This window comes from Bos mutus, chromosome 20 (genome assembly GCF_027580195.1).
Source record: "Bos mutus isolate GX-2022 chromosome 20, NWIPB_WYAK_1.1, whole genome shotgun sequence".
NCBI lineage: Eukaryota > Metazoa > Chordata > Mammalia > Artiodactyla > Bovidae > Bos > Bos mutus.
This window is the reverse complement of record NC_091636.1, coordinates 9,467,608-9,611,786: the sequence shown is the minus strand read 5'-3', so window position 1 is coordinate 9,611,786 and position 144,179 is coordinate 9,467,608. Positions and strand designations below refer to the sequence as shown.

At 38.7% G+C, this 144,179-nt stretch overlaps 1 protein-coding gene and 1 long non-coding RNA gene across 6 annotated transcripts; one reads left to right on the top strand and one right to left on the bottom strand.

Annotated features, from left to right (window-relative positions):
* Positions 1 to 11,708: 11,708 nt before the first annotated feature.
* LOC138984227 (uncharacterized) lies at positions 11,709 to 15,963 on the bottom strand. The gene is made up of 3 exons (XR_011461494.1): positions 15,579 to 15,963; positions 12,783 to 12,844; positions 11,709 to 12,178 (listed from the first exon to the last, which is right to left on the bottom strand). It is a non-coding gene; the product is annotated as an uncharacterized lncRNA (long non-coding RNA).
* A 13,667-nt stretch (positions 15,964 to 29,630) lies between these two features.
* Positions 29,631 to 96,713, top strand: EMB (embigin). Of its 5 annotated transcripts, none has more exons than XM_070357469.1 (12): positions 29,631 to 29,963; positions 44,036 to 44,125; positions 47,682 to 47,771; positions 50,876 to 50,965; positions 70,236 to 70,316; positions 70,428 to 70,614; positions 70,844 to 70,932; positions 81,178 to 81,305; positions 86,543 to 86,822; positions 87,808 to 87,841; positions 89,938 to 89,992; positions 90,554 to 96,713. In XM_070357469.1, the coding sequence occupies exons 1-12, from the start codon at positions 29,855 to 29,857 to the stop codon at positions 90,569 to 90,571; spliced, it is 1,251 nt and encodes a 416-aa protein (XP_070213570.1). In that variant the 5' UTR covers positions 29,631 to 29,854; the 3' UTR covers positions 90,572 to 96,713. The 5 variants fall into 5 exon arrangements, with proteins under 5 accessions (XP_070213570.1, XP_070213571.1, XP_070213569.1 ...); XM_070357470.1 differs by having other exon boundaries at positions 70,425 to 70,614; positions 93,503 to 96,713; XM_070357468.1 differs by having other exon boundaries at positions 70,425 to 70,614.
* Positions 96,714 to 144,179: the final 47,466 nt, after the last annotated feature.

The window sequence follows — 144,179 nt, the reverse complement described above, 5'->3', positions numbered from 1 at the left end:
AAACTTCTTTCATTTTTTTCTATTGTGTTTTAAAATCTGATATCGTTTTTCTTTTCTAAATGTTCATTTGCACTTGTTCATTTTTTTCATAGATGTAATATTGTCTCAATATGAGGGGTTTGATGATATTTTTCTATTAAAATTTCTCTCTCTCTCTCTATATATATATAGCTTATAAACCATGCTTTTTCTATTCTGGCTTCTCTTCCATATTAAATATTTCCCTGAGTGTTTGGCAACCTGGTAGTTGTTTATTTTTGTTTAAAATTGTGGGAATATAAATTTATTTTAATCCCTGTGAGTGTATGGGACTTCTTTGACTTTATTTATTTATTTTTTGCAGGACAAACAGGATAATTTATTCTCATTTTTCCTTAAAAGAAGGATACAGTAGAAGTTTTATAATTCAGTATGATTAGACGTGATTTATAATTTTAACATAAAAAAAATGACAACAGAAACAAATAACTAGTACAAATTATAAAACTAACAGAGCAAAGAGAAACTACCTTTCTGATCGGAACATGTACCACAGCTATACTCCCTTAGAAAACTTTCTAAGATTTCTAAGCTAAAACTTCTCAGAAAGGGATCGGAGGAAAGCCTTTAATCTCAAGTATTTAAACTATTCCTGTACCCACTAAATGTTTTCAACAACTTGTTAATCAAGTGCTTCCTAAATTTAGGAACCAGTGACCAAGTGGCCTGAAATAAGTCTTGATCTTATCTTTCCAGCTATAAATTATTACTATTTCAAGAAAACAAAATATTTTCTAAGCAACGTTAAGTTTTCTAAAAACTTCAATTACCTTTTCTGGCTCAGTACCTGACTGAAATGTTCAAATGTTCATATTGCACACAAAAAAATTTGAGCAGCATACTATATGAGTGTGAGAAGCTGATGAATATTAAGACTGAGGCAACTCCCTAATGAGTCACATTTACATGATTTAAATATATACTTTCTATATCTTTAATTAATATAAGTAAAAAGGTAATCTTTAGAACAGCACAGAAATACAAATGCATTAGTTTTATAAAATATATTCAACCCCTTATACGTGCAACAATCTTTTAATTTTGGAGCTGCCACATAAGGGAGCTAGTTTCTTCTCCTTCATATGAAAGCAGGAAGTCATGTGTACAAAGTTATTTATGTGAGAAGAATAAAGAAACACATTCCTTTTCTTTGTCCTTGACAAATATTTATGGAATGTTGGGAATTATGAAAAAACAATTCCAATGTTACGAAGCCCAAAGACTTGGAATGGAACTTTACTTGACGATGGTTTTAAATAATATGTTTTGAGGGATCCTTGGGCTGGTCAAATATACTTGAAAATATTCTTTCCATCTCCTATCTGTAAAGTAAATGTAACAGCTCCTTAGTTAATGGTTTTCAGTGTTCAATATTCAGTATGTGTGTAGACATTGACCCTTTTATTTTCAGTAAAATACTATGTGACCAACTCTATGGAGGCAAAATCAAATTGTATAGTCACACTGAGCCCCGAGAAGAGACCTGTACTTGATTTCATCATCTACTATAATCATCTTGAAATTGTAAGTTTTGAATCATAGACCCCCTAAGTTATGTATCCAGTCCTGGGTATCTATATCCTCAAGTCTGCAGATTCAAGGCCAAAGACCCTCAGTTTTATCCTCTCCAATTCTCTTTGAGGGTAGAAGAAGGGCATTTGCCTAACAACATATAATACAAGTGGGCATCTAGGGATCTGTTTCTAAGTTGGACTTCACAGAATTCACTAGCCCTGCCTTTTAGCCTCCATCCCCCTTCCTCATAAAGTAGCTGTGCCTAAATATAGCTTTCCACTGGCACCAAGGCCACAGCCTACTGGAAGCTGATTTTTGTCTGCCACTCCTATATGTGGCCAGCAATCCAAATTCAGAATGTCTGTTGATAAGCACTCTTTATCAATAGTGAGGTAGGGTCTTCCCTCTGACTGCCAATCCTATATTGTGTGACCAGTGGAGAACCCTGGCCCTAGAATAGCTCTCTGTGTGATAAGGAGAGGTATTGGAGGACCTGTGCCTGTCTTTCTGCTCATCACATACTTTGTGCTTTGTCAATAAAATCTGTTTCTTAACCCACTAGACTGACTTGGTAGCAGCTTCAATAAGGCACAGCCCCAAATGGATGCATTCGATACTATGAGGGAACAAAATTTGCCACCTCAAAATGTGGCTCTTTGGAATAAGGATTGATTTAGGCTGTTTTCTTTTTTTAAATTCTTATTTCCTACTATTGACCATTACCTGCTTTTAAATTTTATTTATTTATTTGACCATACATCATGTGGGATCTTAGTTCCCTGATCAGGGATGAAACCCACACTCCCTGCAGTAGAAGCCTGGAATCTTAACCACTAGACAGCCAGGGAAGACCATAGGCTAGCTATTTTCAAGAAACAGAAGACTTAAAAAGTTGTTCCTTTTACCTCCCCCTTAACTACCTAACAGACTTTATATAGAGGGTCTGTTCCCGGAATAGAGCTATCATTAGCTCTATCTGCAAAGAATCTGGGCTAGGTGTGTTGCAGACTCAGCAAGGCCCGGAGAAAAGAGTCCTCTTTGTTTACTATTGTGTCTGGTCCAGACAATATTTATTTACCAAATATTTGCTTTCCCATTTCCATGTCAGTTGCCTTCTTCCCCTTTGCAGTCCCAAAGCAAGGGTTTTGGCCATTTTGGATAGTTATTTAGCTTTCCTGGGTCTCTCCCATGTATACATGTTATTAAGCTTTTGATTTTCTCCTGTTAATCTAGCTCAAATTAATTTAATTCTTAGACCAGCCAGAAAATCCTAGGAAGGCAGAAAAAAAATTTTTTTCCTCCCTAATAGCACAAAACTAGAAAAAAAAACTTTTTTGAAACCTATAATAATAGTCATAGCAACAAACATTCACATATTTTGTTTTGTCATTTGCAGTGCTGCCAAGACTGTTATTTTCACCTTTACAACACTGGCAGACATGTATTATCTCCCTATTTTATAGGAAAAGAAACTGAAGTTTGGAGCAGTTAAGTGATGTACCCAAATTTACAAAAAGTTTAAGTGGTAATGCTCGGTCTCAAAACCGCTGCCTCCAAACATCCTCTTAACCAGTATGAACATGCAAGACTGTCTCCACAGGCTGAGTTTGCTCTTTTTTAATATTTTAAAAATATTAAATCCATTTTTTCTAAGTTATTCATTGAGGAAAGCTAATCCTCCTGTCTTTCCCTCTATGTCAAGAGCGCCTTAAATAATACCTAAGTTTATTAACTACACATTTTCCTTAGCAACCATTAATCTTCCAGAATGACTACAAAGCTGCTTTGTATCAGAACGAAAATCAGGGTAATGATTTATTTATTTATTTCTCATACCATGTCATCAAAAACACATTTATAGAGCACCTAGGAGGTTGTAAACACTAAGACATGGTATGCTTTTTTGGCGACAGTTTAATGAAAAAGTGAGGGCAATACTAAAGTTAAAACGTACATGGGTGCTCAGTCATATCTGACTCTGTGACCCCATGAACTGTAGCTTCTCTGTGACCCCATGAACACGCCAGGCTTCTCTGTCCAGGGGATTTTTTTCAGGCAAGAATACTGACTGGAGTGGGTTGTCATTTCCTTCTCCAAGAGATCTTCCCAACCTGTGTCCTGCACTGCAGGCCAATTCTTTACCACTGAGCCATAGAGGTAACCTGAGGACAGCAGCACAAATGGCCAAATATCTAATTGTTGAGATCAAGCAGCTTTATTTAACTTGTCAATCTTATTCTTTTTTTAATTTATCAAAACTGTTAAAATATCATGGGAAATAATATATTGGCTCTATTTTGAAATAAAAGTCTCTGAATAAAATCAAATGTTTGGATAAAAATTGAGACATTTAAATCATTTATAGTGGAAAATGTCCTCTCTCACCATCCCCTCCTTCACCTCTCACTTCTATTACAAAGGCTGAAATGAAATTTTCTGCATCAGGCTTTGACATCTTTGATTTTGCCTTCTGTAAATTGCTTTATCTCTAAAATGTGAACTTGAACTAGATCTCTTTGAGAATCAGTCCAGCTGTGAAATCTTTACTTCCATTAGGCTAAATAATCAGATTATTGGGTATATTCAGGTTATTTAATTTTCCTTTCTCATTCATGTGTGTGGTTAGCCCTCTTCCCAATAGTTTTAATTAAACAGTGTCACTTGTTTGAGCTTGCTTGAAATATGAGAAACAGGAATATTAAACAGATAATAAATGAATAATTCATTTAAATGAGTGGATAACTTTATTGCCCCAAACACAGAGGCAAAATGAAATTCTAAAATAAAAGATGATTGGATATGACAGGAAGATGAGTCATAACTGTTCAGTTTATAAATGCATCAAAAATTCAAGATAAAGAGAGAAAGCAAAACAATACTAGAATAAATCACACTTTTATATTTTTCTTAAAATAAGGAAGGCTTTTCTATATGTGACAGAAGCAAAAGCCATTTTTTGAAAGATTAATTAATCTGAATGCATAATACATAATTGTTGGTGATAAAGTCATAAGACAAAAAAGGTATACTGAGAAAAGTTACCACCAAAACAAAGTTGACAGTGACAAGTGACCCGAGCAGGTTTGGTTTCTCCTGAGGCTTCCTTCCTTGACCCTGTAGATGGCCATCTTTGCTCTGTGTCCTCACATGGCCTTTTCTCTCTCTGTACATCCTTTTTTGTCTCTTCCATAATCTTGGATTATGTCCAAGATTAGACATATTAGATTCTGAGCCTGCCCATATGACCTCATTTGACCTTGCTATTCAGTCGCTAAGCCATGCCCGACTCATTGCAATCTCATGGACTGTAGCACACCAGACTTCTCTGTCCTCCACTAACTCCCGGAGTTTGCTCAGATTCATGTCCAGTAAGTCAGTAATCATCTCCAAATACACTCACACTCAAGGATGCTGGCAGGTTAGAACTTCAGTATACAAATTTTGGGGGAACACAGTTCAGTCCATAACACTTTGATCTGGCAAAGATATCCTTTTCCCTCTCAACTTACTTCTGGTGCCAAGTGATAATAGCGTATCAGGACTCAGTCTATCCCTCTTCACCTTTATGTTGGGATGTCCAGAGTTGCCTCAGTCAATACAGGGTGAGTCCCACAGTAAAAGCTCTGTATACCTTTAAGTCATTTCTAGACTGGGTGGCTAGCAATAACTTGTTTCTATGCTAAAGGGATCACAAAACACAAAATTCTATTCGAATAAATCTCAAGTTGCTGCGGCCAGCGCAGCAGGTAGGGATTGAAAGTGGTCAACGCGCAGTTTGGGAAACAGAAACTAGAGACAGAATTAAAGTTTTAAAGATGGGACCAGGGGACTCAAGACCTCTTGGATCAAGAGCCCCGTTCCTCAGAGCCACATCACTTTTATTTAGAGTCTGGGCAAGCAGAAAGTATTTGTTGTGCTATGATGAAGTCAGCCTCCTGTGTTCTCTGTCACGTCTCCCATTTTATTGATTACTTCAAATTATCTTTGTTGTGTTTTTGTACAAGGGGTATCACCTAGCTGGATGTCATAGACCTGCATATGCCTTGGGAAAATATCTTGGTGTGTGCACAGGCAGCATTCTGAACTTGCTCTGACCTGGCATTCCAAGGTCCACCCTATGTTTTTCCTTAGCTTAGCAGGGCATAACAACCCCAGCTGATCAACCCGATGTACTTTTATTTGGGTTATGCTGTATTGCTATATTTTGCTTTTATTTTTTTCCCATGGTGATTTTCTCACGGCTTAGTCAGAGCAACAGGAGGCTGACTATTAACCTCTGCCTATCCCCCTTTTCGCTTTTGTACCAGAAGATATGTTGATCTCGCAACTTCTTTCTTCATTAGTTCTTGGAGGGTTTTCACATGCATCTGAGGACTAAAGAAGATTATAGTGAAACAGCAGAACATAACTAGTGTTCCAGTGAAACCACCTCTGATGCTTTTGATCCACTTGAGAGGACTCAATGAATTAAGGCCCTCTGATATTCCCTGAAGTGTATCTGTACCTGGTAATAGTCTAAGAGAAGCATGCTGTATGCCAATGACTTTTGCTTGTAGCTTTTTAATATTTAGAGTAAAGTTGTCAGTTGTATGGTCCTGCAAGTGCCATTTAACTTTTTCCCAGGAGTGTTCAGATGGTTATACTCCTGGGGGGTCACACAAAAAGTAGTAATGTTCCAGTCACTCTTTAAATGTATTTGTAATTTAAGATTTTGCACTTCTTCTCCTACGAGTAGCACTGCATTTTCTGAATCCACCAACCTGTTGTTAATCTCCTCGTCTATATGAGTTTTGGCTCCCCAAGCAGAACTGGCATTTTTTTTTGTGCCACTCCTGCACAAAGGTGGTGGTTTGTACCGATTGATGGAGAGCTATTCCTGCCATTGCTGCTGTGGTGGTGATGGCAATAATGCCTATTATGGTGGCAATAAGGAGCCCAATAAAATGCTTGGAACTTTGCAAAATAGTATTTAATACTGTGAGCAAAGTATGCATGTCAGGGGAGAGTTCTCAAGGCCTATTTTGAGTTAATGGGAGCCAAACTCCTAAATGTCTATGCAAAATCACATAGGCATGAGTGAGTGATAGTTGCTCAGTCATGCCTGACTCTTTGCAACCCCATGGACTGTAGCCTGCCAGGATCCTCTGTCCATGGATTCTCCAGACAAGATTACTGGAGTGGGTTGCCATTTCCTTCTCCACACATAGGAATGATTAGAGTTCAATAAAGAACTGTTCAAGCAGGTATATAGTTTGCAATCCTGGCAGGTCAGGTTCCTTTCTGTCTGCTTAATAGTTATAGTGCCAATCACAATCACATATGGATCCCCAACACAGTTCAGTTCAGTTCAGTTGCTCATTTGTGTCCGACTCTTTGCAACCCCATGGACTGCAGCACTCCAGGCATCCCTGTCCATCACCAACTCCCGGAGTTTATGCAAACTCATGTCCATTGAGTTGGTGATGCCATCCAACCACCTCATCCTCTGTCATCCCCTTCTCCTCCCGCCTTCAATCTTTCCCAGCATCAGGGTCTTTTCAGATGAGTCAGTTCTTCACATCAGGTGGCCAAACTATTGGAGTTTCAGCTTCAGCATCAGTCCCTCCAATGAATATTCAGGACTGATTTCCTTTAGGATGGACTGGTTGGATGTCCTTACAGTCCAAGGGACTCTCAAGAGTCTTCTCCAATATCACAGTTCAAAAGCATCAGTTTTTTGGTGCTCAGCTTTCTTTATAGTCCAACTCTCACATTCATATATGACCACTGGAAAACCCATAGCTTTGACTAGACGGACCTTTGTTGGCAAAGTAATGTCTCTGCTTTTTAATATGCTGTATAGGTTGGTCATAACTTTTCTTCCAAGCAGCAAGCATCTTTTAATTTTATGGCTGCAGTCACCATCTGCAGTGATTTTGGAGGCCCCCAAAATAAAATCTGTCACTGTTTCCACTATTTCCCCATTTCTTTTGCCTTGAAGTGATAGGACCAGATGCCATGATCTTAGTTTTCTGAATGGTGAGTTTTAAGCCAACTTTTTCACTCTCTTCTTTCACTTTCATCAACACAAGCTTGAGTATAAAATGTCCAATTTGCTGATGTATTGAATGTCAAAGTTTAATTTGTGGAATGAGAATAATTTCCATAGCAAATTTGATATTTTTTCAGGCTTATGACCAATTTTCATATTTCTGTTGGAGCCCTACCTAATTTGAGCTGTGGAGAAGGCAACAGCAACCCACTCCGGTACTCTTGCCTGGAAAATCCCATGGATGGAAGAGCCTGGTAGGCTGCAGTCCATGGGGTTACCAAGAGTCGGACACAACTGAGCGACTTCACTTTCACTTTTCACTTTCATGCATTGGAGAAGGAAATGGCAACCCAGTCCAATGTTCTTGCCTGGAGAATCCCAGGGACAGGGGAGAGCCTGGCGGGCTGCCGTCTATGGGGTCGCACCGAGTCGGACACAACTGAAGTGACTTAGCAGCAGCAGCAGCAGCAATTCGAGCTGTGGCTGTGGCAGAGACATGCCACTGCCATGTCAGATAATGGGATATTCTGAATGTGCAGTAATATTAGTGTGCTTATATACAGACACATGCCAGTGCACCTCTTTATAAGGATTGCAGGATGAGTTATGGTTTGAGCAATTAGAGACTGCATACCCCTTAGGAGACTAGTCCCAGACAATTCCATGGGAACCACTAAGTAATATCACCCCTCAATTCCGTGACAATTATCCCAGTGTATTTGATCTTGTCAGTTGGCCCATATGTGTCTGTTCTCACATAAGGGTCTATCTGGCTTAGTTAGATTACTTTGATCAGTCTCTTGATATCCAAAGCTCAATCTAGTAAATACAGTTGAGCCTTAGTGTGAATTCTATTCAAAGAATTTACAGAAAGCAAAGCCTGCATTGATAGATTAAGACAGCCCTGGTAAGCACCCAGGCAAAGAGGCTAAGTGTCATAACCCAAAGTACTATTAAATGGAGTATTACGCAGCCATTGAAAAGGATACATTTGAATCAGTTCTAATGAGGTGGATGAAACTCGAGCCTATTATACACAGTGAAGTAAGCCAGAAAGAAAAACACAAATACAGTATACTAAAGCATATATATATGGAATTTAGAAAGATGGTAACGATAACCCTGTATGCGAGACCGCAAAAGAGACACAGATTAATAGAACAGTCTTTTGGACTCTGTGGGAGAGGGAGAGGGTGGGATGAATTGGGAGAATGGCATTGAAACATGTATAATATCATATATGAAACGAATCGCCAGTCCAGGTTCAATGCATGATACTGGATGCTTGGGGCTGGTGCACTGGGATGACCCAGAGGGATGGTACGGGGAGGGAGGAGGGAGGGGGGTTTAGGATGGGGAACACATATGCACCTGTAGCAGATTCATGTTGATATATGGCAAAACCAATACAATATTGTAAAGTAATTAACCTCCAGTTAAAATAAATAAATTTATATAAAAAAATAAAATAAAGGAGGTCCCCTCTTCCTTTTGATGAATGGGCAATGCTTGTCTTCTGGACCAGGAGGAGTCATTAACATAAACAGGGATAGATCCTTCACCTCAATTAACAGGTCTTAGTAACAGGGGATTAGGTACATATGCCCAATAGGTATAATTCTTTGCTTCTGCTGAAGCCAGGGGTATATTCACTGCGATGGTTATCAGGACAAGCATAACCATGATGAGGTTGCCTGGAGTCACTGGTTGTTTCTGCTCGGTTTTACTCTACAAGCTGGAATCCACACAGGTTCTAGACTTTCTCCTAGGGAGATACAAGCAAACCCTCTTCCCCATGTAATTAACTTCCCCAGTGACCAAGTATTTGTTAGTGGATCTTGCCACCAAATCACAGGCTTAGTTGTATTTGTGGATGTAGCCTGAAAATGTCACTCAGCTGAAGTTTCCATAATTTGTGTCAAAATATTCAAAAAATTAGGAGTAAATAAAGCTTTATTCAATATTGTTTATTGTCCCATGGCATATCCCCCTTTTTGTTTTTGTATCATATGTTTAAGTGATTGATTAGCTGTCTCCATTATGGCCTGTCCTTGTGGATTTTAGGGAAGGCCAGTAGAATGTTTTATAAACCAAATTTTAAGAAATTGTTGGAATGTTCTACTGGTATAAGCAGGGCCATTATCATTTTTATAGTTTTTGGTAGTTTTATAACAGCAAACAAGCATATAAATGTCTTTGTACAGATAAAAGCATATAAATGTACAGATAAAGCATATAAATGTCTTTGTACAGATAAAAAAGACATTTTTATGTCTTTTTTAGTCTCACTGGATTGAGTAGTGGTCCATATAAAATGAGAGAATGTATCAATTTTCATATATACATAAGAGGGCTAACCAAAGGAAAATATATGAGTTACATCCATTATAACTATGGATTTCATATGGAATTGTATACCATCATTATATCAATGGCTCAGTCACACATTTGATAATGTTCAGTTCAGTTCAGTCACTCAGTCGTGTCCAACTCTTTGTGACCTCATGAACCACAGCATGCCAGGCCTCCCTGTCCATCACCAACTCCCGGAGTTCACTCAGACTCACGTTCGTCGAGTCAGTGATGCCATCTAAGCATCTCATCCTCTGTCGTCCCCTTCTCCTCCTGCCTTCAAGCTTTCCCAACATCAGGGTCTTTTCAGATGAGTCAGTTCTTCACATCAGGTGGCCAAAATATTGGGGTTTCAGCTTTTTCAATGTTTTTACTGCTTTTTCAATGATCCAGTGAATGTTGGCAATTTGATCTCTGGTTCTTCTGCCTTTTCTAAAACTAGCTTGAACAACAATACATGGTTCATGTATTGTTGTAGCCTAGCTTGGAGAATTTTGAGCATTACTTTGCTAGTGTGTGAGATGAGTGCAATTGTGCAGTACTTTGAGCATTCTTTGCCATTGCCTTTCTTTGGGATTGGAATGAAACCTGACCTTTTCCAGTCCTCTGGCCACTGCTGAGCTTTCCAAATTTGCTGGCATATTGAGTGCAGTGCTTTCACAGCATTATCTTTCAGGATTTGAAATAGCTCAAGTGGAATTCCATCACCTCCACTAGCTTTGTTCAAGTGACACTTTCTAAGGCCCTCTTGACTTCACATTCCAGGATGTCTGGCTCTAGGTGAATGATCTCACCATCGTGATTATCTGGATCATGAAGATCTTTTTTGTACAGTTCTTCTGTGTATTCTTGCCACCTCTTCTTAATATCTTCTGCTTCTGTTAGGCCCATGCCATTTCTGTCCTTTATTGTGCCCATTTTTGCATGAAATGTTCCCTTGGGATCTCTAATTTTCTTGAAGAGATCTCTAGTCTTTCCCATTCTATTGTTTTCCTCTATTTCTTTGCATTGATCACTGAGGAAGGCTTTCTTATCTCTCCTTGCTATTCTTTGGAACTCTGCATTCAAATGAGTATATCTTTCCTTTTCTCCTTTGCTTTTTGCTTCTCTTCTTTTCACAGCTGTTTATAAGGCCTCTTCAGACAGCCATTTTGATTTTTGGTATTTCTTTTTGTTGAGGATGGTCTTGCTCCCTGTCTCCTGTACAATGTCATGAATCTCTGTCCATAGTTCATCAGGCACTCTGTCTATCAGATCTAGTCCATTAAATCTATTTCTCACTTCCACTGTATAATCATAAAGGATTTGATTTAGGTCATACCTGAATGGTCTAGTGGTTTTCCCCACTTTCTTCAATTTAAGTCTGAATTTGGCAATAAGAAGCTCATGATCTGAGCCTCAGTCAGCTCCCGGTCTTGTTTTTGCTGACTGTATAGAGCTTCTCCATCTTTGGCTGCAAAGAATATAATCAATCTGATTTCGGTGTTGACCATCTGGTGATATCCATGTGTAGAGTCTTCTCTCGTGTTGTTGGAAGAGGGTGTTAGCTATGATCAGTGCATTCTCTTGGTAAAACTCTATTAGTCTTTGCCCTGCTTCATTCCATATTCCAAGGTCAAATTTGCCTGTTACTCCAGGTGTTTTTTGACTTCCTACCTTTGCATTCCAGTCCCCTATAATGAAAAGGACATCTTTTTTGGGTGTTAGTTCTAATAGGTCTTGTAGGTCTTCATAGAACCGTTCAACTTCAGCTTCTTCAGGGTTACTGGTTGGGGCATAGACTTGGATTACCGTGATATTGAATGAATTGCCTTGGAAACCAACAGAGATCATTCTGTCGTTTTTGAGATTGTATCCAAGTACTGCATTTCAGACTCTTATTGATTATGATGGCTACTCCATTTCTTCTAAGGGGTTCCTGCCCACAGTAGTAGATACAATGGTCATCTGAGTTAAATTCACCCATTCCAGTCCATCTTAATTTGCTGATTCCTAGAATGTTAACGTTCACTCTTGCCATCTCCTGTTTGACCACTTCCAATTTGTCTTGATTCATGGACCTAACATTCCAGGTTCCTATGCAATATTGTTCTTTACAGCATCGGACCTTGCTTCTATCACCACATCCACAACTGGGTGTTGTTTCTGTCACATCCACAACTGGGTGTTATTGCTTTGGCTCTATCCTTTCATTCTTTCTGGAGTTACTTCTCCATTGATCTCTAGTAGCATATTGGGCACCTAATGTAACGGACAACAATTCTTGAAACAGGCAATACAGAAAACAACTTAGTTAGCAGTAATAGTAAAATCATAAGTAAGAACTTGAGTCAAGAACTTTTATTAGGTATAGCCCAGTGACATTTTTAAGTCATCTGACTTAGTTTATTAAATGACTATATCTAGTTGCTAATTTTCTGGTTGCAGAGCATCTGATCTTTATTCAAAGACTGGTACTGAGATAAGCTTTAGAAACAAACTTACAGTGTCTTTTTCAGTGAAGGATATTTTTAACTTAAATTAATGAATGTCCTTCTTAATTTAATTTAATGAAGCCTCTTAGCAATGTAACATAACCACAATTTAACAAGTGAGTCATATGGACATTAATTAACAAAACTAGAACTTAAGATTCAATGAAACATATTAGATGTCATAGACCTGACATCAGTTGGGTGGATTTTTTTTTTTTTTTTTTAGAGCTCCCCAGTATACTCTGAGGTTTTTGTATATGTCTGGAGACAATCTTTTTTGTACCATGATGAGGCTGTTCAGAACCCAAATGTCTCCAATTTCTGGAGGGATGAGGCAGAGAGGAAAAGAAAAATGTTTTAATTTTACTCACAGGTGTAAATCACTAAATTGTTTTAAACCATCAGTGACTTGAGGACAAGAGTTTCTTTATATCTGAAAACAAAGATTAGAAGCCAGTAACACGTCAGACAAAAAAATCATGAAGACTGCAGTCATATTTTGCAGCCTGTTCAATCTCATGAAACCAATCTTTTTGTTTGTGGTCCTTGCCTGACGACAAAGGACGTCAGTGAAAGTAATGGTCTCCAAGATGCTCATGAAGTTTTTGCAGTGTCTGTACTTGACTTGACCAGCAAAGTGGGTTCCCTGATCACTGGAGATTGCAGAAAATGTATTTTAACCATTTTTTTTCCATTGTGAGATATTAACCCTACAGCCAGGAAAGGCTTTATACTATCAAATAAAGTGAGGTTTGTCAGGGAGCCAGGAAAAGCCAAGTGGCCATCTTGGACCTCCCGTTGCCCTGACTGTTTGGTTTATAGCCATTATTTATCCATTTTAAATTTCCTGATGAGGCGTTAATTTTGTAGAGGCAGAATGAGCTTTGTCTATGTGTGCTATAGATCATTGGGAAATAACACTCATTTATTTTATCGAAGTAACAAAAGATTTTAAAAGCAAGTATGAATCACTTAAAGACTAAGACATTTACATAGTCTGTAATCAAAAGCTATACTCCAAGAAGACTTTGTTTTTTTAACAGGAAGAGAAAACCAAATTCCAGATTGGTACCAGCTTATATTCATTGTGAAACAATAGTCATTCACCTAGTCAAAGTGACAATGAAAGATTTCAAAGGCAGTGTAATGTCTTAATAAACTTGTATCACGCACAAAATTCTCTTCCACTTGCCACAGACCTTTTTTACACTTCTGGATTCATCACTTTATTTGCCCATTCAGAGAACAGCCACCTATAAGTTCAGATTTACTTCCTTTTTCCTTAATAGAAAGTAATTCCATCCTTATACCTTTTTATTGAACGTACATGTCCTACTTTCCTTCAGCAACCACAAACTGTACTTTATATCATCATTCTGTAGACTGCTAAATGTAAATCACCCATAGTTATATCATTTGCAAAATTATCTTCACAATGTCTATGTGAATTAGATCAGTAAACACACATTAATACCAGCTATCAATCCAGTAGTGAATATTTCCTAGTTCACACAAGCCTGAAATTCATTTTACTTTAATTTTTTGGAATTTAGAATTGTTTGATTCGTAAGTGTTTACTTCTCTTTAGGGCAATTAAATAGAGCTCATTGACCAATCGGCCTTTAGTAATTTTGTCCAAGGACAAATACACACCGTGAGTCACATATCAATTTAGACAGACGTATAGACAGAGATCTCATAGTTTTCTGCTTGATATTTAAAATGTCTTTGTGCCTTCTTTTTTTCTTGGTTTGAGTTCTACCAATTTGTTAATGGCTGGAGTCCCAGACAGAGTGGGCTGTTTATCCCAAGGACATGATGTGAGTTAACTTTAGGTTTTTTCCCAGACCTGTTTTTGTTTCTCAGGAATGGAGCTCCAACAAAGTATTTTAACAAGCCAACTTTTTTTCTAATTGCACATGCAAGGAGAACTGGTTTTGCAATTTCAAATAAAGATTTTATTTTAACCAGTGTTCTCTGGAGTCTAAATAATATCATGGCCATTCAGTGTCAAAAATGTCATCTCTCTCTTCTTGTAGTCATAGTTTCATAGTTAAAAATTAAACCAGAGAATGTTCAAAATCACTCTGATGACAGGGGTAGCCTGACTAATAAGATGTTGTCCCAGCAGGGATTGTCTTTCTGGGGAGGTAAAGTCTTCTCTCAAAGTAAGGAAAGCCTGTCCTTTAACCTCTATTTTCTCCCAGGCTCTTATGCAGTATCACCTCACCTGTTCTATAGCCTGATCTTCCGTAAGCACTTGATCTTGAGTCCTCCCCCAATTTCCACTGCCTGTCAATTGATCTAAAGAGATGGGGATCTATCTGGCTTGGTCATGAGACACCATAATCAAATGGGAACCCTCAGCTAGTCCCTGCACTATTTCCACAGTAAAAGGAGAATTTACTCCATAATTTTGAACAGTTTGCTTAAGTTCATTTAGTATTTTGAAGGGAATCTGCTTGTGTACAGTCTCATACACTCCATTAGGATTATTAGGATAATAATAATTATCCTAATTATTATTAGGAGCTACTCATTCATGTATTGTCATTGGAAATGTCATAGTCATAGCCTCCAAGTCAGCCCACCAAATACCTTTCTGGAGGGGTGACAGAACTGTTGCCCGTGGCAAAGAAGGAAAAGCTTAAGTCACTCCATTGGTTAAGACAGGAGGAGGAGGAAGTGGAGGTAGAGGAAATTCATCCTCTGCAAAAGCACAGAAGGAACTGTACTTTTAAGAGCCTCCTGTGTTTTTTGTTCTACCCTGCTGGCTTTGGACATTTAGGTCTTCCCTCTGATGGGGATTCACATTCATCCTTACTCCCTCTGAGTTTTCTGGAGTCTGAAGAGGTTCTAAAATAGATTTTCTCAGTGTCCAAATTGACCAGATAGATACAGGCAAGGGCACTCCCTTGCAAAGAAGTTTCTCTAATTCACTACCTACCTTCTTCCATGGCCCTAAATCTAAAATACTCAGAGAAGGGAACCATGAGCAGTGTTTCTCAATGGTTTGTAAAAGCTCCAGTAGCCGGCCCTCACTTATTTTTGTTCCTCCTGCTTTTAGAACCTGCTGCAAGAGGCATATATATGGCCAGTACTGTTCCAAGCTTTCTGAATTTCCCATGCTTAACTCCAGTTTAAATACCTGAGAGAGCATTACTTACCGCAAAGGGGGATTTTCTGAGGCCTCATCCCTCTTCTTCAGGACCGTGAGCCGATATTGATATTTCACCTGCAGTTTCGTTCTCCACAATCCTTCACTTTTTAGCCCCATGTTGGGTGCCACTTGCTGGAACCAGCTCAGCAGGCAGGGATCAAAAGTGGTCGATGCACAGTTTGGGGAAAACAAACTAGAGACAGAATTAAAGTTTTAAAGATGGGACTGGGGACTCAAGCCCTCTTGGATCAAGAGCCCCATTCCTTGGAGCCAAGTAACTTTTATTTAGTATCTTTGTAAGCAGAAAGTATCTGTTGTGGTATGATGAAGTCAGCCTCCTGTGTCCCCAGTCATGCCTCCCATTTTATTGATTACTTCAAACTCTCTTTGAATAGTTCAAAAAACATTCTTTGACTATTTCAAAATATCACAGTAATCCAAGTCTAAGCCCTGATCAGTAACGCTGAAGAAGCTGAAGTTGAACTGCTGAGTTTTCCAAATTTGCTGACATATTGAGTGCAGCACTTTCACAGCATCATCTTTTAGGATTTGAAATAGATCCTAGGAAACTGCAAAAATGAAAATGGAAATATGGCATGGCTTAGCTCCTTTTGAAAATAATATTTAGTTTTAAGATTGTATTGGAGAAAGGCATTATATCAGACATTAGTATGTAAAGTACTAAATATAAAGATGGAATTTGCTACTTCCCATTAATAGAAAACAAGCAAAAATACAAATACAAGTCATGAGAACTTGTTGGCAAAATTCTGTAAGGATAATATCCAATATCTAAGGACATTAAATAACTTTTTAATTTATTTTTCCACATCTTCCTCCACCCAAACTATGCTCATCCTAAAATGCTTATAATTCCCCTGAAGTTGATTATTTTATGTACCTAACTAAATTAATATCTGATTCTTTTTTTTTTTGTAAAGCTTGGAATAGCTTTGCTTATAGCTCTACTGCCTAATTCTCCCTTCAATTTCTATGTGCCTTTTACTCCAGAAAATTCCCTTTGTGCATTTCAAGAGCTTCTACTCTGGCTCCCACTGCATCCGTGTACACCCTAATCGCAGGCTGAGCACCAAAGAAATTATGCCCTTGAACTGAGGTGTTGGAGAAGACTTTTGAGAGTCCCTAGGAATGCAAGGAGATCAAACCAGTCAATCCTAAAGGAAATCAGTCCTGAATATTCATTGGAAGTGCTGATGCTGAAGCTGAAGTTCCAATACTTTGGCCATCTGATGCACAGAGCCAACTCATTGGAAAAGACAGTGATGCTGGCAAAAATTGAAGGCAGGAGAAGACGGGGCCAACTGAGGATGAGATGGTTCGATGGCATCCCTGACTCAATGGACATGAGTTTGAGCATGCTCCAGGATGTGGCGAAGGACAGGGAAACCTGGTGTGCTTCAGTCCATGGGGTCACAAAGAATCGGATACAACTGAATGAACAACAGCAATCACCTGTTTATGTTATTTAGCTCCCTAAATATGGAAACAGTGTGTGGTTTACCTTTGCGTCCCATGTACCACAATGTGCAATACACAGTTGTCACAGAGTTGAACTAAAGAAAAAAACCTCCTGGAGTGTCCCTGGGGGTCCAGTGACTAAGAGTCTGAGCTCCCAATGCAGGGGACCCAGGTTCAAGCCCTGATCGGGGAACTAGATCTCGCATGCCACAACTAAGACCTGGAGTAGCCAAATAAAATAAAATACTCAAAAGCGACACATAGTCTCCGAAAAGTAACCATTTCTTGGCATGTCCCTCAACCCAGATTCCCTCCCCAGAAATGATGGTTATTTGTGCTGCCTTCTTCAGGAATTTTCCAAATCTATGTAAAATATTTCTGAATGCCTATTTCTTTTCATATAGATGATGACATTCCATGCCCACTGTCGCACACCTAGCTTTTCTATTTTAACAGTATATCTGTTTCATTCTTATAGAGCTTTCTCCTTTAAACAGGTAAATGTTCTATTCTGTGAATCTTCAACTATGTATTTACTACATCTTGCTTGACTGCATCTATTTTGTCTTAATACTTCCATTTACAAGCAGCTTAAAAATCAATATCCTTGTACATTTCTTTAGTGGCTCATACAAGGGTGTATATGTAGAATATAATCATGGAAATAATATTTCTTCATCAAAAGATATTTGTGTTTTATACTTTGATAAATACTGTACCATTGTTTTTCTTCAAAATCATTCGTTTATATTCTCAGCAATGAAAGATCCTTGATCTTTGCCAATCTGACAATTGAAAAGCTATGCATTTACAATTGAATTTTTACTTCTTTATAAAAAGTGATAAGTCGAGTTCAACATCTTTATGCATAGCATTTTTATGTTATGCATAAACATTGCAAACAACAAAATCCAGTCTGGCTAGTTTAATCAGAAAAATAACCTCTTAAAGTTTAATAGGTACTACTGTGGATTGTTGAAGAAACAGACTCAAGGATACACTTTCAGGAACACCAAAGGGCATGCAGTACACTGGTCTGATATGAACCCCACTGATACCTCCTCCATCAAACATGAAGCACCAGAACCCAATGGCCCACATCCACCACTGCCTCCATCACTGATGCTGTCCATGCATCAGGAATTTGCTCTTGAAATTCCTGCTGCCACCTACACCAGCCAGATGGGAGCGCTGCCCTGCAAAAGCAGGAATGCCACCCTGTTTATCTCTGAATCAGTCTCGCTCACCTGGGTAGTTCAAATGCAAGGATACGTACCTGAGTGCTAGCTGCAGGAGAAGTTAGTATTTGAGTTCTGACCTCAATGAAGGGAGGCAAGCAAGATTCATAGCGTTAATTTTCCCAAATACAGAAGAGTTTGCAAAATACATTAAGTCCTAAAAATGTCAAATATTCACACCAGCCCTATCCAACAGGCAACTCTTCTTCATAATTATTGTTTGAAACAAAAGCAGATACTCCTTTGTGCTCAGTCATTCATTCATGTCTAACTTTTTGCATCCCCAGAGACTGTAACCTGCCAGACTCCTCTGTCTATGGAATTTTCCCGGCAAGAAAACTGGAGTGTGTTGCCATTTCCTACTCTAAGGGATCTTCCTGACTAAGGGGTCGAACCACATTTCTTGAGTGGCCTACATTGGTTCTTTACCACTGAGCCACCTGGGAAGCCCTAATATAACTTCTACTCATATCAAATACAGACACTTCCTCCAATCCCAGTAATAGGCAAGTCTGGTTAGAAGGGGAAGTCAGATCCGTGACTCATACAGATGCATTCTAAGGCTCTGGGACTGGGATATAGTATTATGTGCATTTTCTGTATGATTATTTTGTGAAATCTGCTAAAGTAAGGTTTATGACTGAAACTACTTAATAGGGCCATCTATTTCTACTCTAAATTCTCATGCATCATACTTTCTCACAGATCGAATGGCATGCTGTGACTGGTTTGGGGATCCTGCTAGAAGGGAGTTAAAGATACACTTGGTGCAGGGGTTAATAGTTAGCCGTCTGTTGCTCTGGCTAAGCCACGAGAAACTCACCATGAGAAAAAAATAAAAGCAAAATATAGCAATACAGCATAACCCAGATAAAAGTATGTCAGGTAGATCAGTTGCGGTTCTCACTGATAAACTAAGGAAGAACAGTGTGGACCTTGAAATGCCAGGTCAGCACAAGTTCAGAACGCTGCTTGTGCACAAACCAAAATGTTTTCCCAAGGCATATGTAGGTCTATGACCTTAAGCTAGGTGATACCCCTTGTACAAGAAAATAACAAATATCAGTTCAGTTCAGTCAGTTCAGTCTCTCAATAGTGTCTGACTCTTTGTGACCCAATGGACTGCAGCACGCCAGGCCACCCTGTCCGTCACCAACTCCCGGAGTTTATGCAAACTCATGTCCACTGAGTCGGTGATGCCATCCAACCATCTCATCCTCTATTGTCCCCTTCTCCTCCTGCCTTCAATCTTTCCCAGCATCAGGGTCTTTTCAAAAGAGTCAGTTCTTCGCATCAGGTAGCCAAAGTATTGGAGTTTCAGCTTCAACATCGGTCCTTCAAATGAACATTCAGGACTGATCTTTAGGATGCACTGGTTGGATCTCCTTGCAGTACAAGGGACTCTCAAGAGTCTTCTCCAACACCACACTTCAAAAGCATCAGTTCTTCAGTGATCAGCTTTCTTTATAGTCCAGCTCTTACATCCGCACATGACCATTGGAAAAATCAAGCCTTGACTAGATGGACCTTTGTTGGCAAAGTAATGTCTCTGCTTTTGAATATGCTATCTAGGTTGGTCATAACTTTCCTTCCAAGGAGTAAGCATCTTTTAATTTCATGGCTGTAGTCACCATATGCAGTGATTTTGGAGCCCCCCCAAATAAAGTCTGCCACTGTTTCCACTGTTTCCCCATCTATTTGTCATGAAGTGATGGGACTGGATGCCATGATCTTTGTTTCCTGATTGTTGAGCTTTAAGCCAACTTTTTCACTCTACTATTTCACTTTCATCAAGAGGCTCTTTAGTTCTTCTTCACTTCTGCCATAAGGGTGATGTCATCTGCATATCTGAGGTTATTGATATTTCTCCCGGCAATCTTGATTCCAGCTTGTGCTTCTTCCAGTCCAGCATTTCTCATGATGTACTCTGCATATAAGTTAAATAAGCAGGATGAGAATATACAGCCTTGATGTACTCCTTTTCCTATTTGGAACCAGTCTGTTGTTCCATGTCTGGTTCTAACTGTTGCTTCTTGACCTGCATACAGATTTCTCAAGAGGTAGGTCAGGTGGTATGGTATTCCCATATCTTTCAGAATTTCCCACAGCTTATTGTGATCCACACAGTCAAACGCTTTGGCATAGTCAATAAAGCAGAAATAGATGCTTTTCTGGAACTCTTTTGCTTTTCCAATGATCCAGCAGATGTTGGCAATTTGATCTCTGGTTCCTCTTTTTCTAAATCCAGCTTGAACATCTGGAAGTTCACAGTTCATGTATTGTTGAAGCCTGGCTTGGAGAATTTTGAGCATTACTTTGCTAGTGTGTGAGATGAGAGCAATTGTGTGGTAGTTTGAGCATTCTTTGGCATTGCCTCTCTTGGGATTGGAATGAAAACTGACCTTTTCCAGTCTTGTGGCCACTGCTGAGTTTTCCAAATTTGCTGGCATATTGAGTGCAGCGCTTTCACAGCATTATCTTTCAGGATTTGAAATAGCTCAAGTGGAATTCCATCACCTCCACTAGCTTTGTTCAAGTGACACTTTCTAAGGCCCTCTTGACTTCACATTCCAAGATATCTGGCTCTAGGTGAGTGATCACACCATCGTGGTTATCTGGGTCATGAAGATCTTTTTTTGTACAGTTCTTCTGTGTATTCTTGCCACCTCTTTTTAATATCTTCTGCTTCTGTTAGGTCCATGCCATTTCTGTCCTTTATTGAGCCCATCTTTGCATGAAATGTTCCCTTGGGATCTCTAATTTTCTTGAAGAGATCTCTAGTCTTTCCCATTCTATTGTTTTCCTCTATTTCTTTGCATTGATCACTGAGGAAGGCTTTCTTATCTCTCCTTGCTATTCTTTGGAACTCTGCATTCAAATGAGTATATCTTTCCTTTTCTCCTTTGCTTTTTGCTTCTCTTCTTTTCACAGCTGTTTGTAAGGCCTCTTCAGACAGCCATTTTGCTTTTTTGCATTTCTTTTCCATGGGATGGACTTGCTCCCTATCTCCTGTACAATGTCATGAACCTCTATCCATAGTTCATCAAGCATTCTGTCTATCAGATCTAGTCCCTTAAATCTATTTCTCACTTCCACTGTATATTCTTTAGGGATTTGATTTAGGTCATACCTGAATGGTCTATGACCAACCTAGATAGCATATTCAAAAGCAGAGACATTACTTTGCCAACAAAGGTCCGGCTAGTCAAGGCTATGGTTTTTCCTGTGGTCATGTATGGATGTGAGAGTTGGACTGTGAAGAAGGCTGAGCGCTGAAGAATTGATGCTTTTGAACTGTGGTGTTGAAGAAGACTTTTGAGAGTCCCTTGGACTGCAAGGGGATCCAACCAGTCCCTTATAAAGGAGATCAGCCCTGGGATTTCTTTGGAAGGAATGATGCTAAAGCTGAAACTCCAGTACTTTGGCCACCTCATGTGAAGAGTTGACTCATTGGAAAAGACTCTGATGCTGGGAGGGATTGGGGGCAAGAGGAGAAGGAGATGACAGAGGATGAGATGGCTGGATGGCATCACTGACTCGATGGATGTGAGTCTGAGTGAACTCTGGGATTGGTGATGGACAGGGAGGCCTGGCGTGCTGCGATTCATGGGGTCTCAAAGAGTCGGACACAACTGAGCAACTGATCTGATCTGATCTGATTTGAATGGTTTAGTGGTTTTCCCCACTTTCTTCAATTTAGGTCTGAATTTGGCAATAAGGAGCTCATGATCTGAGCAGAGCTTCTCCATCTTTGGCTGCAAAGAATATAATCAATCTGATTTCGGTGTTGACCATCTGGTGATGTCCAAATGTAGAGTCTTCTCTTGTGTTGTTGGTGGAGGGTGTTTGCTATGATCAGTGCATTCTCTTGGCAGAAGTCTATTAATCTTTGCCCTGCTTCATTCTGTACTCCAAGGCCAAATTTGCCTGTTACTCCAGGTGTTTCTTGACTTCCTACCTTTGCATTCCAGTCCACTATAATGAAAAAGACATCTTTTTTGGGTGTTAGTTCTGGAAAAAGTTTGTTTTAATTCCAATCCCACAGAAAAGCAATGCCAAAGAATGCTCAAAGTACCACACAATTGCACTCATCTCACACCCTAGCAAAGTAATGCTCAAAATTCTCCAAGCTAGGCTTCAACAGTACATGAATTGTGAACTTACAGATGTTCAAGCTGGATTTAGAAAAGGCAGAGGAACCAGAGATCAAATTGCCAACATCTGCTGGATCATCGAAAAAACAAGAGAATTCCAGAAAAACATCTACTTCTGTTTTATTGACTATGCCAAAGTCTTTGACTGTGTGGATCACAACAAATTGTGGAAAATTCTGAAAGAGATGGGAATACCAGACCACCTGACATGCCTCTTGAGAAATCTGTATGCAGGTCAGGAAGCAACTGTTAGAACCAGATATGGAACAACAGACTGGTTCCAAATCAGGAAAGGCGTACGTCAAAGCTGTATATTGTCACCCTGCTTATTTAACTTATACGCAGAGTACATCATGAGAAATGCTGGACTGGATGAAGCAGAAGCTGGAATCAAGATTGCTGGGAGAAATATCAATAACCTCAGATATGCAGATGACATCACCCTTATGGCAGAAAGTGAAGAAGAACTAAAGAGCCTTTTGATGACAGTGAAAGAGGAGAGTAAAAAAGTTGGCTTAAAACTCAGCATTTAGAAAACTAAGATCATGGCATCCAGTCCCATCACTTCATGGCAAATAGATGGGGAAACAATGGCAACAGTGAGAGACTTTATTTTCTTGGGCTCCAAAATCACTGCAGATGGTGACTGCAACCATGAAATTAAAAGATACTTGCTCCTTGGAAGAAAAGTTACGCTCACTTCATGGGAAATAGATGGGGAAACAGTGGAAACAGTGGTAGACTTTATTTTGGGGGGCTCCAAAATCACTGCAGATGGTGACTGCAACCATGAAATTAAAAGACGCTTACTCCTCGGAAGGAAAGTTATGACCAACCTAGATAGCATATTAAAAAGCAGAGACCTTACTTTGCCAACAAAGGTCCGTCTAGTGAAGGCTATGGTTTTTCTGGTGGTCAGGTATGGATGTGAAAATTGGACTGTGAAGAAAGCTGAGCGCCAAAGAATTGATGCTTTTGAAGTGTGGTATTGGAGAAGACTCTTGAGAGTCCCTTGGACTGCAAGGACATCCAACCAGTCCATCCTAAAGGAGATCAGTCCTGGGTATTCTTTGGAAGGACTGATGCTAAAGCTGAAACTCCAGTACTTTGGCCACCTCATGTGAAGAGTTGACTCATTGGAAAAGACTCTGATGCTGGGAGGGTTTGGGGGCAGGAGGAGAAAGGGATGACAGAGGATGAGATGGCTGGATGGCATCACTGACTTGATGGACAAGAGTTTGGGTGAACTCCGGGAGTTGGTGATGGAGGGAGGCCTGGCATGCTGCGATTCATGGGGTCGCAAAGAGTTGGACACGACTGAGCAACTGAACTGAATTGAACTGAGACAGCATATTAACAAGCAGAGACATTACTTTGTCAACAAAGGTCCATTTAATCAAAGTTATGGTTTTTCCAGTAGTCATGTATGAATGTGAGAGTTGGACTATAAAGAAAGCTGAGAGCTGAAGAATTGATGCTTTTGAACTATGATGTTGGAGAAGACTCTTGAGAGTTCCTTGGACTGCAAGGAGATCAAACCAGTCCATCCTAAAAGAAATCAGTCCTGAATATTTATTGGAAAGACTGTTGCTGAAGCTGAAACTCCAATACTTTTGCCATCTGATGCGAAGAACTGACTCATTTGAAAAGACCCTGATGCTGGCAAAGATTGAAGGTGGGAGGAAAAGGCAATGACAGAGGATGAGATGGTTGGATGGCATCATGTATCTATGGACATGAGTTTGAGTAAACTCCAAGAGATGGTGATGTACAGGGAAGCCTGGCATGCTGCAGTCCATGGGGTCGCAAAATGTCAGACACGACTGAGTGAACTGAGGATCTTGTCATACCCTTTCCACTCAATGATGGCTTAAGGGAAAAAAAAAACAAACCTAAGGATTTTATAGCATTATTTTACTACAAAAAAGAGAAAACACAGAAAACAATATATTTTGCCTATAGTGAGCCTTTAACAAGTAAACAAGTAAAAAACAGCACACTAAAAGTATTATTTTTTTTAAGACATGGCAGGACATAAAAAGAACTACTTCCAGGTACTGAAAAGAGTTGTAATATAGTTGGGAAAGAAGATATAATCACATAACAACTAAACGTGGTCCACTGGAGAAGGGAATGGCAAACAACTTCAGTGTTCTTGCCTTGAAAATCCCATGAACAGTATGAAAAGCAAAAATATATGACATTGGAAGATGAGCTTCTCCAGATCGGTAGGTGTCCAATATGCTACTGGGAAAAAGAGGATAAATAGCTCCAGGAGGAATGAAGAGTCTGGGCCAAAGAGGAAATGACACCCAGTAATGGATGTGTCTGGTGGTGAAAGTAAAGTCCAATGCTGTAAAGAACAATACTGCATAGGAACCTGGTATTTTAAGTCCATGAATCAAGGTACGATGGACGTGGTCAAACAGGAGATGGCAAGAGTGAACATTGACATTTCAGGACTCAGTGAACTAAAATGGATGAGAATGGGTGAATTTAATTCAGATGACTATTATAGCTACTACTGTGGGCAAGAATCCCTTAGCAGAAATGGAGTAGCCCTCAGAGTCAACAAAAGAGTTTGACATGAAGTACTTGTGTACAGTCTCAAAAATGACAGAACTATCTTGGTTCATTTCCAAGTCAAACCATTCAGTATCACAGTAATGCACATCTATGCCTCAACCTCTAATGCCAAAGCTGAAGGGTTCTACAAGACCTTCTAGAACTAACACCAAAAACAAACAAAAAAGTCCTTTTCATCATAAGGGACTGGAATGCAAAAGTAGTAAGTCAAGAGATACCTGGACTAACAGGCAAGCTTGGCCTTGCAATACAAAATGAAGCCGGGCAAAGTTAACAGAGTTTTGCCAAGAGAAGACACTGGTCATTGCAAACACCCACTTCCCACAACACAAGAGGTGACACTACACATGGACATTACCAGATGGTTGATACCAAAATCAGACTGACTGTATTATTTGCAGCCAAAGATGGAGAACCTCTATAAGGTCAGCAAAAACTAGACCTGAGGCTGACTGTGGCACAGATTATGAGCTCCTTATTGCAAAAATCAGACATAAAATAGACAAAGGAGGGAAAACCACTAACCATTCAGGCATGACCTAAATCAAATCCCTTATGATCATACAGTGGAAGTGACAAATAGATTCAAGGGATCAGATCTGGTAGACAGAGTGCCTCAAGAATTATGGACAGACGTTCATAATATTGTACAGGAGGCAGTGACCAAAACAATCCCCCCCCAAAAAAGAAATGCAAGAAGGCAAAGTGGTTGTCTGAGGAAGCCTTACAAATAGTTGAAGAAAGAAAAGCAGCAAAAGGCAAAGAAGAAAGGGAAAGCTATACCCAACTGAATACAGAATTCCAAAGAATAGCAAGGAGAAATGAGAAAGACTTCCTCAGTGAACAGTGGAATGAAATAGAAGAAAATAATAGAATGGGAAAGACTAGAGATCTCTTCTGGAGAAGGCAATGGCATCCTACTCCAGTACTCTTGCCTGGAAAATCCCATGGACAGAGGAGCCAGGTAGGCTGCAGTCCATGGGGTCACTAAGAGTCGGACACGACTAAGCGACTTGACTTTCACTTTTCACTTTCATGCATTGGAGAAGGAAATGGCAACCCACTCCAGTGTTCTTGCCTGGAGAACCCCAGGGATGGGGGAGCCTGGTTGGCTGCCGTCTATGGGATCGCACAGAGTAGGACACGACTGAAGCGACTTAGCAGCAGTAGCAATAGCAGCAGCAGATTTTATTTTCTGGTGCTTCTAAGTCACTGTGGATGGTGACTGCATCCATGAAATTAACAGACGCTGGCTCCTTGGAAGAAAAGGTATGACAAACCTAGATAGCATATTAAAAAGCAGAGACATTACTTTTCCAACAGAGGTCCGTGTAATCAAAGCTATGGTTTTTCCTGTTTGTCATGTACGGATGTGAGAGTGGGACCATAAAGAAGGCTGTGCACTGAAGAATTGACATCTTTGAATTGTGGTGCTGGAGAAGACTCTTGAGGGTCCCTTGGACTTCAAGGAGATCAAACCAGTCAATCCTAAAAAAATTAACCCTGAATATTCATTGGAAGGACTGGTGGACTGAAACTGAAGCTCCAATACTTTGGCTACCTGATACAATGAGCTGCCTCATTGGAAAAGATCCTGATGCTGGGAAAGATCGAATACAGGAGGAGAAGGGGGTAACAGAGGATGAGATGGTTGCATAGCTTCACCAATTCAGTGGACATGAGTTTGAGTGAGCTCCAGGAGATAGTGAAGGACAGGGAAGCCTGGTGTACCGAAGTCCATGGGGTCGCAAAGAGTTGGACATGACTTAACAACTGCTGCTGCTGCTAAGTCACTTCAGTCGTGTCCGACTCTGTGCGACCCCATAGACGGCAGCCCACCACGCTCCCCCGTCCCTGGGATTCTCCAGGCAAGAACACTGGAGTGGGTTGCCATTTCCTTCTCCAATGCATGAAAGGAAAAACTGAAAGTGAAGTCACTCAGTTGTGTCCAACTCTTAGCCACCCCATGGACTGCAGCCTACCAGGCTCCTCTGTCCATGGGATTTTCCAGGCAAGAGTACTGGAGTGGGATGCATTGCCTTCTCCCTTAACAACTGAATAACAACAAATATTTAAATGGAGATTGAATGCAACAATGAAGGCTACAGACAAGGATGTAAATTATTAATTGTCAAATTAACCCCAGGGACAGCATGAGTTTAGAGGAAAGCGTTTGGATAATTTATTGTGGAGAATAAGCTACCCTTAATTTAGTGGCTTAAAGCAATAGTGTTCTTGTATGTCACAATTGTGTGGGACAGGCATTCAGGCAGGGATCAGCAGAGCAATTATTCTGCTTCAAGGAGCATCAGTGGCACTCATTGGGTCTTGTTTTAAGCTTCAAGAAGGGTCCTGCAAAAATCTAGTACCTTACTGACCCTCACACCCTCTTTCTTTATGGCATCTCATCCTTCTGGTCCTCCATGTAGTTTGGGCTTCTCACAGCATGGTGATCTCAAGGTTGTCACACTTCTGGCGTGACAGCTGTCTTGTAAGAGAAGGGAGGAAGGAAATGGAGGCTCCTGTGGTCTAGATCCGGAAACTCACACAGTGTCACTTCAGCAACATTCAGTATTTCAACAGGAGTCACAGAGACCACTCAGCCCGAGGAGAGGAAGTACAGGACACTCAGCATACCTCGTGACAAGGACCATGTCAAAGCAGGTGTGGCTTTATTTAATTCACCATGGAGGGAAAGGTTAGTTTGGACCAGAAAGATCAGAAAAAGCTGTATATGGAAGGAGTATATAAACTGGTTTCAAAGGATATGGATCATTTGAAAAAAATGGAATGGGAATAAGGCTAAAAAATATTAAATATATAAATATAAGACAGGAGTAATGGGGAAAACTTTCAAAATACTTAGCAAAACAAGAATTATATTTCTTCATCAATTTATTTTGCTCGAACAACAAAAGGCAAGCGGGAATTAGCTTCAACGTGGCAAGTTACTTTTTCCTGGTCATAGACACATTGATTTGCCTGGGAAGATAATTTTTCTTTAAATGTGGTCAGCTTATTTGAAAAAAGGTGAATTTGAGCTTAAGGAGATAATAGGGTTAATTGGGGAAGGTAGGTCAGAGAACATTTTATTTTGAGAAGTGTTTACTGTTAGAACTCTCCAAAGGCCTAAGGAAACTTTTGCAGATAGTCCTGAGACAGGAGGCCGGGCAGCAAGACAAGGGTGTGATTGAGCACACAGTGATCTGGCAGTTTGGGTTTAGCAAGTCTGCTCAAAGGTCCTAAGAGGGTAATGGTGAAAAGTGTTTAGTTCTTCAGGGTCTCGCAAAAGGTTTCCTTCAGGAAGATTTAATCATTATAGCCATAATTTCCTGTCTGAGAAGAGGGCTTCCTTAGATTTGTAGATCACAGATAAATAGCTCTCTAGACTCATATGCATACAGTACATGCACCGAACACTGAGCCTGGTATTTGGTAGATATTTAATGCTGCTTAACAAATTGTATTACTCATATTCTCTGTCTTCAAATTTAGATAACCTACCTTTTCCCTCAAAGTTTTGTCTATGTAATAAATTGGAAACAGAGGAATATTTTTACAATACATACCAATTAAAAATTAGTCATTCCTGTAGGAGAGGAGCATAGCTCTTGTTTAGTGCTCCAATTTTCAAAATGTGGATCTAACATTTTCTTTCTTTTTTTGTTTTTGATACTGATAAATTCTCAATGCATGACTATCAAACGACATTGGAAAGACAAAGGAAGAGGGAACAAAGTTCATGAAAAAGAAAATGTATCTTTTAACGTATTATAACATCTTGGAGAATTATCACATCTTACTGCTCTTTTATGTTGTGAAAATTACTCTTTATATATTTAATAATTTTTAGCTTTATCCCCAGTCCTTTTTTTTTTTTTTTTCAATGATCCATAGCCTTCATCCTCCTCCTCAGATAAAGCAGTAGCTTTTAGTTGTTTTATTTCATTGGGAGCACTGAAAAATTCCAAGCTACAGTAAGCAAGGGATAACATTAGTGTCGGAGTTTGACAAAGGTCAACAGGCTTGTGCATTTTACACAATTGTCTACTTTCGATAGTTTTGTTTCTGGAGCTCTAGGTGGCTTCTCAGAAACTGCTAGGCTAAGCAAACGAAAGGAAAACATACACCGGGACACCCTGAGACTCTGAAAGCTTAATCTAGAGCGAACCGGTTAAGCCTTCAGAGACCAGAGCCGAGGCTGTGTACGATTGGTGGGCAGAGTAAAGACTGATTAGCCCAGATGCAGGGCGGAGGGACACTGCCTTCCACCAGCGCATGCATAAGCAAGCCTACTTAATAACACAGGATGGCGGGGAGGAAGAAGTGTTCTCCATCCTCAGTCCCACTAAAGTAAATAACTGAACCTTGGTGCATATGAGCTGCAGAGGTGTTTGCACCTCTGCACATAATAGTGTGCTGATGAATCTATAGATATTAAGGGTTTCACTCTCTCCCCCAGGAGATGGGCTAGGCGTCGCCTGCCAGCGTCTTTAGCAACCTCCCTCCCTGACCTGCCCGGGCGGAGAGGACGGAGGCGGGGGAGGCGCCGGCGCGGGTGTGACCACCGCACGTCCGGGCGCGCCTGCAGGCGGCAGCGCGCTGCATAATTGATGGCCAGCCGGACGGTGTTCTGGGTCGGCTGCGGGAGCGGTGCGAGTGTCTCGGCGTAGAGGGCAGGGCGGCCGGCCCCTCCCACTCCGCCTTTTCTCGAGTGTCCATACGCCGGCCTGGCAGCGGGCGCCGGGCTGGGGGCGAGTGTGTGCGGCGACCCCGGGCACCGAAGGCGGTGGGTGGACGAGGACCGCGGCTGACCTGCTGGCGTCATGCGCGCCCTCCAGGGTCTGCGGGGGCCTCGGGCGCCGTCCCTGCCGCTGCTCCTCCTGTGCTTCCTCGCCGCGCTGCGCCGGAGCTTGGAGCACGGCCTTTCCACAGGTGTGATGGTTGCAGGGCCAAGGAGCGGGCTGAGAGCGCGCCGGGATCGGGAGGCAGAAGTCCCGGGATGCTGGCGGCCGCGGGCGGGGGCGACGGCCGCCTCCGCCTATTGGCCACGCGTGGGTTATCGCAACCTGCCGGGAGACTCGGGCGCCCCGCGAGACGGGGACGTGGGTAGTAGCGGAGTGTTTATGTGTTTCTAGGAGAGGGCGTGAGGTTGCGGGTGGGAGCAAGGCAGCGACTTGGCCTGTCTAAAGTGGCAGGATTTCTGAAAGACACGTTTTCCAAGGCCACCTCCCTTCACTTGAATCGATGCGTGTGTGCTCAGTCGCGATAGTGAGGCTTAAATATCACCTCCTCCTTCCTAGCAGGCGGGTGGCTTTGAGGATGTTTAAATGTTTAAATAACAACACAACACAACCAACCAACCAACTAACCAAACAAAGCCCCACTACCGGAGGATAATGTGAGTGTGTATCTTCTTTTACACCTTGGTCTAAACGAAGACTGTAGGTTTTTCGTTTGTTTATTATTATTATTTTTTTGGTTGTGTAAGACACTTTTAAAGAGGGATTTTTGGTGCAAAGCAACACCGGATTTGCCATTTTAGCTTCACCTGTTTATAATTTTTGTGATGAAAGTATTCCATCTCACGTACTTTCTAATGCCAAGTTTCTGTATTATACATTATTACCTGCTAATTAGGATAGTAGATCGCCTCTAGCTTGGCAAATATTGCCCATCAGTAACTCAAGCAGGATCTTACTCTACACAAGGTTTTGAAGGTTTCATAGGCATTCATTTTTATGAACTTATTGCATGTAGACTTGTAACATATTTTAAAAATGGAAAGATAATCAAATAATAATATTATTCATTTTTAAATAAGTGTACTTTAACAGGTCTAGCTGTTAACTACTTGGACAAAACATTTTGGGTTGCCTCAGTTTCCAAATTTCGTTGCCCCACTTTCTCATTCATACCACTTATAAAGAATGGTCAAGGACATTTTTTTTTCCACCCTGGGGCTATCCCCCATTCACCTGTCATTCACCTGAGAGTATCGCACGTGTGAGGACCAGTTCATCTTAGGTGTGTCCTAGAACTTGGTTTCTCAACTTGACTGTATGTTCGAATTACTGCTGCTGCTGCTGCTAAGTCACTTCAGTCATGTCCGACTCTGTGTGACCCCATAGACGGCAGCCCACCACGCTCCCCCGTCCCTGGGATTCTCCAGGCAAGAACACTGGAGTGGGTTGCCATTTCCTTCTCCAATGCATGAAAGTGAAAAGTGAAAGTGAAGTCGCTCAGTTGTGTCCGACTCTTAGCGACCCCATGGATTGCAGCCTACTAGGCTCCTCCACCCATGGGATTTTCCAGGCAAGAGTACTGGAGTGGGGTGCCATTGCCTTCTCCGTTCGAATTACTAGTGAGCATTAAAAATACTGATATGGTGGATCCTGCCTTAAAAATTCTGATTCAGTTGTCCTGGGATTCAGTCTAGATGTCAGGAGGTTTAAAAGTCCCCATGTGAGTTTTATCATATGATCCTAAGCAGGTTGAAAACCACTGCTTTAAAATGATACGACCTAGAGAGTGCACTGTTAGATAGGTATTCCATTGGTATCAGGGAGTCAGGTTTAAATTGACACTTAGAGTAGACTTCTAAAGAGAAAAAAAGTAGGAAACAAATGAAGGTGGAATAAATTAACAAGTCTTAAATAGAATGATGTATACCATATATGTTTTGTTGAATGTCTGTTATATATGTAGTGTAAGTCCTGAACTTTTAACTGCCGCTTAAGCTAAAATTATGGAAGAATGTGACATATCAAAAACATGAGGTTAGCATCTCATTTCAAGAGAGAATTAAAAATTGTGAGGCAGCCTCATCTCACTTTATAGATTCTGTATCGAACTGGATGAGATTCAGTTTCCTCTTTGCTAAAGACCATTGTGAAGTTTACTGCTTTTTTTTTTTTTTTTTTTAACCTAGGTGCTTTTGAACTACTTGAAAAGAGATGTTCTATAAACCTAAGATTTGGGGCCATATTTAAATAATAAAAATGGTTATTGTGTTTTTTTAAATCATAAATATATCATATTTACTATGTAACAACTGCATGCCAGGCATTGCACTATGTAATTTATAACTCTGTGGGTTAGTTTTTATTATCTCTGACTTTCAGATGAGGAAATTGGAATTTTAAGGAGCTAAATAGTTGCCCAAGTACACATAATTAGTTAAGCAGTAGAGCAGGAAGTTTAGCATTGTTCAGTCCGACTCCAAATACTGTTTTCTTATACACAATACTCACTTGTCTCTCTGAAGTGGGTGTGTATGTGTGTGAAAGTTTGGAATCACTGACAGAGAGCAGAGTGTGTAGATGTAAATACTTTATTTGGACTGAAGGGCATGATGACAGTCTGAGTCCTAGAATAAAGTTTGGCACAAGGACTCACCTTAATTCTTTTAGGCTGTTTCTTAATTAAATAAATGTAAGATAGCTTTATCGAAGGAGAAATATTACATAAGTGGGAATATTTAAATGCCACTATTACTCTTTGGGGGAAACAAATTGAAGGAATGAGCCATGCTTTATCTACTGAAAAATGTTTGCAGGGGAGTCATTTGAAATGATCGTTTTTAACCTCTAGATGATGTTGCTTATATGTTTCCTTGATCAACGCTCCCTTCTTTTCAAGAGATACGCAGAGCACCTGCCCAGTAATAAGTATTCATTGCAATAAATATTATTCAAGCACCTGCATATGTCTGACATTGCTAGTCTGTATCTAAGAAGAAAACCTTAGCTGTTTTTACTTTTCATAGCATTTAAACTTTAAAGGAACAGATTGGCTGTAAACCTGTCTTTAGTAGGGTTGTATCTGATGGATCAAAATTTTGACCCTAAATTGTTACATTTACAATTACATTATATACACATTGTTCAACTGGCTCTTCCTCTTCCTGGTCTTTTGTCCCCACCTTCTTCCCTCCCTTCTGGGAGGCAGGTCTAATAGCCTTTAGGTGGGGAAAGGCAGGAATCATCCCCCTTGGTAAAGAGAACCTGAGGTTTCAGGTCAGGGCATTAGAAGCTGAGCCAGTCAGGATGGCCTCCAGGTAGAAGAGCAGCCCTGTGTGAAGTGTTATACCCTAGGCACAGGAGGTGGCTGTTCATGCAGAAAGGTAGCACCAGACCTCAGGCCTTATAAGCAAGGGCTTCTAAACAGCCATGACGTGGGGGTCTGATCCTGATCATGGGATGGAAGTCAAGTATGCAGGGGCAGACAGGGCAGGCCGCTGGAGCCTGAGTGGGTGAGGAAGACACTTCTTGGAGCTATGAGTGGCAGCGGCAGTGGGAGATTAGATTACTCTAAGTAAAGTTGGCAAGGATAGTAGAACCCTGGTTTTCCTCTAGAGAAGAAGGAAATAAACAGGGAAAACTAACGTGAGTCTTGAGGTGTTAGATTGCAACTGGCAGCATTAGTGTGAAGTTGTGACTTTAAATATCTATCTGTATCTCTTATGTCTCTCTCTATATAAATGGTTGCATGGATATGAACGTGTATGTATAAATATATGTATAATGCATATGCATGCATGCATGCTAAGTTGCTTCAGTTGTGTCCAACCCTTTGTGACCCTATGGACTGTAGCCCGCCAGGCTCCTCTGTCCCTGGGATTCTCCAGGCAAGAATACTGGAGTGGATTGCCATGCCCTCCTCCAGGGGATCTGCCCAACCCAGGGATCGAACCTGCATCTCCTGCATTGGCAGGCAGGTTCTTTACCACTAGCACCACCTGGGAAGCCCATATAATGCGTATATATGTCATATATATTTACAGGTGACCACTCTACAACACAGCTTAATCTGTGTATAATTTATAGTCAGCCTTCTGTATCAGTGTGGTTCCTTTGTATCCAAGAATTGAATCAACCATGGACCACATAGTAATGTATTATTTACTACTGAAAAAATATGTGTAGACTTGGATCCTTAAAGTTTGAATCCTCATTGTTCATGGCCAACTGTATATATATTATACCCATTACATACAGGTGTATATAAATATATGTTATGCATGTGTGTATATGAATATACACAATGATTTCTTAGCTCTGTCCACTGAAATGGAGCAACAATTTCCCCATAGTGATGAGCATACTTAGTACCCAAATCTTGATTCTAAATACATTTCTTCCTAATAATAACTAGAACTTTATATAGAAATGGCTGATTTTAGGACTGGAATGGGGAGGGGATGTGATGAGCTTGGACCCTTTTGTTCCAGAAAGCAATGAAGTGTTCAAAAAATGGTGAGTAATGTGAAAAGGATACAGAAGCCAGAGGGAAGGGGCTCCCACTTGATAAACAGAGCATCAAAGTAAATAATAATACTGATGGACTAGCATCCATAGCCACTGAAAAATGTCCATTGATTTATATAGGTATTCATGAGAACATACTTAACTAAATTAATTGAGTCAATTGAAAGTTTGATGAGGCACAAATTATATCGTTTCAAAGTGGGTGAGAGTGATAATTGTGTAGTCATGTCCGACTCTTTGTGATCCCATGGGCTGTAGCCTGCTAGGCTTCTCTGTCCATAGAATTCTCTAGGTGAGAATACTGGAGTGGGTTGTCATTTCCTTCTTCAGTTTCAAAGTAACTTCCCACAAAGTTTTGGGAAGTAGCTTGCCACAAAGTATTAATGAAAAGAGAAAAAGAATAATTTAAAGTGGAGAATCCTGGCTGACATCACTTGAGTCAAATGATCAAAGTGTAAATCAGTAAGGAAAGAAATAAAAATTATGTGTCCTCTGATAGGATGCTGTGAGAGGAAGGCATTGTCTCCTCTATGATATTCCTGCCAAAGATGTCTACTCTAAATCTAATTGTATTACAGCGTAACTATCCTGGAACTTGGGTAAGCATCAAGGTCATAAAAGTCAGGAGAGACCAAAGCTGTGAGAGTGAAGAGAATAGAGGGACACGGTGGCTCAAGGCAGCTCATGTGATCCTGAGCTGAAATCTTTGAATAAAAAGTACATTATAAAGACTTCTGTTGAAACTCCGTTAAAGTGTGGGATGAGATCAGAGGGCATAAAATCCTAATTTCCTGATTTTCACAGCAGTATTGGGGTGTTGTGAGGTGTGTCCTTTGTAGGAAATATACTGTCTTTTTTCCAAGGTCAAGTGAGTCTTTAGGTCAGCAACTTATTCTCCAGTGGGGGAAACATTCTTTATTCTGAACTTAAAACTTTTCTGTTAGTTTGAGATGGCTTGAAAAGAAGCAAAAAAAAAAAAAAAAGTTACCTCTGAGAACTCTTGACTTGACTGATGCACCACAAGAATAGTTGAGAAACAGTCATTGGTTTATATAATAGGTACTGTTTCTCAAAGGAGTATTTGTCCTCAAACAGAGACAGATTATAAGTGTTGAGACTGTTTGTCCTGGACTGTAATCGTTTCAAGTTACTTTTATATAGCTGGCTTCACATATTTCACAATATCAGATGAACCTTAGAAATAAACAACTTTGGACACACACATTGACATAGAGGGAAAAAACCTCACTGTGTTTTACTAAAAATAAACTCTCTACTCCCAATAAAACATCACTATTCAGGCACATCTCAATATATTTTAGTATAGAAATAATAGATATTATGTTTAAAAATGGTGTTTCTCTTTTATTTGGAAATAATATTTTCCTGTTATCTGTAAAGTTATTGTGGTTTTATCATTACTAATGTATCCCTACTCTCAAGATAGAATATTTTTTATGACAGCCTCATAATTACATTTCTGAGATCCTGCAAAGGAATTTGAGTGTCTCATCTGATTGATCTTGAAGCCTAGAGTGCTTTTGTGAGGTAGCCAAGAGCCTGGAGCTAGCTAATGACTGTAAATGGTTTCTTGGTTTCATTTTAAAACCACATACAGCTCTTGGTGCAAGTTCTCAAAATAGGCCCCAGCCACGAAGGTTGTAAGAAAAGTTCACTCTTTAAAATAGCTGCACTTAAACCTGTAAAATAGGAACTCAGAGCCACAGGGTCATATGAAGATTTTTAAATACTGCGTTGAGAAATCAGGGTTGAAGATGTACCTGTTTTGAAATCAGGGTTTCTCAACCTTGGCAGTATTGACCTTTGGGGCTGGAGAATTCTCTGCTGGGGCGGTGCAGGGGTTGGGGGGGGCATCCTTTCGAATGCTTGGCAGTATCACTGGTCTCTACCTGTGAGTGGGTGTGTTGTGTCCCCACCCCCTCAAGTGTTCAAGCCTTGACCATTGGTACCTATGAAAGTGAATTTGAGAGTAGGGTCTTTGTAGATGTAATTACGGTAAAATGAGGTCATAGTAGATTAGGGTGGACCCTTAACCCAGTGACTGGTTTTTATGAAAGAAGGGAAAGGAAGATTTGGATAAAGAGACACCGACACAAGGAGGAAAGATGGCCACATAAAGATGGAGCCAGAGATTGGAGTGATGCAGCTACAAGCCAGGGAATCCCAAGGAATGCTGGCAACCATCAGAAGCTGGCAGGGGCTCCCCAGGGTGCTCAGTGGTGGAGAATCTGCCTGTCCTTGCAGGAAATGCAGGAGGGTTTAATCCCTGGTTTGGGACGATTCCCTGGAGAAGGAAATGGCAACCTACTCCAGTATTCTTGCCTGGAAATCCCATGGGCAGAAGAGCCTGGTGAGCTATTGTCCATAGGGTGGCAAAAAGTAGGATACAACTTAGTGACTAAACCACCATACCCTATATAAATAAAGGGAGAAATGAAAAGAAGAGGGAAAGATTGTGAAGATATATAAATATAAACAAGACAATACAAGAAAGAAAACGTGGGTGGAAGTCAAGGCCCTTCTTTCTGTGGATGGTCACCAGGTCATTACTGCCATCTATGACCATGTGTCCTCAGCTAACATCTCTGCTAATTGGGTTTTACACTGTAAAACCTTTGAGGTTGCAAAGTTGGACACGACTTAGTGACTGAACACGCACACACTTTCTCTCGCTCTCTCTCGCTCTCTTTTACCCTCTGACCCACCCATCCCAGAAGCTAGGAGAGGCAAGGAAGAATCCTTACCTAGTACCTTTAGAAGGAACAGGCACCTTGATTTCAGGCTTCTAGCCTCTAGAACTATGAGAAAATAAACTTATCTTGTTTTATGGCACTGTATTTGTGGTAATTTGGTATAGCAACCCTATGAAACTAATGTAACCTACTAGATACAAGTAGTACCCTACAAATTGTGACAACTTGAATGTCTCCAGACGTTGCTAAGTATTCCCTGGGCATGGTGATGGTGGGGGGCAGAATCACCCCTAGTTGAAAACCATCGAACAATATCTCAGTCTCCAAAGAATAACCTAGTCAGTGAAACGTTTAAAAAACCCAGTCTCTAGAAAGAGCAGAAATGCTAGTTTTATTTGGCATAAGTTCACTGTTAAAATATCTTGATGACCCATGTAAAGGTAGTTTAAAATATGGGTTTCCACACTGCCCTTCAAAATATATTTTATTGCAACCATCATATTTAAAGAGAAGTTCAGTTTGCATTTCTGTGTGACCAAGTTTTAAAAGTAGTTTTATAAGGCTGTGTAAAAGTATACATTGCTTTTGTCATTAGGCTTTTTAATTGTTTTTTAATTTTTTAAAAGTGAATCTAAAAATCACCTTCTTGTCTAATAGTTCCCATACTATGTAAAAAAAATATGCATTCCCTATATAGACTATTATCTGTCCATGATGTAGAAAGTCTGACATAAATGTTCCCATCAGAAGCTTATTTTCTTACCAAACATCTTGACACACTCTCTCTGGGGTCTGTAGGAATCAAGGTAGCCTTATTCCTCTTCTTTTTTGTAATGAAGCTATAGATAGGGGATAGGAATATAGAAATACTATATTTCTAGAACCCAGAGGTAGAACTCTAAATGTACTGCTTACAAGCAGTATTGGTAATTAGATGTTTTAATGCTGTAGTTCAGCTGTATCATGACTTAAATGGCTTTTAGAATTTGGCCTGGGATCTCATGGTTATATATAGTATTACTTCCATGGGGAAATATATTCTGATGAAATATATTCTGATGAAGCCTTTGTTTCATAAATAGTATACATTATCTATTCCTAGGTTATTTTGTTTCTGTAACTGGGTTGCTCATTTATAATGCTATATGTGTGCTAAGTCGCTTTAGTCGTCTGACTCTTTGCAGCCCTATGGACTGTAGCCTGCCAGGTTCCTCTGTTCATGGGATTCTCCAGGCAAGAATACGAGAGTGGGATACCATGCCCTCCTCCAGGGGATCTTCCCAACCCAGGGATCGAACCCATGTCTGTTGCATCCACCTGCATTGGCAGGCAGGTTCTTCACCACTAGCACCAGCTGGGAAGCCCATAATGCTATATATCAGAATGCTAAAACTTCTTAAAATGTTAATTTTACAGTTGATAGCAACCAATACAGGCTTCCCTGGTGGCTCAGACAGTAAAGAATCCACCTGCAATGTGGGAGACCTGGGTTCCATCCCTGGGTTGGGAAGATCCCTTGGAGAGGGCATGGCAGTCCACTCCAGTATTCTTGCGTGGAGAATCCCTGTGGACAGAAGAGCCTGGTGGGCTACAGTTCATGGAGTCATGAAGAGTCAGACAAGACTGAATAACTAAGCACAGCACAGCAATCAATACATTGCTGTGTCCACAATGTGGATAAGAGAGAGGAGGACAAGGAATGGTGTTTATCCTACTAATAGCTTTTTCTTACACTTTTTTTCTAAATGGAGTTCAGATCCTTTTGAGATTATAAAATTTAAGAGATTTTCAGGAGGGGTTAGAGAAAATGCTTCTTCTTAAACAGAGATATAGTTGAACTTATTTTCTGACTTAAGTAAAAGCAAATCTTAAAGCCCAAAGCAGTTTTCTAGTGTTACTTATCACAAGCTGGAATGAAGATTGACCAGAGAAATATCAATAACCTCAGATATGCAGATGACACCACTGTTATGACAGAAAGTGAAGAAGAACTAAAGACCCTCTTGATGAAAGTGAAAGTGGAGAGTGAAAAAGTTGGCTTAAAGCTCAACATTCAGAAAACTAAGATCATGGCATCTGGTCCCATCACTTCATGGCAAATAGATGGGGAAACAGTGGAAACAGTGAAAGACTTTATTTTCTTGGGCTCCAAAATCACTGCAGATGGTGACTGCAGCCATAAAATTAAAAGACGCTTATTCCTTGGAAGAAAAGCTATGACCAACCTAGACAGCATATTAAAAAGCAGAGACATTACTTTGTAAACAAAGGTCCGTCTAGTCAAGGCTATGGTTTTTCCAGTGGTCATGTATGGATGTGAGAGTTGGACTATAAAGAAAGGTGAGCACAGAAGAATTGATGCTTTTGAACTGTGGTATTGGAGAAGACTCTTGAGAGTCCCTTGGACTGAAAGGAGATCCAACCAGTCCATCTTAAAGGAGATGAGTCCTGGGTGTTCATTGGAAGGACTGATGTTGAAGCTGAAACTCCAATACTCTGGCCACCTGTTGCAAAGAACTGGCTCATTGGAAAAGACCCTGATGCTGGGAGGGATTGGGGGCAGGAGGAGAAGGGGATGACAGAGGATGAGATGGCTGGATGGCATCACCAACTCAATGGACATGAGTTTGGGTAAACTCCGGGAGTTGGTGATGGACAGGGAAGGCTGGCTTGCTGCAGTCCATGGGGTCGCAAAGAGTTGGACACAACTGACTGACTAAACTGAACTGATCCTCTTTTTTTTTTTTTTCCGAATTTACTTCAATTGAGTAGGGCCCCATTTAAATATGTGATAATGTTTCTTTAATATTAAGTAGAAAGCATGGCATGCTTATTTCATTTAAAAAATGTTAATAGTGTAAATTATAAATCCTTCCAGCAATGCCTATTTTAAAAGGTAACATGTTAAAGATATCTAAATAGAGACCATTTTGCGATTTTCCATGAAACAGTAATAACTGGTGAAAATTAGATGTTACTCAATTCTTTGACGCAACACCCTCATGCTCCATTTGCCAAGTGCAGTGTGCATGCTCAGTCACTCAATCATGTGTGACTGTTACCCCCGGAATGTAGCCCTTAAGGCTCCTCTGTCCATGGGATTCTCCAGGCAAGAATACTGGAGTGGATTGCCATTTCCTTCTCCAGGGGATCTTCCCCACCCAGGGATCAAGCCCACGTTTCTTGCATCTTCTGCATTGGCTGGTGGATCCTTTACCATTGTGCTGCCTGGGAAACCCAGTTCCTTGAGGAGAGAAAGAAAATGTTTTAATCTCTAGCACAACTACTAGAGGCTAGCTATTCTCTTATGTTGGCATTTTGGCCACTACCTGTAAAAGAATACCGAGTGGAACGCCTCCAGTAATGACTAAGAAAGGAGTGAGCATGGTAACTTGAGGAATGTGTGTTCCGATCTCGGTGCCGTCACTCAATATTATGCAGCTTTTCTATCCTCCTTTCTTTCCTCTATGAAATGAAGCCCCAAGGAACACGTCGGTGGCAGTATTTGGATCAGGATACAAATTTTGCCTCTCCGTTTTGTGTACTTCTCTTTTGTGACTCAGCCAGTCCTTTCGGGGAAGTATTCAAACCACATCTGCCTGACTCTCCTGCCAGTTTCCCTCAAATACCATCGTTGGCTGAGTCAGTCTCCTGTCATCCTACTGAAAGCAGTAAGGTTTACCTTCTCACTTTTTTGATTAAAACATATCTTGGCTAAACAAAGAGCTTCTCACTTTGCTTTTCTGACACCTTGTGCAGACTGCCCTGCTCTTGTACTGAAGACTCTTAAAGGTCTTCCCAAGACAAAGTTCACAACAGTAGACATGCCCTTTTGCACTTGGGACTTCAGTGGAATCTGGAGCCTGATCATGAATGCTTTAAAGGCAATACGAAGTTAGGATACAGGTGATGGCTGGTTTGTGGATGTCTGGTTATATTTTTAAGATAGGAGCTGGCAATTGGAAGTAGTCACAACAGCTAGAATAACTGGAATTATTTCAGTTTTCCTACTCTTTAAGCTTGGTGTTTCCTTTTTCTCCTGTTCCTTCAACTTCTGTAAATTCAGATTTTTGCCCAAGCCAAGCCTAGATCCTTTTTTTCTTCTTGCTCTAATGTAGACCCTAGGTGGACCCATCCATCCATGTCCTGATGATGCAAAATGTGAAGATAACCCAGCCTCATCTCCCTGGTGTGTTCTCTCCAGTTCTCTTCCAACACCAGAGTCATTCAAAGATGTAGATCATGCTTCATATTCAGTAGGTCACATGCAAGCTTGTATACAACACACAGGCTAGTTATAGTCAACATTATGAATGGGTGCTACTCTGAAATTTTAATGACTGTCACAAATGGTGGGCCTCAGTCAATATCATTATGATCCATGTAGCTTTATATTCCATATTGACATCCTGCATGTATGCTCTCTATGTTCACTTATTTAAGTGAAATGAGAATGACAGTGTTTCTTCCAGCTTATGTCACTCATATTGTTGTTGATAGTGTGGGTAATAATAATGATAATAAGTGTCAGACCATCTCAAAAGGGTTATGAGCTTGTTTCAGGGATAGAGTGTGATGGAAGACCTTCATGATGGTATTCCACTGTACAGTAGGCTAGGCTAAGTGGAAAGACCTCCTGAGCAAAGGAAGTACTAATATCCAAGCTTGTGTCTGTAGGCTTCACAGAACAGATAACAGAGTGGAGCATCTGTCTTGATCTCCTTGAGATACTTTCTCTTTAATGCAACCTCTAAGTGAGCTATGCCCAATAACAACAAAAAAAGGAACTTTCATGTTGATAAACTTTTTGGCTATGTCTGTCTGTTTGAGAGAGAGTGACAGAGAATATGAATGAATGAATATTAGGTATGGATGAAGGAGAAGTTTGTATTCTTGACAGCCTAGTGAGAAACTCAGGGCATATTTTCCTAAATAATCACTGTCAGAGAGCAGTGTGATTTAGGTATGTTATTTGGTTAAAGGATATGAGAAACTGCATTCCACCTTCTAAGATTGTATTCAGTTCAGTTCAGTCGCTCAGTTGTGTCTGACTCTTTGCGACCCCATGAATCGCAGCACGCCAGGCCTCCCTGTCCGTCACCAACTCCTGGAGTTCACTCAAACTCACGTCCATCGAGTCAGTGATGCCATCCAGCCATCTCATCCTCTGTTGTCCCCTTTTCCTCCTGCCCCCAATCACTCCCAGCATCAGAGTCTTTTCCAATGAGTCAACTCTTTGCATGAGGTGGCCAAGTACTGGAGTTTCAGCTTTAGCATCATTCCTTCCAAAGAACACCCAGGGCTGATCTCCTTCAGAATGGACTGGTTGGATCTCTTGCAGTCCAAGGGACTCTCAAGAGTCTTCTCAAACACCACAGTGCAAAAGCATCAATTCTTCAGTGCTCAGCTTTTTTCACAGTCCAACTCTCACATCCATACATGACCACTGGAAAAACCATAGCCTTGACTAGACGGACATTTGTTGGCAAAGTAATGTCTCTGCTTTTCAATATGCTATCTAAGATTGTACTAGAAGTGATCAAATCTTTGGACCATGGGCTTATTTGAGAGTTAGGCTCCTCTGTCTTTGGGAATTCTCAAGGCAAGAATACTGGAGTGGGTTCTATGTCCTCCTCCAGGGGATCTTCCCAACCCAGGGATGGAACCCAGGTTTCCTGCATTGCAGGTGGATTCTTTACCATCCAAGCCACTGGGGAAGCCCAACATAAATATAAAGCGTACATATACTATACAGTCCATGGAATCCTCTAGGCCACAATACTGGAGTGGGTAGCTGTTCCCTTCTCCAGGGGATCTTCCCAGCCCAGGGATCGAACCCAGGTTTCCCTCATTGCAGGTGGGTTCTTTACCAGCTGAGCAACCAGGGAAGTCCTGGAGAGCAGTGTGATTTAGGTATGTTATTTGTTAAAGGATGATTTTATGAGAAACTGCATCCTACCTTCCAAGATTGTATTAGAAGTGACCAAATCTTTGTAACATGGTATATTGGAGAGTTAGGTTCTTCAAAATACTTTTTAAAAAAATTAGGCAATATTGTAAAGGCGGTGTGTAAGCTGAAGCAACAAAAATGATAACTTGCTTTGGTAACATTTTTCATACATGTTAGAAAAAGAAACAACTAGAAATCTAATCTTGCAAATGGAATAACTTTTTAAGCAGAGAATTTTAAAAAATGTGGTATGAAAGAGGCTCAAGTTTAATTTAAAGTAAATGGAAAGTTTTCAGAATGCAGTCAAGTTTACAGTAATGAGCCTTTCTCCTTCTCTGCCTTGTTTGGTAGAGTTGGGGTAGTCTTCCTGGGAGGTAATGTCTGTGTCCTAAAGTCAAACAGAGAATAGCTGGTGTTTAGGAAAAAAAAAAAAAAGGATTCTTTGAGGAGAATGCGACAGATGGAAACAGAAACCTTGCTTTTTTGATGAAAGTTTTTGAGAGAAGAGATGAGTGACATAGCAAGACTGGAAGTCAGTTTGGTGGAGGGCAGGCTGGGCTGTGACCATAGCGGAGAGCAGCGCAGACGCTCCTGTGGATCCGCTGTGTGCTCCCTGTTCTCTAGCAGCCGGCACACTCTCTCCTTCCTGTTAATGTTCTTTATTATGGTCTCTCTGTCCCCTTTTGTCCTCTCATCTTCTCTCTGCCTTTCTATGCCTTCCCCCTCCCCCCGCCCCATACTGTTTATCTAATTCCTCAATGTCGTCATTTATATTTTATAAAGAAATTACAAATCGTAGGATAAGAGAAGGATTGTTTTTTAAGCTGCTTGATGTAAAGCAATAGGGATTTTTGAGTAAAAAAATAGAAAGATGGGAAATTTTGGTACATTTAGTAGCTCAGTGTATTTCAGAATGTCTGTGGAACATAGAAGACCTAGTGAATGAGTTTCCTGAAAACATTATTTTTCATTAATAGTATACAGTACAGCATTTTAGCTGTTGTGTGAAGTAGCTTTTAGGCAGTCATTTAACTGTGATAATAATATGTAATCACGTGTTCTTTTTTCTTACAGCTGCACCTTTTAAAAGTCTACCTGTCCAGGAAGAAATGATGACAAAGTACTCTAATCTTTCTTTGGAGAGTCATAACATATCAGTGACTGGTAAATGCATCGTGTTTCTAATAATTTAATAACCAGATAATTTTTTATATTTAATTAAGCCACTGTATTTTCCTTATGGAGTACTGATCTCTACTCACAGTTTGGAGGAAGAAACACTGTATTAGGAAGTACCTAATACAGTTATAATATAGTGAGATGGGAGTCAAATGTGATGAGGGCAGTGTGCCCCAATGCAGGGAGGAGGCGGCCAGTCAGCTGGGAGGATTAAGGAAGGCTCTCTAGAAGGACAGCTGAGGAGAGGGGAGGGTTCATTTTAATTTGCCGATGCTCTTCTGCTGTCCTCAGACCTTGCTGGTACAGCTATTTATTTATTTATTTTATTTTATTTTATTTTTAAACTTTACATAATTGTATTAGTTTTGCCAAATATCAAAATGAATCCGCCACAGGTATACATGTGTTCCCCATCCTGAACTCTCCTCCCTCCTCCCTCCCAATACCATCCCTCTGGGTCATCCCAGTGCACTAGCCCCAAGCATCCAGTATCGTGCATCGAACCTGGACTGGCAACTCGTTTCTTACATGATATTTTACATGTTTCAATGCCATTCTCCCAAATCTTCCCACCCTCTCCCTCTCCCACAGAGTCCATAAGACTGTTCTATACATCAGTTTCTCTTTTGCTGTCTCGTACACAGGGTTATTGTTACCATCTTTCTAAATTCCATATATATGCGTTAGTATACTGTATTGGTGTTTTTCCTTCTGGCTTACTTCACTCTGTATAATAGGCTCCAGTTTCATCCACCTCATTAGAACTGATTCAAATGTATTCTTTTTAATGGCTGAGTAATACTCCATTGTGTATATGTACCACAGCTTTCTTATCCATTCATCTGCTGATGGACATCTAGGTTGCTTCCATGTCCTGGCTATTATAAACAGTGCTGCGATGAACATTGGGGTACACGTGTCTCTTTCCCTTCTGGTTTCCTCAGTGTGTATGCCCAGCAGTGGGATTGCTGGATCATAAGGCAGTTCTATTTCCAGTTTTTTAAGGAATCTTCACACTGTTCTCCATAGTGGCTGTACTAGTTTGCATTCCCACCAACAGTGTAAGAGGGTTCCCTTTTCTCCACACCCTCTCCAGCATTTATTATTTGTAGACTTTTGGATTGCAGCCATTCTGACTGGTGTGAAATGGTACCTCATAGTGGTTTTGATTTGCATTTCTCTGATAATGAGTGATGTTGAGCATCTTTTCATGTGTTTGTTAGCCATCTGTATGTCTTCTTTGGAGAAATGTCTATTTAGTTCTTTGGCCCATTTCTTGATTGGGTCGTTTATTTTTCTGGAGTTGAGCTGTAGGAGTTGCTTGTATATTTTTGAGATTAGTTGTTTGTCGGTTGCTTCATTTGCTATTATTTTCTCCCATTCTGAAGGCTGTCTTTTCACCTTGCTAATAGTTTCCTTTGATGTGCAGAAGCTTTTAAGGTTAATTAGGTCCCATTTGTTTATTTTTGCTTTTATTTCCAATATTCTGGGAGGTGGGTCATAGAGGATCCTGCTGTGATGTATGTCGGAGAGTGTTTTGCCTATGTTCTCCTCTAGGAGTTTTATAGTTTCTGGTCTTATGTTTAGATCTTTAATCCATTTTGATACAGCTATTTAAATCACGCTGCCTTGAGAGGAGAATTCAGGTATCTACTGGAAGACCTTTAGACAAAGAAATTAAAGATGTTACCTTTAAGTCAGGTACAGTGCTATGGAAAAACAAGTAAGGAATCCTGAAATAAAATGCAGGTCTGCTTTCTCCTCACAGTTTTGGATTCCAGTGTTTTAAAAGTAATCTCAGAGCCTTTTAAATATTACCTGTTTTAGTAACCATATTAGAAGTATAATTAGAATTCTAATCCTGTTTATTAAGTCACCAATAAGTTTTATCCAATCCTATGTCCAGTCTTTAAATGTCCTCTAGTCTTAAGAACGGTTTCCCTGTTTCTGTTTAATGTGAGTAAAAGGTGTGCCCTCCCTGAAATCTGATACCATTGGAATGTTCACAGTGAGTTTTCTGACAGAAGAACATCTTTATGCCTTGTGCCACTCCTGTTTGTTTCCAGATGTCCCCACTCTAGTATTTGGAGTGTATTCCTTCTTGTAAAAAAGGAATCACCACACTCCTGTGTTGCTGCTTGTTGGTTTACTTTTCACAAGTTTTAATGGTTGGTTTCCTGTGTTAGGACGGAGTGTTTCTTTAAGAGAGATTTATGTAAGGACATAAGTTTGCACATCTATTCATTAACCTGGTAATGCTGGCAGGAGCACACCCCTCATTTATCCTGTATAGTGGAGCTCAGGTGCAAAAAGGATCAGGTGCCCACAGGAGGAGTAAAAATTGGACTTTTAGTTGATGTCAGGCTGATTATTTACTTACTTAACCTGTTTGGAGGGTTTCACTCATAACTACTCTTTTGTTCTGATAACTGCTATTAAAACCAGCGTTCCTATAGTATACAAGAGAGCAGGTGTTCACAACTGTCCATTACTCACTGTCTGCCTTGGCCTGATCAAACTGGAGTCAGGCTTTTCTTTTCCTCTCAGACCCCTGACCTTCAGCTTGCCCCAGTCTGAGTCCAGTGCTGCCGTCGTCTTTCCCCCCTAGGTTGCCCCATTGCTTCTTAAAAGTTCTTTCCAGTCCTCTTACCCCTCTGTATACAAGAAAAGTGTTTTTTTTCTGTTTGACACTGAGATGCCTGTAGATCCAAAGCTTGTAGCATTTCCCCGATTACAGTAGAATTTTTGGAATAAAGACTCTCCTTATTTGGGCGCTCCTGGTGGCTCAGTGGTAAAGAACCTGCCTGCCAGTGCAGGAGATGTGGGTTCTATCCCTGGGTCAGGAAGATCCCCTGGAGAAGGAAATGGCCACCCACTCTAGTATTCTTGCCTGGGAAATCCCATGGACAGAGCATCCTGGCGGCTACAGTTGATGGGGTCACCAAAGAGCTGGACACGACTTAACAACTGAAAACAAAAGCAAACAAGGCTGTACTGTCCCCAGAGCTGGAAAACAGCAGCACAGACTTCGCTGCGCAGGTGTTGTGTGCTGTCCGCCCTCCAGCACCCAGTACATTCTCTCTGTCTTCACTTTTTATGTCCTTTATTATGATCTGTCTGTCCGTTTTTGTCCTCTCATCTGCTCCCTGCCTTTCGATGTCTTTTATTTTCTGGCGCTCTTTATCTAATTTCTCAGTGTCTTCATTTATGTATTAGAAAGAAATGACAAATTGTAGGATAAGGAAAGTTGTTTTTTTTTTTTTTTAAAGTCAACTGATACAAGTCAGTAGGGATTTTTCAGGAAAAAATATAGACTGGAAATTTTGTTACACTCATTAGCTCAGTGTGTTTCTAAATGTCTATGGAGCATATAAAACATAATGAATCAGAGATTCCTGAAAACATTAATATTATGTATGTACATTACTATCTCATTAATATCGTGTATATACAATATAGTATTTTAGCTGCTGTGAAATAGCTTTTATGCAGTCATTTAACCTTGATAATAACATGTAATCATATGTTCTTTTTCTTACAGCTGCACCTTTTACAAGTCTACCTGTCCAGGAAGAAATGATGACAAAGTCCTCTAACCTTTCCTTGGAGAGTCATAGCATATCAATGACTGGTAAATGTATCATGTTTCATGTTTCAAATAATATAATACCCAGATAATTTTTATTTTTAATTAAGCCACTGTATTTTGCCTTATGCAGTACTAAGTTCTGCTCACAGTCTGGTGGGAGAAACACACCAGTATCTCATACAGCTAAAACCTGTGAGGTACTCCAGTGCAGGGAGGAGGCAGCCAGTCCAGCTGGGAGGGTTAAGAAAAGTTCTCTAGAAGAAAGACAGCTGAGGAGAGGGGAGGGTTCATTTTAGTTTGCAGATGCTCTTCTGCTGTCCTCACACCTTGCTGGTACAGCCATTCAAGTCACTCTGCCTTGAGAGGAGAATTCATGTATCTACTGGTAAAGAGCTTTAGGCAAAGAAATTAAAGATGTTACCTATGAGTCAGGAACAGTGCTATGGAAAAACAAGTAAAGAATCCAGAAATAAAATGCAGGTCTGCTTTCTCCTCACAGTTTTGGATTCCAGTGTTTTAAAAGTAATCTCAGAGCCCTTTAAATGACTCAGAGTTCAGTTCAGTTGCTCAGTCGTGTCCGACTCTGTGGGACCCCATGAATCGCAGCACACCAGGCCTCCCTGTCCATCACCAACTCCCGGAGTTCATCCAGACTCATGTCCATGGAGTTAGTGATGCCATACAGCCATCTTATCCTCTGTCGTCCCCTTCTCCTCCTGTGCCCAATCCCTCCCAGCATCAGAGTCTTTTCCAATGAGTCAACTCTTTGCATGAGGTGGCCAAAGTACTGGAGTTTCAGCTTTAGCATCTTTCCTTCCAAAGAAATCCCAGGGCTGATCTCCTTCAGAATGGACTGGTTGGATCTCCTTGCAGTCCAAGGGACTCTCAAGAGTCTTCTCCAACACCACAGTTCAAAGGCATCAATTTTTCGGCACTCAGCCTTCTTCATAGTCCAACTTGCACATCCATACATGACCACAGGAAAAACCGTAGCCTTGACTAGACGAACCTTTGTTGGCAAAGTAATGTCTCTGCTTTTGAATATGCTATCTTTCCTTCCAAGGAGTAAGTGTCTTTTTATTTCATGGCTGCAGTCACCATCTGCAGTGATTTTGGAGCCCAAGAAAATAAAGTCTGACACTGTTTCTACTGTTTCCCCATCTATTTGCCATGAAGTGATGGGACCAGATGCCATGATCTTCGTTTTCTGAATGTTGAGCTTTCAGCCAACTTTTTCACTCTCCACTTTCACTTTCATCAAGAGGCTTTTTAGTTCCTCTTCACTTTCTGCCATAAGGGTGGTGTCATCTGCATATCTGAGGTTATTGATATTTCTCCCAGGATTCTTGATTCCAGCTTGTGTTTCTTCCAGTCCAGCGTTTCTCATGATGTACTCTGCATAAATGACTCAGAGTAGTTATCTGTTTTAATAACAATATTAGAACCATATTAGAAGTATAATTAGAATTCTAATCCTGTTTTTTAAGTCACTGATAAGTTTTATCCAATCCTATGTCCAGTCTTTAACTGTCCTCTAGTCTTAAGAACGGTTTCCCTGTTTCTGTTTAATGTGAGTAAAAGGTGTGCCCTCCCTGAAATCTGATACCATTGGAAAGTTCACAGTGAGTTTTCTGACAGAACATCTTTATGCCTTTGTGCCACTCCTGTTTGTTTCCAGATGTCCCCACTCTAGTATTTGGAGTGTATTCCGTCTTGTAAAAAGGAATCACCACACTCCTGTGTTGCTGCTTGTTGGTTTACTTTTCACAAGTTTTAATGGTTGGTTTCCTGTGTTAGGACGGAGTGTTTCTTTAAGAGAGATTTATGTAAGGACATAAGTTTGCACATCTATTCATTAACCTGGTAATGCTGGCAGGAGCACACCCCTCATTTATCCTGTATAGTGGAGCTCAGGTGCAAAAAGGATCAGGTGCCCACAGAAGGAGTAAAAATTGGACTTTTAGTTGATGTCAGGCTGATTATTTACTTACTTAACCTGTTTGGAGGGTTTCACTCATAACTACTCTTTTGTTCTGATAACTGCTATTAAAACCAGCATTCCTATAGTATACAAGAGAGCAGGTGTTCACAACTGTCCATTACTCACTGTCTGCCTTGGCCTGATCAAACTGGAGTCAGGCTTTTCTTTTCCTCTCAGACCCCTGACCTTCGGCTTGCACCAGTCTGAGTCCAGTGCTGCCGTCTGCTTTTCCCCTCTAGGTTGCCCCATTGCTTCTTAAAAGTTCTTTCCAGTCCTCTTACCCCTCTGTATACAAGAAAAGTGTTTTTTTTCTGTTTGACACTGAGATGCCTGTAGATCCAAAGCTTGTAGCATTTCCCCGATTACAGTAGAATTTTTGGAATAAAGACTCTCCTTATTTGGGCGCTCCTGGTGGCTCAGTGGTAAAGAACCTGCCTGCCAATGCAGGAGATGTGGGTTCTATCCCTGGGTCAGGAAGATCCCTGGAGAAGGAAATGGCCACCCACTCTAGTATTCTTGCCTGGGAAATCCCATGGACAGAGCATCCTGGCGGGCTACAGTTGATGGGGTCACCAAAGAGCTGGACACGACTTAACATCTAAAAACAAAAGCAAACAAGGCTGTACTGTCCCCAGAGCTGGAAAACAGCAGCACAGACTTCGCTGCGCAGGTGTTGTGTGCTGTCCGCCCTCCAGCACCCAGTACATTCTCTCTGTCTTCACTTTTTATGTCCTTTATTATGATCTGTCTGTCCGTTTTTGTCCTCTCATCTGCTCCCTGCCTTTCGATGTCTTTTATTTTCTGGCGCTCTTTATCTAATTTCTCAGTGTCTTCATTTATGTATTAGAAAGAAATGACAAATTGTAGGATAAGGAAAGTTTTTTTTTTTTAAGTCAACTGATACAAGTCAGTAGGGATTTTTCAGGAAAAAATATAGACTGGAAATTTTGTTACACTCATTAGCTCAGTGTGTTTCTAAATGTCTATAGAGCATATAAAACATAATGAATCAGAGATTCCTGAAAACATTAATATTATGTATGTACATTAATATCTCATTAATATCGTGTATATACAATATAGTATTTTAGCTGCTGTGAAATAGCTTTTATGCAGTCATTTAACCTTGATAATAACATGTAATCATATGTTCTTTTTCTTACAGCTGCACCTTTTACAAGTCTACCTGTCCAGGAAGAAATGATGACAAAGTCCTCTAACCTTTCCTTGGAGAGTCATAGCATATCAATGACTGGTAAATGTATCATGTTTCATGTTTCAAATAATATAATACCCAGATAATTTTTATTTTTAATTAAGCCACTGTATTTTGCCTTATGCAGTACTAAGTTCTGCTCACAGTCTGGTGGGAGAAACACACCAGTATCTCATACAGCTAAAACCTGTGAGGTACTCCAGTGCAGGGAGGAGGCAGCCAGTCCAGCTGGGAGGGTTAAGAAAAGTTCTCTAGAAGAAAGACAGCTGAGGAGAGGGGAGGGTTCATTTTAGTTTGCAGATGCTCTTCTGCTGTCCTCACACCTTGCTGGTACAGCCATTCAAGTCACTCTGCCTTGAGAGGAGAATTCATGTATCTACTGGTAGAGCTTTAGGCAAAGAAATTAAAGATGTTACCTATGAGTCAGGGACAGTGCTATGGAAAAACAAGTAAAGAATCCAGAAATAAAATGCAGGTCTGCTTTCTCCTCACAGTTTTGGATTCCAGTGTTTTAAAAGTAATCTCAGAGCCCTTTAAATGACTCAGAGTGGTTATCTGTTTTAGTAACAATATTAGAACAATATTAGAAGTATAATTAGAATTCTAATCCTGTTTTTTAAGTCACTGATAAGTTTTATCCAATCCTATGTCCAGTCTTTAACTGTCCTCTAGTCTTAAGAACGGTTTCCCTGTTTCTGTTTAATGTGAGTAAAAGGTGTGCCCTCCCTGAAATCTGATACCATTGGAATGTTTGCAGTGAGTTTTTTGACAGAAAAACATCTTTATGCCTTTGTGCCACTCCTGTTTGTTTCCAGATGTCCCCACTCTAGTATTTGGAGCGTATTCCGTCTTGTAAAAAGGAATCACCACACTCCTGTGTTGCTGCTTGTTGGTTTACTTTTCACAAGTTTTAATGGTTGGTTTCCTGTGTTAGGACAGAGTGTTTCTTTAAGAGAGATTTATGTAAGGACATAAGTTTGCACATCTATTCATTAACCTGGTAATGCTGGCAGGAGCACACCCCTCATTTATCCTGTATAGTGGAGCTCAGGTGCAAAAAGGATCAGGTGCCCACAGAAGGAGTAAAAATTGGACTTTTAGTTGATGTCAGGCTGATTATTTACTTACTTAACCTGTTTGGAGGGTTTCACTCCTAGCCACTCTTTTTTTCTGATACTGCTATTAAAACCAGTGTTCATACAGTATCCAAGACAGCAGGTGTCCACAACTATCCATTACTCACTGTCTGCCTTAGGGCTTCCCTGGTGGCTCAAATGGTAAAGAATCTGCCTGCAATGCAGGAGACCCAGGTTCAATCTCTGGGTTAGGAAGATCCCCTGGAGAAAGAATGGCATCCCACTCCAATATTCTTGCCTGAGTTTTCCATGGACAGAGGTTGTCTATAGTCCATGGGGTCACAAAAGAGTCGGACATGACTGAGCAACTAACACAACACCCTGTCTACCTTGGCCTGATCAAACTTGAGTCATGCTTTTCTTTTCCTCTCAGACCCCTGGACTTTGGCTTGCCCCCAGTCTGTGTAAGCAATAAATGAATTACCCCAGTCCAGTGGTGCTGTCTGCTTTTACCACTGGGTAAAAGCTTCATTTCTTCTCAAGGGTTCCTTCCAGCCCTCTTACCCCTTCTTATAAAATTGTTTTTTTCTATTTGACGTTGAGATGCCTGTAGATCCAAAGCTTGCAGCATTTTCCCTATTGCAGTAGATGTTTGGAATACAATTATTCCTTAAGTCTGGATTTGATTTTACTCAAAAAAGAAAAAAAAATGACATTAACTTTGGGCTTTCCTTGTGGCTCAGCTGGTAAAGAATCTGCCTGCAATGCAGAAGACCTGGGTTTGATCCCTGTGTCGGGAAGATCCCCTGGAGAAGGGAAAGGCTACCCACTCCAGTATTCTAGCCTGGAGAATTCCATGGACTGTACAGTCCATGGGGTCGCAAAGAGTTGGACAAGACTGATTAAGCTTCACTTTCACTTTTCTTTGAAACACAGCGTCTCTGAGCTGTGACCCTTTTTATGGTAGGCTGTTGTTCTGGTTGCCTTTGCATCTAAAAGTTTGGTTTTAGGAACTGCCTTTATTGAAATATAGAATTTAAATCTGAAGGTGTACTCAAGTTTAATAGGAACCATAGGCTTTCTTCTTCTTGTTATCACTAGGAGTTTTAAGGTACTTCATGAAGAGAATGTTTTCATATATTTTTACCTTGTTTATTTGAATTGTGCTTAGCAACATTTCTGTTTTGTTGCTTATTATTTTCTCTTTTCCTGTGGCCTTTTTAAAAATTCATCTCTTTTGGGACAAAATGTCTCTTTTAGAGAGATCTAAATGTGGACATTGGTTGTAGAGTTGGCTCCAGTTCATAGCATACTGACTCAAAGATGCTTGAGACTGAGAAACAGGTCCTGTGCCTTGGAGAGTGAACAGTGTGACCTTTGAGTCATGATAGCAAATTGTCTACTGGTTTTATGTTTTAAAAATATTGCTAGTAATTTACCTAACAGATACAAGGTAATGTCTAGATGTGTATTTTTACACATAACTGAGTTTAAACCTCATAAGAACCCTAAACAATAGATACTGCTACTATTTGCAACTTGCTCATGAGGAAAAAGAAGCACTGAGAGACCAAGTGAATGGACCACAGTCACAGGTGGTAAGTTGGGAGTTTGATTTTCAAACCAGACTCTCTGGCACCAGGGGCTTATGCTATTAACCATTATACTATGTACGCAGCCTTTCTTAATGCCCAGTTACTCATTTCTTTCAACAGTGTTCCTAATATAATTATACCTATTTTAAGGAAACTTAGCATTGTTTTTGAGACTATGGAAAAAGTTTCAAAAACAATGAAAAGGAGGGTATTTTAATTGTTCTTTGCTAAATAGGTTTGTCATGGAAATTGCACTTGCTTAGATAGTGGATATATTGTAAAAGTATAACTGACGTAAGAATAAGGTATGCTTTTTTTCCAGTTGTCTGATACCACTGGGTTTCAAAATTGATCTTTTAATAATGGACTATTTTTACATCACTGTGCTAGGTTTCCCAGGGTCAATATTCAGAAGTCATTGTTTGTATTACAGCAATCAGAGTGTTTCTTTATTGTTTTATTTTTTTCTTCCTCTGTGTATGTTATAGTGATTGGTGTCTCCATCAGTGTGTTACAATTTAACCAAAGAGGTTACAATCAAAACACCTGCTGGCAGTTTTCTTGACTACCCTGGTAATGCTGGCATAGGCTGTCCCCACTGGCGCATTTTATTTACCATTTTAAGATGTGATTAGCTGTTCTGGCAAGGACCTGATGAGACAGGGAGGTAGACAAAGCAGGCATTGGAGGGACAGATGAGTATATTAAAGCACAGAGTAAAATTTGGAAAGATTAGTCCAGGAAGGGAAAGGCAGCCATGGTGTTTAGACCAGCTAGGCAGGAAGTCTAGGGTTAGGATTCAGATTCCAGGCTTAAGTGACTGGTCAGTGAGTTTGAGAAAATGTAAAGAACTGATGTTGAAGCTGAAACTCCAATACTTTGGCAACCTGATGCGAAGAGCTGACTCATTTGAAAAGACCCTGATGCTGGGAAAGATTGAAGGCAGGAGGAGAAGGGAACGACAGAGGATGAGATGGTTGGATGGCATCATCGACTCAATGGATATGGGTTTGGATGGACTGTGGGAGTTGGTGATGGACAGGGAGGCCTGGCGTGCTGTGGTTCTTGGGATCACAAGGAGTCGAACACAGTTGAGCGACTGAACTGAAAGAAACAACTGTCCCTTACATTTGGCTGCTCAGACACTTTGTTGCTGAGAAGATCTGAGGATGATTCCAGTGAGGTGTACTTGTTTAGGATGTTTCTCAGAAGCAGATCACCAGTTATCAAATCTTATGTAGACTGTTGATGTAGAGAGGAAAAGGATTGTGAATCCTAATATACACAGAGAGTGAAAGAGAAGGTGGAAGAGGGATCCGTCATAGTAACACAATTGATAGTAGCTGTCAGCAGCTTTTGTTTTATGCTAGAGTTTCTCATTATCATAAACATTAACATTTTGGGCTGGATAATTCTCTGTTGCTGGGGTCAGGGGGTGCATGGTTGCGGGCGCTGTAGGATGTTTAGCATCATCCCTGGCCTCTCTATCCACTACATTTGAGCAGCACCTACCAAGTTGTGACAACCAAAAATGTCTCCAGATATTGTCACATGTCCCCTAGTAGACAAAAGTATCCTCAATTGTAAACCACTGGTTGACACATAAAAAAGAATAGCTGTATTATTGTTCCCTGTCTCCTCAGCGTGGGGAGACAGATGATTTAATAATCACATGGTTGTTAACATTTAATAAAAAATTTCACCAAAAAGTTAGATGATGGTGCTGAGCATAAGTGGGACAGGGAACCTGATCAATTAAAAGCCTTTTCCCTGCCCTTTTGCTGATTTCAGATCCTCCCCATCTTTGAGAATTAAGTTAAAAGCTATGTCCCCAGTAAAGCGCAAATAGAGAAGTACTGTTTCTGTTTCTCTGATATGTATCCAGCATCTTTTAATGAATTTTAAATTACATAAATAAAAATGAATTCATTTGAAGAAATACTAAAATGTTATTTCTAGCCCACAATAAATTAGAGAATCTGACAGTTCTCTTGACACATCTAGAAAATCTAAAATATAGCAACATTCATTCTTTTAAATATAAAATCTTTTAAGTATATAGCTAAGTACTGCCAAAAGATATAATCAATAAACCAGTCTATAATAGGAATGGAAAAGAGTGTTACTTGAGCCAAATGGAAGACTATAGCCCAGGAGACAGATTCAGGAAGCACTTGAATTGTGTTCTACTGGACTACAAAATGGGGAAGTTTATAAAGGCAAACACTGCAAAATTAACTTGTTTGTCAAGAATTATAATTAGACTAGGGATCCAATTGTGAATTGATGTCATATTAGGTTTCCTTGTGTTTGTTGCCAAGGCACTTGAGTTCTCATAGCCACAGACTTAGAACAAGGCCTTGAATTTAGGCAAAGAGGGGAGTTGGAACTGAAAAGCCCCAGAAAGCTGGAGCTGAAAACCCTCAGAATTCTATAAACACAGAGAAAGGATTCACATAGTGTAAAAAACAGCTGATTAGCACAAGGAGATGCTCAGCTGGCTTCTTGGTTGTAGCTTTGTTCTGCACCAAAACAAAAGATTTCCATGAGTTTTCTAAGACAAGAGCCTGCTCTCCCTGAGGCTGCAATTCAGATTTACATTACTTGCATGATACAGGAGCTTCCAACCTGAGAAATAACACAAAAATGACCCTGACAGGTGATACTTCTGCAGGAAAGCAAATGAAAAACATCTGTGGAAGGAGAAATCGTTCTCCTTGGCTGTGCAGTTCATATTTGGACCTGCTTGCGAGACAGAAATGTGAAGTGCAGTGAAGCAGTTCTAACACTGAGCATCCACTAAGGAGCAGTGGGATTACACCTTCCAGAACTTCAGACTCTAGAATACCGGGGAAGGATGTGAAGGAAGCAATACTTGAAACATGAGAAAAGAACATTATGCTATTAAAAATATATATATATATATGTTGGGGGGTATCTGTATAAGGTGATGGATAATCATTTTCCAATATATATAGGTCTAGTCATTATGATGTACACACTGAACTTACACAGGGTTGTATGTCAAGCATGTCTCAGTAAAACTGAAAGGGAAAAAAAAATCACTTTTGAAAAATAGCTGAATAGAACTTCTGGGGATAAAAACAAAACTTGTCAGGCTTGACTATTCACTGCTTCCATTCTCAGATCTCTCTCTTTTTGCCAGTGGTAATCTCTGTACAATGTATGTGTTTATGTGTGTAGTAACCATAGAAGCTATATAGTATTTTTGGCTATTCTTTAATATTAATATTATAAACCCATATGTATCCATCTGAAAATTGCTTTTTTTTGGTCATCCTTCAACATTAATTCTGGGGGCTCTAGCCATATCATCTATGCATGTAGCATGTTCTTTTAGCTGTGTGTACACTATAGATACACAGGCTTGGGTATTTTTCTCTCAAGAGACCTTAGTTTGCTTAAATTTTTTTCTAATGTAAACCGTAGAGCAACAGACACTTCTACATATCTCTTTCTGGGCGTGGTTGTCTGTGTTCTTCTAGGATAAATACCACAAAATAGAATTGCTGAATTAGAAACTATGCACATTTTAACACCTACTTGCAAACTAGCCTCCAAAGTATCTTGATAATTTAATCCTTCCCCCCGTTTGCATATTTGAGTATAATTTTCTCTAGATCCTGACCAGCCTTGATGTTATTAAACTCTTTGCTATTATGAGCATGAAAAGGTCTACCTGTTGTTTTAATTTGCATTCTGGAATTAGACATATATGTGTGCATTTGTATGTTAATATCATTTATTCAATTGTCTATTGGGCTTATGAAAAAAGTGAAAGTGTTAGTTGCTCAGTAGTGTCTGACTCTTTGCGACCCGAGAGATGGTAGCCTGCCAGGCTCTTCTGTCTATAGAATTCTCCAGGCAACAACACTAAAGTGGATAGCCATTCCCTTCTCCAGGGGATATTCCAGACTCAGGGATGGAACCCAGGTCTCCCGCATTGCAGGAAGATTCTTTACTGTCTGAGTCACCAGGGAAGCCATTGGGCTTATATGGTCTTCAGTTTATACAAATGAGACAGCTATAAATTTTGAGTAGTAATTTTTACTTTTTAGAAAAATTGCAAATATTCTTTCTTTAATTTTTTACATGGTTTTTTTATTGTGTATTAAATTTTATTTACACATTTCTGTTAATATTTTCATAGGAGTTTTTTAACCTTCCATTTTTAAACCATTTAAAACATGGTTCTTTGTATTGTGTGTGATAGAACACTAACATTATTATATAGATGTATTATTTTATATAGACATATTATTTTATATATGTCCCCAAATGTCCCTAAATCCTTGCCTGAATAGTTCTTTTTTTCTCTGCTATTTTGAAATACCACCCTGATCATATTACAAATTCCCTTATGCTATTTTGTTTCTCTACCGTTTAAATGTTTTTCAAACTTTTAATAGTGCTCTACAAAGTAAGGAACGATTTACCTTGTGAACTGATGTACTACCATGCATGCATGCACATGTCAAGCAACACCCACACGTAATAGATGTGTTACACTTTGATGATTTCTATCTTACAACCCATTAAAAAACAAATCTGATGGTAATTAAGTTGATTTTCTGGTCTACTGTTTCCAACTTGCAATCTGAAAATTTCTGCTTATTTTATATCATTAATTTTCTTGGTGTTTTCCAGCATCACTAACAAATTAATATTACTTCTTGAAACATTATATTTTTGTTACTTTTTTTCAAAAACTAGCTTTTTCTAATTCCTGTACTTTTACTCTTTCAAGTGGATTTTTTGTTTGGAACCAAGTTCCATAAAAAATCCTTTTTGGATCTGACTGACTTTTAACTGAATCTATGGATTATTTTGGGGGGGAGAATATTAGTATTTTTATAATCCGCTATGGTTTTTCCAGTAGTCATGTATGGATGTGAGAGTTGGACTGTGAAGAAAGCTGAGGGCCGAAGAATTGATGCTTTTGAACTGTGGTGTTGGAGAAGACTCTTGAGAATCCCTTGGACTGCAAGGACATCCAACCAGTCCATTCTAAAGGAGATCAGCCCTGGGATTTCTTTGGAAGGAATGATGCTAAAGCTGAAACTCCAGTACTTTGGCCACCTCATGCAAAGACTTGACTCATTGGAAAAGACTCTGATGCTAGGAGTGATTGGGGGCAGGAGGAAAAGGGGACAACAGAGGATGAGATGGCTGGATGGCATCACTGTCTCAATGGACGTGAGTCTGAGTGAACTTCGGGAGTTGGTGATGGACAGGGAGGCCTGGCGTGCTGCGATTCATGAGTCAGACATGACTGAGCGACTGAACTGAACTGCATACTCTGTTGTCACCTGTGATTTAGATCTCATTTGACTTGGAATATCTATTTAGTTAAATTTTCCCACATATATATATATATATATACTTAAAATTTGTACATAGATATACAACATGACTATATACACACATACATGTTGCTACAGTCAAGCTAATTAGCATGTCATCTTCTCACATAGTTATCATTTTTTGTGTGTGAAGAATGCACTTGAAACCTACTGTCTTAGCATATTTCCAGTGTTCTATACAGAATTATTAATTATAGTCTTTATGCCTATATATAGTAGCTATAAAGTCTTAGACTCTCTAGTCTTACTCATTCTATGTAACTGCAACCTCATACATACCCTTTGATCACCCGGTCCCCACCCTTCTTCTGTCCCTGATAACATCAACATTCTGCTCTCTGCTTGTTTGAATTTGACTTTCTTTTTAGATTCCACATATTAGTGAAGGGGCTTCCCTCATAGCTCAATTGGTAAAGAATTTGCCTGCAATGCAGGAGACCTGGGTCCGATTCCTGGGTTGGGGAGATCTGCTGGAGAAGGGAAAGGCTACCCACTCCAATATTCTTGGGCTTCCCTTGTGGCTCAGCAGGTAAAGAATCTGCTTGCAATGCGGGAGACCTGGATTTGATCCCTGGATTGGGAAGATTCCTTGGAGAAGGGAAAAGCTACCCATTCCAGTATTCTGGCCTGGAGAATTCCATGGACTATACAGTCCATGGGGTCGCAAAGAGTCGGAGATGACTGGGCTACTTTCACTTTCATATTAGTGAAATCATACAGTATTTTTTTCTCTGTCTCTGGGTTATTTCACTTAGCATAATGTCCTTAATGTACTTACCTCTTTTTAATAAGAGTTTCTATTTTTAAAGCATGTTTGGAAACACTGTCCTATGTGAAAAATTTTAATTTGCTTTTTCCATTTGTTTCTTTTTTTTAAATGTAAGAACAAAGTAGATTTTTATTTCACATAATATGATTCCTAAATGAACCCATTAAGGTCTGCTGCTGCTGCTGCTGCTGCTAAGTCACTTCAGTCGTGTCCGACTCTGTGCGACCCCATAGACGGCGGCCCACCAGGCTCCCCCGTCCCTGGGATTCTCCAGGCAAGAACACTGGAGTGGGTTGCCATTTCCTTCTCCAGTGCATGAAAGGAAAAAGTGAAAGTGAAGTCACTCAGTCGTATCCGACTTCGCGACCCCATGGTCTGCAGCCTACCAGGCTCCTCCGTCCATGGGATTTTCCAGGCAAGAGTACTGGAGTGGAAGGTTACAAATGGCTTAAAGGTCCACATACTTTTTTTCCCCTTCCAGTTTTATTGAGATATCATTGACATATAGCACTATTTAAGGTATACATCATAATATGACTTATATACATCATGAAATTATTACCATATAAGTTTATTGAATAGCCACTATCGTATGCAGATAAAAAAATTAAGAGAGTTCCCTAGTAGCCTAGTGGTTAGAATTCCAGGCTTTCACTTCTGTGACCCAGATTCAATTGCAGGTTAGAGAACTGAGATCCTGCAAGTCATGTGGTATGAGCAAAAAAATAAAAAGTTTCATTATGATGAGAACTGTTAGGCTTTACTCTCTTAACAACTTTCATATATAACATACAGCAGGTGTTAATCATGTTTATCCTGTTGTACAGGATAACATCCCTTTTTGTTGTTGTTGAGTGGCTGCGTTGTGTCCAACTCTTTGCCATCCCGTGGACTGTAGCATACCAGGCTTCCCTGTTCACTATCTCCCGGAGTTTGCTCAAACTCATGTCCATTGAGTCAGTGATGCCATCCAACCATCTCATCTTCTGTCATCCCCTTCTTCTCTTGCCCTCAATCTTTCCTTGCATGAGAGTCTTTTCCAATGATTCTGCTCTTCATATCAAATGGCCAGAGTATTGGAGCTTCAGCTCTAGCATCAGTCCTTCCAATGAATATTCAGGGTTGATGTTCTTTAGGATTGAATGGTTTGATCTCCTTGTTGTCCCAAGGACTTTCAAGAGTCTTCTTCAGCACCACAATTCAAAAGCATCAATTGTTCAGCACTCAGTGCTTTTTATGGTCCAACTCTCACATCTGTACATGAATTGGAAAAGTCATAGTTTTGACTATATGGACTTTGTTGGCAAAGTAATGTCTCTGCTTTTTAATATGCTGTCTATGTTTGCCATTGTTTTTTTCCAAGGACAAGTGTCTTAATTTTATGGCTTGAGTCACTGTTTGCAGTGATTTTGGAGCCCAAGAAAATGAAATCTGTCACTATTTCCACTTTTCCTCCATCTATTTTCTGTGATGTGATAGGACCAGTTTCTATGATCTTAGTTTTTTGAATGTTGAGTTTCAAACCTGCTTTTTCAGTCTCCTCTTTCACCCTCATCATGAGTCTCTTTAGTTCTTCTTCACATTCTGCGATTTGAATGGTATCATCTGCCTATCTGAGGTTGTTGATAATTCTCTTGGAAATTTTGATTCCAGCTTGTGATTCATTCAACCCAGCATTTCGCATGATGCACTCTGCATTTAAGTTAAATAAGCCGGGTGACGATATATAGCCTTGACATACTCCTTTCCCAATTTTGAACCCGGTTCATTGTTCCATATCTGGTTCTAACTGTTGCTTTTTGATCTGCAGGACAGTAGGAGGGCACAATCACATTAAAATCAAATCCCATACTCGCTGGGTAGGCAAACCACAAACTGGAGAACAGTAATGCCAAAGAATTTCTTACAATGTTATGAAGGTTCTAGGCTCCACATCAGACTTCCCAACCTGGGGATACAGCAAAGGGACTGGGAATCCCCAAAGAATCTGACTCTGAAGGCCAGCTAGATTTGATTATAGGACTTCCATGGGATCCAGGGAAGCAGAAACTCTTTGAGGGCACAAACAAAACCTTGTGCAGGGGGCCCAGGGGAAAGGGGCAGTGACCCCTCGGGAGACTGAACTAGACCTGCCTGTGTGTGTTTGAGGGTCTCTTGTGGAGTCATGGGTTAGCAGTGGCCTGCTGTGGGGACCGGGACACTGGCAGCACCAATCCTGGAAGTCACGTGTTGGCATAAGTCCCCTTGGTGATCAACATTAGCTCTACCACAGAGCCTGTAGACTCCAGGACTGGGTCGTCTCAGGCCAAACAACTAACAGCAACGGAACACTGCTCTACCTAGGATTAAAGATTTACTGAGCAGGGCCCTACCCATCAGAGCAAGACCCAGTTTTCCCCACAGGCAGTCCCTCCCATCATGAAGCTTGCACAAGCCTCTTACCCTCATCCAACAGAGGGCAGACAGAAGAAGCAAGAAGTACATTACATCCCTAGTACTTATCTATCTTATAATTGGAAGCTTGTACCTTTTGGCCACCATCCTGTTTCCCTTCCCCAGACCCCCGCCTCTGGTCATCACGGGTCTGATACCTTTTTCTATGAATTTGTTTGTTTTTAAAGTATAACACTACAACACTATTTTAGTTTCTGGTGCATATTACAGGGATTATATATTTCTCTATATTTCAAAATGATCAACACTATAAGTCTAGTTAAGTCTACACCATCTGTAACCATATAAAGATGTTACATTATTATTGGCTATATTCCCCACACTGTATATTTCTCATCTGTGACTTCTGTATTTTGTAAGAAAGTTCATACCTCCTATTCTCTCTCACCTATTTCTCTCAACCCTCTCCCCACCTCCCCTCTGGCAACCATATGTTTGTTCTCTGTTTCTGTGACTATGTTTCTGGTTGGTTGTGTTTGTTCAGTTGTTCTGCTTTTTATATCCCATATAGAAGTGGAATCATTTAGTAATTTTCTTTCTCTGACGTATTTTGGTTTGCATAATACCCTCTAGGTCCTTCGTGTTGCAAATGGAACTGTCTTGTTTTAACTTACTTTGGTTTACATAATACCCTCTAAGTCGTTCATGTTGTTGCAAAATGGCAAGATTTCATTATTTTTTTTATGGCTGAGTAATATTCCTGTGTGTGTGTGCGCGTGTGTAGATTACATCTTCTTTATCAATCATCTCTTATTGGGCACTTAGGTTGCTTCCGTATCTTGGCTATTGTAAATAATGCTGCAGTGGATATAGGGGTGCATGTATCTTTTAGAATTAATGCTTCTGTTTTTTTGAATAAACACCCAGGAATGGAGTTTCTGGATTGTATGGTGTTTCTATATTTAATTTTTTGAGAAACCTCCATAGTGTTTTCCATACTGGGTGCACCACTTCACGTGTCCACCAGTAGTGCACAGGGGTTCCCTTTTTCCCACGTTCTTATCAGTACTTGCTATTTGTTGTCTTTTGGGTAATAGCCATTTTGATAGGTGTGATATCTCACTGTGCTTTTGATGTGCATGCCCCTTTATGATTAGTGATGTTGAGCATCTCTTCATGTGCATGTTGACCATCTGTATGCCTTCTTTGGAAAAGTTTCTGTTCAGGTCCTTTGCCAATTTTTTATGCAGGTTTTTTTTTTTTATGTTGAGAAAGGTTCATATACGTTTAAAATGTTAAGACTGTATTGAGACAGAGGTAAATTACTCTGAATTAAAGAACATTCTTTTTAAAAATATAATTCTGGAACTGAGCAAATGAGTATGGTTTGAGAGATGTAGATGTCATGGATGCTTTTATAACACAGTAAAACAGCCGAAATGCATTGCACTTGTGGAGTTTTGGGGAAGTTGAAACATTGTCCATTGAGTTAAATAGACAGACTATTTTTTTTGCTAACCAAAAATATTTTCATATTAGAGATAAAACTTTTTACATGTTTTTAATGCTTGTGATTTCTTCACGGGAAGGAAATCAGGCTGCAGAAACACTAGCATATATAAAAAGCAGTGAGATAACAGTTAAGGCTTAGAGAGTGACTTGGCAAGAAGAAAGACTACCCTGCAGTTTTAATGGAAGCATTTAGTTGAAAGTATAAATGTTTAAAATATGTTGATCAAGGTAAAATATTTTTTATTTTTCATTTTATTTTCTATCTGTATAAGGTGATGGATGTCCCTTAAACTTTTATGGTAATCATTTCATAATGTACATAAATCAGAACATTATGCTGTAAACGTATTATAGTGTTATATGGCAATTGTGTCTCAAACTGGAGAAGAAAAGAATTTTTAATTAAAAATGTTAATCACATCATTCATCTAGTACCACACTGCTGTATTGTTTTGTTGTTGTTGCTCAGTTGTATCCGACTCTTTGCTACCCCATGGACTGCAGCATGCCAGGCTTCCCTGTCCTTTACTATCTCCCGGAGTTTGTTTGAACTCATGTCCATTGAGTCAATGATGCCATCCAACCATCTCGTCCTCTGTTGCCCTCTTCTCCTGCCCTCAGTCTTTCCCATCAGCAGTGTCTTTCCCAATGACTTGGCTCTTCCCATCAGTATTGGAGCTTCAGCTTCAGCATCTGTCCTTTCAATGAATATTGAAGGTTGATTTCTTTTAGGATTGACTGGTTTGATCCTTACTGTCCAAGGGACTCTCAAGAGTCTTCTCCAGCACAGTTCAAAAGCATCAGTTTTTCAGTGCTTAGCCTTCTTTATGGTACAGTTCTCACATCTGTACATGACTACTGAAAAAAACCATAGCTTTGACTATATGGACCTTTGTTGGCAAAGTGATGTCTCTGCTTTTTAATATACTGTCTAGGTTTGTCACAGCTTTTCTTCTGAGGAGCAAGCAGAAGAAATATATTGTTATGTTATAAATTTGTTTCATCTTCTATTAATGTTTTCTTTCATTTAAAATCTTGGTTCAGTAGTTTGAAAGTGATGAAGTTATTTCCATTGTTATGAGCATTTCACATCTTTGAGAGCTGGGATATACTATTTATTGGTTATAAGAATCTGGACTCAGCCACACCTAAGTTTGAGATTTTCTGCTATTATTATATTTATGCTTGATTTTGGGCAAGATAGTCAAACTCTGCTTGCTTTAGCTTCCTCATCCATGAAATAGTGAGAGAATAATGGCACTTAACAGTGTGGAACTGCTGTGAGGATTAAATGATATAATTAATATATAACTTTTAGCAACATACATGATAACTTTGTTATAACCACCAGTGAGATAAATGGTGAGAGGAAAGAAGTGGGTAATTATTCAGCAATTACTATGTTATATGATTACTACTTTTTCATGATAACTCATTTAATCCTTTCTACTGTCTCATAAAATATATATTGTCCCATTTTATAAATGGGGAAATTGAAGTGTCCAGTATACTTTGTTTTGCCCTCCCCCTACAAGAGCCCCTGACATCAGGCTGCTCTCTTGTGAAATGGGGGAATGATTCATATTCTAACTTCCTGCTATGTTGGGAGGCTCCAGTTAACCGCATCACCAAGAAGAGCGTGGTGCCCTGGAACCACCTTCTGGAACATAAATACCTCTACACTGCTTCCTGCTAGGAGTGATAATGGCACGGCATCTCTCTGCCAGTTCTCCCCAGAAAAGTTTGTCATCAGCCTTATGAGGGGCCAAAGATATAATGCAAGAATCAAATTGCCTTTTCTGGGTTCTCTGACCTTGAGCATCTCTTGCCCTGCAGCGAGGCCCAGCTCTCTTCGCTCTGAACAGGGGAACCCTGCAGAAGTTAAGACTTGGGCTGAGCAGCATTCAGCAGGAGTAAACTCAACTCAGACCTGGGAAAGAGATTCACAGATGTCTACAAAGACTTTATCCCTAAAGCAGAGTTTTGTCAGATATGAAAGGGTGTTTTGGAGATTTGAGTGATGGTGCATGTCCACATGTCCACCATGCTCATGTCTGCCACATGTCCTAGACATTTTGACTTCCTGAGACTTTCTTTACAAACTCAGCTTTCCTTTCAGAAATGAAGGAGGGGAATAAACCAAACCAGTTCAGTCTTCTGAGGAGCCATGCAGTACCAGCAAAGGCTGTGACTGCTATGAGCAGAGACTACAGAGATGCAGACCCCTCCATATGTGTGGAATTGTGTAGTGTTTGTCCTGGGGCTGCCTTATTTCACATGGTGTGGTGTCCATGGGTATGGTGTCCTTAGAGTTCATCAGTGTTGCTGTATATTGTTGCTGAATGAATTACCTTCTTTTTTAAGGCTGAGTGATGTTTCACTGTTTGTATATACCCCATTGTTTTTGTCTGTTCATCACTGAGGGATGGATGGAGTGTTTCTGTATCTTGGCTGTTGTGACATGAGGTATCCAAAATAGTCAAATTCAAAGAAGCAAGGGCTTCCCTGGTGGCTCAGATGGTAAAGAATCCACCTGTAATGCAGGAGACCCAGGTTTGAGCCCTAAGTTAAGATCCCCTGGAGAAGAGAATGGCTACCCACCTCTGTATTCTTGCCTGGAGAATTCCATGAACAGAAGACCATGGTGGGCTTCAATCCATGGGATCACAAAGAGTCAGACACAAGTGAGTGACTGACAGTTTCATGGAAGCAAAGAATTTAGTGGTAGTTGCCAGGGGCTAGTGGGAGGGGGAAATGGGGAGGTATTAGTCAAATGTACTAAGTTTCAGTTATGCAAGATGAGTCAGTTCTACTATACAGCAGTGTGCCTACAGATGAGATGGTAGGTCTCATGGTAAGTGTTCCTTCTATGATTAAAAGAAAAAGAATACCCCCCCCCTTTTTTGGCAGATGAAAGGTATCTAATCAGAGCAGATAAATAATCCAAGTTTTGCTTTAGAAGGACAACTTTGTTGTTGTTATAGAGAACAAGCAGAAGAGGAACTGTAGTCAAGAGAAGTTAGGAAGTCATTTTTCTGGTCCTGGTGAAAGATAATGAAAGTGTAGGGGAGGAGAAGGTTTTCCTGGACCCTCTTAGGGGGTCCCTGACTGGGTGTGAAAATTAAACTGAAAAAGTAGATTAATAGGAGAAAAGCATGAATATTAATTTAATGTAAGTTTTATGTGACACACATCCTTCATAAGGAAATGAAGACCCAAGGAAACAGTTAAATCTGCATATTTTTGTGCTAGGCTTGATGAAAAGTGAATAGTTGTAGGAGAATATGATAGAGAGTATGAGATACATGTAATAAACTGGGAGAAATTTAGAAAATCCTGTTGTTAGAATTCTTCTATGTGTCCCTTTGTCTTTGGAGATAAAGATGCTCCTTTCCCCCAGGTACAGAGAGGGCACCTTTGCATCAGGGTTTTATGAGCTGTTTCAGGAGAGGTGGGCAAAGGGAATGCCAGTGACCTTCCTGCTTCTGCTATTTTCACAAACTCCTTCAGCTTAAGATAGTTAGTATACCAAGGTGCCATATTTTGGGGGTAGCATGTTCTCAATCTCATCAAAGCCTCTAAGTAAGGGGGTTAGAGACAACTGGGCAAATCTTACATTTCAGAGATAAAAATCAACTGAATTCTACTGGATGTGATTTTCTTAGGGGTCAGGAGAAGAGAAGGCTAATGCATCTCCCTTGGCCCTTTTGAAACTGAAGAACATTTGGGATATCTAGATTTAGATGCTCAGTAGACAGCTGGAGCTGTGGGCCTGGAGGTCAGGAAGAAAGTCTTGAATGGAGCTAACAGTTTTACAAATAAAGGATATTAGAAATAATAGTTGAGTCCAACATGGGAAGGTCAAATTGAAAAGTAAAAAGACTAGAGAGCAAAGTCCCAAGGGAGAACAACATTTAGGGGTAGTTGGAAGAATTAATGTACACATTAATTAATGTACACATTTTCACAATGTTAGGATTGTGAAACAAGAGCAAAGTTAAGGGAATTTCGGGTTTCCCAGGTGGCTCAGTGGTAAAGAATCCTCCTGCCAATGCAGGAGATACAGGAGACACTGGTTCCATCCCTGGGTCAGGAAGATCCCATGGAGAAGGAAATGGCAACTCATTCCAGTATTCTTACCTGGAGAATCCCATGGGCAGAGGAGTCTGGTGGGCTATAGACTATGAGGTCCCAAAGAGTTGGACATGACTTAGTGACTGAGCACACAAAGGGAATTTTGAGGAGTGGGGCTTCCCTGGTGGTTCAGATGATAAAGAATCCACCTGCAATGTGGGAGACTTGGTTTCGATCCCTGAGTTGGGAAGATCCCCTGGAGGAGGGTATGGCAATCCACTCCAGTATTCTTGCTTGGAGAATCCCCATAGACAGAGGAGCCTGGTGGCCTACAGTCCATAGGGTTGCAAAGAGTTGGATATGACTGAGCACATAGAGGTAGTCTCTGGCAACATCTGATGTTTCGAAGACATCAGACAAAAACACGCTTGGAAAGAAGTCATCAGGTTAAGTAGGCCATTTTTAACCCAAGAGAAAGCACTTTCTGTAATGTGGCAGGATAGAATATTCTATAGACAGAGACTCTTAGGAAGAAGTAGATTTCTTTGACAGACAGGACTAGGATTTATGGCTGTCCTAGAGCAAGGAAAATTTACAGAAAACAGAAGCTCAGGACCAAATACAGCAGATCTAGAAACATTTTCTCCTGTTACTAGTACCTAGTATAATTTGTGCATGTACATCTGCTGAAATGTATAAATCCCTTCAGTTTTATCTGACTCGTATTTTTTTCTCCTGTATAATTGGATTTTGTTAAGGTCTTTCCATACCTAGGAGTTTTGTTTTGTTTTGCTTTTTGGGCATAAAATTCAATTCAGCAGTTTTGGAATTACATGGGTAGTCATTTCAAGCATGTGCTCGCTCACAAAGCGCTTCACACTAGCTGTACTTCACTGTTCGAAAAACTTTGCACCTAGCCATTGCTTAAAGAAGCATTTTTGTAAAGTTTTAAATGTAATTAAGAGTGATGTTATGCTGTTTTAAATTCAGTTTTTTTTCTTTCTACGTTTTGGCTCTGTATTACGCTTTTAATGATACTATACTATTGAACATGAGATGGAAAATGTTTCTATAAAGCAATGTCCTCTCTCAAACCCAGCCTCTTCCTTCCCAGTAGAAGTAAGCATCACTGGTCTGATTTTTGTATAGTCTCTTCCGTGCTTTTTAAGATTGTTTTATCACTTAGGTGTACATCCCTAAATATTATAATTTATTTTACTTTTTTTAAAATGCATGTTTTAAAATGTTTTTCTATTCTCTGTATTTCCCAAAAACTAGTCATTGGATTGAGAGACTTAGTTTTAGGGCTCCCTTCCACTTTACTTTTTTTTTTGGACAAACTTAATTCTTAGGTAATGTGGTGTTCCTCCTCAGCAGACACACAATTCTGTTGTTGAGATGATTGCAGCGGTTGATGCAAAATGCCTGTTTCTGTGATTTCTGCATTTATTTGTTGAAATTCTATAAAGAGAAAGTTATCCTTCTTTCTTATTTGGTTACCAGTGGTACAATTAGTATAGAAAGAGCAGTGTGCATACTTGATTTTTGTTTTTAATTTACCACTGTTCAAAATTTTAATAAGTCGGCTCTATGTATCTTCCTAAAGTTTGATATATATATATAAATAAATGTTTACATCTTCCTATTAATACATAGATATATCACCTAATGGCGTTGTACTGGTATTTCAAATGCAGTGAAAACTCAGAATTGCAGGATGTTTATTTAAATTCTTCTGTCCCACAACTGCATCTTTATCCCATTCCTACAAGTTCTTATGGATTTAAGAAAACTGGGAATGAGAGAATTAGTATATCATACAAAGTATAATCACAAACATTCTTGTAGTAACTACCAATAGCATGATCAGTAAAAGGAGTTACAACAGTCACTCCTTTCTGTTCCCACTGCTGCTAAGTCACTTCAGTCGTGTCCGACTCTGTGTGACCCCATAGACGGCAGCCCACCAAGCTCCCTTGTCCCTGGGATTCTCCAGGCAAAAACACTGGAGTGGGTTGCCATTTCCTTCTCCAATGCATGAAAGTGAAAAGTGAAAGTGAAGTCACTCAGTCGTGTCCGACTCTTAGCGACCCCATGGACTGCAGCCTACCAGGCTCCTCCGTCCCTGGGATTCTCCAGGCAAAAACACTGGAGTGGGTTGCCATTTCCTTCTCCAATGCATGAAAGTGAAAAGTGAAAGTGAAGTCACTCAGTCGTGTCCGACTCTTAGCGACCCCATGGACTGCAGCCTACCAGGCTCCTCCGTCCATGGGATTTTGCAGGCAAGAGTACTGGAGTGGGGTGCCATTGCCTTCTCCATCTGTTGCCACTAGTTTTTGTGTTTCCAGTTGTACTGTTTCTACCCGGTCAGGAGCATATGACACTTCTTTAAATAGAACTCTTCCCCCTATATCCTTGTCAGCTAGCAAAAGTTTGAGTAGATTAAGATCTTAGAGTTAGGCTTTTGTGATTCTATTACTGTTGCAACAAACCTTTTTTTTCCAGCTATGCCTATCAAAGAAAATAATAAAGGGAACCAAATCTGTGTTGACAGAGGAATAATGCTTCAAAGGAATGTTACATTAGGTAACTGTAGATATAGCACTATTGTTGATTATTTAAACTTTTTATATGTTGAATTTCCCCTAAATGTAACTTGTACATCTTTTTTCGTTTGTTTTATTTTGTGGCTAGTAGAACACTCCAATATGCCAGTAGAAAAAAATATCACTTTAGAAAGACCTTCTAATGTGGAGCTCATATGCCAGTTCACACCATCTGGAGATTTAAATTCAGTAAATGTGACTTGGAAGAAAGGTGATAAACTACTTGAGGATAATTATCTCGTCAATGCAACGGGAGGCACCCTGTATACCCAACATAGGTGAGTATACACGATTTTAACCTGTATGAAATCGGTTAAATTCCAGATACTTTTGCTGACTGAGCATTCTTTCATTTGCTGTCGCTTGAATGGTATGCTAATACTCTAATTTGCACATTTACAGAATTGTTTCTTTTTTAAAATTTTGATCAAAGGCTGAGTCTTTTGGTGTTCATTAAGAAGCATTTTTGAGAACTAAGCCTGTATTAATAACATAAATTATCTTTAGGGTCGCCGTCATTAACAGCAAACAGATGGGAAGCTATTCTTGTTTCTTTGGCGAGAAAAAGCAACAAAGGGGCACATTTAATTTGAAAGGTCAGTACTAATCATTTATAGAGTAATAACTTTAAGTAATCTAGCGTGATACTCATAGAATTCTGAATCCTCAAATTTTAAAATGATTATTACAATACTAAGAAAGTCATCATACACTTTCCGTGGAATTATAAGTGGTGATATTGAAAATGGAGTTTCCCAGTGCCTTCCCAGTTGAAAATACAGGTTTTAGTTTGAAAGACCAGGCTGCCAGGTCATTTATACATTTCTTGTAGTACTCTTTTGAATTTATTTATTTATTTAGCTCTCTAAACCCGGAGCTTTCATAATATTCTTCTGGGTGTCTGAGTTGCACTCCTAACCTGTGAGATTATGCTTTTGGTATTCTGTGTCAGTGGCTCTAGAACTTGAGATTTTAGGGACCTATAAGGTTTAAAAATAATATGGGGATGCATAAAGGGTGCCTGCTTTTGATTTAATCAAATAAGGCCAAACCCTAGGCTGTAATCCACAGCTCTCCCCTATGGGGGGCAGGGGGGAAAGTCAAAGTATTTTTCTCTTGCCACCATTAAACCAAAACTTTAAAGGTCTTAATCTCATAATATAGACTAGTTGTTCAAATTGGGTAATTATCTTCACAAAAAAATCATATTTTATGATATTAACAGCTAGCTGCTCTGACCAAGTATACTGTCCCCAGAGTCCCATCAGTAGCAGGATGGCCGGCTCCATCATAGTCATGATTTCAGCTCGTTGCCTCATTCATGCCTCCCTGTAGTCCCTCTGCAAGCAGACTCATTTCCTTCAGGTGGTTTTGTATATGTTCCTACTGAATAAATATAATAAATTCTGTATTTATGCACTTTGGTCTTGGCAAAGGCAGAATCTGTTATCATCTTTTGATTATTTTGATCATGGATGTTCTCTTTTAACCATCTTTCCTCTATTTGCCTAATTTAACCTAGTGAGTGTTAGATACGTTGTATAAATTTCCTTCCCTTATTTCTTTTCTTCTTTTTTCTTTTCCTTTCTTTCCCCAGTCTTTTTCTCTGCCCACTGCAACCATTCTAATGAGCTAACAGATACTAAACTTGTGGACACACACAACCCTAGTAAACAATTTATTGTGTCTCCTTTAAATGCATAAAGAAAGGCTAGAGGTCTTGAGGAAATGCCTATCAAATCTTGAGGCTCAAAGTGCCTCCAGGAGATTCAGCTTTAAAAATTGCTTTTTTCTCTTCTTCTAAATAGCACGGTTTTCTAGAAGTATGTACTGTCATACCTATTCAAAGTTTGAATATTAAATTCATTTTTTCTTATTAGCACTCATAATAAATTCTTACATTACTACTTGGAACTGATCATTCTGGCCTCTAATGTGAAGAGAAGCATTTTCATTTACAATGTACCATGTTTTTGGGACTTCCCTGGTGGCTCAGACAGTAAAGAATATGCCTGCAATGCAGAAGACCCTGGTTTGATCCCTGGGTTGGGAAGGTCCCTGGAGAAGAGAATGGCTACCCACTCCAGTATTCTTGCCTGGAGAATTCCACGCACAGAGGAGCTTGATAGGCTACAGTCCATGGGGTGGCAAAGAGTCAGACATGACTGAGTGACTAACACTTTAACACTAAGAAATTTAATGCCAGTCTTAAAGGCGGCCTCTTGATTTATATCTATTTTGAGTAACTAGGTTGATGCTGGCTTTTGTTAGAAGCACCTACACAAGGTCTAGGTTTGAAATCAAGTGCTTGAGAAATACAAAGAGCCACTGAATATGTACTTTTTTGCTTTTGATAGATTTCTTGAAACAGTTTATTTTCAGTGTATTAGTTTTAAATGCCCACTTAACAGTGTAACTTTTAAGTGTGTCCTATATCTTAAAGATTTTATATAATTAATAATTTGGGCCCTTCAAGATTCTTGTTGGTAAAATAATTCTGTTTATTTCAGGTGACTATTACTTGGAGGAATTATTTCATTTGAGTATAATTTAACAGCACTTGAGAATAATTCATATTATGGTTGTTTAGATCTTATAAGACTTCTAGACTAGTGTATATTTTTACAAATATCCTGTATTACTATTTTTCCATGTGGATTGTTTATGACTTTTCCTAAGAAAGGTTATCTTTTCAATTGAGTGTAGATGAAAAGCCCGTTTTATCCTCTATTTGAGCCTATTTTATCCTCTAATTGAGCACTGCCCCCCACCAAATTCTGCTACATGAGTCAACTGGAGTGCATGCGCCTGAGACCTCCAAACAGTTTATCAGCAAAGTCCCTCTTTCTCCTTTTATGGGAATTGGTTGATTTGTTACTGTTGTTTTTCAGTCAGTAAGTCGTGTCCAACTCTCTGTGACCCCACCGACTGCAGCACACCAGGCTCCTTTGTCCTCCACTGTCTCCTGGAGTTTGGTCAAATTCATGTACATTGAGTTGGTGATGCCATCTCACCATCTCATCCTCTGCTGCTTCCTTCTCCTCTTGCCTTCAGTCTTTCTAAGCATCAAGGTCTTTTCTAATTAAAATTAGTAATTCCTGCTAAGGCCCACTTGACTTCAGACTCTAGGATGTCAGGCTCTAGGTGAGTGACTATACCATCCTGGTTATCTGGGTTAGTAAGACCTTATCTGTAAAGTTCTTTTGTGTATTCTTGCCACCTATTCTTAATCTCTTTTGCTTTGTTAGGTTCTTACTGTTTCTGTCCTTTATCATGATCCTTGCATGAAATGTTCCCTTGAGATCTCCGATGCTCTTGAAGAGAGATCTCCCATGTTTCCCATTCTATTGTTTTCCTCTGTTTCTTTGCATTGTTCTTTTAGGAAGGCCTTCTTATTTTTCCTTGCTGTTCTTTGGAACTCTGCATTCAGATGGATATATCTTTCACCTTACTCCTTTGCCTTTTACTTCTCCTCTTTCCTCAGCTATTTGTCAGGCCTCCTCAGACAGCCATTTTGCCTTTTTGGATTTCGTTTTCTTTGTGATGGTTTTGGTCACTGCCTCCTGTGCAATGTTACAAACCTCCATCCGTAGTTCTTCAGGCTCTCTGTCTACCAGATCTTATCCCTTGAGCCTATTTGTCACCTCCACTGTATAGTCATAGGGATTTGATTTAGCCCATCCCTGAATGGCCTAGTGGTTTTCCCTACTTTCTTCAATTTAAGCCTGAATTTTGCAATAAGGAGCTCATGATCTGAGCAGCAGTCAGTTCCAGGTCTTGTTTTTACTAACTCTATAGAGCTTTTCCATCTTTGACTGTACTACAAGATTATAAAAAACCTGAACATCCCTGATGAGTATGTTGTGAAAAAAACCTGCTGACTTTGTGTGTTTGTCTGTTGGTGACAGTATAGGGAGAAAGCAAAGGTCACACCTGAAGCTTGCAACTGCTAATATGTCAGTGATTACCTTTCACTGAGAAAGAGCAGTGGTGGTCTACCATGTTTTTCAGCAGAAGGTGAAATATTCTAAAGTGGATACTGAACATGTCTATAATAACAATCAGTGTTAAAAGTTCTTAGTACCAAGATGCAGAAATTTTGTTGGTAAAGAATAAGTAATAGGACAAAGAACTTAGAAGACACAGTGAGATTTTGATAGTACCAAGTGCTATGAAACCTCTCTTCTCCCAGCCATCTGTCCTCACCTGGGAGCATCCAACAAGTCAAAGTAGGGAAGAACAGAATAATAGAAACAGTTGGAACTTCAGCTTCAAAGTGTATTGATAGAAGTGTATAGTGTATTAATAGAATGCTAGTTAGCTGGCTTTGACTACATGGGAGAATCTTTTTCTAATTCAATAACACCTAAATATCCTTGAGCCAAAAGTGATACAGGCTGATGTTTTCTAGTCCACAAATATGCAAATAGAAATCTCTAAGCTTACAGCTCCATAGGGCTTTCACTTCCACTAAGTGGTTCCTAGACCTTACCTTCCTTGACATGTCTGAATCAGCAAATTTACTATCTTAAAACTTGAATTCTTTCAACCCAAAGAGTGTGTGTCCTACTTTATCCAGAGTCCCATAAAGTCAACAGGACACATTAGAATGCTCTAACACTGTCCTTCTATTCGTAAATATTTCTAAACATAAGCAGAAACCCAGAACCAGCTGTTACCTCTGGAGGTTTGAACAAATCAGTGTTCCCTGAGTATAGTACCTTTTCTAAGTTGGATGCACATCACTCTTAACAGCCAAAGAAAGCATACCAGAGCAGTGATTAATATCACTTTGGTTTTTAGTTTAGGGTATCATCAAGGAAACAGAAGAGATGCAAAGAATACAGAATGTGTTTGTTTCCCTGTGGTATCCCTCAGTCACTGCCAGTTATCTGCAGTTAACATTTAACCTGGGATGCTTTCATAGCATATCCATGTGTTCCTCACCCAAACCTCATAAAATACCCAGGATTTTCTTGAAAAGCACCCTTCAGCTACCAGTTATGCCTTCCAAGCCTGTGCCTCTTAGAGGCTTACTGCAGGCCAATGTATCTTCTGCCGTCTCAAATGTTACCTGTGTCTACTTTTGATTCTTAGCTTGTGGGTGAATTTTCAATATTTTGATCATATTTCAACACACATTCCCATGCTGAAGCATGGCCTGATTAATTTCCAAAATTAATGCTGAAATTGAAAAGCAGAATAGGTGTCTGGGAGATCCACAAGCTGGGAAAGCAGAAACTGTGCCCTTAACTGGTGCTCAACCAAACCAGTTTCACAGTTTATCTTCAAAGCAGTGGTTGTTTTAAGGTGAGCCTAGCCTGACTCCAGAAATAACTGTATCAGAGCTACAGTATGAAAAAGCAGTGCCAAATATGTAGATGTTGTACCTCTCCATGTGGAACTCAAGAAGGGTGGCTCTGTTCCATCTGAGGTTTGGAAGGAACCTTGTGGCTTCAGAAAAGAATCTCTATGTTAACCAAGCTCAAAACTACTTAATCTGCAGGTGTTTAGTTGCTTAGTCACTCAGTCGTGTCTGATTCTTTGCAATTCCATGGACTGTAGCCTGCCAGGTTCCTCTCCATGGGATTTTCCAGGCAACAATACTGGAGTGGGTTGCCATTTTCTCCTCCAAGGAATCTTCCCGACCTAGGGATTGAACCCATGTCTCCTGCATTGGCAGGCAGATTCTTTTACCCTCAGCCACCAGGGAAGCCAGTCTTTTAATTGAGGCCTCTCCAAAAGTAGAGTTGATCTTTCCAGGTAGGACTTTATCCCTCAAAGTACTTCTGTGTTCTCATACTCCATTTAGTAGTAAAACCATGTCAGCTCTTGGGAATATTGGAATGGAGTCCGATTGGAAAGTGCTCCTGAGCTGATAATGTTTTGTCAGGAGACCCAAGAATAACTCCATTCTTACCTGGCACAGTCGTTCCTCTTCACAGCAAAATCTCAAATATGGAAATACACACAGAAAAGAGACACCAGAGAAAAATAACATCTCATTATCGGCCAGACCTGGCTGCAAACCTTGCTGAAATCCTTGGGTGGCTTCTTTTTTCTCAATTAGGTCTTACTAACCTTAAACCGAAGCACGGTCACCTATGCTTTCACAGTCCAAGCTCAATTTGGTACTTATTTCCCCAGATAGGAGGAGAGACCCTCCCAAACCAGAAAAAAACATGCTGAGTATGAAGCTGAGTTATTTATACCTCCAGATTCCTAGCCTTAGAAAACAAGGCCCAATCTGTGCCCTGGAATATGACCCATCCAGGACTCACCCCCATCTAGGACTGAAAAACTGGAGGGTTGAATGAGAGTAGGGAATTTAATACCGAGGTCACCAGGGAATTCAATCCAGCTTCTCCCCAGACTTCTGTTGTCTTCTTCTCCAGTGCCTCCTGAGGAAACTGGCTCTACCATAAGAAAAACGAAATAAAATATGTTCTTTGGTTCAGGCTAAATTAAACCTTTTAACATTGTGACGTTTAAAGTTATTGTCTTATTTTTCAGGAACTTAAAATACAGTTCTCATGTTCATGTCAGTATGTACAGTCAGTCTTCTTTTGGGTGCTAGCTTTGCTTCTGGTTTTCTTGTATGGCTAGGCTAAGGCTAAGTCACTTCAGTTGTGTCCGACTCTGTGTGACCATATAGACGGCAGCCCACCAGGCTCCCCTGTCCCTGGGATTCTCCAGGCAAGAACACTGGAGTAGGTTGCCATTTCCTTCTCCAGTGCATGAAAGTGAAAAGTGAAAGTGAAGTCCCTCAGTCGTGTCCGACCCTCAGTGACCCCATGGACTGCAGCCTTCCAGGCTGCTCCATCCATGGGATTTTCCAGGCAAGAGTACTGGAGTGGGGTGCCATTGCCTTCTCCTTTCTTGTATGGGTTCTTCTATTAGAGTGCTGTCTGGACCTTCAAATGGCCCTGAAGGAGTAGCCACAGAGGAAATTGAACTGGATAAAAAAAAAAATGATCTAGTAACAACACTTACATGAGAGATACCCTCTTTACTTGTATTATAAAAAGACACATGAATAGTATTTAAAAATTTAGCTCACAGTGTATCAAAGTATTACTTGCTGTATTCTGCCTTGTTAAATTCAGTATGTGTTGAATGGGCCATTTTCTTTATATTCTTAGGTTTTATAATAATATGTAAAGTTATTATTCCATTTATTCTTTCTGCTCCATATACTACATAGTTCTGGAAACAATAATTTCTTTTTAACTTTTAACCAATTTCATTTCTTTTTATGGTAAGGAGAGGTAATTAGGTCCCCTGATTTAAATTGTTCTAATTTATACTTAAATTGTAATTCTTATACAAACAAACTCTTATTCATCTTTGTTAGCCAAGGACTTGAATGAGTTTTTCAAACAGTAGAATTTGTTTTACAGCTTCACAGCAAATTTTTAAATATATATATTATTAAAGAATGAATTGGTACCACCACCAGCATCTCAAAGTTACTGTTTCATCATTCTTCTGGACGTTGTCCCCTGTGAATTCATTTTTTATTTTCCATCATTTAAATCACCTTTCTCAGATTAGCTGGGTGTTCTGTAAAAGACTCAGTTTGGATGCTTTTCCTCATTCAGAGGTGTTTTCATACATTCTTAAAGTTCTGAAATGAATTCAGATGAATTTCCAGTTCTCTTTTCATTCTGTGTTTTATTTCTTCTGTCTTCCACATGGCCTAGAAATCATTCTTGCACATGACAATAATCTACACCATTAAGCTGGCTAATGTAGGAAGGCCATGGGCATTATAAATCATAAGAAAGCTCTATTAAGAAGAGCAGTACCAGCACATGGACACAACAAAAGTTTGAACTTTGTGGTGTTCACGTTACACCAAGGGCTTTCCTGGTGGCTCAGCGTTAAAGAATCCACTTGCCAGTGCAGAAGACGTGGATTTGATCCCTGGGTCAGCAAGATCCCTGGGGAAGGAAATGGAAATCCACTCCAATTATTGTTGCCTGAGAAATCCCATGGATAGAGGAGCCTGGTGGGCTACATTCCATGGAGTCGCAAAAGAGTTGGACACGACTTAGCAACTAAACCACAACAACTGCTCTACACCAAGCAATGTGATATATTATGTTCCTGTACTTAGTTCTTTACAGTAACACTGTGCGGGGCGGGGGGGGGGGGTATAATCTGCCTATGTCCTCAATGCTAGTGACACTGAAACTATAATTCTAACTCAGATATTTCCCGGACCTAAATCTTATGTTTGTCACGTCACCGTCACATTGTGCTGACTAATTCAAACACTCATGGTCTGATCTTTGAAATGGACAAATAATGACCACATTTCCCTTAAAGTCCCTCAGCCTCATGGTGACTGAAAGGGAATATGGGACACTAGTAGGCTCTCAGAAGGAGTGCTCAGAATATTCTCTGGCAAGATCAGCTCACCAGTTTCTTGTGACTGGGATGAGCTCAGTCACAACAGTCACGTGTGTCTCATGTCTCTCCTTCCTCAGGAGCGCCCTAGTGGTACCTTTCTAGGTGCTCATAAACTGTTAGTGGGGGTGATTATAAATTATGATTGGCAGTTCACACATTTGGCTAATGTAAAATTATACCTCATTCCATCTTGTCTAAATGGGTTTGCTTGGTTATAACAGGTACAGTAATCATTGACTTATAGATTGCTCTGCCATCTTAAGATTTCTGGACCATTTGCACTGGTGATATATCTTTCTCTCTTGCATCTCTATTTTTAGCAGTGCCTCATTCAACACTATGCTGGGCAGATTTACTGATGAAGGAGAGGGTGATGTGTGCAATTGTATTTAGCCCCATGTGAAACCATAAGGAAAATGGAAGACTTCCCACATTCGTCACTATAACGTTCATCACCTAAAGACAAACTGTGAAGAAATCCAACCCTATTTTTATCCCCTATACAAGTGGTTATGTGGAGGAGTGTGTGTGTGTGTGTGTGTGTGTGTGTTAGTTGCTCAGTTGTGTCTGACTCTTTGCAACTCCATAGACTGTAGCCCTCTAGGCTTCTCTGTCCATGGAATTCTCTAGGCAAGAATACTGGAGTGGGTTGTCATTCCCTTCTCCAGGGGATCGTCCCGATTCAGGGATCAAACCCTGGTCTCCTGCATTGCAGACAGATTCTTTACCATCTGAGCCACCAGGGAAGCCCATACAAGTGGATATAGAAGTCAGAATTTATTTTCTAGTTATTATGATTATTTTCCCCTTCCTCATCTTTATAATTCACATATCCATAAAATGCTCAGTTATCTTTGGGGAGTAGAAAGCCAAGAGCATTTAGAAAATATATTTAATCTGGAAACCTAATTTTAGCAACTAAAATTGATCTTTCCATTTTCCACCCTGACCCTCCCCAAAATAAAATCTAAAAATAGGATAACGAATAGCAAACAATATCTATAAAATTTGTCAACATAATATTATTAAAATGTACACATAATTTCAAACACTCTCTGCTAGCAAACCAACAAAAAGGAAAAACAAAACACAAAACCTGCTAAAATTAGTAAAAGAAAAAATATCAACAAAAGTCATCTTTGTTGATAAGTTTCTATCTCCAGTATAAATGTACATTCTCTAATATATCCCTTGAAGTCCATCAGAAGGAATTGATTTCATCATGGAGGCTACTGGTTGACCTTTATTGCTTTGCTTATGTTGTTCTGTTTTAATTTTCTTACCAAATTATTCTGGAGAAGGAAATGACAACCAACTCCAGTATTGCCTGGAGAATCCCATGGACAGAGGAGCCTGGAGGGCTAGAGTTCATAGGGTTGCAAAGAGCCGGACACGACTAAAGTGACTTAGCACACACATACCAAGTTATTCATAGCCTTAAAACTTAATTTTTCTACATTTAGTACTCAATTTTAGTCTGTTACTAATGGCATCTGCTTCTAACTTTATGAAATAGATTATCACAGTGACTATTAGGTGTTTTTTTTTTTTTAACAAAACAACATGAAAGAATTTTTAATCTCATTTTCTTTCTTTTCTTTCTTAAATTTCCTCTGTTTCTCATCTTCTCACCTTCTCCAACCCTTTTCATAAATTTGTATGAACTAAGAATTTTAAATCCTAAAAATTTTGTCTCCTTACTTAAGTGCCATCTAAGGGTAAACTTTAAGAGAAATATTTGTTCTAAAGTAATTTAGTAGGTGGGACGGAAAAATAGACTTGAAAAACATCAAGTTTCTTTCATATCCAAAGTATGTAACAGTTTATTACAATATTTATAACTGTTATTAGGCTCATAATAGAAGACCTTTCTTCTCTTTCTATGCTATGCTATGCTAAGTCACTTCAGTCGTGTCCGACTCTGTGCGACCCCATAAACGGCAGCCCACCAGGCTCCCCGTCCTTGGGATTCTCCAGGCAAGACTACTGACAATTACATTGCACTACCTACCTACTCTGATCCTCGGAGGGATTGGGGGCAGGAGGAGAAGGGGACGACAGAGGATGAGATGGCTGGATGGCATCACCACCTCCATGGACATGAGTTTGAGTGAACTCTGGGAGTTGGTGATGGACAGGGAGGCCTCACATGCTGCAATTCATGGGGTCGCAAAGAGTTGGACACGACTGAGCGACTGAACTGAACTGAACTGAACTGACTATTCCTCTCATTAAATGTGCAGAGAACCTACCTACTACAATGGTCCATCCTAAATACTGTACATTGATTCATTTTATATAGAACTAAAACTACAGAAAGAAAATCATATATAAATGAAAAAATGAAAGGATAAATTATATTGAACTTGAATACATCCCGCCATTCAGACTTTTTAGTAATATGTATATTTCTACATTTTCCTTAGTTCCTGAAATTAATGGACAAAACAAACCATTGATCACTTACTTGGGGGATTCAGTTGTCTTGATGTGTAAATGTCAAGATTGTCTTCCTTTAAATTGGACCTGGTACGGTGGCAATGGGAGTGTACAGGTAAGATAATATTTCTTTGACTTACAAAATAAACACATTTATTTGATAAGTAATAAGATTGTATTATACTCAAAGTTCTTAGGACTATTTCTACTTCTCTTATCTTGTTCTTAAATACATGATCATGGAGAAAGAACAGTGATGAATGGAGTTGTTTGATGTTTTCAGCACTTTACATTATATATCTGAAGATACTCCCAATGTTTCATTAGCTGGTGCTTTGTTTTTACAATTAGCAATTTATTTAAATTCACTGAAAGTTACAATTCATTTTTAGTTGATAAGCTTAGGTATAACCCCAACAAAAATGATTCTTTTTTTTCCTTATCATTTCATGAAAGTAACTTGAAAAAAAGGAAGGTATCTTTTCCTGCTTCTGTCTCTGGACACATGTGTGATAGAATGCAATATAGTGGCACTATTTAAGGAAAGAATGAAAATTAGGTAACTTAAACTTAGGTTTTGGGTTCTTTTAGTGTCACTGACCTCTTTCATGCCTCCAGGTACCTAGGGGAAGCCAGATACTTTAAATTCCTACTAAAAATGAATGGCTTTTCAAAGACCTGATATTAAGAAAAACATGCTGCTGCTGACAAGTGCTCAGTCCTGTCTGACTCTTTGCAACCTCATAGACCGTAGCCTGCCAGACTCCTCTGTCCATGGGGATTCTCCAGGCAAGAATACTAGAGTGGGTTGCCATGACCTTTCCAGGGGATCATCCGACCCAGGGATTGAATCCAGGTCTCCTGCATTCCAGGCATATTCTTTACTGTCTGAACCACCAGGGAAGCCCAAGAATACTGGAGTGGGTAGCCTATCCCTTCTCCAGGGGAACTTCTGGACCTAGGAATTGAACCAGGGTCTCCTACATTGCAGGTGGATTCTTTACCAGCTAAGCTACCTGGAAAGCCCACATATGTCATACTAGACAAAAAATAGCCAAATATAATTATATTGAACTTTTAGAATACAGTCTGTGCTTCTTTCCATCTTACTAAAGGTCTCTCAATTTAGCCCCAAGCATGGATCATATTAGGATATAAGAAAAGTGCAGCGAAGAGAGTACAAGTCAAAACTTTAGGTCAAGTGTTTTTTCAAAATGTACATGAACCATCTGCATTAGACTCAACCTGGGGTGCCTACTAAACATGAGGTGCTTTGATTTATCAGCCCTGAGTTAGAGAGTACCTTTGTAACAAGATCACAGGCAATGCTGTGCACAGAGAGCCAGGTTGATATAATTTTTGGCAAATAATAAACTCACAGTTCTTCATCAGATAATCTCCAAGAATACTTGTATTCAGATTAGCATTTATTGATCACTGCAGTTGAATGATAGAGCAATGAAGGCAGCAAATGGCCTAAGAATAAAATTTAATTTAAGTAATTAAATAAATCAGCCCCCAAATAGCTTGGTATGGATCTTAAAAGACTGAAGAAAACCCAGTGAATTCCAGAAACCGACTTGATTGAAAGACAGAGAATTTCAGCTTTGAAAAGACAGAAAGTATACAGACCACCTTGCTTACCAGGCTCACAGGAAGGTCTGCTAGTCCTTCTACATCAGCTTCAAAGGCCTGAAGATTTCCGTTCCAGTCTGAGGAACTCCCAGGGTCAAGAACCAGGGAGCTTCCTTAATAGAAATGATCAGTTTAATAGCTTTATTAACTTAATAGTTGATTTAATGAATGTATGCCTGCACTTGTGAAGGAGGAAGTACTTTGAACAACTAGTCATGTATTCTAACATGAAACCTGGATGGATGGAATTTTCCTGTATGTCTACTTTCAATAGACTATTTACCCATGATGACTTGCATGCTGTAGTTTCAAACACTCAGTGCTAAGCACTTAAAGCAAAGTATCCTTTTCCTTTGTTTGCTACCTCCGAAAGGTCAAACTCTGATTGGAATTGAGCTATGTTATGTATCAGTTCAATTCGGTTCAGTTGCTCAATGGTGTCTGATTCTTTGGGACCCCATGGACTACAGCACGCCAGGCATCCCTGTCATCACCAACTCCCAGAGCTTACTCAAACTCCTGTCCATTGAGTCAGTGGTGGCATTCAACCATCTCATCCTCTGTTGTCCCCTTCTCCTCCTGCCTTCAATCTTTGCCAGCGTCAGGGTCTTTCAGATGAGTCAGTTCTTTGTATGAGGTGGCCAAAATATTGGAGTTTCAGCTTCAGCATCAGTCCTTTCAATGAATATTCAGGACTGATCTCTTTAGGATGGACAGGTTGAATCTCCTTGCAGTCCAAAAGGGACTCTCAAGAGTCTTCTCCAACACCACAGTTCTAAAGCATCAGTTCTTTGGTGCTCAGCTTTCTTTATAGTCAACTCTCACATCCATACATGACCACAGGAAAAACCATAGCTTTGAAAAAGTGGACCATTGTTGGCAAAGTAATGTCTCTGCTTTTTAATATGCTGTTTAGGTTGTTCATAGCTTTTCTTCCAAGGAGCAAGCGTCTTTTAATTTCATGGCTGCAGTCAGCATTGGCAGTGATTTTGGAGCCCCCCCCAAATAAAGTCTCTTACTATTTGCATTGTTTCCCCATCTATTTGCCATGAAGTGATGGAACTGGATGCCATGATCTTAGTTTTCTGAATGTTGAGCCAACTTTTTCACTCCTCTTTAACTTTCATCAAGAGGCTCTTTGGTTCTTCTTTACTTTCTGCCATAAGGGTGGTGTTATCTGCATATCTGAGGTTGTAGATATTCCTCCTGGCAATCTTAATTCCAGCTTGTGCTTCATCCAGTCCACCATTTCTCATGATGTACTCTGCATATAAGTTAAATAAGCAGGGTGACAATATACAGCCTTGACGTACTCCTTTCCCGATTTGGAACCAGTCTGTTGTTCCATGTCTGGTTCTAAGAGTTTCTTCTTGACCTGCATACATATTTCTCAAGAGCAGGTAAGGTGGTCTGGTATTCCCATCTTTTGAAGAATTTTTCACAGGTTGTTGTGATCCACACAGTCAAAGGCTTTGGCATAGTCAATAAAGCAGAAGTACATGTTTTTCTGGAACTCTTGCTTTTTTTTTTATGATCCAATGGATGTTGGCAATTTGATCTCTGGTTCCTCTGCCTTTTCTAAATCCAGCTTGAACATCAATAAGTTCACAGTGCAAGTATTGTTGAAGCCTGACTTGGAGAATTTTGAGCATTATTTTGCCTGCGTGTGAGATGAATGCAATTGTATGGTAGTTTGAACATTCTTTGGCATTGCCTTTCTTTAGGATTGGAATGAAAACTGGCCTTTTCCAGTCCTGTGGCCACTGCTGAGTTTTCCAAATTTGCTCGCATATTGAGTGTAGCATTTTTACAGCATCGTCTTTTAAGATTTGAAATAGCTCAACTGGAATTCCTTCACCTCCACTAGCTTTTTTCTACTGATGCTTCCTAAGGCCCCCTGACTTTGCATTCCAGGATTTCTGGCTGTAAGTGAGTGATCACACCATCGTGGTTATCTGGGTCATGAAGATCTTTTTTGTCTAATTCTTCTGTGTTCTTTCCACCTCTTCTTAATATCTTCTGCTTCTGTTAGGTCCATACCATTTCTGTTCTTTATTGTGCCCATCTTTGCATGAAATTTTCTCTTGGCATCTCTAATTTTCTTGAAGAGATCTCTGTCTTTCCCATTCTGTTGTTTTCCTCTGTTTCTTTGCACTGATTACTTAGGAAGGCTTACTTATCTCTCCTTGCTGTTTGGAACTCTGCATTCAAATGGGTATGTTTTTCCTTTTCTCCTTTGCTTTTAGCTTCTCTTCTTTTTACAGCTATTTTTAAGGCCTGCTCAGACAACCATTTTGCCTTTTTGCATTTCTTATTCTTGGGGATGGTCTTGACCACTGCCTCCTGTACAGTGTCATGAACCTCCATCCATAGTTCTTCAGGCACTCTATCAGATCTAATCCCTTAAATCTATTTGTCATTTCTACTGTAAAATTGTAAGGGATTTGATTCAGGTCATACCTGAATGGTCTAGTGATTTTCCCTGCTTTCTTTAAGTCTGAATTTGGCAATGAGGAGTTCATGATCTGAGCCGCAGTCAGCTCCCGGTCTTGTTTTTGCTGACTGTGTAGAGCTTCTCCATCTTTGGCTGCAGATAATATAGTCAATCTGATTTCAGTATTGACCATCTGGTGATGTCCATGTATAGAGAATTCTCTTGTGTTGTTGGAAGAGGGTGTTTGCCATGACATTGTGTTCTTTGGCAAAACTCTGTTAACCTTTGCCCTGCTTCATTCCGTATTCCAAGGCCAAATTTGCCTGTTACTCCAGGTATTTCTTGATTTCCTACTATTGCATTCCAGTCACCTATAATGAAATGGACCTCTTTTTTGCGTGTTAGTTATAGAAGGTCTTGTAGGTCTTCATAGAACCATTCAACTTCAGCTTCTTCAGCATTACTGGTCAGGGCATAGACTTGGATTACTGTGATATTGAATGGTTTGCCTTGGAAATGAACAGAGATCATTCTGTTATTTTTGTGACTGCATCCAAGTACCGCATTCCAGACTGTTTTGTATACTATGATGGCTACTCCATTTCTCCTAAGGGATTCTTGTCCACAGTAGTAGATATCATGGTCATCTGAGTTAAATTCACCCATTGCAGTCCATTTGAGTTCACTGATACCTAAAATGTCGATGTTCACTCTTGCCATCTCCTGTTTGGCCACTTCCAATTTGCCTTGATTCATGGACCTAACATTCCCATTTCCTGTGTAATATTGTTCTTTACAGCATCGGATTTTACTTCCATTACCCACCACATCTGCAATTGGGTGTTGTTTTTGCTTTGGCTCCGTCCCTTCATTCTTTTTGGAATTATTTCTCCACTGATCTCCAGTAGAATATTTGGCACCTACCGACCTGAGGGGTTCATCTTTCAGTGTCCTATCTTCTTGCCTTTTCATACTGTTCATGGGGTTCTCAAGGCAAGAATACTGAAGTGTTTTGCCATTCCCTTCTCCAGTGGACCACGTTTTGTCAGAACTCTACACCATGACCCGTCCATCTTGGGAGGTCCTACACAGCATGGCTCATAGTTTCATTGAGTTAGACAAGGCTGTTACATATAACTTCTCACAAATTTCAATATGCCCTTTTGCTACTAAGCTGTTTTCTTGGTACTGTCTTATAGCTTTCACTCAAAACTAGATCATTCAGGACATATATTTTTTTATGGAATATAACAGGAATGAATTTTAATGTCTCCTTATATTAGGTTCCTATTGGTGTTCCAGTGAATGATAAGTATGTGATCAGTGGAAAACATGCTAATGAAACAAGGCTCAAGATAACCCAACTTTCAGAGGACGATCAGGGAACTTACTTGTGCCATGCAATATTCGAGTTAGGGGAGAGTGAAGGACACGTTAAACTCGTCGTGCTCAGCTATTTGGTTCCCCTTAAAGTATTTTGTGCAATAGCTGCTGAGGTTGTTCTCTTAGTGGCTGCTATTCTGCTTTTTGAAATGTATACTCAAAAGAAAAAGAAGCCCTCAGGTAAGATTTCTTTTTTTAGATAATATTCTCATGTTATGGCTTACTACATTACAGTGGCTTTAGAGTTTTGGGGAAAAAACCTAACTTGTGTTATTTGTAGTGGTATTTATGTTAATATCAGTGATAACTGTGAGCTAGGAGCTTATATTGATGGACTTCTTTTCTCAACTTCCTAAAAAGCTTAGTGTTAAAATATGCCTTTTGTCCCCCTTTCTTTGGTGTTACTGGTACCAACACACCAATTAAGTGATAACATGCTTTGGTACTAGAATATTAGAAAATTCTGTGGTAACTTAATAGAAAAGATCTCAAAGATAAACAATTATTCTTCCACTTAGATAACTCGTTTTTAAAAATGTATTATCAAACATTTTTGAATTCTCATAAAAGAGACATTGCCTGCCAGATCTGTTTTCATAGCCTGTTCCTAATGGTTTACAGACTGAGAAACCACTGGCCCCCTAGGAAAATTTATCTTGCATTCTGTATTTTTTCCTATTTTGTGCTATTTAGTAACTTCAATCATTACAAGTCAGTCAGTCCTGTTTTTGATGATCCCAGGCACTAGACGAGGCTTGATCAATTCTTGTCGGTTATACCTCAGCATGTACCCATGGACTGTCACCAGCCAGGTTCCTCTGTCTATGGCATTTTCCAGGCAAGAATACTGGAGCATATTGCCATTTCCTTTTCCTGGGGATCTTCCCCACCCAGGGACTGAACCCGTGTCTTCCGAGTCTCCTGCATTGCAGGTTGATTCCTTATGTGCTGAGCCATCAGGGAAGCCAATGTTTTGCTTGATCAAAGCAGCAAGTCAGGGGAGCAGGGAAGGAGTGGACATGACGGATGTGCAGCTGTCCCCTCTCGTTGCAGAGCAGCGTGGGCAGTCAGGGATGTAGAAGTCAGGGGAAAGTAGAATTGCGCATATATGTTCTACAAAAATAATAAACCAGCCTAACAGTTAAGTTCTTCTTTTGTTATACAGATGATGGGAAAGAATTTGAACAAGGTGAACAGCTGTAAGTATTATTTTTTATAGAATAATTTTCCCTTGAATAAAATACAGATAAATATGAAATTAAATAAAATGTTTGCAGTTAGAGAAAAAAGGTACAAGAGTATATTGTGTGTTATTTTCTGCACATGTCCATTTGTGGTGAAGAGTGGCATTTACTGTCTGCAACACCTCGCTGTACTTGTTTTCTCTTCAACAAAATGGGTTTAATGACATTACCACATAAGGTTTCAGGATTAAATGATTTTCTCTGTGTAAAAGTGCTTAGCATAAGCTTTGGTTATTGAATGCCTTCTATGCCTGAGCATCTATATTTCTTTAAAGTATCCATCACTGATTCTGATTCTCTGTCATGTTGAAAAGCATTGACCTAGGATTCTATTTGTTATTATTTTTCTGAGAACACAAATTGTGTCACTATTTCTTTTACAGCCCCCTTTGTTTAGAGTTGAGCTGAGCAGGAGGAGAACTAGAAAGAAAATGACCAGTGGTGTCATTTGGTTTGGTGACAGTGGGAGTTGTTGGTTCCACCATGCCAGGGAACTGAGAGCGGCGCCCAGCTCTGCTGGGCTGAGGGAATTGCCCAAAACTGGGTTTGAAGTTCAAGTAATAGAGCCAGGGTCTGGAAAATGAGACCAGAGTAAAGCAGCCAAAGGAAACCTAGGAAAAGGGAAGCCTGAGCAACTATTACCAACCCAAACGGACACTTGCAATTTATCTTTATCAGTCAAGACGAGCTCTGAGGTGTAAGCGCTATAACCACAGTTAAATAGCAAGACTAGAGCGGATGGTTGTCATGTGTATATTCATAGACATTTTTCAAATAGTTATTTTTACTAAGTTCACTCAAATCAACAGGACAAAGCTTCTAAAGTAAGGGCATAAAATAATTATATCAGGAGTTCCATAACCCCAGATAAGGAAAAAAAAATGTTAATCTTAGAATCAGACTTTTATGATTGAAAAGGATGTGAACCTCTTTCTGGAGAACTTGTTCATATTAATTTGAACATTTTATCTTTCTGGTTTGCATGTGCTGATTACCTTTCTTACACTTGGAATCATGAAAAACATGATGGTTATTCAGATATTTGAAACAATTATACCCTTGCCTGGATTCTTTTGTTCTCCCAGCTCAGCCTCCACAGTGTTCCCCTCCATTCCCCTGCAAGTCACATTTCTCATCTTTAGGTTTTGTTAGTATCTTTAGATTTAATTCAAGTATGAAGGGCACATGGACTCCTGTAGAGAAGCCTTTTAGCAATGCTTTTTTTAGAATTTTTAGTTTAGGAGATAAATTTGTCTTTAAAGAGAATAGTGTTTATCAATATATTTTGTATTTGATGCTTATATATGTGTTTAGATACCAGCTATTCACAGAATGAATGACTTTAAAATGACTTTTAAAAATAATTCTAAGAGTATAACAAGCTAGTCAGTTCAATGAAGAGCTCATTCATTTATCTGACCCACCAAGATATTTAATCCACACAATTTTACCTACAACTTCTTCTCCCAGTTTTGATGTAACTGATTATATGGTTCAATTTATTATCTGGTGAGACTAGTTTAACAAGCTCAAGCCTGCCCATAAGATCTAGAAGGGTATTAATTATGTACCCTTGTAACCTAGTTTAGTCTTTCTTGTCTTAAGAATCTGGAGCCCATGTTGTGGTCTTATTCTGATGCACTTTGAGGAGACAAAGAGCCATGCTTAACCTCTAATTCAGTGTATAAATATGTTGGATTATAGCACCTTTATCTATGTACTGGCTGACCTCCAGATTGGCTATTATCTTGATGGGTCAAAGCAACATACGTTAGGCCATATACTGAAACCTTCACTCATGCTTGGGGAAAAGCAATTCTCTCTGCATAAAATAAACAAGCCTTTGTCATTCATCTGTGGCATTGGTTCCTCTCCAAGCAATGGCATGCAAATAAAATCAACATTATGAGTAAAACACCATTTTTAGCAAGAATAAATCCTGTCTCTGTTGACCTCATATTTTAACTTGATGGCCATGATATAGATGGTGTACTGACTTAGTCTGATGCTGTGTAAACATATAGTAATTTTCTTTTTTGTTTTCTATACAGGAAATTGGATGACAGCAATGGTATAGAAAATAGTGGCCCTAGGCACAGAAAAAATGTAAGTTGCTTCCAAATGCTTCCCTTCTAAATAAAATGTAAAATTCAATATGCACAGCCTGTTAATCCATCTCCTTTTTTTTTAGTTTCATAAAAGACCTAGACATTCACTATGTGCTTGGATATTATAGGGGAATATACTCATTACACAATAAATAAATGGCATCCTTTTTCCACCAGAGAACATGTAACAACCAATCTAAAAGTGAATCAGTTGCATTGTAGATGTCTGTTTTTTCTTATGTCACCATAGGCCAAGTTATTTTATAACTTTTTATGTAGTCTTATTTTTTTCTCTCTCTATTTTTCTGGATTCTCCTATTTTATTCTCATATATTCCTATACATCTAGTCTGTGAATGAATCAATATTGGTTTATTTTCTTTACTGATGAGGATCACAATTTCCATATTTCATCATTTTTCTCTTGAGTAGGAACTGTTTGGTTTAGCAATTTTGGATCACCTCCTTCCAGAAATTTTTGCTTTGCTAAAATAATAATAAGTTGTTACAGAATAACCAGGATGTGCTAATTATGCTTCATTATGCTTTATGTAACTCAGGAATCCGTGGGCCAGTGAGTGACAAACATCATGTCAAGAGTCACAGGAAGATGTACAAAGAGTTTGCATTTCAGCTTTATTTCTGCTTCCTGTTAAGAACGTGTGATTTTTTACTTTTAAAAGGATGAAAAGTTTATGTAAAATGCTCAGTAGTAGCTTTGTAAATACTATATGCAATTTCAGATCTACAAATATATTTTCATTCTGTATTTTACACTAAAGCAAGGTAAATTGTATTAAGTATGTGCTATGAGCTATAACCCAGGATAATTAATTTCATTCCAGTCCTTAAGGGACACGCAGAATAGACACCAGCAAAACCAAACAGTACACAGAGTGAATGTCACTCTAGACCTGTTTATAACCAAAGAATTCATTAAAAACAAAGCTTTGCCATTTGTCTTAAAAAGGTTTTTTTCCCAGTCATGTTTACTAGGTGTAGAAGTGTTTGTAATAATTTCATGTAAAGTTCATTCTTCAGTCATATTGAAAAGAAGTGTCATCATGGGGAAATCAGCACTGTCTACCTTTGTTAATGGTGGTTACTGTGCAGTCACCACAAGGAAAACATACTTTTCCTATGAAAACATTGGTTGAAGGCAAAGAAATAAAACCGCACACTTGCCCATCTCCGTCTCCACAGAAGCAAGTTTCTCAGTCTCATTCCACTCATCTCCACTGTTTTCCCACATTAAGCTAAAGTGATTCTTAGACTTCCTAGAGAGCATTTTTTATTTTAAGCTGTGGGTTTTGGATTTCTTAAGTTACAGCTGTTGTTGATGTTGTAGGACTAAGGTTCACATAGACATGATGTCTCACTGCTATAGACATGCTTCTGTGTTTCATGGTGGTATCCATGGCTGGCTAAATATCTCAAAAAGCGTCGTTAGTGGTTTCTAATACTAATGTCTTTGTCTGAAATCAAGAAGTGTTAGAGTTGTTCTATGTTGTTGACAGTGCCTTAGGCTTTCTATTGTGTGTATAACTAAATTATTTTATAAAACTCAGTGTAACCAAGTTGATTGAAATCTGAATAGCCATGAAAGGTTGTCAGTGGCTTTGAATGGAATATTGGTATCATACAGCAGGATACTAGGTTAGGTTGAAGACAATATGTGAATCCTGCTGGGGGATCCTTGGTGCTTATGAGTCCGCTGTCCCCCAGCTCACAGTGCAGCAGGGATCAGAACAATTACAGGCAAAGAGGGAGGGTTTGGGATGGTGGTGAAGACCCACGGTCTTGGTGACAAAGGGGACTAATGCTTGAAAAAGAGAAGTTCAATTATTTGAAAAAAATACTTTACAGAAATTTGTATGATATTCTGGGTGAAAAAATTATAATAAAATTGAGATAGTGAAAAATTATGCTTTATATGGCATCTTAACTAATGTTAAATAGTATGAATAATACACATGAAGTGTGACTTGGAAGCTTCTCTGTTTGTTGCAGCACTGTGGGGCATAAAACGTGTGAACTACCCACAAAAGTTTTACTGAATAGACTACATCATTTAAGTAATGGCAGGTTTCATCATATTCTTGTCTCAGAGCCACGAGCCAGGCATTTGTTTTGGTTTAGTTAATTATTAATTTGACCAAATGATATTGGGTGGTATCTATATGATGGCACCCAAGCAGTTCACTTAGTTAATCTGAACAATTTGAATTCAATGAAAAATTAGTCAGACCCGCTTTTTGACTAAATCCAATTCAAATGCATTTGTGACTAGATATATACAAATCCCCATACAATTTGTAGCTCGTATGCAGTATGTACTCTTCTATTTTACTACCATTATTTAGACTAAAATGGTTCTCAGGCAGAAAAATTGCTGTCCCAATGTAAAATAATCTGAAATATTTATGTAGTAGATTGAAATTTTAAGTGTCAGTGTTTGCTATTTTTCCTAGCAAAGAAAATTAAGTTCAGTAACTTTAAGCAGAAAAGGTACTCAGGAAATTAAAGGAAATTAAAGTTGAATTTTGACTTTTCAGAGTCTCTCTGGGGAACCTCCAGAAAATTATTTCACCACTGTTAGGTTAAAAAATGGAATGCTTCCATTAAGTAACCTCATGGTTAACATCATGAATGGATTAACTAAAAATGACCAATTGTAAATTGACTAAAAATACAGAGCAAGCAGAAAAGCTGAAGTAGGAAAATTACGCCACGTTTATATATATTAGACACCTTGGGAATTCTCTTCATCTTTCCAGCTAACAGTTTTGCTGCATATTAAGTAGATTTAATGATGTCTTAAATTCCCAGATATTTTCATATTCAGTTTATGCTCTAATGTAAATCTTCACTTTGTAGTCTTTTTCTCTCTTTTTTTTTTTTCTTAGCATCCAGTTACCCAGGCCAAGACCTAATAAAGTTCACTGTGCCATTTTCTTTTCCTCTATTAACTAATATTTATTAGTCATGAATCTCTGTTCCTTTGTCCTCTTTAACAGCTCATCAATCCACTCATTGCCTCCCCTACCTCCATGCTCACCAGCTGCAACAGCTAAGGTCTTGATTTTCCTACATCAGCCTCATCTACTGTTAATCCATTTTTTGCATTGCTTTGTGTGTGTGTGTGTGCACTTAATTGCTCGGTCATGTCCAACTCTTTGCAACGCCATGGACTGTAGCCTACCAGGCTCCTATGTCCATGGGATTTTCCAGGCAAGAATACTGGAGTGGGTTGCCATTTCCTTCTCCAGAGGATCTTTCCACCTCAGGGATTGAACCCACATCTCCTGCCTTGGCAGGCAGGTTCTTTACCACTGAACCACCTGAGATGCCCCTTTAGCATTGATGCCAGGCCATATTTCTAAAACACAAATCTCACTATGGAGCATAATGTGCCAGTTCTCATGACAGACCTCTTTAGGCTCCCCTTTGCCATATCTTAATGCTGCAGTTTTCCAAGTCACTAATCTTTCTTCACTGTCTTGATTTAGCCTTGACAAAGAGAGAGTCTATCCAGAGTGCTGCCCACTGTGTGCCTCCCTTTGATGAACTCAAGTTTAGCCTTCAAGACTTGAATCTGATGTTACTTCCTGGCAGATCCCTCATTCCCAGTTGACTCTGTACCATCATATGTGCTCAAATAACTCCACATTTTTTGTGCTTATTTACCTGTATTATACATATGCTTTTATGTGTCTCCTTCCTGGATTCTGATTTTATTTGCTTGTCCCATACCTACCACAGAGAAGGTACATTGTAGATGTCATGGGTGTGTAGTGAATGGATAAATGTATAGGTGAAAATAAAATTTTATAAATTTATACTTATTTTTAGAAGTCCAGGTTCAATGCATGATACTGGATGCTTGGGGCTGGTGCACTGGGACGACCCAGAGGGATGGTATGGGGAGGGAGGAGGGTGGAGGGTTCAGGATGGGGAACACATGTATACCTGTGGCGGATTCATTTCTATATATGGCAAAACCAATACAATATTGTAAAGGTAAAAAATAAAATTAAATTAAAAAAAAAAAGAAGAAGAATCTAAATTGTGACATCAGAAGTGAAACAAAATATTTTAACAGAGATAAACCAGTCCTTTGTAACTTCAGTGTTTGCTTCCACTTCTTTGAAAAACAGTAGCAATATAATAAAAACTTCTGTCGAATTTTAATAATGTGTAATAATCTAATGAGCAAAAAGAGTTGTGACTCCTAAACTATTATACAGGGTATGTTGCTTTCAACTTATCTAAATTCCCATTGTCCTTTATCTTTTATTAGCAGTACAAATGTTAACCTTATTTTTCTCCTTTATTTCAGTATGGTAATGTGTTGACTTTATATATATGTAAAGAATTTTAGCAATTGTAGTTCTCTGCATGGCACTGTAGATATTAGTGTCCACTCCACTAACTTTCTCATTCCTCCTCCCTGCCAATACCTCATAGTACCTTAGAATATCTCAGAATCCAATTCAAAACTTTATCTTAAATATATTTTTTAGAAAGCTTTCATTGTTTAGTTTTGGTCCCTGTAAGTTTATCTTTACTTTGGTCTCTGTAAGTTTGTATTTGATAATCAGATACATAAAAAAAGAAATGTCAGTTCTGCTCACATACTCCCTGGATTTTCATCTTTGAGGCATTGAAGTAGATTTATGCAAAATTATTTACTGAATCTACTTCTTTATAGAAAATGAATCTTCTCTAATGGAACAAGTTTTGCAATGAATTAGGTACTTCCGATTAACATTTTTAGGTGGGAGCAAGTTCAAAAGTGTGTGTTCTAGTATTAATTAAAAGGCACACTGACCTATTATAGCTTTCTCTGAATTAATATTTATTGAATGAATGAAAAATAGATGAATGACTCAATTATTTTGGAATCTTAAATTGTATATATGTATATTATCTACTTTGATTTTGATTAACTGAATTTATCTTCTCTAGCAGAGATATAAAGAAAACTGGAACTCTCTGTGTATTTCTTTCACATGATATTTAGGAATATATTTACAGTATATCTGGAAGGTCAGTTACATGTGCAGCTTATGAACTGATTTCTTTATTGATGGTATATCGTATTGTTAAATAGTAATGACTCACATTTGTTGAGTGCTTGGCATGTGACAGGTACTGCGCTAAATACTTTGAAATGTTTTATCTCATTTAATTTCCACATCATCTTATGCTATAGAAACTATTACATATTGTGTTATACATGAGGAAACAAGCTTGAGAGATTAAGTATTTGGAGCTGGGAATTGAAATCCAAGGAGTTCTCCGTAATGAGTCTAGGTTAAACAACTATGGTGAACACCTTTGGCCTTCTACTAAGGAGAGTCTTAGAAAAATCAGGCTATTATCTATAAACTGTCTTTTTTTAAAAAAAATTTGACTCCTTTAGATGGTTAGTTATATAATAAGTTCCATAATTTTATTCTTAAGGCTTATAGAACCTATGCTGTGGCATATTTATGCTATCCCTGCAGTGGTGCTAAGGAATCAATATATTTTTGCTTGTTTGGAGTCTTTATTTTTTTCCCTAATTTTACTTCTCAATAACTAGTGTGACCATAAAATTTATCATCCAAACAATGAGAATGAAAGAAAGTTCTATTTATAATTTTATAAGGACAAATGGAAAACAGATGGTAAGTCACATTTTTACCTGTAGGTAGGAGCAAAGAATTGAATGGATAATCTAGCCTAGGCACAGCAGTAACATCTTAAGTCTGAATAATAAACACTTGGAAATTCACCTTCAGGGAAAGAACTATCCTTAGTAAATGCCAGGTGAGATGCCTATGAGACAATTTAGTAATCTTAAAGATTTATTACTTTTCAGCAGTACTGTAAATGTATCAGCATTCAAAAATGTGATTCACAAGTTGTAAGAGAAGCTAGGAAGCAAAGTTGTATTTTTGATGGCCTGTGAAATGAACTGGACAATTCTTTGGATTTGCTTATCTTCATGATTAATGTGTCATAATGATAATATCCATATGATTCTCAATAAGTCAGGAATGCCTGATTATGCCTTTATAATAAAATTTATTTTTGAAATCAGTGAAGCTCACTCATGACTAATATTGTCAAAATTACTTTTGATCATGTGATTAACCTATAACACCTATTTCTTCATTTCTCATGTCCCAAATGGGAGAAAGCTAGTGAAATTTGTTTATGGTATTGGTTAAAGTCCTTGTATTATTTGGTGTGTTATCTATTATGTTTAAGCACTTTTATTCATAAAAATTGATTCTGCTATTTAATTTGTAATTTACTTCAGAATATAATTAGCACAAATTATTTTTTAAAGATTATTTGATAAACAAATGAAAATATTAGACTTAATAGTATTTGTAATTAACTGTAATGGTACATAATGCTACAAAAATATCACACAGTATGATTACGTGAACTGCTTTTGTGTCTTTTAAGATAGAAATTTGCCCATAAATTTTACTAAAAAAAAAAAAACCAAGCACCGTGGATTTATTACAACATATTTTCAAATAATTGTGGTTTTCTTTTTTTAACATGTATGTCTAAATTCTCACTAACGCCATTCTGCATTATGTAAACAGTACAGAAAATGTTTGTATTAGAATGTTTAAAGTTTTTTTGTTGTGTTAACTCAAAGGATATGCCTAATATGTAATTAAATTCAATAAAATGTACTCTGGATTAAAAATTTAAGCATTATAGAATGTATTTTAAATTTTTAATTATTTAAATGTGAATTTAAAGGCACTAGATAATAGAAAACACTGACTTTTTAAATTATACACACAGGAGATTCAAGTCTTGTAAAACAATTCATCCTTCCCAAGCCCAGCAAAAAAAAGTGTACCTACAGCTGGGAATCTGTATTTTAACACATCAAATAGGAAGTTGGAAAGGAATTTTCAAAACATAACAAGATATATTTAGAAATAAAAAAGACAACAGTGGCCTTGACATAAACGGACATTTAAATGAAATTAATGTATAGGACATATTTGTTTGTCCTGCACAAATTTTTTTTTCAACATTGCAGTGTCATTTTCAATTGATTTTGGTAAAACTGGTTACAAAATATTTCAAAATTTGTAATCTACAAAAATGTCTACTGCTACAAAAGAGAATCAATATTCCAAATAGAGCATTTTAACAGTCAAGGCAAAAAGAAAAACTCATTAGGGAGGATAATAGCATATTTCACTATATATTATATTTGACTCAACTGAATTATATACACATATTAAAATGGCTAATGGCTAATAAATGTTTGTGTTGTAAAGCATTTTAGGTCAATTTAAAGGGGGTGAGTGACTGTATTTGGGTAATGACTAGATTAAACAAACAATGATTGGGGAGATCCACTTCTGGAAAGATGTAGTTGACATATTTCCCCCTATTCTGCTCCCTAAATATAGCTAACAACATTTTGCCTTGTTAAAAAACCAGAAAAATATTCTGAAATGTGAAGAGAAGAATGCAGACCAACTAGGAACTTTGGGACACAAGGTATGACACACCAATAAGATTCCTGATTTTTTCTTGTTGCCTCATATATTCCAGACTAGGTGCTACAGAAGCCAACAGCCTGGAAATACCAGTGAGTTCAGATCCAGGAAACTCTCTCCCATGAAAGAAATAATCTAGTAAGGCAGAAAAACATTTAGATAGTAACTGTTCTACTCCAGCCAAACACTACCACTGTGGCCCCACCCCCACAACCGGCACAAAAAGCTGAGTGGGGAGACGTTTACCCCACCTGGGGGGGTAACACCGGGAAGGGTAACAAGGCCCCCCTCTCACTCCTAGTGGAAGGCTGAAATCTCACTTCCATCCTAGAGGAACAAGGTACCCCTCCTTCCTTAGATGTCAGTGAAGGCAAAAGAATTCACAGTTCCGACTTCCTGACAGTAATGAGTAATCAGTAATCTTTCCCCACTAAAGTGTCTCACAGTACCTAAAGAATCCAAATTTCAATAAAAACCTCACTTGTTATTATATAAATCATGAACATCTCTCTTTGAATAAGAAAAAACAATCAACAGATGCTAATATCAAGATGAAAAGAGAATTATATGATGATAATTTTAAAGCAGCCATCATCAAAACACTTCAGTGAACATTTATGAACAAATGTAAAAATAATGAACAGAAAGCATCAGAAAATAAATAGAAGATATAAGGAAAACCCAGATAGAAATTTCACAACTGAAAAATGCAATAACTGAAATTTTAAAAGAAACTTAGTGGATAAGCTCAACAGCAAGATGGAGGTGACCGAAGAACAAATCAGTGATACTGAAGACAACAACAGAAATTACCCAGTCTACAACAAGGATAATGTAGACTAAAAAACATGGACAGAGAGTTAGGGACCTGTGGGATGATGACAAAAGACAAACATTTGTGTCATTTGAGTGCCAGAAGGAAAACGGAAATAGTAGCACTTAAAAAGTACTCCAAGAAATAAATAATGGCTGAAACTTTCCACAAATTTGGCAAGTGACATAAACCAACAGATTCAAGAAGCTGTGTAAATAACAAACCAAAAACCCGAAGAAGAAATCTATGCCAAGACACACTGTAATCAATGCTGTGAAAACTAAGAATAAAAAAACAATCCTGAAAGCAGCAATATGGAAACACTTTACCTACTGAGGAAAAAAATGAATGACAGCAGATTTTTTATCGAAAACCGTGAAGGACAGACAGAAGTGCCACAGCATTTTTCAAATGCTGAAAATTCTGTAAATCTCTTGTTCTATGTCTGGTGAAATGATCCTTCAATAATGAAGTAGAAATCGAGAGGCATATTCTCAATGAGGCATAACTAAAAAACTGTCACTAGAAGGCCAACCCTAAAAGAATGATTTAAAAAAATTCTCTGAGAAGACAGGAATTGTAAAAGAAAAAATTCTGCAATATTATAAACAGAATAATGGCAAGAGTTAAAATATCAGTGAATACAGTCGACTTTCTTTTCCTTTTGACTTTTCTCTATTGTTTTTGATTATTAAAGCAAAAATCACATCATTTCCTGATCTGGTTGTCAGTGTAATGTAAATGTAAAGAAAATATTTAATATCCTTACATTATAAACAGGAGTATAAAGGGACATAAGAGAAGATAAAGTTTCTACACTTCACTTAAACTGGTGAAATGTCTGTATCAGTAAACTGTAATAAATTATATATTATGATACCTAGAGCAACCGCTAACAAAGATATAAAAAGCCATTTTGGATAAATCAAAATGGAGTGTAAAGCAATGTTCTAGTAACCCACAGGAATGCGAGAAAAAGAAAACGGAATGATGAAACAGTAAAGGAAAAGAATGGAAATATATGCCGTGTAAATCAAAAGAAAGTAGGAGTGCCAGTTCTCCCCAGAGTGATATACAGATTTACACATTATAATCCAATAAGATTTTATCCTGAAGATATTTACTAAACAATAAATAAATCAAAATTATTCTAAAATTTATTTGGAAAGGGAAAAAGAAAAGCTGAAATAATAGTTAAAAATCAGGATAAAGTTGGAGGAATTGCTTCATTCAATTTTAAGATTTATTACACAACTGTTAACACAAGACTGTGTGGTTCTGACAGAAGGACAGATATACAGAAAAATGGAACAGAATAAAGAATCAGAAATAGCCCCATACAAGTACTGCCAAAGAGTCTTTCAACAAATGTTGCTGGAGAAGTTGATTATACAAATGATGACACGCATCTTAAACCACACATGTTTTGCAAAAATATCTCAAAATGGATCACAAATTTCATTATAAGGCTTACACCTAAATCTTCCACAACCATGTTCATTAAGCACTATTCACAATGGCCAAGAGGTGGAAGCAAAGCAAAAATCTGTTAACTTGATGAATTGGATAAACATGGTATAACCATACTGTTGTTGCTGTTCAGTTGCCAAGTTGTGTCTGACTCTTTGCAATCCCATGGACTGCAGCACGCCAGGTTTCTCTGTCCATCACCATCTCCTGGAGTTTGCCCAAGTTCATGTCCAATGAATCAGTGATGCCATCCAACCATCTCATCCTCTGTCATCCCCTTCTCCTCCTGCCTTCAGTCTTTCCCAGCATCAGGGTCTTTTCCAATGAGTCAGCTCTTTGTATCAGGTGGCCAAAGTATTGGAGTTTCAGCTTCAGCATCAGTCCTTCCAAAGAATATTCAGGGTTGATTTCCTTTAAGATTAACTGGTTTGATCTCCTTACTTTTCAAGGGACTCTCAAGAGTCTTCTTCAGCACCACAGTCTGAAAGCATGAATTCTTTGGCGCTCTGCCTTATTGTTCAGCTCTCACACCCATACATGACCATTGGAAAGACCATAGCTTTGACTATACAGACTTGCTGGCAAAGCGATGTCCTTGCTTTTTAACACATTGTCTAGGTTTCTCATAGCTTTTCTTTCAAGAAGAAATTGTCAACTAATTTCATGGCTGCAATCACCATCCACAGTGATTTTAGAGCCTAAGAGGAAATCTCTCACTGCTTCCACCTTTTCCTCTTCTATTTGCCATGAAGTCATGGGACTGGATGCCGTGATCTTAGTTTTTTAAATATTGAGCTTTAAGTTGGCTTTTTCACCTCTCCTCCTTCACCCTCATCAAGAGGCTCTTTAGTTCTTCTTCAATTTCTGCCATTAGAATGGTATCATCTACATATCTGAGCTTGTTGTTATTTCTCATGGAAATCTTGATTCCAGCTTGTAATTCATCCAGTTTCCCATTTCACATGATGTGCTCTATGTAGAAGTTAAATAAACAGGGTGACAATAAAAAGCATTGCTGTACTCCTTTCTCAATCCTGAACCAGTTGTTTCATACAGGGTTCTGACTGTTGCTTCTTGACCAGTATACTAGCTGTGAGAACTCCACGAATTGTATAAACAGCATAGCCATACAATGCGATTTATTCAGCTTTAAAAGAGAAGGAAATCCTGTTTCCTGCTACAACATGGATGAACCTTGAGGACATTATGCTAAGTGAAATGAGTCAGTCACAAACACTGTATGATTTCACTTCTGTGAGGTATCTAAAATTGTCAAATCCATAGGAAAAAAGGAGAATCATGGTTACTAGGGGCTGGGGAGGAGGGAGGAAAGAAGGTTTATTTGAGAGTACAGAGTTTTAGTCTTGCAAGATGAAAAAGTTCAGACCTTTGTAACAACAATATGAGTGTACCTAATACTACTAAACTGTACTCTTAAAAATGGATAAGGTGGCAAATTTTATGTACTTTTTAAAAAAACTACAGTGAACAAACTTACAGGCAAAAAAATAACCTATGAATCCTTTAGTAGAAAAATAGGAGAAAATCTTTGGAACCTAGGGCTTGGTAAAGAGTACACAGAAATGATATCAAAAGTACAATCTGTAAAAGAAAAAAATGGTTAATTATGATCCATCAAAAATATAAACCTTTACTCTGCAAAAGACATTTTTAAGAAGATGAAAAGACAAACCACACTGGGTGAAAATATTTGCAAGTCACGTATCTGGCCAAGGACTCATTTAGAAAATATAAAGAACCCTCAAAACTCAATACTAACAACAAAACAAACAATCCAAGTAGAAAATGAGCAAAAGGCATGAAGAAGCATTTCACAGAAGAGTACATATAAATGGTAAATAAGTACATACAAAGGTGTTCAACATCACTAGTTATTATGGAAATAAAGATCACAAAGAGCTATCACTACATACGTATGAGAATAGCTAAAATAAAAAATATTGACAATACATACGCTGACACGGATGCACAGAATGAGTTCTTATATATTGTTTGTAGGAATGTACAGACCTGGAGAATCCCATGGGCGGAGGAGTTTGGTAGGCTGCAGTCCATGGGGTCGAGAAGAGTCGGACACGACTGAGCGACTTCACTTTCACTTTTCACTTTCATGCATTGGAGAAGGAAATGGCAACCCACTCCAGTGTTCTTGCCTGGAGAATCCCAGGGACCGGGAAGCCTGGTGGGCTGCCGTCTATGGGGTCGCACAGAGTCGGACACGACTGAAGCGACTTAGCAGCAGCACAGACACTGAAAGATGGTGCAGCAGTCTCTTAAAAATAATAAACATGACACAGCAACCACATGCCTAGGCATTTATCTCAAAGGAATGAAAACATAGGTTCACACTAAAAACCAGTACATGACTGTATACAGCACCTTTAATTATCGTAGCCTGAAACTGAAAGCAACTAAATTGTTTTGCAAGGGTAACTATTGATATTTAAGCAATCTGCACTACATCCACACCATGGAATATTGCTTAGAAACAAAAAGGAACAAATATGCAACAACTTAGATGGATTTCAAGGTTTGCAGTTAATTATGTAACTAATTATGCTGAGTGAAGAAGCCCGTCTCAAAAGGTCTGATTACATTTCTATGAAATTCTTGAAATGAGAAGATGATAAAGATGGAAAACAAACTAATGTTTGCAATGACAGTAAAGAGGTAGAACTAAGATACTTGTAATGATGTCTTACTTTTGTATCTCAGTGTTTACATGAACCTTGTTGTTGTTCAGTCCCTAAATCTTGTCCAAATCTGCTACCCCATGGACTGTAGCATGCTGGGCTCCTCTGTCCTCCACTGTCTCCCAGAATTTGCTCAAATTCATGTCCACTGAGTCAGTGAAGACTAGAGATCTCTTCAGGAAAATTAGAGATACCAAGGGAACAATTCATGCAAAGATGGGCTTAATAAAGGACAGAAATGGTATGGACCTAACAGAAGCAGAAGATATTAAGAGGTGGAAAGAATCCACAGAAGAACTATACAAAAAAGATCTTCACGATACAGATAATCACAATGGTGTGATCACTCACCTAGAGCCAGACCTCCTGGAATGTGAAGCCAAGTGGGCCTTAGGAAGCGTCACTACTAACAAAGCTAGTGGAGGGGAAGGAATTCCAGTTGAGCTATTTCAATCCTAAAAGATGATTCTGTGAAAGTGCTGCACTCAATATTCCAGCAAATTGGAAAACTCAGCAGTGGCCACAGGACTGGAAAAGGTCAGTTTTCATTCCAGTCCCAAAGAAAGGCAATGCCAAAGAATGCTCAAACTACCGCACAATTGCACTCATCTTACACGCTAGTAAAGTAATGCTCAAAATTCTCCAAGCCAGGCTTCAACAATAAGTGAATGTGAACTTCCAGATGTTCAGGCTGGTTTTAGAAAAGGCAGAGGAACCAGAGATGAAATTGCCAACATCCACTGGATCATCGAAAAAGCAAGAGAGTTCCAGAAAAACATCTATTTCTGCTTTATTGACTATGCCAAAGCCTTTGACTCTGTGGGTCACAGTAAACTGGAAAATTCTGAAAGAGATGGGAATACCAGACCACCTGACCTGCTTCTTGAGAAATCTGTATACAGGTCAGGAAGCAACAGTTAGATTTCGCAGAAGGGGACAACAGAAGATGAGATGACTGGATGTTATCACCGACTTATGGGTTTGGGTGGACTCCAGGAGTTGGTGATGGACAGGGCAGCCTGGTGTGCTGTGGTTCATGAGGTCGCAAAGAGTCCAACATGACTGAGCGACTAAACTAAAATTATTTACAATATTGTAGTGGTTTTGGCATACATTGACATGAGTCAGCCATGGGTGTACATGTGTTCTCCATCCTGAACCCCTCTGCCACCTCCCTACCGATCCCTCCCTCAGGGTCATCCCAGTGCACCAGTCCTGAGCACCCTGTCTCATGCACCAAACCTGGAATGGCGGTCTATTTCTCATGTGGTAATACAAGTGTTTCAGTGCTATTCTCTCAAATCGTCTCACCCTTGCCTTCTCCATAGGGTCCAAAAGTCTGTTCTTTACATCTCTGTCTCTTTTGTGGTCTCGCATATAGGGTCATTGTTACCATCTTTCTAAATTCCATATATATGCATTAATATACTGTTCTGATGTTTTTCTTTCTGACTTACTTCACTCTGTATAATAGGCTCCAGTTTCATCCACCTCATTAGAACTGATTCAAATGTATTCTTTTTAATGGCTGAGTAATACTCCATTGTGTATATGTATCACAGCTTTCTTATCCATTCATCTGCTGATGGACATCTAGGTTGCTTCCATGTCCTGGCTATTATAAACAGTGCTGCAGTGAACATTGGGGTACACATGTCTCTTTCCCTTCTGGTTTCCTCAGTGTGTATGCCCAGCAGTGGGATTGCTGGATCATAAGGCAGTTCTATTTGCAGTTTTTTAAGGAATCTCCACACTGTTCTCCATAGTGGCTGTTCTAGTTTGCATTCCCACCAACAGTGTAAGAGGGTTCCCTTTTCTCCACACCCTCTCCAGCATTTATTGCTTGTAGACTTTTAGATTGCAGCCATTCTGACTGGTGTGAGAGGGTACCTCAGAGTGGTTTTGATTTGCATTTCTCTGGTAATGAGTGATGTTGAGCATCTTTTCATGTGTTTGTTATCCATCTGTATGTCTTCTTTGGAAAAATGTCTGTTTAGTTCTTTGGCCCATTTTTTGATTGGGTCATTTATTTTCCTGGATTTGAGCTGCATGAGCTCCGTGTGTATTTTTGAGATTAGTTGTTTGTCAGTTGCTTCATTTGCTATTATTTTCTCCCAATCTGAAGGCTGTCTTTTTACCTTGCTTATAGTCTCCTTCATTGTGCAAAAGCTTTTCAGTTTAATTAGGTCCCATTTGTTTATTTTTGCTTTTATTTCCATTACTCTGGTGTGGGCCATAGAGGATCCTGCTGTGATTTATGCCAGAGAGTGTTTTGCCTATGTTTCCCTCTAACTCACAACTTTTAAGTGTGCTTTTTTCTTCAGTTGACAGCAGTTATACAAAAGGTAGAAATTATTTATAAATAATATATATAATATAATTTGCATATATAAATTATATATAAATAATTTCTATTAAATCTCTCATTGTTCCCCACCAGAGCTACAAGAGCCAGTTTAGCTTTCTGCTGACAAGAAAAAATGTTATTTTATTTTGGAAATAAATCCATAATCAAGGTTCAATCAAAACATTGCCCATTTATAAAAATATATCTGCACACACAAAATACGAGAGTATATATATATATATATATATATATATATATATATATATTACCATTCATGTCACCTCCCTATCCTAATTACATTCACTCATGTATTTGTTTCTTTGAATAGGGGTTCTGGGGCCATTATAGTAGCTGTCATGTGGAGCAGGAGATAAGGGTGATCAACCAGGGTTCACAGTGATTATAGTGGCAGGAGACAGTTTGTGGCTAAGACAGTATTCAGCACTCTAAGTTTGCAAGTGAGACAGACACCAGTCTCTTGATGACACTCTTCTAGGTCAGATAGCTCAGAAAGCATTAAAATTCTGAGTTAAGAAATATTCTGTTTTAAAAACGTCTTCTGAAATTCTGAAAACAATGATCAAATTATAGTCTAATTTTGCTTTCAGTGATGCACTGAAGTTTCCTTAGCTGGTGCAAAGAAAAATCTTTAGTTAAATTAAAAAAAAAAAGAGTTAAAGCTCTATAAAATATGTATATTTTATCTAAAGAGAAATAAAAGTTTTGTGCTCTTTTAAAATGTTACAAAAGTATACGAAGAAATGACAGAAATAATACAAATTTATATGGAGAAAACCACAATTTACAAAACTGGTTCTTATTTATGGATATTAGATTTCTGGTTTCACACCTATTTAAGTGGTGCCTTGCTATTTTCTATGGTATTGTTTGGATTTAATTCATGGTGAAAGTACAGTCTGGGTTCATGATGCAAAAATGTGTACATTAAAGTCAGTTGTAGAAAGAAATGATATTCCTTTGTTAAATGGCAGCAGACATTGTATTATTTGGGGTACTTCTGAAAGAGATGGGAATACCAGACCACCTGACCTGCCTCTTGAGAAACCTATATGCAGGTCAGGAAGCAACCGTTCGAACTGGACATGGAACAACAGACTGGTTCCAAATAGGAAAAGGAGTACGTCAAGGCTGTATATTGTCACTCTGTTTATTTAACTTATATGCAGAGTACATCATGAGAAACACTGGGCTGGAAGAAGCACAAGCTGGAATCAAGATTGCCAGGAGAAATATCAATGACCTCAGATATGCAGATGACACCACCCTTATGGCAGAAAGTGAAGAGGAACTCAAAAGCCTCTTGATGAAAGTGAAAGCAGAGAGTGAAAAAGTTGGCTTAAAGCTTAACATTCAGAAAACTAAGATCGTGGCATCTGGTCCCATCACTTCATGGGAAATAGATGGGGAAACAGTGGAAACAGTGAAAGACTTTATTTTTCTGAGCTCCAAAATCACTGCACATGGTGACTGCAGCCATGAAATTAAAAGATGCTTACTCCTTGGAAGGAAAGTTATGGCCAACCTAGATAGCATATTCAAAAGCAGAGACATTACTTTGCCAACAAAGGTTTGTCTAGTCACAGCTATGGTTTTTCCAGTGGTCATTATGGATGTGAGAGTTGGACTGTGAAGAAGGCTGAGCACCGAAGAATTGATGCTTTTGAACTGTGGTGTTGAAGAAGACTTTTGAGAGTCCCTTGGACTGCAAGGAGATCCAACCAGTCCATTCTAAAGGAGATCAGTCCTGGGTGTTCTTTGGAAGGAATGATGCTAAAGCTGAAACTGCAGTACTTTGGCCACCTGATGCGAAGAGTTGACTCATTGGAAAAGACTCTGATGCTGGGAGAGATTGGGGGCAGGAGGAGAAAGGGACGACAGAGGATGAGATGGCTGGATGGTGTCACCGACTCGATGGACGTGAGTCTGAGTGAACTCTGGGAGTTTGTGATGGACAGGGAGGCCTGGCGTGCTGCGATTTACGGGGTCACAAAGAGTCGGACATGACTGAGCAACTGAACTGAACTGAACCTGACTTTAAACCATGTGAAATGTGTCTATCATTCTTACTTTTCTGTTTTAATCATAGAAATTTGCCAAAGTACTAATTATTTTGTATCTGTGGCCCTACCATTGTGGACTAAATGGGCCCTGATTACATAACACGTTTCAGAAAAGAAATCAGTATCCATAGGATTGAGTCTAGGCTGGAAACTTCTCAACCCAAATGAGACATGAAAAGACAGGCGCTCTTATACTGGAGAGACCTGAGAAAGAATGTTGCCAAATGAATGGACTATGACACAGTTGAATTGCAAAATCCTGTGATCTGTGGCAAACAGTTGACTTCTATGAGTTTCGAACCACTGAGAATCAAACAAAAACTTAACGTGTTCATTTTCTACCTGGCTTTCCTTTTACACCACATAGAATTCGGTAGAGTTTACTAATTTATACCTAGCAAAACTGTTGTAAACTAGTTATCTAGTGAGGGAGAAAGCTGGGCATCCGCCAGTCCTTTACTTTAGCCTCAGAAACCTCAAGGACTTACCTTTGGGGAAGGAAATTAAGGTATTTAAGAGAGATCATAATTTGAAGCTGGGTTGTTTTCTTAGAATTAGGTCACAGTTGGGCTGAGAGAAAGGCATCCATGTATTCCCGTGTTTCTTCCCAGGCTCCATGCTCATGTGCTTGGTTTCTAAGCCCTGTCTGACTCTGCGACCCCAAGGACTGTAACCCACCAGGGTCCTCTGTCCGTGGGACTTATTCTGGCAAGAGTAGTGGAGTGGGTTGGCATCCTACTCCAGGGGATCTTCTCAACCCACAGAACAAACCCAGCATCGTCTCCTGCTTTGCAGGCGGATTCTTTACTGCTGAGCCACCAGGGAAGTCCCAGGCTCTCTCCCATTCCAAATTCTAGTTTTGTGTGTCTTGAAAGACAGAATAGGAATAGCAAGAATGTGGGAATTAAATTCTTGTATTTAAGTGATACAGAGCATTCTTTTCACTTCATTTCATATCCTCTTCTGTGACAATACCAAGAGCATTTTTGCAATAAGTGTTACTGAAATTTTCTTTGCTCATTTTTCAGTGTGTGTTTATAAAAGGCCCTCAGCACCACTTAAGATTCAATTAACATTGTTATGAAAAATATTTTATGTACATTATTTCATTCAAATCATGGGAATGACTGTAAATGCTCTGAGAAAGGCTTGTTTATGCCTTCCACAAGCAATTATTGAGGATTTACTTTGCTCAGTAGGGTGCTAGCCACTGGGAATACACAGATGAAAGAGGCAGGTCCTAAAGAATTTACAGGCTAGAGCTGGGGGCGGGGGGGGGAATTAAGCAGCAATTTTCAGTACAATGTGAAAAATGCTTTCTTCTTTGCTGAAAACTTTCTGGACAAGACAAGAAAAGAAAATACAGAAGAGATCTTATCTAGGTAGCCTTCATTAAAATGGAATTACCCTCCCAAAGGCTTTAGTGCAAAAATGAATACCTTCTCAAAAATTCTCAATTTTGACAATTCGTGACAGTTTTTCAGAGTTCAGGCTCTGGTTTGTCCCTCCAACTTCCTTTTTAGGCTATGATGATGCTGCCTCAGCTGTACTGCCTGGGTTAATTGCCACTATTTTGGGGACAGACCTGGCACCATGAATCTTGGAAGAGGCTTCTGCTTTCTTTCTGATTCATTCTAAGATGTGGAATAGTTTCCTTTCTCTTTATTCATCATGACATAGAAAATATTTCCCAGATGTTATTGAAGGCTTGACCATACTGGAAGGGAAATATCACATATAAAATAATTTATAATTATTCAATGATAAGCCCTATACTACAGAGTTCTTACCTAACTTCATTCCTGCTTAAATCCAGCCTGCCTCTACCAATAGCACTCCCAGTGTCTCTCTTACAGCCCAGGCTGCATGTCCAAAATGTTTAGAGAAGATGAAAGCTTTTCAAACTTTTCTGCCTGTGGCACACCACTGCAGGTTGATTTTCTTCCCCAGAATTAACATCTTACCAGTATGACTGACTGTACAATAATTCATTGAGGGAAAATTCCACTCTTTCTCATAAAACAATACAGCCAAACAATCCCATAGTAGTGTGAGATCAGTATATTTCCTGAACTCTGAATTGTAATAATGTGATATGTGGATCACAATAAACTGGAAAATTCTGAAAGAGATGGGAATACCAGACCACCTGATCTGCCTCTTGAGAAGTCTGTATGCAGATCAGGAAGCAACAGTTAGAACTGTACATGGAACAACAGACTGGTTCCAAATAGGAAAAGGAGTTCGTCAAGGCTGTATATTGTCACCCTGTTTATTTAACTTATATGCAGAGTACATCATGAGAAACGCTGGACTGGAAAAAACACAAGCTGGAATCAAGATTGCTGGGAGAAATATCAATAACCTCAGATATGCAGATGACACCACCCTTATGGCAGAAAGTGAAGAGGAACTCAAAAGCCTCTTGATGAAAGTGAAAGTGGAGAGTGAAAAAGTTGGCTTAAAGCTCAACATTCAGAAAACGAAGATCATGGCATCCGGTCCCACTACTTCATGGGAAATAGATGGGGAAACAGTGGAAACAGTGTCAGACTTTATTTTTCTGGGCTCCAAAATCACTGCAGATGGTGACTGCAGCCGTGAAATAAAAAGACGCTTACTCCTTGGAAGGAAAGTTATGACCAACCGAGAGAGCATATTCAAAAGCAGAGACATTACTTTGCCAACAAAGGTCCGGCTAGTCAAGGCTATGGTTTTTCCAGTGGTCATGTATGGATGTGAGAGTTGGACTGTGAAGAAAGCTGAGCGCCGAAGAATTGATGCTTTTGAACTGTGGTGTTGGAGAAGACTCTTGAGAGTCCCTTGGACTGCAAGGAGATCCAACCAGTCCATTCTGAAGGAGATCAGCCCTGGGATTTCTTTGGAAGGAATGATGCTAAAGCTGAAACTCCAGTACTTTGGCCACCTGATGCGAAGAGTTGACTCATTGGAAAAGACTCTGATGCTGGGAGGGATTGGGGGCAGGAGGAGAAGGGGACGACAGAGGATGAGATGGCTGGATGGCATCACTGACTCGATGGACATGAGTCTGAGTGAACTCCGGGAGTTGGTGATGGATAGAGAGGCCTGGCGTGCTGTGATTCATGGGGTCGCAAAGAGTCGGACATGACTGAGCGACTGATCTGATCTGATCTGATACCTTGTCAAAAACAGTCATATTCAGGATGGGATACATGGAATTCACTGCATTTCCACTTTGGTCTCTTACCATCAAAAACAAACAAAGAAAACTAAATTTAGGGTCTTATTTCAGCAAGATTCTTCCTGTTTCCTGTGTGTAAAATGAAACCAACAACACGAAAGTGAACAAAATGGAACTTTGAAGGATCTAGGGAACTTTAACAAACTCCTCATCAAAAAATGACGAGCATCATATTAGATGCACACTGGAATGTGCATTCTTGGTCTTGGGATGAACCAAATGCCTGGAATGGTTCTTGGTCTGGGAGACAGAGGGGCAATTAAATGTGTACGTCATGAAATTTAGCTTCTGGGGAAAGATAGATAAACTAAGAGGCAAATAAAAAATACATTAACTGGGATTAATACATGCTATAAAAATAAAGTAGATGATGAAAGATTAACTTGTGCTTTTATTTGAGACATACTGGTTAGAAGTCTTTTCTAGAGGAAGTCCAAACAGAGACCAGACATGCCCAGGAGTCCTGTGCTCCAGGACAGAATGACAGACTGAAGGATAAAAAGCACCTAGACTCAAAGATAATAATGTGCTTGATGTGTCCATTGAGTAGCAAGAAGTTCAGTATAGCTGGAATAGACTGAATGTGGATGAAGGGTAGGAAATAAGGGATAAAATTAGCCAAGGAACACATAGGGCATAGAGAGAATTTTAATTTTATTCTCAGTCACGTGAAAGTTAGAATTAGGTACAGCTGCAAATGATGAAAAATTTATATTTAGACTAGCTTCTGAAAGACAGAAGATTGCTTGTCTTTCATATAAAGACATCAATATACAGGCATCAAAAATTTCAAAAAATTGGCAGGGTCATAGCTCCTTCTATCTTGCTCTTCAGTTATGCTCAGAATGGCTTTTAGCCTCAGGAACTGAGATGACTGAAGGAGCTCCAGCTATCAACTCTGCATTTCAATAATCAGAAAGTACAAGGGAACAAAGAAAATGCTTCTACAGTTAAGTCCCCTACATACAAATGTTGCAAAATTTCAGATGTGAACGTGTGTTCAAATGTCCAATCATATAAGTTAGTTCATGCATCTAGCGTACATTGGCATGTGCATTCATCCTTTACAAGTAGTTGCACTTTTGTGTATTTTATTATACAGTATTTTATTAGAGTGGGGCTTCCCTTGTGGCTCAGATGGTAAAGAATCTGCCTGCAGTGTGGGAGATCTAGGTTCAATCCCTGGGCTGGGAAGATCCCCTGGAGAAGGGAATAGCTACCTACTCTAGTATTTCTGCCTAGAGAATTCCATGGACCAGAGGAGCCTGGCAGGAAATAGTCAATGGTGTTGCAAAGAGTCAGACATGACTGAACAACTAACACACACACACTGTTGTATAGAGTGCAGTAGTACCAGATCTTTATTTGAAGCCCAGGATGTCCAGAAGCAAGTGTAAAAGCAGCAGTGATGTAGCTGGTACTGCTAAGAAGCATCAGCAGTTGTTCTGTACTACTGCATTCTTCAAGGTACTGTACTGTAAGATTAAAAATGTTTTATTTTTGTTTGCTTTTTAATGTATTATTTGTGTAAAAATATTGTAAACCTATTACAGTACGGTACTAAATAGCCAATTGTGCTAGGTGGGTACCTAGGCTAACTGATGGATGAACAAATTGGACTTAGGAAAGTGCTCTTGGGATGGAACTCGTTCCTATGAAAGGGACTTACTCTATTTATAAAGTTATATCCCAAAAAGTGCTCAAGATATTTTTAAATTAAAAATACACTTGACTTAAATGCTGTTTTAGTTTCTGGTGTATGGCAAAGTCATTCAGTTATAAATACATACACATTTTTTTTTTCCCATGATGGTTTATTTCAGGCTATTGAATACAGTTTCCTGGGCTATACAGTAGTAGGTCCAATGGTTTATCTATTTCATATATAATAGCTTGTATCTGCTAATTCCAAACTCCTAATTTATCCCTGCCCCATGCACTTTCCCCCTTGGTAACCATAAGTTTGCTTTCTATGTCTGTGAGTCTGTTTCTATGTCATAAATAAGTTCATTTCTGTCCTGTCTCGGATTCCACACACAAGTGATATCATACAGTATTTGCCTTTCTCTTTCTGACTCAGTATGCTAATCTCTAGGTCATGTGTGCTGCTGCAAACGGCATTATTTCATTATTTTTTAAGGCCAAGTAGTAGTATTCCTTTGTATATTATACCACATCTTCTTTATCCATTCATCTGTAGGAGGACATTTAGGTTGCTACCATGTCTCAGCTATTACAGTGCTGCTATGAACACTGGAGTACATATATCTTTTTTTTCCAGATATATACCCAGGAGTAGGATTGGTGGATCATATGGCAACTTTATTTTTAGTTGTTTTAAGGAACTTCCATACTGTTTTCCACAGTGACTGCACCAATGTATGTTCCCATCAACACTGTGGGAAGGTGCTTTCTCCACACTCTCTCCAGCATTTGTTTTTTAATGATGGCCATTCTGATTAGTATGTGGTGGTACTTCATTGTAGTCTGATCTGCATTTCTCTAATAATTAGTGACGGCCATCTGTATGTCTTCTTAAGAGAAACGTCTGTTTAGGTCTTCTGCCCATTTTTGGATTTGATTGTTTGTGTTTTTTCTGCTATTGAGTTGTATGAGGTATTTGTATATTTTGGAAATTATACCTTTGTAGGTTGCATGGTTTGCAAATGTTTTCTCCTAGTCCGTAGGTTGTCTTTTTGCTTAGCTTATGGTTTCCTTTGCTGTGCAAAAGCTTGTAAGTTTTGATAAAGTTCTACTGTTTATGTTTGCCTTTATTTTTAGTCTTGGAGACTGACGTAAAAAACATTTCTATGATTTATGTCAGAGAATGTTTTGCCTATGTTCTCATCTAGGAGTGTTATGGCATCAAGGCATAATGACATTTCACTGAATAAAACCTTGTCTGATGGCCACACCTATCTCTGAGAGAAAGTAGAAGACGTAGTGTTCATTCTAGACATTTGTGAATACACTAAGGGTTAAACTCTCAAAGAAGAATGGCAAATAGGTATTTTCTTATGTCAGAAACACACAGGCTCTGACGTAAGAGTCACAGGATGATGCTGAGCAGAAGCATGGCATGACCTGATTTACATTATTAAAGGATTGCTTTGACTGCTGTGTGGAGAATGGAGGATAGCAAATGTTGAAGCAGGGAGACGAGCTGAAAGTGTACAGTAGTTATCTAAATTCTTTAAGGTCACCTTAGTTACGGTTTCCCTGGTGGCTCAGATGGTAAAGAATCTGCCTGCAATGCAGGAGACCAGGGTTTGATTCCTGGGTCAGGAAGATCCCCTGGAGAAGGGAATGGCAATCAACTCCAGTACTCTTGCCTGGAGAATTTGAATTCCATGGACTGAGGAGCCTGGCAGGCTACAGTCCATGGGGTCACAGAGAGACACGACTGAGAGACTAACACTTTCACTAGTTATGGTTTAATAGATACATATATTCAATCTTTGTAGAGTTTACTTTGGAACAAGCCAAATACCAGTTGTTGGTGTTAATTCCCCAAGTTTTTATTTCCTTAATTATTCACTTAAAACTTGCTTCAAAAACAGGGTAAAGTCAATTGACAATACAGAAGTCTTTTTCTGAACCCTATTCTAATGAGGTGCACATCAAATCTCATCGATAGGAAATTCTATCTGTGTATTAAAAATATAAACTAGTTTTATGATAAACTAAAATTATGATAAAACAAATTAATGTATGTTTGGTGATATTAGCAGTCTTTAGAGAAATCACTGAAATCAATCTGAAACACTGCAGAGTACAATCTTGGTACAAAGCATTTTGCTGTCATTCTCCTGCCAGTCTACATGGATTAGAATTTGAAATATTATTTCCACTTTGTACAAATCTCTTTCAGGTTCTCCTATTCTATTCTCCTGCATGAGAATGCAGGCAATGGTTGAGAGTGAGATAAAGACAAAGAGAAGGAAGGAATAAAGGAAGGAAGAGAGAAAAAGAAAGAAAAGATGATAGTCATCCTTAAGGAAGGAAGGTCATGGCTAAAAGGCAGCAAAGACGATAATCTGGCAAGGTTACTAACAGTTTTGACTGTTTTCCTACTATTTTTCATATTAATAATTCTTACCAAATTTTTAAAATAACATGTCTTTTTTTTTTGACCAAGGAGAGTCATTATGCTCTGCCTCTGAGCTGACACATCTTCCACCTTGGCTGGAAAAAATGCAGTTTGTGTGCATGCTTGAGGGCAAAGTAGAAGGAGAGAAAAATAGAAAGTAAGAAAATCAGCCAGGAAACAAGTCATTATTTTTTCATCAGCTAAAGAGCATTAAACTTGATTTCTGAAAAGGCTTGTGTTTGGTGTCTTGATATCAAGGCCAGCTGTCTGTGCAGTGGTCTGATTTGAGGGGTATAAGGAAAATTCCACTAATTATAAAAATTACCTACACTCCTTCAGTGAAATGATTGATCTGGCAAAGCACCATTTAGAAAGTCAGGGGCATTTAAGAAGACACCAAAAATCAGTTTTCTAAGGGGCAGTTTGGTAGATGATGCAGTGCCTGCCTATATATAGGCTAGGAAGAATAATGTTTCAATATTTTTATACTTCATTTTAGTATACTTTGGGGCTTACCAGAATTATATCAAGAAGCTGTTCAATAAACAAAATACAAGAAATCAGTATCAAACTTATGCCATAAAGTTGGATCTACAAGGACCAGGTAAATTTAAGTTGACAAGAACAATCCCCACAGTCTAAGAATGGTTAGGAACTTAAATGCAGTAGTTGCTTCAGAATCTTGATAGAGTCATAATGGATTGTCAGAGAATTAGACTTCCCAAAGTTTTATTTCCTTCTTATTCTGCTGTAAATGTTTGTATATAATGCAAAAACACCCAAGTTCATGAATCCAGGGACAGTATAGGTCAATTACCTCACAGTTATAAATTAAACAATATCAAAGTGGCATATTTTTACGAAAGCCTGGCTTTCTAAAAAAAAAAAACTGAAATGGGCATTCAAGCTCCTGATTATGTTTCATGTAGCAGTTGGACAAAAGTAGAAAATATTCATTCTAGGAATAAAAATTCAGGTATTTAATAATACAATTTTTCCGTGTCTTTAAAATGTCTCTTTGGAAGAATATGAAATATTGCAGGAACTGAAACTTGATAACTATAATGTTTATCAAGGAAAAGTTCACCATATGTTATCAAAATGCTAAGTGGGAATTCAACTTTAATGAGTCATAGATGATTGATTTACTTGAATTTACTCATTTTGTAGAGAAAGAGAAAAATACACTCTTGTATGTTACTTCTAGTGATCCCATGCTGAGGTACCAATATGAAGAGTGGGAAACGACTCCTAATTTGAGTTCTTTTTATATGATCATAGAGTAAGCATTTGATTACAACTAAGGGAAGGAAAAGGTAGAAACTCAATGGACAAAAAGTATTTTTAACTACTGAATAATTAATGGAGACATTTGTCAAGGAGAAAAAAACGTAAAGAAATGTACAGAGATAAGAAGTACAAGGCAAAATCAAGGAATGCTAAAAATTGTAACACCAATTACTAGAAGGAAGGATAGAAAGAGGAGACTGGGAGTTAAGTGTTGGTTAATGAACCTACAAAAGTAAATTCGATCCATAATATGAAAAATCTTAAAATCTTAAGGAGTCAATTAAGAGCTTACTGATAGAATGCAATTATTATTCTTTAAATTATGTACCTTAATTTGGGATAGTCAAAGTAATGGGAGCCACCTAAATTAATATCTCCCAACATATCTTTCAAAACTATACAAATCAACAATGATAACAAAGAAAACCACACAAATCCCAAGCCTTCAGTGTATGTGGAAAACAGAGGACGCTACCACTTCAACTTGCCTGTAAGCAGAAAAATAAGAGCCACTTTGAGATGAGCTGTTCCTTGAGTTCCTACCAAATGTTTGCATGCAGTAAAGGGTAGACATCTTGAAAAAACTGTCTGGAAGATAGGAGAAGGAAATAGAGGGCCTAATATTGAACTAAAATCACCACCATAAAAAAGGAAGGCTATACTAAGTGCTAAAATACTGCCAAAAAACTCTTGTATATTAGAGTGCTGGCTATAGATAAAGGACTCAAAAGTATTCAGTTTAGAAAGTTATTTCTTCTGTGAAAAATAGGATAGAAAGGAAGAGAGGAGCAGACTCTGGAAATTGTACACAGGGAGAGAAAAAGGAGCAAGTATGGAGAAATTTTGAAAGACACAACAGAAACAATAAACTCAAAACACAAATATTGCCCCCAAAGTGCCATACTGTTAAAAATACTGCATTATCCTATGCTGAAAAATGGGCAAAGGAGAGTCACTTTTTGACTAAGAATATTCTAGACCACCATAAACCAGTAGCTTTGCTCATAAAATGCAGTGCAAATGAATTTTTTGATCTTCACAAAGCTATTATAAGACCACAGTTCAGTTCAGTTCAGTCGCTCAGTCATGTCTGATTCCTTGTGACCCCATGAACCGCAGCATGCCAGGCCCTCTGTCCATCACCAACACCTGGAGTCCACCCAAACCCATGTCCTTTGAGTCAGTGATGCCATCCAGCCATCTCATCCTCTGTCATCCCCTTCTTCTCCTGCCCTCAATCTTTCCCAGCATCAGGGTCTTTTCAAATGAGAGCTCTTCACATCAGGTAGCCAAGTATTGGAGTTTCAGCTTCAACATCAGTCCTTCCAATGAATACCCAGGCCTGATCTCCTTTAGGATGGACTGGTTGGATCTCCTTGCAGTCCAAGGGACTCTCAAGAGTCTTCTCCAACACCACAGTTCAAAAGCATCAATTCTTTGGTGCTCAGCTTCCTTTATAGTCCAACTCACACATCCATACATTACTACTGGAAAAACCATAGCCTTGACTAGACAGACTTTTGTTGACAAAGTAATGTCTCTGCTTTTTAATATGCTGTCTAGGTTGGTCATAACTTTCCTTCTAAGGAGTAAGCATCTTTTAATTTCATGGCTGCAATCACCATCTGCAGTGATTTTGGAGCCCCCCAAAATAAAGTCAGCCACTGTTTCCCCATCTATTTGCCATGAAGTGATAAGACCACAAATGAGAATTAAACTGTTATAGCTAATGAAATACACACACATGTATGTACACACACACACACATCACAGAAGGAAACTAGACAATATTCTGAAATAAAATATTCCCAAACATTTTTTAATATAACAAAATCCCAATAATAGTGAATTAGAAATTTTAAAAAGAAGAGAACTGTACCAAACCTATAAAGAGATAAACTGATGATTGATCTGAAAAAAGGAAATAGAAAAGAGAGGAAAATAATATAAGACTAAATTACAAGATACCTCAGAAATAAAACTAGGAAAACAGCAAAGAGAATAAAAATTAAAGTAAGGAGTAAAATTCATCAGAGCGGCAATGGTTAAAATAGACAAGCAAAGAAAATCTACATAAGAAGGAAAAACGCTGGAATAATATTAATATCCTATATTTATTGGATAAGAACACTTTACTGAAATAAAATATAAATCTGCAGAGCTTCCCAATTATCTGTGAAAACTGATCTAGAATAAGCAAGCCGTAGGCATATTTCAGTAAACTACTGAACTTTAAAAATAAAGAAATTATCACGGCCTCCAGGCCTAACCAAACAAATCAAAATTAGACTGTCACTAGTTTCCTCAAAAGCAATTATAAAGAAAGGAAACAATTAGCAATATTTTCAGACTACTCAAGAAAAAAACTTATGAATAAGGACTTTTTTTTTAACCTATTTAACTATCTTTCAAGTGTTAAAGCTACAGATGAAAAATGTGAAGCGTTCAAGATACTAGGGATTACTTTTTAAGCAATCTAAGGGAGCAGAAACTTTATTCAACCAAGAGGAAACTGCAGCAAAAGAACAAATAGTGAGCATTTAATATTTTAAACTGATGATCTAAGACTGAAAAAACTGTGGAATGGAGCATTAAAGAATAACTTAACAGCATATCTTATGATGATAGAAATAATAGAGTGGGAGAAGGGGGTGAGAAAAAGAGTAACAAGAAATCCATTAACTGTTGTACAGACAATACGTGTAGTTAAAGGGTACCATTACAAACTAATGAGATAGGATAAATTAAATAAGAAAACTAGAATAAAGGGACTCTTGAAAAGGTATAAGGATAACCATTAGGACAAGAATACAATTATTTATTTTTAAAAATAAACATGTAAAGAAATCATATCTCTTAGAGAAAGTAAATACAATAGACATAGTAATTGTAACATGAACAGTTGGGCAGATAAGAGACTAAACATATTAGACTTAAAAAAAAATATGCATGGGTGTATCTCATCTATTGAAAGAAAAAGATTTTCAGCTTAACCGACAAAGTGGGATTGAACTCTGTAATGCATTCAAGAGCACACCCAAACAAAAGATTTATGAAGGTTAAAAACAAAAAAAACAAACAAAAAAACCCCAAAAGGATGGACAAAGGTATACCAGGCAAATGGAAACAGTAAGAAAGCATGGGTTGCAATTCTGATATCAGACAAGAAGAACTTTAGTCAACATGTATTAAACATGGAAAAAAAGTTACATCTTATCTCAAAGCCAAAATTTAAATTGAAAATGTAATCATTATGAATATCTATGTACCAAATAACTATACAAAGTGGGCATTACACACAACGTAAGGAAGACACTGATAGAAACATACTTTTAAAAATAAGAGAGTTTTTACATACTTCTCTAAGATTAAAATCTTCTCTGGTGACTCAGATGGTAAAGAATCTCCTTGCAATGCAGAAGACCTGGGTTGGGAAGATCCCCTAGAGGAGGGCATGGCAGCTCACTCCAGTATTTTTGCCTAGAGAATTCCCATGGACAGAGGTGCCTGGTGGGCTACAGTCCATGGGGCTACAAAGAGAACAAACAGTTAAGTATATAAAAGATTTGTATAATGAAATTAACTAGGTAGACCTTATAGTTAGAGTCTGTTTTCTACACACTGATTAAACAGAATAGACTGATTTTTTAACAATGCAATAAATCTAGAAGTCAGTTACAAGGCACAAAAATCAAGAGTCTTTCCACCAGAAATAAAAGACTTCTATTAAACAACTGTTTGATTATTTTAAAATATGGGTTTTATTATTATTTAGGTATAACAACATCAACAGATTGGGAGATAATTGCCATTGAAAAGATAGTTTGTTATACTCACAGATCCCAAGAAAAAGGGGCATACCTTGCTTTAGGGGTCCACAGAGAAGCACCAGGGCTGGTCAGAAAGCAGACAGTGTAAAAAAAAATATATATATATATAATATAAATATATATATTATATAAGTATTATGTATATAAAATTAATATATATATATATATATATATATATATGGGCAAGAACTTTAATTGTGGTTTCTGCTGGAAGGAACAGGCAAGGCTGTTCCAGGATAAACAGGTTTTGGATTGGCTTGCTGTTATTGTTCAGTTGCTCAGTCATGTCCAATTTTTTGTGACCTCATGGACTGCAGCATCAGGCTTCCCTGTCCTTCACTATCTCCTGGAGTTTGCTCAAATTCATATCCATTGAGTCAGTGATGCTATCCAACCAGCTCATCCTCTGTCATCCCCTTCTCCTTCTGCCCTCAATCTTTCCCAGCATCAGGGTCTTTTCCAATGAGTTGGCTCTGTGCATCAGGTGGCCAAAGTACTGGAGATTTGAGCTTCAGCATCAGTCATTCTAATGAATATTCAGGAGTGATTTCCTTTAGGATTGACTGGTTTGATCTCCTTGCAGTCCAAGGGACTCTCAAGAATCTTCTCCAACCCCACAGTTCAAAAGCATCGATCCTTTGGCATTCATTCTTCTTTATGTTCTAACTCTCACATCCGTCATAACTACTGGAAAAACCACAAGTTTGATGATACAACAGACCTTGGTAGGCAAAGTATTGTCTCTGCTTTTTAATATGTTGTCTATGCATTGACTAGTGCAAAGAATTTTAGCAGACTCTAGAGCAAAGGGCTTGTCTCTAGTTGTCTGATACCAGGCTTTGGGGCATTTAGGACCGGAAGACAGTGGCCCAGATTGTGAAAACCTGATAAAGGAAGTAGTTGGGAGTGTGGGCTTTGAATTGTTTGATTTTCATAAGAAAGACGTGTTCCAGGTAAGTTGTTTACCATCTGTAGGAATTAGGTTGCCTTGAGAGGGCAGTCTCTCCTGAGTTAGTAAGTCTCCAAGATGTCAAAGGATGAAAAATACATAAAAGACAATTTACATATCTGTCGAAGAGAAAACACAATTTAAAATGAAAGAACTTCAAAAAATAATGATAAAAACTATAGCCAGTGCAATAAGGTAAGAAAAATAATAAAAATGTTTACAGATGGAAAGAAAGAAGTAAATGGTTTATATTTACTGTTGCAATTATTATGTAAAATATTACAAGAGGCTTCCCAGGTGGTGCTAGTAGTAAAGAACACACCTGCCAATGAAGGAGATATAAGAGATGTGAGTTTGATCCCTGGGTGGGGAAGATCCCCTAGAGAAGGAAATGAAAACCCACTCCATTATTCTTAATTAGAGAAACCCATGGACAGAGCAGCCTGGCAGGCTACAGTCCATAGGGTTCCAAAGAGTCAGACATGACAAAAACAACATAGCATAGAACAGCACACAGAAAAAGAAATTTCTCAAACTAAAGAAGTGAACATGGGTTACAGGATACAGGGTTAACAGACAAAAATTAATTCATGTACTAAGAATGAAATCAAACCAAAAAACACAATATCACAGTTGCTCCAGAGAAAATGAAATTCTTAAGTAATAAATGTGCAAAAATATAAAATGCATGTATGGTTAAAATTACAAAATATTGATGAAGAAATATAAAAAATCTAAATAAATGAAGGGGCAAACTATGTTTATTTACTGAAGCTATCTGCCTGCAATGCAAGAGACCTGGGTTGCTTCTCTGAGTATGGAAGATCCCCTGGAGAAGGGAATGGCTACCACTCCAATATTCTTACTTGGAGAACTCTATGGACAGAGGAGCCTGGTGAGCTACAGTCCGTGGAGCCGTAAAGAGTTGGATATGACTGAACAACTTAACACTTTCACTTCTCACTTTCAGTATAACAAAAAAGTCAGTTCTCCCCAAACTGACCTATAGTTATAATGTAATGTCTATTTAAAAAAAAAAAAATTCCAGCAAGTTTCTTTTGTAGACATAGATAAGCATGTCCTAAAATTTAGAGGGAAAATCACTGGACCTAGAATAGTGAAAATACTTTAGAAAAAAAAAAAGAATAAAGTGGGAGGAATGAGTTGACCTGATATTAAAGCTTTTTAATACAGCTATAGGAATCAGGACTGTGTGGTGTTGGTATAAGAACAGCTATATTTTTGCAAACATAGTTTGGGCAAAGATGTAATAGCAATGCAATGGTGGAAGGATAGACTTTTCAACAAACAATGCTGGAGCAACTGGGCATAGCAGAAAAAATAAACCTTAATCTAAATCTCATATCTTTTACAAAAGTTAACCAAAATTGATTATGAACTTAAGTGTAAAGTACAACTCTATCAGATTTTAGAAAAAAACATAGAAGAAAATCTTCAAGATAAAGGACTAGGTGAAAAATTCTTAGATTTGATACAAGAAGCATAGGAGTAAAAACCGATAAAATGGATCTCATCAATGTTATAAATCTTTGCTCTACAATACCTTAGCTCTATCCTGTGAAGAGGATGAAATGACAAGCTAGCAGTTGGGAGAAAATATTTGCAAACTGCATATGTGAAAAAGAACTTGTAGCTAGAATATGTAAAACAAAACTCTCAAATTCAACTCTAAAATAATAAAAATATCCAATTAGAAAATTGGTGAAAGACATGAGAAGACATTTCACTGAAGAGGATATACAGATGGCAAATAAGCATGTGAAAAGAGGTACAACATTATTTACCAGTAGGAAAATGCAAATTCAAACCAAATTGAGGTAGTCCTATACATGTGTATGGAGTGGGTTGCCATTTCCTTCTCCAATGCATGAAAGTGAAAAGTGAAAACGAAGTTGCTCAGTCGTGTCCGACTCTTCGCGACCCCATGGACTGCAGCCCACCAGGCTCCTCCATCCGTGGGATTTTCCAGGCAAGAGTACTGGAGTGGGGTGCCATCGCCTTCTCCAAACATGTATCAGAATGGCTAAAATAAAAAAGTAGTTATAACACCAAATGCTAATGAGGATGTTGAGAAACCAGACCACTCATATATTGCTAATGGGAATGTAAAATGATACAATCACTCTGGACAAAAATATGGCAGGTTTTTCATAAAACTAAACTTGTTTACTGTACAACCTAATAATTAAACTCTTGGACATGATTTCAAGGGGAACAAAAATGTATGTCCATGCAAAATCCTGTACATGAATGTTTGTGAGAAGTTTTATTCATAACAGCTAAACCTTGGAAACAATTCAGATGTCTTACCATAGGTGGCATCCTACAATCATGATCCTAAGATCATGGCATCCGGTCCCATCCCTTCATGGCAAATAGATGGGGAAATAATGGAAATAGTGAGAGACTATTTTGGGGGGCTCCAAAATCACTGCAGATGGTGACTGCAGCCATGAAATGCTTGCTCCTTGGAAGGAAAGCTATGACCAACCTAGAAAGCATATTAAAAAGCAGAGACATTACTTTGCCAACAAAAGTCTGTCTAGCCAAAGCTATGGTTCTTCTAGTAGTCATGTATGCATGTGGAAGTTGGACTATAAAGAAAGCTGAGTGCTAAATAATAGATGCTTTTGAACTGTGGTGTTGGAGAAGACTCTTGAGAGTCCCTTGGACTGCAAGGAAATCCAACCAGTCATTCCTAAAGGAAATCAGTCCTGAATATTCATTGGAAGGACTGATGCTGAAGATGAAACTCCAATACTTTGGCCACCTGATGCGAAGAAATGACTCATTGGAAAAGACCCTGATGCTGGGAAAGATTGAGGGCAGGAAGAGAAGGGGACGACAGAGGATGAGATTGTTGGATGGCATCAACGACTCAACGGACGTGGGTTTGAGTAAACTCAGGGAGTTGGTGATGGACAGGGAATCCTGGTGTGCTGCAGTCCATGGGGTCGCAAAGAGTTGGACATGACTTAGTGACTGAACTGAACTGAACCATAGGCAAATGGTGAAACAAAGTGTCCTACATACGCTTTGTAGTGTATGTAGTAGTAGTAGTAGTCGTCGTCGTGGACTACTACTCTGCAATAATAAAAAGGAATGAGCTATAGATGTACACCACTTGGAAGGATTTTAAAGTGAAACCAATCTGAAAAGACTATATACTGTTTCCTTCCATTTATACAGGATTCTTGAAATTACAAAATTATAGAAATGAGGACCAGATTTATTTGATGTTAAGGTCAGACTGGCAACACAAGGGGTCTTTGTAATAAAACTGCTCAGTATCTTGATTGTGATGGGTAGTTACACAAATCTATACAAGTGATAAAATTGCATAGAATTAAATACACACAAACACATGAAAAACTGGTGAAGTTAACAAGGCTGATAGATATGCAAATTGTTATCACTGGGGGAAGGTGAACGAAGGATACGCTGGATCTCTGTATCACTTTTATAAAGTGCATGTAAATCTACAATTATCTTAAAATAAAATGTTAAATAATTACTATATCTCAGAATTTATGAAAAATCAATGAAAAATGTATATATAACCTTAAACATTTGTATTAATAAAAATGAAAAAATGAAAATTAATAAATCCCCAACTCAAAAATCTAATAAAAGAACGCCAAATAAAGCAACACATACATATCAAACACGCACAAGGAACTAATAAATATAAAAATGGAAATTAAATGAGGTAGGAATATAAAAACATTGTATCTAATTTATAACTCAAATTCTTGTTTTTTTGAAAAGAATAAACCGCTAACAGATTTAATTAGAAAAATGGAAAGAAACACCAAAAATGGAAGAAAAATGGAACAAAACAGAAAATGTGATACATGACAGTGAGTAAAATAAGATATTGAGAATAAATTTTAAGCATATGAAACCGCTAACATTTCCTATAAATAATGTAAAAGCCTAGATTAAAAAGATACTGTTTCTAGAAGACATAACAAGTTCTGTAGAAGAGATAGAGAAAATTTCTAGGAAATACTCTACAGAAAAGCACCAATGTCAGATATTTTTACAGGAAAATTCTACAAAACCTTTAAAAATAAAATTTTCCCAATGCTTTGTGAAATTTCTTAATTCTTTTTTAGTTGAAAGTGTAACAATGATGCCTATACCTGATGAGGTCAGTACAACAATATAAAATTACTGTCTAATTACACTTATAAATGTTATTGCAAAAATATGAAATAAAATATTGGTGAACAGAATCTATTATAATGAAATAATGCATTATACATAAATGGAATTTACTTCAGGAATTCAAGGGTTCAATATTTTAAAATGTAATAATATAAAACACTTAGCAATCCTGCCTTTATGAATTAACTGAAGATACAGCTCCAAAAAAAGAAAAACTTGTTTGCTTAAACTGAATTGCAACAGTATTTGTTAGTGTGAGACTGGTTACTTACAGTGAAAGGGTGGGATCACAGTGGGAGAATTAAGGGTTATGAATGAGGGAAAGGGATGTGGAGAGCATTGATAGTTCTCTGAGTGTATGTTTTGTATAAGTTTGACTTGTGGAATCATGTTATGTTTCCCAAACCAGAGTGAAGGAGTGAACAAATGAATAAAATTAACAGAGGCTGAAGAAGAAATCCTAAAATGAAATACAAACAGAAACAATCCAATCTAAGTGTATTTCAGATAAATACAACAAGCACACTGAAGGGAAGAAAAAAAGAACACTAGTAACCTCTGAACACAGTGATTGAATTACATACCTTAAGATGAGAAAAACAGCTAAAGCAATGTTGAACTCCACTTACCAGTTTTCCTCCTTCAAACCTTCACTGAGATAGGTTGGCAGTTTTGAAAATATTTTTGGTATATTCTAGCATTGAACAAATAAGTAAATATATATTGATAGCAATCAGATTTGGATATGTTAAAATGAGGATCATAGTGAAAACTGTGTGTCCCCAAATCCCCTTTTTGGACTAAAGGAATTTTTCTCTAAAATTGCTGGGAATGCTGCAGGCAGTCAGCCCTCAGCTGTCAGCAATCCAGGAGAATTACCCTTGGCTAAATAGAACTGCCTAGCCAATTATGGAGTGTTGGATCCAAAAATACAACTTACTACTTACAGAACTCTTTGATTCTTATTTTAAATAATGTGCATGAAAAATAATGTTAATCAGGGATTGGCAATTTATGACCCATGAGCCAAATCCAGACTACTATATGTCTTATAGTTAAAATGTTACTGAGCTATAGGCATGTCCAGTTGTTTATACATTGTCCATGGTCGCTTCCTTCTGTATCTTCAGAGCTGAGTAGCTGCAACAGAGACATATGGCTCACAAAGCCTGAAATATTTGCTATCTGGTTTCTTCCAAAAAAGCTGACTTCTGGTCTAAACTACGATATTATAAGTTTAGTTGCTATAAAATATGAATCAAGGTAAAAGGACTTATAGGACTTAAGTCAACTACATTTTATCATCTCTATAATTAACAAAAACAAGAAGGAACACACTCAATGCATATTTTATTGATAGGTGAAGTCAGAATTTTCTAACATTTCTTGTGGGAAATATTGGTCTCTGAGGATATTCTTTTTTAAAAAAGTTCTGCAGTTAAATAATTTTGAAACATTACATACATCTTCCTCTCCTGCAAAGTCCCCACACTCACAGCCATGATTAAGGCCCTCAGCAGCCAGACTTCCAATTTTCTTTGTTAAAACATGTACCTATGACTTATGATTCTTTTTTAAAAAGCACATAATAGTCTAGAAAGGAAAAGATTAGATTAGCCTCTAATCTCACTTTACACATAACACCAGTGGTATTAAAAGCAATTAGAAACAACAGTAAAAACTATAGACACACAAAGATAGATAACTAAGCAGTATGGAAAGTTACAGGATTAAAAAATAAAAATTTCCCCCCTATTTTCTCTCATTCCACCTCCCAAAGGCAGTTATCATTAAGCTTTTTTTTTTTTTCTGAGTTCTTCCAGTTTTTTCAAAGAGAAGGAAAAAGAAAATTGAGGTGTATCTTCTCATATATTCTTTTTGTTGTTTCATACAAAAAGGAGATCATATAAAACATCATGTTTTGCACCTTGAATTTTACGTTTGACTATGCACTTTGAAGAGCTTTAACTATTAGCAATCATTTTTGTTTCCCATTTTGGTAACTGAGTATCCCCAAACGCGATAATCTCCTGCAGACAAAACAGATTTTGCTCTTTTTGTTCTTGGTGTTTTGTTGTTGCTGTTTATTTACAAATACAAAGCAGCTGAAATGACATCATTGACCATATATTTTGATACAATTTGTGGATCTATCTATAAATACAAAATCCTGACACTGGGATTTCTAGTTGAAAATTTTAAATATAATTAAATCATCATTAATAAATATATAGGGGTAAGCATTGGGCTGTTATACACTCAACAGTGAATGTGGTTTTCTTTCTCTGTACTCCTACCAGCAATAAAAATCTTTTCATTTGAGAAACACCTTTAAGTGTCTTATATTTAAAGGTAAATACTGAGGAAATATAATGCTCTATTATAATTAATTTTTTCTGAAATAATGCACATGAATAGTGAGATGAATAAGTCAATAAATATGAATTAAGTAAGCACATTATATTTATTATTTATAAGGATATTATCTATTCCTTATATGATATTTAGAAAGTTGAAATTTATAAAGATGTATCATTGAGTTCAAGAATTTAAATAGCATTATTTAAGAAAGATTTCAGCTGATTATTTAGGAAAATTAATATTATGTGATTATTAAATTTTAAACTTATCAGTATAATTCCTAAGAATTCCTTCCTAAAATTAGATGGCTCAAATACTAGAGAAAGTATACTGGTGTCCTGTAGATGTTATTTTTACATTGTTTACATTTGTTTGCTAGAGTCAAATGGCCAGGGATTTGAAACATAACTCATGACCTCCATCTGTTTTCCTGTTTGTCCTTATTGTTAGGTAATAATCCTGTTGGGTATTTTCTATTTCTCTCAGGAATATCACGCTTACATTAACCACACGCCAACAATGAGAAGCTATAGCCATGGAAAGAATCAGGTGTAGAGCTGAGGCTTGTTGTTAGCGAGACTCAGGTTTCCTCCTGTGTTTCTCTCCAGTGTGTCTACTTTACTCACACAGAACACCTCATTTCTGACTCTTCAGGTCACCAAATGTGTGACATTTTTCCCCCTTCACTAAGCAATTTTCTGTAACACCAGTTGGGTATCCTACAACTGAACTAAATTCTAATACCCTGAAACTAGAGATAGTGTCAGATGCCACAGATTAAGGGCTCAGTCCCGCAAGATAGCTCCCACTCTACTTCAGACTAAGTTAAGTGATTCTAACTGAAGTAATCATCTAACTGCAAGTAGAAGGTCCCTAGGTTGCCCAAAACTTCTACAAATCAAAGATTCCCCGAGACACTCTCCTGAGGTTTGATTAATTTGCTAGAGTAGCTTACAGAACACAAGGAAATACTTACATTTACCAGTTTATTAAAGAAAATGATAAAGGATACAGATGAAAAGATATATGGGGCAAAGTCTGGGAGGGCTGTGTGGGAGCTTCTGTCCCACAGATTTGGGGGAGGGGGTGTTACCCTCCTGGCAGGTGGAGATGTTCACTCACTTGGAAGCTCCTACACTATTGGGATTTTTATAGTGGCTTCTGTATATTGTTGTTGTTTAGCTGTTAAGTCATGACCTCATGATTCTTTTGTGACCTTCTGGACTGTAGCCGCCAGGCTCCTCTGGCCATGGGATTTTCCAGGCAAGAATACTGGAGTGAGTTGCCAGCCATTCTTTCTCCAGGGGATCTTCCTGACCCAGGGATCGAACCCAAGTCTCCAGCATTTCAGGCAGATTCTTTCCTGCCTGAGCCACCAGGGAATGGGCATGATCAGTTATTAACTACATTTTCAGCCTCTTTCCATTCTCTGGAGAAGTGGGGGTTGGGAGAGGTTGAAAATTCCAAGCTTCTAGTCATGACTTGTTCTTTGGGTTACAAGCCCCTATCAAAGAGTGCCCCCAAGGTCACCTCATTAGAAGAAAAGATGTTCCTAGTGTTTTCATTTCGGAGAAGGAAATGGGAACCCACTCCAGTATTCTTGCTTGGAGAATCCCAGGGACAGAGGAGCCTGGTGGGCTGCCATCTATGGGGTCGTACAGAGTTGGACATGACTGAGTGACTTAGCAGCAGCAGCAGTGTTTTCATTACTTAAGGAAATACAAGGGTTTTAGGAGCACTATGCAAGGAACTAGTGGCAGAGAACAGCGGGTTTATCTTTTGTAACTGAGCAGGACCCTATGGGGCCTTCCTGGAACAGACCCTGCCCCCATGTCCTCTGATCTACTAGTTCCTTTCTGACTACTTAGATAACAGTATCTCATGCACATTTCCTGAGTTGCTTTACAGATCCCATCAAACAGAAGAAGTTAAGCACTTGATGATCATGAGTACGTAGCCCCAAGACCTACAGGAGTTTGAGGATTAATAACCTTAACTTCTGTCATACTGCCCTGCTACTTCACCATCAATCAATCAGAGGATCACACATGAGCTGATTTGATCACAAACCCTGTGATCACCTTGCCTTTAAAAATGCCTCCCTGAAAACCCACTGGGGAACTTGGACTTTTTGAACATTAGTTGCCCCAGGCTCCTTGTCTAGCACATTGCAATAAACTCTGTCTTCTCCTTCACCACAACCCAGTGTCAGTAGATTGACTTTACTGCTTGTGGGCTAGTAGATTCGTTTGGCTCAGTAGCATTTTCTCTTATCTCACAGCACTATAGCTGTTTTCACAAAGAACTTCTCTCTGGCAGCCTTTCTGTAGCCTTCTGTTTGGCAGACAGTCTGACTCTTCGGAATGAAGGCTTTTGGACATTGGTGCCATTTTGGCACTAAATCATTTATATGTGTATTATGATGAATGTAATGATACAGTAGGAATTTACATTTAAAGGAGATTGTGAAAGCTTGTCATATGTAAGTTGGTCTCTTGTCTGATTTAGAAAGTTAAGATATTCTCTTAACTAAAGTGGTAAGAACCAGATAGTTTCTTACTGTTCCCTCCCTTTCTGTGATTTTTAACTCCTGACATCTCATGGAGTCAGAGTTGAGAATCACTTAAAACACTGGAAAATCCCACACTTCCAACTGTCAAGAGTCACGACAAAAGTCTCCTTTTTTCCAATCACATTTGACAGGAATGAGTGTAGGTTAGGCTGTTTTTCTTGTGGTTCAAGGAAAATGTTATATTATTTTTGAACTTCTGGCCTTCCTCCCTTCCCCCAGCTGGAACACTTGTTTTTTCCAGCTCCTCATTCTAAGGGTATTCACACTTAAAATCTCAGCTATTCTCTCCTCTTGCAAGTGTTCCCTAAAAACTTCAGAATCTGTTGCCAGATTCTTCTCTGAATTTCTATATGAATGTCTTTACTTTTGAAAACACTTCATTCTAATTGATTCCACAATTGAATGTGAGGCACAGCATATAGAAATTTGCTTATTTTATAGAGTGTGTAACAGAGAAGAGCAAACCTGAGTCTATATTGAATCTATCCCTCTAACTCTAACCTTTGTGCTCTGTTGCCTGTGCTTACTCACGTTGGCTCAGTCCCTCTGTAAAAGAATGTTGCCTATAGACTGACTTATAAATGACAGCCCATTTTCAAGGGACTGCCTCCCAGGCTTAACTTTTAAAGGTATAATGAACAGTCTCAGAAAACAAAATAACAATTGTCTTGCTGGAGTTTTATAGGATCACTGTAACCAGACCTAGGACAGCTGCAAGAACAAAGGATTCCAGAACCGGAAAGTTTTCAATAACCAGCCACATCCTCTCCTCTTTTAGTATAAAAGCAGTTTGAATTCTAACTCGGGTAAAATGGTTCTTTGGGACACTACACTAGTTCACCATCTTCTCACTCTGCTGACCTTCTGGATAAAGTTGCTATTTCTTGCCCCAACACCTCATCTCTTGATTGACGCCTGTCATGTGATGAACAGTATGAGCTTGGATTCAGTAACAATAGTAATAATGAGGCTTGTAGGTTAAATAACTTGTGCAAAATTGGCCAGTGAGTAAGAGAGTAGGCTGATTTTAAAGGCACAAGTCTATTTTCAACTTCATTGTTCTTTGCCTCAAAATGTTGTCTATTTGATGATAATGGGATTATCCTGCAATTGTTTATTGAGTGCAAATTATGTGCTTAATAATCTATTTGATACTGAAGGCAGATACGAAAGATGTTAAACATATCCTGAGCTTCTAATGTATGTATAATCTAGTTGGATTGAAATAAACATAGATAATTGAAGAATAAAGTAAATTAAAGGAATATTGAGGGGGGAAGAAAATGTGATTCAGAAAGGTTAAAGGTCAATTGTGAGTAAGACCCAAAACATGAGTAGAGAATGAGTTACTAGGATGAAAGACAAAGGGAATGTACTTGAGATGCCATTTTGAGGAATATCCTACTTGGAGTTGAGGGCAATAAAAATTAGAAAACTGGACCTGAATGTAGTAGACATTTGTTCATGTCTTCCCTGACATTTATTCCACCTTTATGATGTTCAAAGTAGTCTTTCCTGTTTTCAGCTATTGGGATTAAATTGTTTAAACTAATAAATTTGTACGCCTTCTATCCTCAGTGATTAGTACAGGATGGGGCAAATTAAAGTCATTTATATGTGGTATCTAAAAATATAAAGCAAACAGGAAACAGACTTACAGATATAGAGAACAAGCTAGCAGTTACCAGCGGGTAGAGGAGACAGGGGAGGGGCAATACTGGGGTAGGGGATTAAGAGGTACAAACTACTACATATAAAATAAGCTCTGAAGACATATTGTGCACAGAGAATATAGCCAGTATTTTGCACTAAGTATAAATGGAGTATATGTATGTGCGCTCAGTCACGTCTGACTCTTTGCAACCCCATGGATGATAGCCCACCAGGCTCCTCTGTCCATGGCATTTTCCAGGCAAGAATACTAGAGTGGGTTGCCATTTCCTCTTCCAGGGGATCTTCCCCACCCAGGGATCGAACTTGTGTCTCTTCACTGGCAGGCTGATTCTTCACTACTGTACCACCTGGGAAGCACCCCCCAACCCCTGCCCCACAAATGGAGCATAACCTTTAACATTTTTGAGTCATTATATAGTTTACTTGTAATATATAATATTGTACATCAATTATAACTTTTATAGGACTGAACTGAACTGAACTGTTTATGTATATAAAGTATATATGTTATATAAAGTATATAATTCAACTATATACTTATAAAAAGTATAATAAAAATACTCAGTTACACACAAAAAGTAAAGTCAGTGAGATATGAGAGATGTTTATGGGACTATGGGAAATGGGAAATATCTCTTTCTTTTCTAGGAAGTGAGGTCTACATCTTTGATAACCACTTTCCCCCCATAAGGGAAGGGCTCAGATATTCCAGGGACAACTAAGTCAAGTCTAAGGATCAACAGAGGACCTCAGAAGACAAGAGGAAGAAAAAGGTAAAAAAAAAAAAAATGTTACTGGTGATAAAAGTTTGAACAGGACCAAGATGTCCTTACTCTTTTCTAGACAACAGATCTCACTTTTGGTTTAAATCATGAGGGAGGGAGGGGAGGGGAGGGGAGAGAGAAAATGAATTGGATACATAAGTTTGAAAATGAAATGTGCAGCAGGTTTAATTAAAGTCATAAATTGGATCTGTTCATGAACATCAAAACTGAGCTTTGTAGAATATCCATTGTTTGAAGGCAAGAGGTATAAGTGAAAGTTGCTCAGTTGTGTGCAATTCTTTGTGACCCCCTGGGCAGTAGCTCCCTCAGGCTCCTCTCTCCATGGGGATTCTCCAGGCAAGGATACTATAGTGGGTTCTCATGCCCTTCTCCAGGAGATCTTCCCAACTCAGGGATCAAACTCAGGTCTCTGGCATTGCAGGTGGATTCTTTACCAACTCAGATATCAGGGAAACCCAAGAATACTGGAGTGGTTAGCCAGGGTCTAACCAGGGTCTCCTGCATTGCAGGTGGATTCTTTAACAACTGAGCTACCAGGAAAGCCCCTGCTGCTGCTGCTGCAGCTGCTAAGTCACTTCAGTCGTGTCCGACTCTGTGTGACCCCATAGACGGCAGCCCACCAGGCTCCCCCGTCCCTGGGATTCTCCAGGCAAGAACACTGGAGTCGGTTACCACTGCCTTCTCCAACGCATGAAAGTGAAAAGTGAAAGTGAAGTCCCTCAGTTGTGTCTGACTCTTCGCGACCCCATGGACTGCAGCCTACCAGGCTCCTCCGACCATGGGATTTTCCAGGCAGTACTGGAGTGGGGTGCCATTGCCTTCTCCAAGGAAAGCCCCTAAGAGGTATCAATTCAGAACAGTTGCTCAGTCGTGTCCAACTCTTTGCAACCCCATGGACTGCAGCACTCCAGGCTTCCCTGTCCATCACCAACTGCTGGAGTTTACTCAAACTCGTATCCACTGAGTCCGTGAAGCCATCCAACCAACTCATCCTCTGTCGTCCCCTTCTCCTCCCACCTTCAATCTTTCCCAGCATCAGGGTCTTTTCCAATGAATCAGTTCTTCACATCAGGTGGCCAAAGTACTGGAGTTTCAGCTTCAGCATCAGTTCTTCCAATGAAGATTCAGGACTGATTTCCTTTAGGATGGACTGGTTGGATTTCCTTGCATCCAAGGGACTCCCAAGAGTCTTCTCCAACACCACAGTTCAAAAGCATCAATTCTTCGGCACTCAGCTTTCTTTATAGTCCAACTCTCACATCCGTACATGACTACTGGAAATACTATAGCCTTGACTAAACGGAGGACCTTTGTTGGCAAAGTAATGTCTCTGCTTTTTAATACGCTGTCTAGGTTGGTCGTACCTTTTCTTCCAAGAAGTAAGCATCTCTTAAATTCATGGCTGCAGTCACCACTGGCAGTGATTTTGGAGCCCCCCAAAATAAAGTCAGCCACTGTTTCCATTGTTTCCCCATCTATTTGCCATGAATAGATGGAACTGGATGCCATGATCTGAGTTTTCTGAATACTGAGCTTTAAGCCAACTTTTTCAGTCTCCACTTTCACTTTCATCAAGAGGGTCTTTAAGTTCTTTGCTTTCTGCCATAAGGGTGGTGTCATTTGCATAACTGAGGTTATTGATATTTCTCCCAGCAATCTTGATTCCAGCCTGTGCTTCATCCAGCCCAGCATTTCTCATGATGTATTCTGCGTATAAGTTAAATAAGCAGGGTGACAATATACAACCTTGACGTACTTCTTTCCCGATTTGGAATCAGTCTGTTGTTCCATGTCCAGTTCTAACTGTTGCTTCCTGACCTGCATATAGATTTCTCAAGAGGCAGGTCAGGTTGTCTGCTACTCCCATCTCCTTCAGAATTTTCCACAGTGTGTGGTGATCCACACAGTCAAGGGCTTTGACATAGTCAATAAAACAGAAATAGATCTTTTTCTGCTGCTGCTAAGTCACTTCAGTTGTGTCCGACTCTGTGCAACCCCATAGACGGCAGCTCACCAGGCTCCCTCGTCTCTGGGATTCTCCAGGCAAGAACACTGGAGTGGGTTGCCATTTCCTTCTCCAATTTCTTCTCCATTTCTTTCACTTTAGACAAAGATAAAATCAGGTATATTATAGTACAGATGGATGGTAACCAAAAACAATTATTATTTCAAATATTATTTTCAAAGCATAAATTTAATTTAGTCTTCATTTGTTTAATAATTAATCAATTGTTTCAACAATATTTTCTGACAATAGACTATTCTAGTCATTGTTCTAGATTCTAAGTATACAACAGTAAACAATATAGACAAAGTTTCTTGCTCTCTTATGGCTTACATTCCAGTTGGGGAAGCAGAAGAGAAATATAAAAATGTATTAATTGTATGGAATGTTAGAAAGTGATCAGTGTTATGGAAAATTATACTGCTGATAAGAAAGGTGGTATGGAAGTGGTAGGAGATTTGTCATTTAAATGGAGTGATTATACAGGCATCAGTGAAAAAGTGCTATTTGAGTAAAAGCTTGAAGGAGATGAAGAGCCATATAAAGATTTTTCCCAGCATAGAAACAGTCAGCATAATGTTCTGAGGTTGGAGTATACTTAGAATACTCAGAAAAACAGCCAACAAATCAGTGTGGCTACATAACAGTGAGCAGCAGAGTGAAGAGGTCACATAATAAAATTGCAAAAAATCACTGATATAGAGATAAATATTAAAAGTCCTCCCCTTCTTCCAGGCAGATTGGGGACCAAGTTACATTTGAAGAAATAAAGATAAAGATGACAGCATATTTGTCTTAGGAAACAAAAGGAGTGAAAATATCAAATATTTAAGGAAGAAAAATGTGCTTACAGAAAACAGGAGTGGAGGGGTTGCTTCTGAACTATTTTATGAGGTAAATATCACCCTAATATCCAAACTAGACAGGGAGGTTACAATAAGAAGCTGAACAAACTATAGACCAACATCTCTCATGATATGCATGAACAATTCTTAACTAAATTTCACCAAAATCAAATCCAACAATATATTAAAAGAATAACACGTCATGATCAAATGCGTGTGCTAAATTGCTTCAGTCGTGTCTGACTCTTTGCAATGCTATGGACTGTCACCCACCTGGCTCCTCTCTCCTCTGTCCACCAGGCTCCACCAGGATTCTCCAGGCAAGAATACTGGAATGGGTTGTCATGCCCTCCTCCAGTGGATCTTCCCGACCCAGGGCTTGAACCTGCGTCTCTTGTGTCTCGGGCATTAGCAGGCAAGTTCTTTACCATTCACGCCACCTGGGAAGACCAAACTGGATTACCCCGAAAATGCAAAGTTTATTTAATATTAAAACATTAATTAATTTACCTTAGTAACAAACTAAAAGAGAAAAGTATATGAGCATCTTAATACATGCAGGGAAAAGCATTTCAAAAAATTCCAACAGTCGCTTCTAATTTAAACTCTTTTGAAAGTAAAAATAGAAAGGAACTTTCTTAACTTAATAAATGGCATCAATTAAAACTACAATTAATATTGTACTTAATAGTGAGAAACTACTTTCCCTCTAAGATCAGGAACAAAGATTCATACTCTGAGCCCTTCTATTCAACAGCTAGCCAGTGAAATACAAAAAATAAAAGGTGCTCAGACTGGAAAGGAAAAAGCAAAACTCTTTGTTTATGGGCAATACGACAGTCAACAGAAAATTGTTGAACTGGAAAAACAACCAAATATAACACCTAGAAAAATTAATTCATGAGTTAAGCTTGCAGGATACAAGATTAACATAAAAGTTAATTGTACTTCTCCGTCAAAGACCACCAGTAACACACATTGGAAGTGTATATACCATAGGAAACCATGGGGTCTCAAAAAGAGTGTGTTGGAAAGAACTTGAGTTTCAGTTAGGTGATTGGAGGAAGGGTCCAAGTAAGCATAAAGCATATTACTATATAGTATATCATTCTAGAGAAGAAATATACTCAATGTGGTCATATTAGCTTGGAGAGGAAGCTATTAGATTATTTTGCTGTTTGCTTAGCGACCTTGTTTTTTCTCTGCTTAGACAAAACTATTAAGCAGTCTTGTTTTGTCACACACTTCATGGTTGAAGAGTGACCTTCTTGTTCTGTGAGATTCTTTATGTCCAGCAAGACAAGAACATGAGCACCCAGACAGCTTCTAAAAACACTGTGGCTGTGGTGTCAGGTTGGTTCTCTAATGTCAAGGGCTGCTTTTTTCTTTCTGCTATAGCTCCTCGAAGAAGGGCAAGTTTCAGTGAGAGGAAGCAAGAGTGAAGGTAAGTGTTGGGGAAGTCTGACCAGCTCTTTCACAGGCTTCTTCTCACGTGGTTTAACACAGGAGCTGCAATTTAAGCCACTTTGTATGTTGAGCATCTTCATAAAATCCCTTCTATTACTTGAAAGCCACACTGTATCTTTATTACTATGTCACAACAGAGGCAGTGATTGTGTAATGTGTGGATTGAATCTGATCTTGCAAGGAATAGGTAAATCTGGGGAAAATAGCCACATCTGCAGAAAGTCAGCCCTACTAGTATTCCTTTGAACACAATGTGCCACAATTTTTAAAAAATAATTAACCATAGGAAATTATGCAGCAAATTCTACCTAATCCCACTTCAGTGTCTAGTAATAGTACCTCATAGGTTTCTCATGTGATTCAGACCATAAAAATCCTAATTTTGCTAACATGTAGAAATGGAATGGGTCAAAGAAGAAACATGAAATTCATATTTTGCTATAGATGAAGCCTTCCTTGAATATTCTTTCTGGAAGTCACATCTTTCTTTTACCTTTTCCATTCAGTGATTCACTTCTGCTTTGCATTAGTAATGGTTATTGAATCTCATCTCCACAAAAAATGGTATTTTTCAGTGCAAGAAATGAGACAACTGTGTCTCATTCCTTCTTATGCTTAGGTCAGTTTTTCACACAAATGCAGATCAGATGAATAGTTGTCCATTAGAAATATTTCAGATCAAAACATAAATCCCTATCATACCTAGTTGGCTTTAGAATTTACTTATATTTAATACTAGTTTTAAATGCCTAAATAATATTCATCTTGGACACTACTTTAAATCTCTCAAGTGTAAGAACGTCTAATTTTTTAAAATAAAGTATCTATGATAAATGATTAACTTGCTTAATTTTGAGTCAAACAAAATTGGAAACAGTGAGCACTTAAATAAAAAGGTGGATGATTAAATAAATCAGGATATACTCAAAGCATCCATGAAAAGTAAAGATGCTAATGACTATGTGGGGGGAAAAATTCTAAGTGGTGTAAAGATCAAAATACTGATATACTGTCATTATAATTACAATACTGGTAAGCTGATAGGTTTCAGCTTTAGAAACTAATAATAAAAATTCCTGAATGGGAGTTTTATTTTCTATTTGAATGGTGGAGTAATATTTCTTTGTTTTAAAAAATGTTTTAAAGAATAATCGATTTGGTAATATTAATTTAAAAAAGATTGCTAATATATTATACTTGATAGTAAGTTAAAATATCAAATGACAGTTTTTAAATAAAATTTAAGTAATATTGAGTTTTAAGTCTTTCTTAAGCTTCAACTTAAAATATTGACCCATTTCAAGAATCAAAAATATGAAGTAATAAATAAGTTTATTAAGAAAATTAGAATCCAAAATACCTGCCCAAAATGACAAATGATCTTTACTTCACAAAGAAACACTGAGACCAGATTCTCCTTGTTCTGTAAAGTGAAATTACAATTTAAATTTAAACAGGTAATTGTGCAACTTCACAAGTAACCAGCAGGTGTCAGACTCATACTGCCTTATGTTATATCACAAATTCCTGTCAGACAAGCAGCTAGTTTTGAGACTGTTTGAGATATATTCAAAAAAGAAATTAGACTATAGGGAGGAAAATGTACAATACTGTACTGGTGGAAGAGAACATTTAAGACACATTTCTAGATAATAAATATCTACTTATTATAAAATGGCAAAATCTAGAAAGTAATTTGGTATTATTCATAATCAAGATAAAAAATTCATAGTGTTTGAATTAAAAGTGAAGTAAACATTTATGTATAAATATTAAAATGATTTTATAGTGGTTTTAGGTGAAAAATAGTGTAAACAATATAAAGTACACATATATTGTTATATAGTAAAATGGGTATTATGATATATGTTAAAGAACGAGAATCTTTAAAAGTGTATATCGTAAAGGGCATCACATTGTTGACAGTGATGGTTTATGAATGGTGATGTTGTATTTAAATGTCTCACTTCTCTGCACCTTTTTCTCAATACATGATGGGGACCTTTAATGAAGAAATGTAGTTGTGACTGGCATGGTTTTGGAATTTGATTTGTGCACTCCCTTATCTGTTTTCCACAGTGCTTTACTTAGCATTTGTACTATCCTTGAGCAAACTGGTTCAGTTTCTTCATTTTTGATGTCATCTATTTTTTTAAATTATGAAAGTAAGATAACACATTTACAGGAGACTTGGAAAATACAGAACAAGTTTATATATAGTTCCATTATATATTACACTCTTTTTAAGTAGATAAATTAAGTTTTAGTTGGAGTTTAAATATCAAACTCTCAAAAATTAACAGAATGAATATACAGAGAAGTAGAAGGATGTAGTAGACCTGAAAACTCTGTGAACCAATTCAACATAATTAAGATTTATATAATTTTTACATAACAGAGGAAACAAATTCTATTCACCTTCTCATAGACTGTAAAGTAGGAGACAGTGGAACATATCAAGGACATAAAACCAGGTGAAAAAATGTCATGGTCTAAAAGTGTATTGAAATTGTACAGAGTCTGTTCTCTTATTACTGTGGCATTATGTTAGAAATCAATATAAAAAGATATATGAAAATAATCCACATATTTTCAAGAGAAATGTGACATTTACCAAGAGAGATCTTCAACTTAGCCATCAAAAGCCTCACTAAAGTCAGACTGAAAAAAAACACAGAGGGTGATTGCAAAGAAGAAAGCATTTAAATGAGGAATTAGTATCAAAGTGAGATATTAATATTAAAGATACTTTAAACAAAATCCCATGTATCTGGAAATTAAATGTCCACTTTTAAATAATGGGTGTATCTGAGAAGCCATAACAAGGAAAATTAGAAAATACTTGTAATAGAATAAAAATGAAAAGAGAATTTACCAGAATTTATTGCATGCAGCTGAAGCTGCTCAATGCAGTTAAATACAATGTGGAGTCTTGAATAAAGTAAAAAAACAAATAATGGACACTAGCATAAAATTTTGTGAAATTTGAAAAAAAATCTGTAATGAGTTAATAACACTGTATCACTTTGTTAATTTTCTTTTTTATTTTTTTACAAGATAGCATTTCTTTATATTCTCAGAACAGAATTAGAAGTTTTTTTTTTTAATTACTGAAAGAAAGTGAAAGTCACACAGTCGTGCCCGACTCTTTCCTATCCTATGGGCTGTAGTCCACCAGGCTCCTTTGTCCATGGAATTCTCCAGGCAAGAGTACTGGAGTGGGTTGCCATTTCCTTCTCCAGGGGATCTTCCCGACCCAGGGATTGAACCCAGGTCTCCTGCACTGCAAGGAGATTCTTTTGCCAACTGAGCTACTAGGGAAGCCTTTAAATCACTAAAATAATAAATGTCCTAGACTTTTAGCAGTAATACTAGTTGCTAAAATACATGGAACTATATCAAAGTTTTGAGTGACTATAAATTAGAAATCTAGCATTCTACTCACACAAAATCAAACAACTGGAATCAAAATGTCATGCATTTTTTTTAGCTAAGCAAAATTTAATATATTTAAAATATATATATATACTATATTACACATACTATATATGCGTGTGTACATACAGAAGCTTTTCTACAACAGTTGATAAAGGCTTAAGAAAGAACACCAACAACAAAAAGAGACAGAGAAACTGGGAAATATAAACTCGATGAAATGGGAGCACTGAATATGAAACAGAAAAAGTGAAACAAACTAAATAAAAGTAAAAGATCATCATATAATACAATTGTTTTTAAACATGGATGCTCATTGTTTAACATGGCTGCTCATGGATGCTCAAAAAATACATCTGGAAATTTGGAGAAAAATAGCACTACCTGGGCATTTGCATTTTTCAAAAATTTCTAAGATAATTCAGTTATGCATCTGATTAAAAAAAATTACAAGTTTTTGTATTAAATGGTAGTTTTAGTGATATAGAATTTTATTATTTTATGTTGACAAATCATGATACAATGGTATTAAGTGAATAATAGTTACGTAACACAAGAATAAAAGATGTTTATCAGTTTTCACAATCAATAGCCAGGTAAAAAATAAACGATAATTACAATTGCAAGCCATGATGGAAAACAGTTCAGTTCAGTTCAGTTGCTCAGTCGTGTCCGACTCTTTGCGACACCATGAATTGCAGCATACCAGGCCTCCCTGTCCATCACCAACTCCCAGAGTTCACTCAAACTCAAGTGCATCAAGTCGGTGATGCCATCCAGCCATCTCATCCTCTGTCGACCCCTTCTCCTCCTGCCCCCAATCCCTCCCAGCATCAGAGTCTTTTCCAATGAGTCAACTCTTCGCATGAGGTGACCAAAGTACTGGAGTTTCAGCCTCAGCATCAATCCTTCCAATGAACTTTCTTTGGGACTGGAATGAAAACTGACCTTTTCCAGTCCTGTGGCCACTGCTGAGTTTTCCAAATTTGCTGGCATATTGAGTGCAGTGCTTTCACAGCATCATCTTTCAGGATTTGAAATAGCTCAACTGGAATTCCGTCACCTCCACTAGCTTTGTTCCTAGTGAAGCTTTCTAAGGCCCACTTGACTTCACATTCCAGGATGTCTGGCTCTATGTCAGTGATCACACCATTGTGATTATCTGGGTCGTGAAAATCTTTTTTGTACAGTTTTTCTGTGTATTCTTGCCACCTCTTCTTAATATCTTCTGCTTCTGTTAAGTCCATACCATTTCTGTCCTTTATCAAGCCCATCTTTGCATGAAATGTCCCCTTGATATCTCTAATTTTCTTGAAGAGATCTCTAGTCTTTCCCATTCTGTTGTTTTCCTCTATTTCTTTGCATTGATCATTGAGGAAGGCTTTCTTATCTCTCCTTGCTATTCTTTGGAACTCTGCATTCAGATGCTTATATCATTCCTTTTCTCTTTGCTTTTTGCTTCTCTCCTTTTCACAGCTATTTGTAAGGCCTCCCCAGACAGCCATTTTGCTTTTTTGCATTTCTTTTCCATGGGGATGATCTTGATCCCTGTCTCCTGTACAATGTCACGAACCTCATTCCATAGTTCATCAGGCACTCTATCTATCAGATCTAGGCCCTTGAATATATTTCTCACTTCCGCTGTATAATCATAAGGGATTTGATTTAGGTCATACCTGAATGGTCTAGTGGTTTTCCCTACTTTCTTCAATTTAAGTCTGAATTTGGTAATAAGGAGTTCATGATCTGAGCCACAGTCAGCTCCCGGTCTTATTTTTGTTGACTGTATAGAGCTTCTCCATCTTTGGCTGTAAAGAATATAATCAATCTGATTTCAATATTGACCATCTGGTGATGTCCATGTGTAGAGTCTTCTCTTGTGCTGTTGGAAGAGAATGTTTTCTATGACCAGTGCGTTCTCTTGGCAAAACTCTATTAGCCTTTGCCCTGCTTCATTCCATATTCCAAGGCCAAATTTGCCTGTTACTCCAGGTGTTTCTTGACTTACTACTTTTGCATTCCAGTCCCCTATAATGAAAAGGACATCTTTTGGTGTTAGTTCTAGTAGGTCTTGTAGGGTTCATAGAACCATTCAACTTCAGCTTCTTCAGCGTTACTACTGAAGAAATGGCTACTCCATTTCTTCTAAGGGATTCCTGCCCACAGTAGTAGTAAGTCATCTGAGTTAAATTCACCCATTCCAGTCCATTTTAGTTCACTGATTCCTAGAATGTCCACGTCCACTCTTGCCATCTCCTGTTTGACTACTTCCAATTTGCCTTGATTCATGGACCTGACATTCCAGGTTCCTATGCAATATTGCTCTTTACAGCATTGGACCTTGCTTCTATCACCAGTCACATCCACAACTGGGTATTGTTTTTGCTTTAGCTCCATCCCTTCGTGCTTTCTGGAGTTATTTCTCCACTGATCTCCAGTAGCATATTAGCACCTACTGACCTGGGGAGTTCCTCTTTCAGTATCCTATCATTTTGCCTTTTCATACTGTTCATGAATAACCTAACAATATAAAATAATTACATACAATTTTAGGGGTTAAGTAGAGTGATGTGATAAGTGGAAGTGCATACATGCCCATGTTCTCATCTGCCCAGCCAATCTGTCTTTTATTTAGTGCATTTAATCCATTAACAGATAAGGTAATTATCGATATGTATGATCCTATTACCATTTTCTTAATTGTTTTGGGTTTATTTTGTGTAGGTCTTTTCCATCTCTTGTGCTTCCCTGCCTAGGGAAGTTCCTTTAGTATTTGTTGTAATGCTGGTTTGGTGGTGCTGAATTCTCTTAACTTTTGCTTATCTGGAAAACTCTTGATTTCTGCATCAAATCTGTGAGAAAGTCTTACTGGGTAGAGTATTCTTGGTCACAGGTTCTTCCCTTTATCATTTTAAATATATCATGCCATTCTTTCCTGGCTTGTAGAGTTTCTGTTGAGAAATCACCTGATAACCTCATGGGAGTTCCTTTGTATGTTATTTGCAACTTTTTCCTTATTGCTTTTCATATTTTATTTGTCTTTAATTTTCATCATTATGATTGCTATGTGTCTCAGTGTGTTCCTCCTTGGGTTTATCCTGCCTGGGCTTCTCTGTGCTTCCTGGTCTTGTTTGATTATTTCCTTTCCCACGTTAGGGAAGTTTCAGCTATTATTTCTTCAAATATTTTCTCACATCCTTTCCCTCTCTATTCTCCTTCCAGGACAACTATAATGTGAATGTTGATGCATTTAATGTTGTCCCAGAGGTCTCTTATGCTATCTTCATTTTTTTTTTCTTTCTTTTTTCTATATTCTGTTCTGCATCAGTGATTTTCAGCATCCTGTCCTCCAGGTCACTTATCCATTCATTTGCATCAGTTATTCTGCTATTGATTCTGGACTTCCTGATAGCTCAGCTGGTAAAAACCTGCCTGCAATGCAGGAGACCCTGGGTCGATTCCTGGGTCAGGAAGATCCCCTGGAAAAGGGATAGGCTACCCACTCCAATATTCTTGGGCTGCCCTGGTGGCTTAGACAGTAAACAATCTGTCTGCAATATGGGAGATATGAGTTCAATCCCTGGGTTGGGAAGATCCCCTGGAGAAGGACATGGGAACCCACTCCAGTACTCTTGCCTAGAGAATCCCATGGACAGAGGAACCCAGTGGGCTATAGTCCATGGGGTTGCAAAGAGTTGGAAATGACTGAGTGATTAAGCACAGCAGAGTATATTATTCATCTCTGTTTATTTGTACTTTAGTTCTTCTAGGCCTTTGACAAACATTCATTGCATCTTCTCAATCTTTGCCTCTATTCTTTTCCAAGATTTTGAATTATCTTCACTATCATTATTCTGAATTTTTTTTTTTTTCTGGAAAATTGGCCTATCTCCACGTCATTTGGTTATCTTTCTGGGATTTTAACTTGTCTCTTCATTTGGGACAAAATCCTCTGTTTTTTCATCCTGGTTAACTTCCTGTGATGTGGTTTTGGTTCTAGCTGCTGAGGTATTGTGGTTCTTTTTGTTTCTTCCGTCTACCCTTTAGTGCATGGAGCTAAGGGGCTAGTAAAAGCTTTCTGATGGGAGGGATTTGTGGTGGGAAAACTGGGTCTTGCTCTGGTGGGCAACTTTAATCCAATTATCCACTGATGGGTGGGGCTATGCACACTCCCTGTTAGTTGTTTGGCCTGAGGTGACCCAGACCTGGGGTCTACTGGCTCTATGGTAGGGATAATGGCAACCTCCAAGAGTACTTATGCCAAGAGGCCTCTTCCAGGACTGATGATGTCAGTTCCCCTGTCTCCATGGCAAGTCACTGCCAACCCACAGTTCCACAGGAGACCCTACATCACTAACAAGTAGGTCTGGTACAGTCTCCTGTGAGGTCACTGCTCCTTTCCCCTGGGTCCTGGCTTGCACAAGATTTTGTTTGTGCCCTCCAAGAGTAGAGTCTGTGTTTCCCCCAGTCCTGTGTTGTTCAGTTGCTCAGTTGTGTCTGACTATTTGCTACCC

Excerpts from the sequence above, each read along its gene's own strand:
- EMB (XM_070357468.1), top strand. The coding sequence starts at position 29,855 with ATGCGCGCCCTCCAGGGTCTGCGGGGGCCTCGGGCGCCGTCCCTGCCG. Across the intron at positions 29,964-44,035 it reads GGAGCACGGCCTTTCCACAG|CTGCACCTTTTAAAAGTCTA; the intron begins GTGTGATGGTTG and ends TTTTTCTTACAG. Across the intron at positions 87,842-89,937 it reads TTTGAACAAGGTGAACAGCT|GAAATTGGATGACAGCAATG; the intron begins GTAAGTATTATT and ends TTTTCTATACAG.